General features: G+C 41.0%; 12 protein-coding genes and 1 long non-coding RNA gene across 19 annotated transcripts in view; 6 read left to right on the top strand and 7 right to left on the bottom strand.

Annotated features, from left to right (window-relative positions):
* Positions 1–6,147: 6,147 nt before the first annotated feature.
* On the bottom strand, positions 6,148–7,848 carry LOC124287130 (zinc finger protein 808-like). The gene has a single exon (XM_046723612.1). The coding sequence runs from the start codon at positions 7,846–7,848 to the stop codon at positions 6,148–6,150; it is 1,701 nt and encodes a 566-aa protein (XP_046579568.1).
* An 18,661-nt stretch (positions 7,849–26,509) lies between these two features.
* LOC124287220 lies at positions 26,510–41,843 on the bottom strand. The gene is made up of 3 exons (XR_006901223.1): positions 41,834–41,843; positions 39,476–39,479; positions 26,510–26,659 (listed from the first exon to the last, which is right to left on the bottom strand). It is a non-coding gene; the product is annotated as an uncharacterized LOC124287220 (long non-coding RNA).
* On the top strand, positions 30,788–37,255 carry LOC124287219 (microfibril-associated glycoprotein 4-like). 2 transcript variants are annotated; one of them, XM_046723718.1, is made up of 5 exons: positions 30,788–31,040; positions 31,950–32,074; positions 33,907–34,003; positions 34,751–34,915; positions 36,476–37,255. In XM_046723718.1, exons 1-5 carry the CDS (start codon positions 30,827–30,829, stop codon positions 36,715–36,717), a joined length of 843 nt encoding a protein of 280 aa, XP_046579674.1. In that variant the 5' UTR covers positions 30,788–30,826; the 3' UTR covers positions 36,718–37,255. The 2 variants fall into 2 exon arrangements, with proteins under 2 accessions (XP_046579674.1, XP_046579673.1); XM_046723717.1 differs by having other exon boundaries at positions 33,829–34,003.
* Positions 41,844–55,171: 13,328 nt separating the features above from the next.
* LOC124287128 (fibrinogen C domain-containing protein 1-like) lies at positions 55,172–62,161 on the top strand. The gene is made up of 5 exons (XM_046723611.1): positions 55,172–55,385; positions 56,857–56,981; positions 58,295–58,391; positions 59,957–60,121; positions 61,768–62,161. Exons 1-5 carry the CDS (start codon positions 55,172–55,174, stop codon positions 62,007–62,009), a joined length of 843 nt encoding a protein of 280 aa, XP_046579567.1. The 3' UTR covers positions 62,010–62,161.
* Positions 62,162–66,542: 4,381 nt separating this feature from the next.
* On the bottom strand, positions 66,543–68,988 carry LOC124287209. Its single transcript, XM_046723707.1, has 3 exons — positions 68,849–68,988; positions 67,947–68,047; positions 66,543–67,368 (listed from the first exon to the last, which is right to left on the bottom strand). The coding sequence occupies exons 1-3, from the start codon at positions 68,875–68,877 to the stop codon at positions 66,581–66,583; spliced, it is 918 nt and encodes a 305-aa protein (XP_046579663.1). The 5' UTR covers positions 68,878–68,988; the 3' UTR covers positions 66,543–66,580.
* Positions 68,989–72,049: 3,061 nt separating this feature from the next.
* LOC124287059 lies at positions 72,050–80,369 on the bottom strand. 2 transcript variants are annotated; one of them, XM_046723531.1, is made up of 4 exons: positions 80,234–80,369; positions 77,957–78,099; positions 74,683–74,783; positions 72,050–73,498 (listed from the first exon to the last, which is right to left on the bottom strand). In XM_046723531.1, exons 2-4 carry the CDS (start codon positions 77,983–77,985, stop codon positions 72,711–72,713), a joined length of 918 nt encoding a protein of 305 aa, XP_046579487.1. In that variant the 5' UTR covers positions 77,986–78,099; positions 80,234–80,369; the 3' UTR covers positions 72,050–72,710. The 2 variants fall into 2 exon arrangements, with proteins under 2 accessions (XP_046579487.1, XP_046579488.1); XM_046723532.1 differs by lacking the exon at positions 80,234–80,369 and adding an exon at positions 78,537–78,696.
* LOC124287057 lies at positions 79,998–84,114 on the bottom strand. Of its 2 annotated transcripts, none has more exons than XM_046723529.1 (4): positions 84,051–84,114; positions 83,276–83,419; positions 82,155–82,255; positions 79,998–81,359 (listed from the first exon to the last, which is right to left on the bottom strand). In XM_046723529.1, the coding sequence occupies exons 1-4, from the start codon at positions 84,095–84,097 to the stop codon at positions 80,572–80,574; spliced, it is 1,080 nt and encodes a 359-aa protein (XP_046579485.1). In that variant the 5' UTR covers positions 84,098–84,114; the 3' UTR covers positions 79,998–80,571. The 2 variants fall into 2 exon arrangements, with proteins under 2 accessions (XP_046579485.1, XP_046579486.1); XM_046723530.1 differs by lacking the exon at positions 84,051–84,114 and adding an exon at positions 83,844–84,044.
* Positions 84,115–85,899: 1,785 nt separating this feature from the next.
* LOC124287056 lies at positions 85,900–91,088 on the bottom strand. Of its 4 annotated transcripts, none has more exons than XM_046723526.1 (2): positions 91,012–91,088; positions 85,900–88,459 (listed from the first exon to the last, which is right to left on the bottom strand). In XM_046723526.1, exon 2 carries the CDS (start codon positions 88,447–88,449, stop codon positions 87,340–87,342), a length of 1,110 nt encoding a protein of 369 aa, XP_046579482.1. In that variant the 5' UTR covers positions 88,450–88,459; positions 91,012–91,088; the 3' UTR covers positions 85,900–87,339. The 4 variants fall into 4 exon arrangements, with proteins under 4 accessions (XP_046579482.1, XP_046579481.1, XP_046579483.1 ...); XM_046723525.1 differs by lacking the exon at positions 91,012–91,088 and adding an exon at positions 90,110–90,426; XM_046723527.1 differs by lacking the exon at positions 91,012–91,088 and adding an exon at positions 89,915–90,035.
* Positions 91,089–91,095: 7 nt separating this feature from the next.
* On the top strand, positions 91,096–95,097 carry LOC124287060. The gene is made up of 4 exons (XM_046723533.1): positions 91,096–91,184; positions 91,883–91,969; positions 93,045–93,145; positions 94,012–95,097. Exons 2-4 carry the CDS (start codon positions 91,953–91,955, stop codon positions 94,773–94,775), a joined length of 882 nt encoding a protein of 293 aa, XP_046579489.1. The 5' UTR covers positions 91,096–91,184; positions 91,883–91,952; the 3' UTR covers positions 94,776–95,097.
* Positions 95,098–97,262: 2,165 nt separating this feature from the next.
* LOC124287207 (dolichyl-diphosphooligosaccharide--protein glycosyltransferase 48 kDa subunit-like) lies at positions 97,263–106,990 on the top strand. Its single transcript, XM_046723705.1, has 11 exons — positions 97,263–97,439; positions 98,529–98,639; positions 99,272–99,358; positions 100,638–100,741; positions 101,205–101,299; positions 102,666–102,759; positions 103,102–103,247; positions 103,635–103,782; positions 105,246–105,366; positions 105,784–105,890; positions 106,657–106,990. The coding sequence occupies exons 1-11, from the start codon at positions 97,301–97,303 to the stop codon at positions 106,810–106,812; spliced, it is 1,308 nt and encodes a 435-aa protein (XP_046579661.1). The 5' UTR covers positions 97,263–97,300; the 3' UTR covers positions 106,813–106,990.
* A 3,301-nt stretch (positions 106,991–110,291) lies between these two features.
* On the top strand, positions 110,292–118,597 carry LOC124287276 (E3 ubiquitin-protein ligase UHRF1-like). Its single transcript, XM_046723775.1, has 9 exons — positions 110,292–110,458; positions 112,490–112,642; positions 113,430–113,535; positions 113,947–114,007; positions 114,296–114,408; positions 114,843–114,880; positions 115,183–115,336; positions 115,688–115,803; positions 116,956–118,597. The coding sequence occupies exons 1-9, from the start codon at positions 110,378–110,380 to the stop codon at positions 117,427–117,429; spliced, it is 1,296 nt and encodes a 431-aa protein (XP_046579731.1). The 5' UTR covers positions 110,292–110,377; the 3' UTR covers positions 117,430–118,597.
* A 4,212-nt stretch (positions 118,598–122,809) lies between these two features.
* On the bottom strand, positions 122,810–130,662 carry LOC124287273. Its single transcript, XM_046723772.1, has 4 exons — positions 130,507–130,662; positions 125,735–125,812; positions 124,371–124,478; positions 122,810–123,028 (listed from the first exon to the last, which is right to left on the bottom strand). The coding sequence occupies exons 1-4, from the start codon at positions 130,546–130,548 to the stop codon at positions 122,882–122,884; spliced, it is 375 nt and encodes a 124-aa protein (XP_046579728.1). The 5' UTR covers positions 130,549–130,662; the 3' UTR covers positions 122,810–122,881.
* A 10,069-nt stretch (positions 130,663–140,731) lies between these two features.
* LOC124287127 overlaps positions 140,732–144,179 on the top strand; it is a 17,404-nt gene continuing 13,956 nt past the window's right edge. Inside the window, exons 1-3 of the mRNA XM_046723610.1 lie at positions 140,732–140,900; positions 142,315–142,477; positions 143,542–143,757. Of these exons, the coding sequence (XP_046579566.1) occupies positions 140,732–140,900; positions 142,315–142,477; positions 143,542–143,757 (548 nt within the window). The remainder of the gene's footprint in view (positions 140,901–142,314; positions 142,478–143,541; positions 143,758–144,179) is intronic.

The following is a 144,179-nucleotide window of genomic DNA, read 5'->3' as shown; positions in this document are numbered from 1 at the left end:
TTGCTGTTTTGCCCACGGGATTAGGATATCCTAGAAGCCATGTTTGGAAATTCAGGGTTATCTTTCCTTGGCAATAGCAGTAGACTATTTTCATCTTCATGCCCGTTTGCGGGCAGGTCAGGTCCCAGTCGTAAATATGGCCACGAGAGGGGTAAGAGACGCCATCCGGCTTGTCGGAATGACACGAGTAGTTACGAACAGTGTTGATCACTGTAAAAATAAACAAGGGGTATGAAAAAGGGATCAAGTGACTTCAACAAACATGTCAGTTTTTAAATATAAATGCTATTACACGCAACCGAGCACAGAACAGTTGAATATGGCGACTCTGACATGCGTTGTGAATGACAGCCGACATTTTGTCTTGATCACGTTACTTTAGTCATGTGACCGATTGCACATAGCTCCGGCAACACGCCCTGGTGGCGGTCCCTTTGATCTTACCCGTGGTCTATCTAATAGTTACACCACGGCTTGAAGTAACCTTTAACCGCGGCTATCTGATAGGGCTCACTGCAGGTTAGCAAGCCACGCCTACTGTTCCCACGTACATAAAACAGTCTCAATCGAATGTAAACCTTGTAGTAGTTACTTCATTCTAAAACGAGAGCTCTTGTCTACATCATAATTTTTCATGATCTGAGTAAAGTGTATAGTTTTAAAGTTCAGGAAACTTTGCACCTTCGTCTGTGTTCGATACTGACAACAGAGTCAACCGATCTAACACGACCGATTGAGTTTTCATAAACTCAGCAGTTTGCCCCCCAAAATGTCTTTGATTGTATCATCCCATTGCAGTCTATTATTGTCATCTTCATCAATTATTTGTGACCATGTAAGGTGTATACCACTCGTGACTTGACATCGCGGCGGTGTGACAGAGAATGATTTCAAGTTAAAACATCCCGCGCAGATTTTCCAATCACTCGAGGTCTGTTTAGATAGACGATGGGCGAGCCGGTGTTGATTGACAGCCGAATATGTCGAGGGCGTAGCCTGAGACACAATATTCAACTGTCAATAACCACCGGCTCGCCCATCGTCTATCTGGACAAACCTGTTTTTTACATAGTGTAACTACTACATGTTATTACGGCGTGAGGACAAAAACGCCTTGGACAAAACCCCCACAGGACAAAAAAAACAATATTTTATTTAGCCGACATCACATATTATGAGCACCAATGATAATTAGCATAAACTATATAGTTTTAAATGCAATACGGAAGATACATAATGATACAATATGGTAGATACATATCTATAATTACTGTCAAAGATGTTTTTATAGCCCCATGACAGATTAAGGCTGTATGAAGGCTACACTCCCAGCGAATGTATGACTTTCCAGTGCTCTTCTTTGTATAGAACCTTCGTAGCTAAACTTGACACCACTCTTATTATTCTTCAATATGTCCAGACCGCCTCCGTGGTGCGTCTGCCCGGAGGGCGGAAGGTCGCGGGTTCGATCCCCGACCGCGTCATGCCAAAAGACGTTAAAATATGGTACTTGTTGGTCCCTGCCTGGCTCTCGGCATTAATGGGTACAACAAGGACTGGTCGGATCGGAGTCAGTATAATGTGTCAGAGTTGGGTATTCATGATTCACTGCGAGATGGTATCTCAGTGGGCTAGCACTATAAAACCAGCTTCAGTCTGGGCTGGTACAAGCAGCCGCACATACACATACACACGCATGCATGTCGTCATATGAGCGAAATAGTCTCAAGTACGACGTTAAACCCAATTTCACCTCACCTCATCACCTCAATATCTCCATGCTGGAATGCTACTGCCTGCTTAGTTTGTGGAGCATATATTTTTACCAGTTGTAATATGATAGTGAGTTGAAATACTTAATAATTTGTACATATCTAAATACTAAGTTGATTCACAACATTCTTTATTCTCTTGAAGTCCGTTAATCCTCATCAATAATGAAGCTTCACCCTTGATAATGTTTACAACGAAATACTAAGTTAATTAATGAAGCCTCTTAATCCCTGTCACTGACAATCTCTATTACTGATTCAATTAAAAAACATGTCACTTAAATCAATCACTCAGTAGTTAAAACATGTTTGGGGTTTTTGTCCAAGGTTTTTTAGTCCTCGTGGGCTTTTGTCCACAGGGGTTTTTGTCCTACAATCGTTATTGCACAATGTGTAAAAAACATTGTATATTCATTAAACGGTGATATCGTTTATCTTTTATGATGTTTCCGCTCTTTCAGACATGCATATTCAACTGCAGAAAATAGATGAATGCCCTTGAATTATTTTGTAAAGAAAGAGGAATGAAAGTAAATCTAAAGAAAACTAAAGTTGTTGTTTTTTTAAATGAGGGGCCTAGATCTTTAAAGTGGTATTTTAATGGGGTTCCTTTTTATCAGTTAATCAAAAGAAATTTAGAAACATTAATTGTACAGTTTTATAAAAAAAAACATTATTCACTGATCACACTTATTTTATGCTGTGACTCGGAAATATGGGGAACTTCTTATTGTAAAGTATTGGATCTGTACAGCTTGGTTTTTGTAAAATGGATCTTAAAATAAATAGGTCATATTGAAATTTTATGCCCCTGGGTGAATGTGGCATATTGTCCCTGCAACATGATTATATACTAGGCACATAAAGAAACTGTGCATACAAAAAATTAAAATAGAAATTTATCAAACCTGTGTAGATACATAAGGATTCAAACTCAGAGATTAGTGACATGTATGTAACATGCATGCACGTGCTACGTTCCGTGACGTCAATGGGTTCGTCCTTGAGACGTGTAATACGTTGTTGCACGTGCATTCCGGGAAAGAGAAACAGAGCAAATGATTTGGAAAGCTCAACCCCTGCCCTTGCGATCGTTCAACTGCATAGCATGCCAAGGCTCACGTCTGCACAACGTCATGAGGCCATTGGGATGGTTCGTGGGGGAATGTCTCAACGACAAGTGGCTGCACATTTCCACTGCCACCGGAACACCATTTCTGCACTGGTGAAACGCTACCAGAACACAAATGACGTCATCGATCTGCCACATTCTGGACGTCCACGTGTAACAACGCCAAGACAGGACAGATGGATAAGGGTGATCCATCTTTACCACAGGTGTCAGACTGCAGTGATGACTGGCCGAACCATCCCAGGACCTCGCCGTATCCACCCCAACATAGTTCGACAACGTTTACGTCATCACGGGATCAGACCACGACGTCCCGCCATACGGCCTATCCTGACACAACGTGTGTGGTGCCGAAATCATGTCCGCAGACCCTTGTTTTGGTGGAGAAATGATGTTTTTACAGATGAGTCCAGGTTTAACATTTCCCATAGTGATTGACGTCAACGTGCCTATAGGCGCGTGGGAGAACGTTATGCACAGGCCCGTGTCTTGGAAAGGAATCGCTTTTGTGGTGGTTCCGCGATGATTTGAGATGGAATAACAGCACGCCAAAGAACTTCTGTGGTGATTGTTCAGGGCAACTTAACTGGTGTGGGCTACAGGGATCAGATCTTTCGACCTGTGGGAATTCCTTTTCTGCAACATCATGGCCCTTGGTTAACCTTCCAACAGGACAATGCCCGCCCTCATACGGAAAGGGTTGCTATGGATTTCTTGCAACACCACAACGTTGATTTACTACCTTGGCCTGCAAATTCACCGGATCTCTTCCCGAAAGAGCATGTTTGGGTCGAGTTGGATCGACGTCTACGCCGTCTTCCTCATCCACCAGATAACGTCCTTGACCTTGCAACAGAACTTGAGAGAATCTGGCGTGACATCCCACAAGCCTTCCTTGCACGTTTGATAGGCTCTATGCGTCGTCGATGGATTGCTGTTCTCAATGCCGATGGTGGACATACCCGTTATTGAGCTTGTGACATGGTTGCTGACCCCTGTCCGGCTTGTGGACTCGTGACGTCATTGTGATTGACTTTTCAATTGAAATTCTCGCGACTTGTTATGGTCTCATGATCCCTCCATTAAAGTTTATATGTACCTTTGACATTGTTATCGTACTTATCAACTGGGATAATATTTTGACAATGCAGTTTCTTTATGTGCCTAGTATATGATCCATGTATTGGTGTAGAGTAATACAACTTACCCATGACAGATTACCCTCTCATTAGATGATAGCAGTTAAACAACATGGGCATAAAAAATTAAGAGATTTCTTTTAGATTTTTGGTTTTAAATGTGTTACTACTGTAACATGTTTATAAGTTTATTCAAACAAAGATTATAAGATAATTTGAAACAGTCTTGTAACTTCCTTGAGTAATTCCTCCAAATGCAACTATTATCGGTATTTAAAGTCAATATTAATGTTGAATGTTATTTACCGTTTAACCTTTCTGCCAATTTTAGAGCTGCTTTAGCACAATTTAGGTGTAGTAATTTTAAGATAGCTGTAAGAACTGGGTGTTATATCAACACTAACTATAATCAAAGATTCGGTACATCATGTAACTAAAGGTCTAACCTATATTGAAGAGGAATTCCGTGTATTGTTCCTTTGTGAATCCCATTCACAACTCTTAGAGAGGTATATTACAACATTTCTTTAAAAGCCTTACACTTTATATTTTTGGGGTTATCTTCCAGAGAATACTAACGGAAATGTAACTTGTAAAATATGTTGCTTTATGTCTATTTAATGATGAAAGGATTGTTATAAACACTCCTGAAAGATCATTGTGCCCCTGAAGACACTGTATTTTTGTTAATGTATGTTGGGCATTTGGCCTTTTACTGGAAATAAACTCTAACATTCAAGTCATCAGCATTGTGTGTATTAATGACTCGTAATTTCCATTCTGTAGATATTTCAAAACTGTAAATACTGTTTCACATCATATCTTTTGTCTGATCAAATCTGTCGCCAGAAAGCTGAAACTGACAGATATTTGGGCCAGTTGCCATTCAGATTGGATAGTTTCGTGTGATGGATACATAAAATGTATTTGCATCATGTATATCAATTACATTTAAGTAATTAATTAATCAGTTGCATAGGTGGCTGAGCTGGTTGGGTCGCTGACTTCGTTTGCTGGCGATTAGGTGCCTGACTCCAGGGGGTTCGAATTCCCGATGAAACTCAACCCAAGTACTAGAATCTGCACTTTACTGAGAAAGTGTATCCCAAGTATAACATATGTTACATTTGACCACTTTCTAAATGTCATTGTGTAATCACAAATATTAATGTTTCTTTGACAATACTCTTTTTAAATTTGTCATTTACATGATTGGTCGTGTAATGATCAACACCCTGCAAAACGTTTAATTGGTGAATTTTTTAAGTCAAAGAAATTTGAATTTTAACAAATATTGACTAATTATGAAAACATTTCTAATGTTTCTACAACATTCTTGGCACAAGCACCATAAAAGGCTGTTACCAACTTGCCACGGTCAGGGCCATGCAATCAGAATCCGGTCAGGAGGTACCCTTCCTTCAAGAGCTGTGAATCATTAATGTGGAACTATTTTTGCAAGAAGTATTGATTCCTAACAAGCACATCTCGGAGATCATTTTGATATATAATTCTTTTATTCGCCAAGTATGTTGAAGAACTCACCTATTTCTAGTTTTTGAAATGCATTTAGAAGCTGCACGAGCATGAATACATGCCATTTTTACAACTTCTTTTTAAACTTTACACGACGTTTCAGAGCTAATATACATAGATAAAACATGTGTACACAATGCAAGGAGGGAGAATGTACAAAGATAACAATATAATTACATAGCCAACAACACAAATAGGAAGTCAATAAGACTGAGAAGCCAATACGATTGGATTAATGCATAAAGAAAACAATGTATTGTGTACACAAATCCAAAAGTGGGGGTGGAGTGATGTAGAATACCAACATAATAGGAAACCAATTGGATAGGATTAATGTACAAAGATAACAATGAACGGATTAAGCCAAGAGATGATAGGACAACAGAGTATACACTGGGAAGGTAAATGGCTTGGTCCCGGTTAATGGCTGGCTTCTTTCTCTGCATCTCGATGCTTTCTTGAAGTTTCCGCTTCTTCCAGTGGTTGATGTTGGTGTGTAGAATCTGGGTTTGTTGCCAGGAAGTATTTCTAGTGGCCCTACAGATTTCAGTTTGTCCTTCAGTCAACGTCAGTCACCGGTTATTATTTTTTCTTCGAATTGGATCGGGGAGATCTTGGTGACTTTGAACTTGTGTGCCGAAAGGACCGCGTTGCCATCGTTACCATGCTTATGAACCCTTTTCATATGATTCAGCATGTAGTCTCTCCGATAGAACCTCATTTCACACACATCACACTGGGAAGGCTTCTCCGCGGTATGAGTTCTCATGTGTCTGGTTAAGGTACACCTTCTGACATATACCTTATCACAGACAACGCATTCAAACGCCCGTTTCTTACCTCCTGTTTCATAGTCTGATGCCATTATGTGCTTCTCGAACCCCTTTTTAATCGCAAATGACCCTTGACATGAATTAGACTTGTAAGGCTTTTTAAGAATTTGCTTTCCATTTTGCAGTGTCTGCTTTGAGTTTTTGTGCATACCAACACCCTGTTCCGGTACATTATCAGAACCGCGGTTACATTCCCAAGCGGAACCAACTATAGCTTCTTCGTTGTCATTGCTACAACGTTGTGTGTTCAGATCCCGAGACTCAAACTCAAAATGACGACCTGTGTTATTCTTACAGGTAACGTCGTCTGACGGTTGTGGGACGTTATCAGACACAAAATTCAAATTTATCTGTTCATCACCGTGTCTACGATTCACTTCCGAATGTTCGAATTCCAGAGTCTTTTCAGTGTCTTTGAAAGTAGGGACGACATGGTCGTCCATCATGAACACGGACTGAGTTATCTCGCTTGTCCCATGCTTCTCATCACCAATGAGCTCCCATTTTTCACTATCCGCCTTTGTAGTTTTGTGTTGTTGTTTTCCTTTATTGCACCACGTATTATATAGATGTTTACTTTGTTTATTCAAATCGTCCCGCTTGATATTTGAAAGACACACTTTGAGTTGATAACCTTGTGTGTTGGCTTTCTTGTGTTTTGACCGTTTGTGATGGCCTAGTGCGTCGTTTGAAAGGTATGTCTTGTCACACTGGGTGCACTGGAAGGGTCTTTCACCCGTATGTATCCTCAGGTGAGCCTTCAGCGCAAATGCAGTGGCCATTCGTCTCCCGCACACCTCGCACGTAGCGGAACCAACTATAGCTTCTTCGTTGTCATTGCTACAACGTTGTGTGTTCAGATCCCGAGACTCAAACTCAAAATGACGACCTGTGTTATTCTTACAGGTAACGTCGACTGACGGTTGTGGAACGTTATCAGACAAAAAATTCAAATTTATCTGTTCATCACCGTGTCTACGATTCACTTCCGAATGTTCGAATTCCAGAGTCTTTTCAGTGTCTTTGAAAGTAGGGAAGACATGGTCGTCCATCACGAACACGGACTGAGTTATCTCGCTTGTCCCATGCTTCTCATCACCAATGAGCTCCCATTTTTCACTATCCGCCTTTGTAGTTTTGTGTTGTTGTTTTCCTTTATTGCACCACGTATTATCTGGATGTTTATTTTGTTTATTTAAATCGTCCCGCTTGATATTTGAAAGACACACTTTGAGTTGATAACCTTGTGTGTTGGCTTTCTTGTGTTTTGACCGTTTGTGATGGCCTAGTGCGTCGTTTGAAAGGTATGTCTTGTCACACTGGGTGCACTGGAAGGGTCTTTCACCCGTATGTATCCTCAGGTGAGCCTTCATCGCAAATGCAGTGGCCATTCGTCTCCCGCACACCTCGCACGTAGCTGCGTTTGGCCTGTACATTTCCAATACACGTTGTTGTTATTTGCTTTAACGTCGCACGCACAACTAAGGTATTTCGGCGACGGGGTAGTACGCTTAATAAGAAATGAGGGGGAACTAAAAATAGAAATTTTTGAAAGAGTGGTGTTACTACAAAAAATAATAATTAAAAAAGCATAAAAAACAACCCTCCAAACCCCCTCCCAACAAAACAACTACTGAGTATTAAGGGAAATTTGAATGGGAGGCCGAATTAAAATGGTAAAAAATATTAAATAGGTAAAGAGTAACAGAGATTTGGAATTAAATATAGTTGTAGTGTAATAAATGGTTATTGTTATTGTTTTTTGGTTTCCAATACACGCCTAAGCCCTCAGTAGATACAAGAAGAACAATAGTCAACACACAGGAAGTGACGTCGTGAGACAATACACGTCTTAGCCCTCAGCAGATACAAGCAGACGAGTAGTCAAAACATGGGAAGTGACGATGTGAGACAATCTTCCGGTCACGTGCTGAGAGGTTCAAGGTAGATTTGGTGGATATGGTCGATTCACCTTGATGTCTTCTCAAGTAGCTGCTTTACTTTTATGTGACTTTGAGTAAAGTTTGCAGTTCTGGAAATCTTGAAATCCGTTTACCTTGTTACTGAAACATAAAATCGGTTGTTATATATTTTACATCGGATAAGTGCATAGAAAAAAATTATACGCAAAATTAATATTCAGTTTTTCCTAATAAATGTATCGTCATGTACAGCGACAGAAATATAGATCATTATGGCGACAAAGGAATGAGTGAGTTTGGTTTTACGCCGCTTGTAGCAATGTTCCAGCAATATCACAGCAGGGGACACCGGAAATGTGCTTCACACTTTATACCCAGGAATCTAACCCAGGACTTCAACGTGACGAGCGAACGCTTTAAAAATATGTATGACATCGACCACGTGTTTGGGCAGGCACGATTACTCTTTTGTCATATAGCTACGTTTTCGTGCATAGTTTACATTCTGTGGATACAGATTTACATAACTTATAAGAATTGCACAAATCCCTTATTATTAATAATAACTAATTGTTCAAATGATGATTTCTAAAGAACGTAAATATAATTAACACACTGTCCCTCTAGCAGACTGGCGTCTTTACACTGTTTGCTTGTCTTGACTGGTGTCCTCCCACTTCGCCTAATGCTAACCCATCAGGTACGGAAAATCTTTTAGGCAATGTGGGTATGTAACGCCTGGATGATTACTAAGGAGTAGGCGAAGTGGGAATGGGAGAATCCACATGTAGTGATCAGAGGGGTGTTCAAAGAATGACAAAATGCAACTGACCTTTTTTATATATATTTAATACTTTATACTCATCATTAACATATCATTAACACATGCCCCACTCAATCACAATAATAGATGAGTTATACAACACACCGTTTCAGTCATTAACACATGTCATACTCCATTCAAGCTTATCCCACAGGCCCTCATCCACCCATGTCAAAGTTATATAGTCCATACAATTCGTACACGTCTCATCCATGAGTGCTTCGGCAATAGCGACTGTCCAAATACATGTATTGTCTATTTGATTGAGGGGTGCAAGTGGGAGGGTCTTTGCTCCAAGGGCCAGTTGCCTGAAGTAGGCGTCCTTCTTGTAGCGTGATGATAGTCCAGTAATCTGAATCTTCCTCCATAAGTCAAAGTCACATAAAGCTACTGAACTTCTTTAGCTAAATTATGTTGATCTAAGAATTAATGGAGTGCTGGGATAAATAAATGAATGGTAAACAACCTGTTTACTTTTTTCACATTCTTTTTATTCATTTCACTTCAGCAGGTGTAGATACATATATCATATCATTGTTTTTCAAAGTATATACAGTGAAGCGCTCATCAAACGATGGACATGTCAGGTTTCCATTTGGAATTAAATTTAGTCAAAGCATTGTTCTTACAAGCAATAATTCTTTCTACACATCCTTGACGATATTAGCAAGACCGTATACTTATATATTTCCACATATCCTCCTCTAAATTCATCTCAAAGTCACATAAAGCTACTTAACATATTTAGTTTAATTCATGTTGTTCTAAGAAATAATGGAGTGCTGGGAGAAGTGACACTTGGGAACTTAGCCTGTTCCAGTGAGACTCCACGGTTCAGTGATTATGAATATTAGGCGTTCTCATATGTCTGCTCATCAGGCGATGTGGGAAAAACTTAGCAGGAAATTGAGGCGAAGCCGGTTTGCACCCCTTGTCTAGCTAGCCCTAGGCCAAATGTTAGAAAAGTCCCTATCTTTTAGGATCTCTCAGCAGCAGTAAAAGCGTTATCCTTTAATAGGTATGACAACTCCCACCTTCCAGAGATTCTTGTCAATGTGGAACTAGAGACAGAATGTATCAGGTTGCTGAAAACAAACAAGGATTACCCCTACCCTACCCTAAATTCCCCTTTGAAGAAACAGTGTCCACGTGTTCATAGACCCATGAGGATGACCACATGGTTTAATGGACGGTGACAAGCAGTGGTGTTCAACATGATCAGGATATGCAGTATGGGTGATAAGGCCTGGTGTATCATATTACCTGATAATGATGTTATCTCTACATTTGGCCTCTTTAAAGGGGTAACTTCCCTTTGTGGCACTTGTCTATGATTTCATAGGCCACAGGGAAATTGAGTGGAGGCCACGTATTATGTACAACACTGAATGTACATTATGTACAATAATGCATTTATAAGCAAACCTCAACAAAAAATACTTACCATCATGAATTGTTTATGTCGTTTTTTAGAACAGTCTGTAACTAATCCCTCCATTGTGTGTCTGTTTCCAATGGTTCAGTACACTAGTAACCTAAACAAAAGCCGCGGCACAGTGAGGTGTCCCCGCCAGAGGGACAGGTAACCAGTTTCAACTAACGAGGTGTAAATGGAACCACAAAACGATCAGAGGTCACAGCGGGAAATTTCATGTAGATCAATTAAAATCTGATAGGCCACAGCGTGAAGTGCCGCAGAGGTGCTATACCCTTTAAATGATAGACTTATACACACCCATGAGCTTAGCATTCAGTGCAGCCTTGGGGCAAGGCTAGTAACCTATTTACATAAAGCAGTTGAAAATTACACCATTGCCGTCAGTGCGACCATCTCGTACGGTGGCCCATTGGCGTTACGTAATTAAAGTATTGCTGGAAAAGTATGGCTCACAGTTTGACCAGCCCGTCTTTTGTCAGGCATGTCTGATTGGGTCCCGAAGTCATTAGGTAAGCATGCATGTCAACAAATTGACAAGTCAATGTATTTATGTCAAGTCCAATGAATGAGTGAGTGAGTGAGTTCAGTTTAACGCCGCACTCAGCAATATCCCAGCTATATGGCGGCGGTCTGTAAATAATTGAGTCTGGACCAGACAATCCAGTGAACAACAGCATGAACATCGATCTGCGCAATTGGGAACCGATGACATGTGTCAACCAAGTCAGCGAGCCTGACCACCGGATCACGTTAGTCGCCTCTTACAAGCATAGACCTATTCTACAATGAAGCTGTAGTTTGTTCGTTGCGTGCCCAGTCAGAATGCAACATTAACATTCTAATGTCTTCCACTACTTCTGTTTATGTAAATCATGACACACGAAAGCGTTTGCTTGTAAATCTTTGAAGGGTGCTTAGAAGTATAATGCATAAGAAAAGAACCAGGTGAAAGAGCAAGCATAAATCTTGCCTTTCTTCTGTTTGCTTGTACTTGTAAAAACGAAGCGGTCGGTGTTGTGTAGAGACCTGAAGAACATTCCGTCTCGGTCACACCTTCCATTGCCCTGTAAATAAAGGGGGGCGGCGGGGTAGCCTAGTGGTTAAAGCGTTGGCTCGTCACGCCGAAGACCCGGGTTCGAATCCCCACATGGGTACAACGTGTGAAGCCCATTTCTGGTGTCCCCCGCCGTGATATTGCTGGAATATTGCTAAAAGCGGCGTAAAACTAAACTCAGTCAGTCAGTCAGTGTAAATAAAGTCTCTGTGTTATATACTGACACACTTTGAAAACGCAAAACCCATTTTGGTCATTTTCCAAAAAGTATCATGAAACAAATTCACTTATCACACTTAAGTTTGCCCAAGAAATTCATATGCACATTTGGGTTAAAACCCATTTCGTGTTCCTGGCATAGGGACAATTCATGAAAATACAACTCTGGCTGATTTCTTTGATCTTTTGCATTTTTCATGCAATGGAAACACAATGAAATTCTGAACATAATTGTATTTTAAAACTTGCAGCCAAATCATGTTGTTTATTATTTTTTCCAAATTTGAAATTGGTTTTGCGTTTTTATTGTGTGTCAGTATATACTTGGTACTATTTAAATCACACGATGTCGTTGTGGAGTAGAATAAATGGGCATTTCTTTTCTCGCTGTACAACTATGTGAGGCAGCGCAATCAGTTTACACAGAGTCCGACATGGACGACCAAGGGAAAGGTGAGGCCGACACTTTGGCCGCTGATTGAATGGATTGGCTGTTGTGTCCCTCCCTCCTTTTCCCGGGCTTGCCTTTCTTCTGGCATGTTCGGTCTCTTCCCGTTGTGTACCGGCTCCCTCACGCTTGCTTATCCTGACTGTTTATAAAGGCAGATGAACGACTAAAAGTCTGCTTAGCTAGCCACATTAGTTTGACACATATGTCTGACAAGCATCGGCAATCCCCATAACCATAATCTGTGTCCACGACGAATAGTGTTATGTTTGGGACTGGGAACACACAAGCAGTCTGCCGAAAGGCTGTAATTGGGGGTTTAAAATGAAAACATCATTGTCACTCAGTATATGGGCAATTCGATCCGACCTTGAACTTTGTTATTCACGAAGCACACTGCACACAAAGGTGACCCCAAGGTTTTTACACCCGGTCACAGGTGGGCTCACACCTCAACTTCACTGGACCACAACCCATGTTGTATGTTTTTATTAGGGTTGTTACAGTCATTTAATAGCAGTTACCATAGATACCAGCGTAACGGGGAGTCAAATTAGACTAAAATATGGTCGTTGTCGCCACGGGCACTACAGAAAAGTACAGCCTGTCCTCTAGCCAGAAAAAGAGTACAGAAACGTACCCTAGCGAAAAACAGAATATAGAAACGTACCCTGACAAAAATAGACTACAGAAAAGCACTCTAGCCAAAAACAGAATACAGAAACACACCCTAGCCAAAATGATACGGATGAATATCAGTCTAACTCCAAATCGGGTCATGATCAAATATTCATTTCAACGCAGAATGTAATGAAAACATCAGAATAACCCTAGAAAAAAGATTCATAACGATTGTCTCCAAAAGTTACTTAACAAATTTACATCATTTTGTTTTGAATTTCCGTGGGAGGTTTACGGGGGTAAATCAGTGCAAATGTGACGTCACATCAAACACAGCCAATCGATTTATTGACACGGTACATTAGACAATGAAATTCAAAATCTCCACTTTTGAAAGCGGACAAACTTGACTATTTTCAGAAAGAGTTAGTAAGACATGCCGTTAGAAGACGCTTTAGCAAAATAAATTCCATTCCTTACGCATTTTGCAAAAACACGTGGAGACAGAACATTCCGGGGTAGAATGGGTCTCCAGCAACACATGCTTGCCACAAAAGGCGACTAACGGGATCGGGTGGTCAGGCTCGCTGACTTGGTTGACACATTTCATCGGTTCCCAATTGCGCACATCGATGTTCATGCTGTTGATCACTAGATTGTCTTGTCCAGATTCGATTATTTACAGACCGTCGCCATATAGCTGGAAAATTGCTGAGTGCGGCGTAAAACTAAGCTCAATCACTCACTTTACCCTCTTAAACCTCCCATGGAAAAATCAAAACACATGAAATGAATGTTGACCCAAACAGACTATACAGAAACGTACCCTGAGACATATCCATTCCGCGATGTGTAGTTTTCTTGCAAACAGTTGTTTAAGATCCATGTGGTTGCGTTATATAGGAAACGAAGCGGACACAGTAACTAGTTTCGCGATGGGCAGTACCACCTCTAATAATTTGAACGGGAACAACTACATACGGTTTCGGTTCTTGTGGCGGAATACGGACTCGTCCCCGTGTATACAGACACGAACCCCTTCCGCTAAACTATAAACTTGTATGTGTCTGACTTGTGGCTCCCTTGAGCTGAAATCACTGCCGCTGGTTGATCAGCTGTGACAGAATCATGGCGTCTGGGTTGACTCATGTTAAACGATCACTTATAGTGTGGAGAGAATGCATTTATGTGTCAAATGTGTTCCCAGATCAGACTGACGTACACTTCTCAAACGAAAATAAAGAACGCCCAATTCTAGTCCTACAGTCAGTGAACCACATTGTCTTCTCCTCCGCCTGCCCCTTTCTGCGATATGAAATCCCTAAATAAGCAAGACTAGATTTCACTCGGGTTCAGGATACCCTTAGGCCTCCTTTTGTTGTTAGTTTCTGTCACAATCACATACATTCACAGACTAAGCCTAGTCTTACCACCCGTGAAGGGCCGGGTTAGAATTCGGTCTTCAGTAACCCGTGCTTATTGTAAGAGGCGACTAACGGGATCGGGTGGTTATGATCAGGCTCGTTGACTTGGTTGACAGATGCCATCGCATCCCAGCTGCGTAGATCGATGGTCATGCTGTTGATCACTGAATTGTCTGGCCCAGGCTGGATTATTTACAGACCGCCGCCATATAGCTGAAATGTTGCTGAGTGTGGCGTAAAACTTAACTCACTAACTTAGTCTTACCCGATTATCCTGTCATCATATTATATTTAATCTGCCATGAGTCTTTTGTCTTCATAGTGAAGACAGTGACGGTCAGTAATACAGGTTTTAGGAAAGGATTATCTCATTTTGAAACAAATAAAGTTTTAATTTTGGGTCGTTGCTCATGATACAAATCATTGGATTGTCGGATCAAGACTCGATTTTATATATACATCATCACCATCAAACATAGCCCATTTCGATAAAATAATTCTGAACGTTAGTTAGAGAGACTTACATTTTAGACAGACATATTCAGCCTCCCGATTTGATGCAAATTTACTCCATGGGAAAGATTTGCATATGTGTTTAGTTGCCATGACCAATTGCACATGTGTTTATGTTTGACATACGTATGTCTATTTACATGAGTTTGCAAACTGGTGCATGGTATGTCATCCAAGCGTGTTCGAAAAGAAAGGCGCCATATAGCTGGAATATTGCTGAGTGCGGCGTAAAACTCAACTCAACTCGAAAAGAAAGGAGGAAAGACAGTCCCACAGAAAATAATGTCACGGGAAAAAGTCACAGGAAAAAAAGTCATGGAAAAAAGTCACAGGAAAAAAGTCACGGAAAAAAGTCGCATGAATAAAAAGACGCAATACAGTAATATAAATTAGTGGGTTGTACTATTATCTGAAAACCGCTATTTAACTGTTTCTTAATTAAACCAAGTACTTACTATATAACTTTGATTGTGTTGTGTTGATAGAGTAGTTTCTGGGTGGCTTCTAAAATCTTTTAACAACACCATCACCACAATTAGTTTAAATCTATTTGTGTGATGACTGTCTGCGTATTTACCTACGTATAATTAGTTTTAGTTTTACGCCGCACTCAGCAATATTCCAGCTATATGGCGGTCCTAATGATAAGACATGAGACTTGGCTTCTGATTCTGACTGAGTGTTATAGCGAATACACAGTGTTTTGTTTATAAAGTGGTCTTTCAAATGTTTTATAAACACCATGACTACAATTATTACTCAATTATAAATGCACGATTCCTGATCATGATGATATTAACGTAACTTTACATATCTTTCTGTGACTTTCTTTCCGATCACCTTCAGCGATGACTAACACAAGACAACGATGAACGGCTGAAGGTCAACCCGGTCAGAAACGAGTAAAAACGCCGCCTATTTACTAGACTAACAACTAGTCTCTGAAATGAACATATTTTACTGAAAAAAAGTTCATAGTAAAAAAATATATATATATAATGAAAAGGAGCCCTGAGACTTTCTTCATTTTCAGAAGCTGAGGAAATCTAGACTTGCCACATTTTCTACACTTGCGTGGGCCTTCTTGGATATATTTGCTTCAGGGTCTATACGACAGACTACCTATTTACTTGCTCTCAGAGTCAGACGATAATCACTTACCAGCAAGAGGTGGCGCCACGATTAGTGTTGTCTGCTCACATGTACTCCGTTGTTTATTCCGTATGGACGAGTCTCACACACACAAACAGCCTCAACCGTCCGATCTCTCCAGGCTACAAAATGTATACACCCTGCGGGTCTCGCACCCTGCTCTGACAGGAGCCGTGTCTGTGTTGCGCGGCCGCTATGTGCACCTGCCTCGGGGTATCTGTCGCACATAGGCCGTGGGCCGAAATCTGTAGGGCCTCTAGAAATAGGAGAGCGCTTCAACATACTTAGTGAATACAAAGAACTATACATTGAATATCAAAATGATCCCCAGGATGTGCTTGTTAAGAATCAAAACCTTTCTTGCAAAAATAGTCGCACATTAGTGATTCGCAGCTCCTGAAAAAAGGGAACCCCCTGGCAGGATTCTGATTACACGGCCTTGACCTTGGCTTGTTGGAAACAGCCTTTCATGGTATTTGTGCACTAGTAATTTGTAGAAACATTAGAAATGTTTTCATAATTTCATTATTAGTCGGGGCGGTGGGGTAGATTAGTGGTTAAAGCGTTGGCTCGTCACGTCGAAGACCCGGGTTCGAATCCCCACATGGGTAAAATGTGTGAAGCCCATTTCTGGTGTCCCCCGCCGTGATGTTGCTTGAATATTGCTAAAAGCGGCGTAAAACCAACCTCAGTCAGTCAGTCATAATTTGTCAATATTTGTTAAAATTCAAATACCATGAATTAGAAATTTCACCAATTAAACTTTGTTCTGGGTGTTGATCATTACACGACCAATCATGTAAATAAAAAAATTCAAAAAGAGTATTGTCAAAGAACCATATCAATATCTGTGATTACACAGTGCCATTTAGAAAGTGGTCAAATATAACATGTTAATGTTTGGGATTACACTTTCTTAGTAAAGTACAGAGTCTAGTACTTCCGGTATTCGAACCCACACCCTTAGAGTCAGGCACGTAATCGCCAGCACACAAAGTCAGCCGCCCAACCCGCTCAGCCACCACACTCTATGGAATATCATACATTACATTCATCTTTGCAACTGATTTAATTAATTACTTAAATTTAATTGATATATATGATACAAATAAATTTCATGTATATATAACATGAAAATATCCAATCTGAATGGTAACTGTGATTACACAATGCCATTTAGAAAGTGGTCAAATGTAACATGTGTTATATTTGGGATTACACTTCCTTAGTAAAGTACAAATTCTAGTACTTTTTGAGTTGAGCCCCATCCGGGATTCGAACTCACACCCTCAGAGTCAGGCACCCAATCGCCAGCACACAAAGTCAGCCGCCTAACCCACTCAGCTACCGCGACTTCCACAAAAATGGAAGTCGGACAACTGGTAGTCTAGACTGCGGGCTTTGTGTACCCCTCTGATAAGTGTTAATTGGCACGCCTCCCACGACCGAAAGCTATGATTACACAATGCCATTTAGAAAGTGGTCAAATGTAACATGTGTTATATTTGGGATTACACTTCCTTAGTAAAGTACAAATTCTAGTACTTTTTGAGTTGAGCCCCATCCGGGTCAGGCACCCAATCGCCAGCACACAAAGTCAGCCGCCTAACCCACTCAGCTACCGCGACTTCCACAAAAATGGAAGTCGGACAACTGGTAGTCTAGACTGCGGGATTTGCGTACCCCTCTGATAAGTGTTAAATGGCACGGCTCCCACGGCCGAAAGCTATGATAACACAATGCCATTTAGAAAGTGGTGTAATCATATGATTATGATTACACAATGCCATGTAGAAAGTGGTACCACTTTCTACATGGCATTGTGTAATCATAGCTTTCGGCCGTGGGAGCCGTGCCATTTAACACTTATCAGAGGGGTACACAAAGCCCGCAGTCTAGACCACAAGTTGTCCGACTTCCATTTTTGTGGAAGTCGCGGTAGCTGAGTGGGTTAGGCGGCTGACTTTATGTGCTGGCGATTGGGTGCCTGACTCTGAGGGTGTGAGTTCGAATCCCGGATGGGGCTCAACTCAAAAAGTACTAGAATTTGTACTTTACTAAGGAAGTGTAATCCCAAATATAACACATGTTACATTTGACCACTTTCTAAATGGCATTGTGTAATCATAGCTTTCGGTCGTGGGACACTTATCAGTACTAGAATTTGTACTTTACTAAGGAAGTGTAATCCCAAATATAACACATGTTATGAATGGTAACTGGCCCAAATATCTGTCAGTTTCAGCTTTCTGGAAACAGATTTGATCAGACAAAAGATATGACAGTATTTACACTTTTGAAATATCTACAGAATGAAAGTATGAATCATTAACACACATTATGCTGATGATTTGAATGTCAGAGTCAGAGTTTATTTCCAGTAAAAGGCCATAGGCCCAAAATACATTATAAAATACAGTGTCTTCAGGGGCACAATGATCTTTCAGGAGTGTTTATAATAATCCTTTCATCATTAAATAGACATAAAGCAACATATTTTACAAGTTACATTTACGTTAGTATTCTCTGGAACTATATATATAGTGTAAGGCTTTTTAACAAATGTTGTAATATACTCCTCTCAGAGTTGTGAATGGGATTCACAAATAAACAATACATGGAATTCATCTTCAATGTAGGTTAGACCTTTAGTTACATGATGTACCGAATCTTTGATTATAGGTAGTGTTGATATAACGCCCTGTTTCTACAGCTATCTTACAGCTTACTACACCTAAATTGTGCTAAAGCAGCTCTTAAATGGATAGAAAGGTTACGTGTATAACAAGCAACATTTAATACTACCTTAAAATACCGATAATAATTGCATTTGGAGGAAGTACTCAAGGAAGTTTACCAAGACTGCTTTTAATTTTTCTATAATCTTTGTTGAAATAAGCTCATAAACATTTTTACATCACTAATGTCTTGGCTCAGCCAAACATTTCCAACACCAAAATTAAAGAATACTTTTACCTTTTGATGCCCAAGTTGTTCTACCACTATCATCTAATAAGGTAGCTTTGAAAGGGTAATCTGTCATGGGGAAGTTGTATTTCTATTCACCAGTATATGATTACAAGGGTCATATAAAGGCAGTTTTATCAGTTAATCATTTTCAAAAGAAATTTGGAAACATTAATTGTACAGATTTATTCAAAAGAGATTTATTCACTGATCACACCAATTTTATGGTATGGCTCAAAATGTCATAGGCACAAAGTGAATTATACATACAAGTTAAAAACTTCCCATCTAACACAGGCTTACGGAGAGCATGTAAAAGTTCATCATGTTTAAGTGTCTTGAAAGCTTTTGAAATATCAATAAAATCTACCCTGTTTCTTAAATGAATATTTCTGTATGATAGCCTGATGTGTAAAGATGTTGTCTATGCCCTCATATCGCCTACACCTCATATCGCCTACAGTAATTATAATGGCCAGTTCTACCACCCCTATCATAATAATGGGCATTATCCAACTGGCTGTTAACATTAAACAATGATATCTTGTACATGTTTTGATTGTATAAACATGACTTGCTTATGTTCTTTCTTTGATCAACCATACATGTTTTGATTGTATTTTGAGCTGTTTTTTTCTGTGCTAGCAAGACCTGCGCATCTCATCTTATTCTTTTTTGCAATGTCGTATGTTCATTGCCTGGTGGATGGCAGTATGTATCATGTGGCATTTTCACTGCTCCCAAACAAGACCAAGCAGACTGATGTTAGGTTCTTTAGATTGTTGAAGGACACTGTTAGTGCAGGGACTGGTGAAGAACTCTCCCCAGATCTGAGTAGTAGTATAGGTACCTTTTGCCGGAAACGTCCCAGCGTCATTCATCTTCATTCGGCAAGCCAAAAGACAGCTTCGATCTTTTGAAACGCGACTGCCACACCCGCAAAGTAATTCAACCCACCCCAGTAAGACGCTCGGGCGAGAACCAAAGCAAACAATCCCTGCTCACGCGCGCGCAAAGAACACAAAACCACATACCCACCGACATCGAGGTCCTCGGTCGATCAAATAATAAAGACAAAACCGGTTGACCACCGCGATCAGTCAACAATCCATAGGACAGAGATTTTCGCGACCCCTCACCCCGCAAATATGGAGAGGGAATGATGCATCAAACCTCCCGCATTAGACAATAGCGATCTAATTCCCTTTCGAATTACCCTAGTCGGTCAGTCTTGCACGCGAAACACCCTTGTGGGTAGAAAAAACATGTAGTCAACAACACTGCAACCGTTATGAGTAAAGCATATACATTGGCCACATAAACCATTACCTAATCTACCATTTAAGGCATGAATGCCACAAGTGCAACATAATTCTGCCAGTTCTTTTAGGAGGAGAATCTACCCATCCTTTGTGCAAACAACCCTTGTCTTTTCGTTTCAAAGCTCTCTCAATGCTAGTCTTATCAGTAAATGTTTGGAACTTAGCTGTGCTTTTAGAAGCTGTATTAACTTTCTCAGAGACAGGTTTTTCAATGCCATCTAGTTATTTCCATATTGCAACACATTCACTCACATTTGCTCATGTTATATCCGTAAAAGAAGTAAATCACCGATATTATTGTCAGTAATGAGACATAAACATGCCACAGCCATGTGGTCATCATTTTTTGTAGACATATGCTTGTGTGTGTGTTTGTGTTTATTCAAAACTTATGCTTAAAAATTGTGGGGGTGTCCACTAATTTTGTGCATCGGATGCGGTGTGTGTGGGTGTGGGTGTTCATTTACTTTGCACATAATCTTAAGAACAAATAAACTTCTTTTGTTTACTCTTTTAACTATTACATATGAAAGATTTGTGGTTAGACTTATGCGGAACACCAAATTCATTCTTAAAAAACTTTTGGTTAATTAATACCGAGCGATTAAAAGTTGCCAAAAAGTCGCCTGCTTCACTCTCGCCCGCCAACGAAACCACAGACAGGTTACGTAACTCTGTCGCCAGAGCACTGCAGTGACGTCATATGAGGAACGATTTTTCAGTTAGTTGTATAGAAAATGTGTAGCACGCTCATCATTTTGATGATTTCTCGACATCAACGACGACATGCCGAATCGTTGCTTTGTAGTCAATTGCTCCTAGGGGTCGGGCGATGGTGTCACCATGCACAGATTTCCACAGGACCCCGCAGTTCGTGCTAAATGGGTTATGTTTGTGAGTGCGAAGCGACCGTTGTGGAAGCCTGAAATATCTTACTTGTGTTCAGATCGCTTCACGGAAGTTAAAGAATCAAAACTACTTACTAGTTGTAGTAAAATATGTACTGTATGTGATTGATGACCATAAAGATTTTCCATGACACAACTTGTAACATAACGATTTCTTCCTCGGATGTGAGGTTGTGGTCGAAGTAACAATAATATTGTAAGTAGTATTATATTGACACCCACCTCGCTACCGCGAGAGAAATTGTTATGTTATAAGCTATGTCATGCAAAATCCTACTGGCCATCAATCAAATACATATTTTACTACCAGTAGAAAGTAGTTTTGATTTTGTAACTCGGTGAAAACAAACTTGAATAGCATTTATCCTCAGACTGGCGGATGATCGCGACAAGGCGCCGCCATTTTTGAAAATCGTAAAGTGACGGGCTAAAGTCTGTTAGAATTAATGAGATTATGGCTTGTTTTCATCAAGTTAGAAAATCAAAACTACTTTCTACTCGTAGTTAAATATGTATTGGAATCATAACCAAAAGGATTTTGCATGACACAACTTATAACATAACGATTTCTTCCACGGAAGCGAGTTTGGGGTCGAAGTCACAATACTGCGCGATAGATTTCTTGCTACATTCACATGGTTGATGTCTACTCACCAGTATGTAGATACTAGTCAATGTGCGTCTTTATATTTGGTCTTAAAATCCTAATTAATTTATTATCATACTTGTATGCATTTTGAAACTAAATAAAAAGCAGACGATCTGCTGATACTTATAGTGAATTTATAACAGAACTGTAATATCTAGACATTTTATAGTTTGCCAATGTGAATAATAATTCGCACACACTCCCTAGTGTATGTTGTCGGTCTCATTACACTTCACGGCGAAAACAATGATTCTTTTGAATGCTACGACAAATGAATAAAAACAAAATACAAATATTAAAATTAAAACAGATTAAAGTTATAGGAACAATGTCAGGCTATTACCTTGTTCGAGGAATCATGGGAATGTATCCATCAATATCCACAAAAACGAGTGATATGCCATTCATCTGCAGCTGTTCCAAGTGATGTGTCTTTTAACAGTTTAATATACGAAAAAGTGATAAATCTTTTCAGGTATTTCACATTGATGTATAGTCTCATTGGTCACCCAAGATAACGCACCTGTCAACTAATTGCATAATGTCCGCCTTTCTTTAAAAACAACAATTGAGTTAGCCAATAATGAGCAATCAATCAATGTATTGGCGGTTAATCCTTTGAAAGAAGGGCGTTGTTTTTACGCAGACACCGACACGACAGAGTGTATTCAGTATAGATTAGTAAATCTACATGCATAAACACTACCTTTTGTAAGATAAAAGTAATTAATCAATCAGCGTGTTATCGGTTAATCCTTTGATCGATGTTTATAATGTTGAATATTTACTCCAGACACATGAAATGCCAAATGGGAACCTTTGTCGGGTAATCTAAGTGTGTTACCACTAATTATACCTGTTATAAATTCATTAACTGACCATCAAGTGAATGATGACAAATAACATGTGTAGGTTTATACCACCTAACACGGGCTACAACAAGGGAGCTGTATTGCATGTGAAAACTTATGGTCCGACCCTATTATGAGAATACAAACAGAGTTTTACATGACATGATTAAATATCGAGGTAAAAAAACCCACAGAAATGGGATCAATTTGGATCAGTCATTATACAAATAAGGCCTAACGACACCAAGCAATTTTGACAGAATCGTCTATGAAAACAAGTTGTAACTCGGAAACTAGGCAAAGCAGGAGACAAAATTAAATGACAGTAGATTGTGAGAACATATAGCTTTCATTTTCCACAACAGTTGTCACGATTTCAAAGTTTATACAAACCTGTAAACAAGATAATTTACCCCCCTGAAATGTAGATGAATTCTGCATCGGCCCTCATAGCTATTCCTCATAGGACGTCACAGAGACGCCCCGCTCTGATTGGTTGAAATTTCGTTCGCGGGTGAGAATTGTGCACTGTTGTCAAATAGGTCGATTTAAGTTAATTAAAGACCGAAGTGAGTAGTTTTAATGACGGGGTTTCATTCATAGCGATGCCAGTTAGTGATTTATGTATTTGTACCCCCCTAGAGTATATGTGATCTTTAAGGGGGTTCATTCACATCCTACATGCTGCTCAATGAAAAAAAAACAATCATCATCACCACTCGATGCCATAAATTATAAACGGTCCGTTTCAGCTCATTACGTCACCGGACCATACGTCCTGACAGGTGTTCTTGCCCTGCGGTATGTAATAAAGATGAGATGAGATGAGGTAAGATTTTATCTATGTGTCACATGACATACATATCTAAAACGCGTCACAGAAAATATTGAGAATTTTAGGAATATGTTTAATTGGATTTCTAGTTTAAACAACCTTGACCAGCTATCAAGTGCTTGGTTTCATTCAAGAGAGACAACTCCGTTAATCCTGTTTCATTAGTTTGTGAAGAGTTATCCCCTTTTGTTTACTTGCTAGCAGACGACAGTGATCCTCAGTATGGATGATTTAGAGAAGATGAACTTGATTTTAGAGTATTATAACAAGGACATCAGATCAGCTAAAGTGATTTCAAGTAGATCAGGCACCACTTTGTCCACTGTTTGTCGTGTTTTGAAAAATATTGCAAATGGATATGGCACTCAGCACCTGGGAGGCGCAGGTAGGCCCAGCAAATTGACTGTCGATGACAGGAGGCGGCTTGGTATTCTTATTTCTAAAAACAACAAAGGAGTTTAGAAAACTTAAGGCTGGATATGGTTGATAGAGGAACTGAGGCAATTAGAACTGGGCTGCATGCAATGGGTTGGCAGAAAAGTCGAGGAATTCCATCACCGATCATGAAACCTGAACAAAAGGAGCGAAGGTTGAACTGGTGCTTACAGCATAGAAATTTTAACTGGGACAATGTGATTTTCTCAGATGAAAGTTCTGTGTGGCTGTTTCCTAATACACTGCAATTCTGGACCAAACAAACTGAAAAACCTTTGTATCAGTGCCCAAAGTACAGTTCGAAATTTAACGTGTGGGGTGGCATATCTGTGTTAGTGGCAACGCCCCTCTGTGTATTTGAAGGGAATATGAACAGTGAGCGGTACACAGATATTCTCGAGGGACATTTACTTCCATCTACTCACGTGTTCTATGGAAATTTTTGGATTTTCCAGCAGGACAACGACCCAAAACATCGTTCAAAGCATTCACAGGCCTGGTTTCGGACCCAAAATATGACATTATTAGATTGGCCAAGCTGTAGCCCTGACCTAAATCCAATAGAAAATGTTTGGGGACTTATGAAGGAAAGTGTCAATAAGAAAAATCTGACAAATATTGCTGAAATGAAAGAAGAGGTGGTCCGATATTGGGACAGCATGGACCACGACTTTCTAACTTCTTTGATCAGTAGTATGCCCCGCCGCATTGAAGCCTGCATAGCTGCCCATGGTGACTTGACAAAATACTAACTGTTCACCTGTCTTTGAATCTGGAGTTATGTTCTGCTAATATTCACATTTAATACGTAAGTAATGAGTGAAAAAAATAAAACAATTTACAATCTTTAAATTCTCAATAATTTCTGGTTGTACTGTGTATGATTTACGTGTGTATATTTACATTGCAGAGTGGAGTTGCCTCCTCCTATGGTTCGCAGTTACAACTGCGGCTATGCTTTTAGAAAGGTTATCATTTTGCATTAAGCTTATAAATTGTTCTTTATGTATTTTATTACAGATGTTGGAATCAGTTGAAGACGCCAACTGGACCAATTCGTAGTAATACACCTACCAACAAAACCTGCTCGTCATTGTCTAACAGGGAGATCGGCCCGTAACATCTACACCACTGGGCGGATAGTGCTACATGTACTTGTCGTGGCGTTGGCTACGGTTGCTAGAAGAAGAATAATATTTTATTATTGTGTCACATGCGAATATGCGGTACATAATGACACGATTAAAACGTTTACATAGCATCCGGCCATTTGGCCTATAAGACACATGTATGTATCACAGTAAAACATTTAAGATAAATAAAAATGTATTTTGCACAAACATCACAATTCTTGCACACATAAGTACATTCATGCATGCGTCAAACTCGCCCACACACCCACACACTCACCCTTCTATCCTCACACCCACCCACACTCACAACCACCACCGAGACACACACGCACCCCAACCCCGTACTAAGACTGACTGACTGACTGAGTTTGGTTTTACGCCGCTTTCAGCAATATTCCAGCAACATCACGGCGGGGGACACCAGAAATGGGCTTCACACATTATTGTGCCCATGTGGGGATTCGAACACGGGTCTTCGGCGTGGCGAGCCAACGCTTAACCATGAGGCTACCCACGCACTAGTGCATGCTCAAGGCGCTGGCAATTTTCCCTCGGTCATTGGATGTCAATCTCAACGGCACATTAACCTCAACCCCTGGGGATCATACAACTCTTGCTGCCACAAGGCGCACCGAGTTATTGCGGCTTTCGCATCCATATGAGGTACCCATTCACAGCTGGGTGGACTGGGACACATAATAACAGTACTTTGTCCAAGTTTACTGCTCGTTGCTGTACCCGCAACTTGGTGCTTGCACGTATTTATGTGGCCACCATCTGGTGGATACCAACGGATTCGTGGGTGCTTTTAAGTGCACAGGGTTGTGTACTGTATACTAGGGGTTGTGACAACACTGACACTGGGCACGAGGCGCACCAAGTTAGTGTGGCTTTCCCATCCCTACGAGGTACCCATTCACAGCTGGGTGGACTGGCACACATAGTCCAACTTTACTGCTCGTTGCTGTACCCGCAACTGGGCGTTCGCGCGTATTCATGTGGCCACAATTGGGTCATTTACCAACGGATTCGTGGGTGCTTTTAAGTGCACAGGGTTGTGTACTGTACACTAGGGGTTGTGACAACACTGACAGAGTCTGCACACAAAGTTGACTCCAGGGTTTTTACACCCGGTAACAGGTGGGCTCGATCCCTGAACCTCATGCCCGCTGGATAACCAGCTCGGCCACAACGCCCCCTTGACAATTTTATAAGTTGTTCACTGGCCACAAGGGGGGCATCTGTTGATGTACCTTCTATGCTTGTTTATGTTCCCTGAGCCCCAAGATTAACAAACATAGAGGGTACATCAACCCATGCCCCCATCGTGACCAGTGAACAACGTATTTATCTCACCGAGCAACTGTTTGAAGCAGTGGTATCGGGTCATAATAAGGAGTACCAGGCAATAAGCCAAAACTAGATTTTCAGATTTCATAGAATCTAGCAGACAAGAAAAACGGATTTAGATTTATCACCCTTCAATCGATTTGCATTCGCAAAACATAGGTAATTTCCGTTTATCATACGTGACTCCATTCACCACGCATCCCTTTCCGTAACCTCCAAGAACATTCGTCACCACTCGTCCCTTTCCGTAACCTCCAAGAAGACTCGTCCCTGTCTCGATGCCTCTTATGTGCGAAAATACGACAAACCAATCAGAACGCGCGTAATGATAGCGGTGCTTTGATAAAAACTAAATCAGACTACTTCAATCGTTTATGGCAATATGTCATTGTTTAGAAAATCATGAAAAATATATATCGTCTTATTGAACGTACAAAGAACGTAGCTAACGGAATTGTGTTGCCTCATGTGATGTTTTGATAAGGATAATGCCATGGACGGTGAGAGATTCAAATACTCGTACGTGCGTTTGTTTACATAACGACGCTCCTATTTCCGATTGAGTGTTTTCTCGGGCGATTTGCAGGCATGTTTTGAAGATTCTACATGCGCTTCCGACATTTTTAGTTAATGTAATTATAAGTAGCCCAGAGTTGCAAACAATATATTTTTATATAACTAATCAACTTTAATTGTGAGCCATTGGAATGTTTGAAACCGAACACCCCAGCACAATGTTGCACAGCAGTTTAACGTGCACAGGAACACCATATGCCGCTTGTGGTGACGTTATCAACAAAACGCCGTCGTTGCCGTCCCCGATGTGGCCGTATATCTGTAACCACGCCACGCAAACATCGTTGGATTCAAACCACCCATCTGAACCAAAGATTCCAACCGGCCACACTGACAGCACGAAGAGTTCCTGGTGTCAACAGGTTATCGCCAAGGACCATTCGCCGGTGTCTGGCTGAACAGGGGATACGAGCTAGACGTCCTGCCAGACGACAACTTTGACATTACGTCGCCAACGTCTGCAGTGGTGCAGACAACCTCTGCGGTGGAGAGCACGTGATGGAGACATGTTCATTCCAGATTCCTCTTGCACCGCGCTGATGGCCGATCTGTCCCCTATTGAACACGTCTGGGAGGAAATAAAGAGGCGATTGAGACGAAATCCCCCAGACACGCGTCAGGAACTCCGCCAGGTGCTTTCACAGATATGGAATGTCACTTCATAAGACTTTTAATTGGCTCTATGATGCGCAGGTGTCAACCCTGCATCAATGCGCATGGTGGACAAACACGTTATTGACTGTGTGAATTTAATTTGACCGTACACTCACTGTGACCTTATCAGCATGTCTCCGCCAGAAAAGTTTAAAATGTGGCATTTGTGCTATTGTGGAAAATTTTTCTCGTAATATTAAAAAAGTCTCATCATAAAAATATCAGTTGTTAATTTGCATATCTAACTTCAAGTCAATCACAATAACGTGTGCCTTTGAGTATATAATACGTATCGTTTGCATTCACTGTCGGTTGTGACATGATACGAATGTAATTGGAGCGGTTTCATATGATCTTGGGCGGTTCAGTAGCCTAGTGGTTGAAGCGTTCGGGTGTCACGCCGAAGACGGGGTTCGATTCACTTCATCAAAGTGTGGTACAATTAGAGGGAATAACAAAAGACCTGCTGTACCAATAATATTTCGCATGATTAATAAGGAGAGTGTTTTCACGTGAACATCATACAAATAAAAGAGTTAACGTGCACAATAAAGATATTTCAAGATTACACCATGGCATCATGGGTGTGCGAGCGAGCGTGTGCTTCATATTCCATTACTCCTAATAAATGCTGACTGAACTACGTCATGATTTCTTTAAAGACTGGACAGCGTATTAGGGACATGTAATATATATGTGTGTATGTGTGTGTGTGTGTGTGCGCGCGCGCGTGCGTGCGTGCGTGCGTGCGTATGTGGAGGGTGAAAACATACTGTGGATAGTTTGTCACTCTGAACCGTTATGAATACAAGAAGAAACAGGTAAAAACATCAGTAGACCGGAATGTGTTTATATGAAACACTTTGAAATGTTCTCCGCATTTGTAGTATCAGACGTCTTGGGGACTTTAAATGATGCAACAAAGATCAAACAACTTTGAGCAACAGTCTGCAAATCTTGGTAGAAATGGACAACCCGGTCGTTCGTCAAAAGGTTGTGAAAATGAATATGACGTAATAAGTATGGTATTATTGTGCCAGAGGAAAGAAAGAGCATTGAGTATGTCATCAAAAGAAGGTAAGCTGCAGTACCTGGGTAAATCGTTGATGTCGTTAGGTTCAGATCATGCTTCAGTGGTCATTCTAACTGTGTATGCTTTGTAAAATCAAGATCAATCAGCAAACGGGTGTCTTGAAAAAAGATAACAATGCATAAATATTCCAAGATCATACAACAACCCTATTATAGAGAAAATGAAAGGGTCTGGACAAAAGTTGCCGATAAGTTTTCGAATTAACCAACCACGAATTGCGATCATTACTGAATTTAAATACATCAGGGTTTTTTTCATTGATTGTTACACGCACCTGTATTGACGTGAGACTCAGATAACAACAGTTCATTATCGAAATGTTCTCAAAGTATACTGATCGTAACTTAGAGATCAACATGGCATTGCCTTTGTGGTAGCGAAACACTTAAAACTGTCTGCTAAATATTTAATTCAGTTGTGATTGCTTAGCCAGTGCTGTGTTTCCAAAAACACTGTCTACTTTTCCTCTTGTCAAGTCACATTTGCAAGCATGTATCCATACATAACGGGTCATTGATGTGTGAGTTCGAATCCCGAATGGCTCTAGAGTCTGTTCTTCACGGGGAAAGTGAAATCCCATATGACATAATGTTACATCTGTTCGTCAGTGTGGTACAGAAAGCCAATAGTTTTCAATTTGTGTGGCTGAGTGGGCTAGACGGCTGACTTTGAGTGCTGGCGATTCGAACCCCATTCTGAGAGTGTGGATTCGAATCTCGGATTGGACTCTAAAGTACTAGACTCTATACTTCAATGAGAAAGTGTAATTCCAAATACAACTTATTATATTTGACCACTTTCTAAATGGCATTGCGTATTCATGGCTCTGGTAACCAAGACAATGTGTCTTTCTACCTATCACATATTATCGAAAATGCCTGCTTAAGAGTTCTTTTCCACTTAAAGGGTAGTTACGTGACTACACTATAACTATTCTTATAATAGCTTCACTAAGTATCTGTTAGCAGTGTTTGAAAAGGTGCATCACACCATCCGATCTTTAACAGTAGATACAGTAAAAGAAAATTGAGATTTCAAATCAAACGAAAGTGATGACACTTGTTGAGGTATGTGGAACGCCATCAGTCCTCAGTTCGAATCCTGGTTCCCCAGATTTTGGCTTCAAGGTCTGTCAGCTCCATACCGCTGCTCGTTGGTTTCATGAAAGTCACAAGGACTACCGGACTTTCCTCCAACATTACATAGGTGACTATTTCGGCGAGAGAAGTCCTTATTTGTCAATATGCAAGCTGATACCAACATCACTTTACAATGTCTTGAAAGTGACTCGCCACAAGGCGAAATGAGGAAAGTTATGCCTGATATCTTGTGGACGTTTTCGATTTTTATTGTTCGGATTCAGAAAAAACCCTACTCATAACATGCAAACTGATATTTAAGCTTTCACGAATTTCATCTCGCCATTAGGGGTAAAGGGAAATGAAGATGTTCCGAAAATCAGATGTTTGAACATGAACTTGCCATTTGTTGAAATATATATATATGACTCTTATCGGAATATCCAATAACCTCTAATCATGTCGACTGATATCGACAGTGTTAGCTGAACGGGTTTTCACAGTTTATAAATAAGAAGCATGGTGCAATCGGGCAGAAATATTGATAGGATGAGATATAATTATATTTATCAGACATAATAGGGTTCATGTAACGACATACACTAAGTATGCAATTAGCTTGAACCGAAGAAGGGAATGAATGAATAAAATATGTGTTTACGCATTGAAAGCTATTTGACAATACATGCTTCATGTTCGCTGCATTCAAAAGGAAATAATTGGGTTCTTCTGAAGTCTTAATGAAACGTGGACAAGTCGATTGAAGACACGTTCTCATGACTGCTATTTGAAAAAGCCAGTGGTGAGTTTGAAAGTAGACAAGGATGGACGTGTTTCGGGGCAACGCGCTTTTCTTCCCAAATATTTTGGTGTTTCTCATCTTTACGAGACATGTTTTCCCCTATGTGCAACCAACATTCATATGTCCGCATCGAGGAACTTCAGGACATGGTTGCTGTAGCCGAGCCTCTCTGGAATGTCAAAGTGGATGCATCGAAATGTGCACAGAAGTGTTACAGAGAATCCATGTGTGTTTCTTTCTTCCACAACGCTTTGACTGGTGCCTGTCAAGGACACTCAAGGATCTTCAACAGCCACGAGAACCTGGTTCCCAAACCTGGCTTCAAGTACTCGCTGGATGGTCTTTACGCTAACAATGCTAGTGAGTTGCTTTTGTACAATGTTAAGCCGAATGTGTTCTTGGGGAAATGTATTGGACACTGTAGGTTTGGGGATTACAGTCAATTATGTTGGCGTAAAAAATAGAATGTTGACTAGATTCTTTTTATATTTGGTCCTAGGTTCATCACAGTATGAGAAAGGTCCCAGTCTGGTTTGGTGACTTTGACCTTAACTTCAAGGTCACAGGGGACTTTTACCTTTTACTCTTATCAGCAAGATAGCTCAAGAACCGTTCACTGGATCTTCTTCATAGACTTTCAAGACTTCTCTTGAATGTTTTTTTAATAAGCAATTTCTTTATTACTATTTTTTCGTATTTCATACACCATGACATTCATGTCACGGTCAAAGTGAGTCTTGAAAATATTTGCGTGTTTGAACAACTACAGGGCAAGATATCAAGAGACGTTGACTGGTCATGTTTTTGTTGACATTTAACTTCATCTTAAACTACGATCGTCGCTTTCATTACTTTTTAAGTTTGGTTTGATAATTTGCGGCGGGGATTATGTCACCTTAGTGACAATGCTTGTTCTTCAACTTTTTTGCACAAAAAGTATGTACTTAGTACTTTCAATGCCAAAAATATTGCAGGTCACTAATTAGTTTGCATTAAATTCATGATTAACACTTTTATCGAGAGTTATGTTTCCATAATAAACACACTTTGCAAGAAAAAAGATAAAGTCATTTATTACGCTCGCTTTCACGAATACAAGAACTCTTACATCGGTTTGACACATACTCTTGACGTATACTCTATATTGTTCCACAGCTTACACTGACTGTACAGATATCATATTCTTGACGTATACTCTATATTGTTCCACAGTTTACACTGACTGTACAGATATCATATTCTTGACGTATACTCTATATTGTTCCACAGCCTACACTGACTGTACAGATATCATGACTCGCTTTCCTTCTCTGAAGTCTGGCATCTACATCCTCAAGCCTGATGGACAAGACCAGTTCCAAGCCTACTGTGTTTCCAGCATAGGTACATGGACGGTAAGCACTTAACATTGGCCGTGTAAAAATGTGTATTCCTTTTTGAAAGGTTAACAGTTAGGTTTTAAGCTCACCTGATAGAAAGCCATAAAAGATCATGCGCAGCTAACATTGCGCCCCAAACCTAACCTAATTATGGTATGGTGGTTTAGAAGGGACACAGGTTTATTGACGGCAATTACGGCCGCGAGAAAGCGAAAAAGCTTTCTCGCTGTAAAGTTATATCTCCTGTCGGCCACCACAGGATTAGCATATGTTTTAAAACGAATATAAGTAACACAAGAGTTAGTAATGGCTAAACCATTGTTTATTATCATTAAGGGTATGACCATTTCATATACTCACTATATAAAGAAACGCACAGTTGAACATATTTACAAATATTGTCTTTATTTCATGTCATGGCATGTCTTACCCGAAACTAGTACATATGAATATCAGACGCTCACGAGGACAAGTTACTGTGTCTGTCATGCACAAATCTGAGTTACAAAAAGCGTCACCCTAAACGTTCACAAAAGTGACTGAGTGAGTGAGTTTAGTTTTACACCGCACTCTGCAATGTTCCAGCTGTATGACGGCGGTCTGTAAATAATCGAGTCTGGACCAGACAATCCAGTGATCAACAGCATGAGTATCGATCTGCGCAATTGGGAACCAATGACATGTGTCAACCAAGCCAGCAAGCCTGACCACCCGATCCCGTTAGTCGCCTCTTACGACAAGCATGGGTTACTGAAGGTTCATTCTAACCCGTACCTTCACGGGTCTTTCACAAAAGACGATATGGCAGCGTGACCGTCAGTACTTGTTTTGACTACCACTTACCTAACTTCTTTGAGAGGCATTTAGAAGTTGGAGCAGTAAGGAAGGATAACAATATATGGATGAACAACTTCTTTATTGCTGTGAGAGCTCCATGCTGTGAGAGGTTACCATTAACCTGTATGGAAATTCTTCAACGCCTACCCACTGACCGAATTATCAGCTGAATACGATCACGTGGTATTCGTGCTTTTTCATCCTGCAATACCTGTCGAAGTTGCGGAGGCATATGTGGTGGCGGTTAACGTTGTCGGACACCGTGATCGGGTTTATCCTATTATTGTTCAGTTGCCTAGACAACCGGTTGTCTCGAAATATAAGCTTGGTCCCTGGATATTTATTTTGTAACAATTTGCGGATGTGTCCAACCTTGGTTAACTGTCTTGAAATATTGCTTAAACGGCGAAAAACCATTTTCCTCGACAATCGATACATCGATGAAATACATTTCAAGGCAAAATGGACAACGTATAAAATTTTAATAAATCTCTGTATAATTCTCTAGACATTGAGAATAAACGAATAAAAAGCAATATTTGAGGGTGAACGGTATTATGTTCATTTCTTATATTATTTGCCAGTTGAATGAATAAAGAAAGAAACGACACATCAGCTTGATAACTGTATTGGTCACAAGCACGGAGAGTGCATGTGGCATTTATTCCAACAGGTGATCCAAGGGTGTAACGACGACATAATGAATTTGTCATTCATTGCAAAAGATGATCCAACGACCTCACGACTGCATAATGAACTTATAATTTTTTGCAACAGGCGATCCAAAGACTTCAGGAGGATATAATGAAAGCGTCATGTATTGCAACAGGTGATTCAACGACGTCATGACAACATAATGAAATTTCATTTATTGCAACAAGTGATCCAAAGACTTCATGGGGAGATAATGAAATTGTCATTTATTGCAACAGGTGATTCAACGACATCACAATGGTATAATGATCCAACGACATCACATCGACATAATAAACTTATCATTTTTGCAACAGTTGATCCAAAGACGTCAGGACGGCTCCGAAAACTTCTTCAGAACCTGGAACGAATACAAGGAAGGGTTTGGCGACCTGAATGGAGAGTTCTGGCTTGGTGAGTTGTCCTTGGCAGCCTCAGTGTGCTCCCCGTCGGGCTTCCGGGTTAGACTAGGTTCACATGCTGATACTAAACGTTGATTGGTTGATTCCGTGTTGATTGGTCCAATGGCATGGTCAGTTGCTCACAATATCGCTGGATGGATTGTCAGGTTCAGATTAGCTCCAGGACGCCATTATGAAGTGTGGCGATCGAGAACAGACAAAACGGTTATCGAGGGGACAGGCAAACTGATAACTATGAGGTGTGTAGGGCTTGCAGGGAAAGGTTGTGTGTGTCCGGACTTTCGTTTAAGTTGGTATGTGTGCGAATTGACGTACCCTTCTGTTCTCGTCAGGAATAGGAATCAAAACATTTACTTTCAAAACATTAAGTAGGTGAAGTGAATCTATCATGCGCGGATGACTAGACGATAAAATATTTTTTCCAACAATACTTTCCAATAGAGTTACTGAGAGAATCACATCGTGTCTCTCCAAAATTGGCATTTGATTACACATACCACGTCTCTCACAACTGAGGATTGCATAATTTAGCATCAATATTATATACCAATGGTTCTTAGTCTTTTGCAGATTTGTGTCCTAAAATGAGCCAAATATGAACCTAAAGCTTGTTCAATTGGCATTCTTTACTAATTCAGAGATTCCTTTTGTGTCGAACCTTGTATAACTCGAAGTATTTTCGTGGGTCCCTTCAACTTCGACACAATGACGTTTGATTGTATGTTCGATACAATTCCAGGCAATGAAAAGGTGTGGCGTGTTGTCAAGGGACGACAGTTCGAGTTAAAAATAAAGCTCTGGGACTTTCAAGATGATACGAGAATGGCTCACTACCAAAGCTTCTCCATAGGTAGTCTGGCTGAGAACTATAAACTGAAAATCTCTGGCTTCTCCGGCAACGCAGGTAAGTGTCTCGCCGCAAAGATGAAAATGTCTATTCTAAAATTGGACAACAATTTTTCTCTTTTCATTTCCATTTTGTTTTAAGGGTGAAATAGGCGTAACACATTATATTATCAAACAGGGGCCTTCGGCGTGACGAGCGAACGTTTTAACCACAAGGCCATCCCAGCGACTGCGTGAACGTCTTAACTCAAGATTATGTCGGTCGATTGAGTGATGTTTTTTTGGTTTTACGCCGCTTTTAGCAATATTCTAGCAATATCACGGCGGAGGATACAGAAATCGGCTTCACACCTTGTACCCAAGTGGGGAATCGAACCCGGACTTTCGGCGTGACGAACGAATACTTTAACCACTAAACTACCTCACCACCCCTAACTAACTTGAAGTGATAGTGGGATAATACTAGCGAAGTGATTGTATCTGTTTATCCGATCGCTGGCATGTTCCTTGCAAGAGGGGGATATTACAAGTCAGCATTCAGTAAAATGTGGCGCCTTCAGCCATCAGTCATGTTTGGGCTCAGTCAGAGAGAATAAACACTTGAAAAGACGACATTGTGTCGTCATGAATCTAAATTATCTTTCCTCACACATAGAAGTCGTTTTCTGATTGCCTGACCGCTCACCTATTATTTTCGATGTACCCCGCTTACAAGCGTGTACCAATTTCGTTGTTACCCGCAGGGAATGCCGAACTGTGGAAATTCAATTGGTACTTCGTGTTAGTAAGTCTTTGTCTCGAATGACTGAGTCACGTATGATGTACGGAAATTACCGATATTTTGAGAATGCATATCTGTGGAAAGGAGATAACTCTAAATTTGTTTTTCTTGTGTCGTTGTGGGTATTGGCTATTTGCCTAACTCTGGTACACCCATCCTCATTGTTATCCGATACCCGCGCTTCAAACAGTTCAAAAATAACATTGAGGTATTCGGTACGATAAATACCTTCGGGGCCCATGAGTTGATGTACCCTCTGTGTTTGTTTATGTTCCCCTCTGGCTCAGAGAACATAAACAAAGATAGAAAGTAAATCAACCCGTGTCTCCCTCGTGACCAGTGAACAACTTATAGTATCCCAATTGCGTATTTCAATGCGTAGCTATTGATCACTGGATTGCCTGGTCCAGGCTCGATTATTTACATGCAGCTGGAATATTGCTGATTGCGGCGTTAAACAACAAACAAACTGTAATCTATAAACTACGAAAAATAATACCGTATGCTTGATAATAAGCGCTGTTGGTTGTTGTTTAACACCGCAATCATCAATCAGAGTCTAGACCAGACAATCCAGTGATCAACCTAATGGGCATCGACCTACGCAATTGGGATACGATGACATGTGTCAACCAAGTCAGCGGCCCTTACCACTAGACTCCGTCAGTCGCCTCTTACGACAAGCATGGGTTACTGAAGACAAATTCTTATCCGGATCTTCACAGGTCAAGCTTTGTAGAAGGAATGTGTTTTAGAAAGGATGTCATCGATGATTTGCTCGAACTGCATGTCTGATACCGCTGTAGTCAACTGTTGCACCTTTTATTCACCAAACAGGCGACTCCATGGAGACGAGTAACGGCCGCGCATTCTCCGCCAGAGATCGTGACCTTGACAAGAACACAGGTAACTGCGCACTAAAGTTCAAGGGAGCCTGGTGGTACGACTCATGTCACAAGGCAAACCTGAATGGAGAATACAACAATACAAATGATGCTGAGGGCATCGTCTGGTACCACTGGCACGGCTATCTGTATTCTTTGAAAAGAACGGAGATGAGAATACGACCCTGTTGTTGAGATATATTGCACAGCAGACATTCGAGATCACCCCGTGCTATCCTGGATTACCTAACCTTGTTGGTTCCGGAAAGGAAATTTCCGGACAACGCCAGTACTTTTGTGTCCTTTTCGAATTATTCCGTTCAACTGTCGTGTGTCGAAATAAAATTCATCCCACATGAGTAGTTGTGTCACATGATAGCTGTTTCCGTAGCAACCAGTAAAGGTGACATCAGGTCACATGAAATAAGTACATACCTCTCGACAACGGCAAATGAAATGGACAAAATGTACACACAATGTGCACGTAGATTCTACGAAATCCTTTCAGGGCCAGTCGGTAGATTTCAAGACTCGAAGACCAAGACCTTCTGACGCCTTGGGGACTTTGAATGTTATAACCAAGATCAAACAACTTTGAGCAACAGTCTTTAAATCTTGGTAGAAATTGACAACCCAGTTGTACGTCAAAAGGCCGTGAAAATGAATATGAGGTAACAGGTTTCGGATTATTGTGTAAGAGGAAAAGAGTTAAGAACATTCAGAATGTCATCTAAGGAAGGTAAGCTGCAGTACCTGGGCAAATCGTTGATGTCGTTAGGTTCAGATCATGCTCCAGTGGTCATTCTAACTGTGTATGTTTTGTAAAATCTTCTTTATTGCAAGATCAATCAGCAAACGGGTGTCTTGAAAACCGATATGAATACTTACAGATCTAAAGATCATACACTGAAACCCAGTTATACAGAAAATAAAAGGGTCTGGGAAAAATCCAACTGTCGATAAGTTTTCCTATTAACCAACTTCGAATTGCGACCCATGACTGAATCAAATACGTCAAGTTTGTTTGGATGGATGGTTACACCTGTATTGACAGTTCATTATCGAAACGTTCTCAACGTAAACTAATCATTACTTAGAGATCAACAAGGCATTGACTGTGTAGTGGCGGAACACTTAAAACTGTCTGCTAAATATTTAATTCAGTTGTGATTGCTTAGCCAGTGCTGTGTTTCCAAGAACACTGTCTACTTTTCCTCCTGTCAAGTCACATTTACAAGCATGTATCAAATACGTAACGGGTCCCTGATGTGTGATTTCGAATCCCGGATGGTTCTGGAATCTTTTCTTTACAGGGAAGGTGTTACTCCCAAATAAAATAATGTTAATCTTATCACTTAGACCAATTTTTGTGGCTGAGTGGGTTAGACGGCCGACTTTGAGTGCTGGCGATTTGGTGCCCCCCTCTCTGAATGTTGGTTCAGTTCTCGGACTCTGTACTTTACTGAGAAAGTGTAATCCCAAATATAACCTGTAAAATTTTATCACCTTCTAATACGGTATTGTGTATTCATGGCCCTGCATGGGGACCGAGACAATGAATCTCTTTCTACTTATCACATATTAAAAACAATTTATTGTAACGAGCGTGCCGAGACCAAAGGCAAATGTGTGCTGAAGAGGGTTTTTTTCACTTATAATTGTAATTGCGAGACTATACACTGTAACTATTCTGAATATAGTTCCACCAAGTATCCGTTAGTAATATTTGAGATGGTACCGAAATCACAGCATCCGATCGTTAACAGTAGTTACAGTCCAAGTTTAACTCAAACGGAAGTAACGACACTCATCGCAAGATGTGACGAAGCAGAGACAACACAAAAACACACAAGGACAAGTTGTGTCATTTGTGTCAGTTTGTGTCATCTGCACCAACGCGGGGGGGGGGGGGGGGGGGGGGGGATCACAGACTGAGTGTCAGATCTGGGTCCCGCTCCCCAAAGTTTTCGTAGCATGACAACCTATCGTAATTCTGTACTACACCATTGGCTTACGAATGACGTAATGCTTCGAAAGATTTGTGGATGGCTGCCTGGTCTTCTTTGCTTGGAAAAGACAGCAGCTGTTAAAACTGACCATGACACACTGGCCAAATTATAAGCCATTAATTCTGAATATTTTTTACTGGCTATTAAACATGCCCAAGAGTAGTAGAGGGAATGATTGTACGGGACCAGGTCCAACAAAAGCCTCTGCAAAGCCTTATTCCCCAAATAAGGCTTTGGTCGGACCCTTAGCTCTTGCTACCATTACCCCTACTATAAAAAAGTTTGGGACGCTAGCGGGATACGAACTCCCGCGGCTGAAGTGTGTGGGATTGCGTATAACGTGCCGCTATGACATAGAAAGATAGAAAGGTTCTAAAAAGTAGTAAAATGTCCCGGCAGCCACAATTCCCCAAGGGTGAAATCGAAAGATGATGTTGCGCTTCCTCCCCTTGGGAATTGTGCCGGCTGCCTTTCTCTCACCATGAGAGTGCCCCTCTCAGCTAAGTGCTTTAAGCGACCCAACTGATATGATCTTGATTCCTTACCGAAACACCTCACATCACACAAAGTTGCAAGGAATCTCCTGAGGCAACGGTGGGATACGAACCCACATGTATAGCTCGCGCAAACTATACATAATGGGCCGCACCACTCAACCGATTGAGCTACCGGGGACATAGCTGAATCATCTCGGTTTAACGGGTCTATCATGAACTAGCACTTTCCTGATCACGTGACACTATGCGGTAACACTGTGCCGTACGGTACGATCAATAATTCTTCTCTTACAAAACCTCTGCCCGGCCCATCCCTCAAGTAGTACAAGTTAGGCTCGTCTGCTTTAATGTCCACTTTATCTATGTTGTAAGTTTTGACTGACCATATAGGATCGGTGGCTCAAACTACGGCTATCACCCTCGTGTTCCCCCGGCTGGTATAGATACCTCACTAGGACCCTGTCTGGTATCTGTTTCTCCTTCCCACGCAAAGGAGCGGCCGACTGTGCAACTATTGATTTTAGTTTGATAGCGTCTGCCGGTTTCTTGCCGGTGAGACGGGTGACCTCATGGTTTATTGCCGACACCACCTTAGGTAACCTCGTGACCCATTCAGTTGATCGTTTTCCCGGGGTGACCATCTCTCTCGCATACTGATGTCCGAATAAGCGCTCAGCCAAAGTCCTATTAAATCTCTCAACTATGGCTTGGCTGCGATGGGCTCCGGCCGTGCCACGCCTGACCTTTGTATCGTGTTTGGCTAGCAGTTGTGACACGGCACCCATGAACTCCCGCCCTGGGTCAACTTGCAGCTCTGTTGGCCACGTCAGCGGACTGCGTTTGTATATACGTTCGAATCCTCTGGCTACCTGGACCGAATCTTTCGTGGTCAAGGGTTCGGCTTCCTTGTAGCGACTGGCTACATCCACGACTATTAAGGCATACTTGTACCTTTTATCGTGGGGTAGGAACAGTAGGTCTGCCTGGTGAACGCTATTAGGTATGTTAATACCGAACTTCCTTCTAGGCACGATGCGTGGTGGTGGCAAATAGATCTGCCACAGGGCTTGTTTTTCAAGCCACGCTTTGGCTTCCTCCGGCGGTACTCGCGCCATTTTAGCCAGCTTATCTACAGCGCTAGCTCCTTTCCAGTACCCACGCGGGCTATAGTAAATAGCCTCAAACTTTTTCTGGCTCCGTGACATGTCTTGGTTCAATTTTCTCATGCCCGATGCGGCGTGCGTGTTTATCCCATCAATAGCTATCCAACGTTTAGTATCCATAGGCGACAGGGACGTCTTGTTTATAGTCAGTCCGTATATCCTATGGCCATCACTTCTAAGTGTGTTCATTTTATGTCTAAAGGTACGGGTCTTGAACAGGGCTTCCTTGAATCTGGCGTGTTTGATGTGTTGTTTAACCACGTACTTCTTAACACCCTTAGCCTTCCGGATCTCACTATTGTCGGCTTTCAGTATGGAGTACATCTTAGGCCTCAACCCTATGTACTCGGCTATGGGCGTGCCAGCACACTCGTCCTTCATCTTACCTAGGACCTTTTATTCACCGTGCTGTGTATGGTATGGTCCTTGGGGTAGTCGCTGGTGTCGTACAAATCGAGGTGTTTTTTCATGTCCTCGTACACGTCCTCGGTTCGAATCTCCATCAGCAGGGAATCCGTGTCAGTGTACAGCACTTCACACCTGTCATCGTACTGTTTCTTAAGCTCGTTGTAGTAAAAGTCGTACATCAGGTGTTTGGATAAATCGAGGATGCTCATCCCCACGTAAACAGGCCGGTTGAATTTTATGTGGCTTTTCTTCATGTGTAGGGCAACTAGGTCATCGGTGAATATCTTGCTACGGTTGAATGCCGGACTGGCTATCAGTCTCCTGAGCTTGTCTTCCTCATTCGACCGAACCAGCTTCACAGTCACGCGTTTCCTCAGGTTCTCCATAGTCTTACCGAACACCGAGTTGTTCATGAGCTTGTAGAGATTTTTCTCAAAGTCACTGGTGGCAAGCTTTCGGAGGTCTGTGTTCATTCTGATGTAGGGCTCCATCCATGGGCTCTGGTCGAACACGAGCACCCTGTGTATTTTGGTCAGCCTCATACCCAACGACAGGTACAGCTGTAGGTTGCGATAGTGAACGATGTACTTGGTCTTATTCATTAAGTTAGGCACGAGTTTTTCAACGTCTGTTACCCGCCCACCTAACAAGTTATGTTGGTACTCAGACATCCAGTCTGGGTTAACCCTCATACGTTCGGGGGCCAGGGGGTAGCTGTTGTGTGATGTGTGTAATGTCTTGGGGTATTCTAAGTCAACCTCGAGGATATAACCTTTGTTCGAATCCGGTGCGATGCTCATAACATCGACCTCATGTGACGCCCATTCGAATCCCCCCTGTGGGTAGATACTGGCTCATAGCCCAGCCATACAGGTTGTTGGCGTCGAGGTAGAGAATGTGATTGGTTGGCTTGCTAGGGTCGTAACCCTTCACGTATTGATTATTTGCTTTCGCGTATCGTTTGGTTGCCATGGAGATCCCACCTCGCAAGCCTTTCTCAATGAATAGGTGCATGTCATAATCTGTAAGCAATTCCAACTTAACTCCGGTCTTTTTAAGCAAGGCATCCCACGACAGACCTGGGCTGGTGTAATACCATGCGGGGTCGAGTTTATACTGCTTGAAACATGTCCGCCTAAACGTCTCAAACACGTCGGCTAACAGCAGTACATCTGTCCTCAAGTACAGGTCGTGATAATCCCCCCAGGTTCTTACAACCCAGTTTATTCCATACGTTAATCGCGTGCGAGTAATCGTCTTGGGATATTTCCGAGTCGGTCAGATTGCTGTAAAATTCTCTGATGGGAGGTAGTCTGGTCTCGGCGAACTTGGGCCAACTATCCATGTACTCATAGGGGTACACACCCTTCCTCATAAGCAGGGGTCTAGTCTCGGCGTCTGTGTATCGGTCGGTGATAGGGAAGGTATCGTTGGCCTTAACCAGACTGTCTAATGAAGACAATAGAAATTGTACTGAATCTATAAACCTAAGGCCGTTTAAGCTGAAGGAGATGTATCTCTCCATGTTGTTGGGGATGCACGTTATATTACCATCGATTTTCGCGATGGCCTGCATGATCAAATGAGAGTCGTACCCTCTCAAGTTGTGAAAGACAACGGGGGATGTTTATTATCTTAGGGTTGATTCTAAGCTTGAGGTTACACGCGCTGTGAGCGGCGCCTCTATACTTACCGGTTACGTGACAGTGATCTCTCACGGAATCACCATTCAGTGGTGAGTCGCACACGTGACAATTAGTGCTACAGGCGTGGGCTAGCCTGTCGGCTTGGGTCATACGCATGGGAGCGACTCTATACAGTGCATTCCTAATAATTTTTTCTTCCTCCTGCAAACACTTTAGAAACCTTTCAGCCGCGTCGGGACCCCTGTACACTACCGGAGCTTTCGTTTCCCCGTCACAACGGACGACCACGTATCCAAACCCACAGGCTTCATGCTCCTGTGTTTTGAGTGTGGTTGGGGTACCCCAACAACCTTAATAGGTTTGACCAAGGCTTCAAAGTCGGCGTATATGATATAAGGCACAGACATTTGGTTCTTGTGGTTGTCGAATTTTAGGATATTGTCACCTTCCTTGGGCATGTCGACCCGTATGGCCGTCTGCCCCACACCTTGGCAATCCTCCCGGTGGGATTCTAATAAATCAGCTCGACTGAAACCGTGTAGGCATCGCACACAAAAGTGTTTTTTCCCAACGTGTTTCGACTGGTCGTGCAACAACCGGCTGAGATGTTTTATCCACGTGTAGTGATACTTTTCACCTCGTTGGATCATGAATATATTGATAACTTGGTGGGGTTTCCCCAACGATGGGCTGACCCTGTGTACTATTGTTGTGTTACCTTCGTGCCCAAAGACATTTATAGCTAGATTATTCTGTTTTTCTACTTTAGTGATCTGGGATATGGGGGTTGGTTCATCTATACCATCCCAGTTGAGCCCATCATCTTGGGGATAGCTAGAAAGCCTGTCTGAATGAGTGTCAGCTGGAAACAAGGCTGACCTGATAGCTACCCTCAGGCAATCGTCTCCTCTATTCTTGACGTTTACCATGGACTGTTTTTTCCTATAGTAGGGGGGCAAGTCTAGGTATGACCCGCCTCTGAACGGCACGTAGTTAGCTATGTCTAGATAGACATTATCGATTTTATCTACAGCCCACCCGGACCCCAAGTGTGTGTAGCGTTCTAGGTATTCCCGTATCTGCTGAAAACTGGTATCGATCGATGCGTCTATGGTCTCTGTATGCGTGACAACCTCTTGCCTACCTCTGAAGTAAGGCTGAACGTACTCAGTGACCCTTCCCCCAACTTGCTTATCGAGTGACATTTTAACTGTGATCTGAAACTTGATGCTTCCCAGACTGGTTAGTTCCTGATTTATTTTATCAGCTATCAGTGGCTTAATATCTGTAATGTCTATGTTCCTATCAACATGCATGCGCCAGCCTCTTAAATAATTACCTACAGCGCGCTCAGTGGGTATGAACTGTAGGTCAATAGCTCTATTCTGCCGTAACAGTTCTACAAGCTGTGGTTTCGTCATACGGGAATACCCACCTAACCCCAAATCGCGTACCTGGGTTTTTAATTGTTTTACAGTGGGAGGTTTTGCTACGGGGGCATGTGATAACAATGCGATTAACCCGGCTCTCCCCAGGTTTGAATAACCCGTGAACCCAAGCTGTTTTGCTTGAGCTTTTAATTGTTTTACCGTGAGAGGGGCTTGTATGTTAAGTAATCTCAACAATGCTGGCTTTCGCATTCTAGAATACCCTATCACACCTCTGTCTGGCGATTTGCTTAAGCTCGCATATAGTAGTCATAATTGCGTACACACCCAAGAGAATTAATGTCTAATTGGACCACAGTAAAGGGAGGTAACTCATAAAAAATATAGTGAGGTTGTTTCAATCCAGTACTCACTACACTGTTATCTTGAGAAGCCGCCTAACGTTCTTTTATGTAGGCCTTTTTATTCTCGTAGATGAGGTGATGTCTGACTACGTTCGCTCCGTGAGCTTTACATAAACAGTAGTGCCCTTTGACCCCTATGCCACACACAGAACACGTGTAGTTCGGGCTTCCCATGTGGAAACAACAGTACCCCTGAGTCCTGCATCTCCTATCACAGGCTTCTTTCTTCCCCATAAGTATGTATTCGCATCGGTATGGAGCAGGTCTCATGTTTAGCATACTTATATGAGTATTTAGTCTAATTATTTCGCAACCAACGCAGTCGCTGCAATACCCAGCGCTATGAATACCAGTTCACGGTCCATTTGCCCCTTGGATGGTGTGTAGTACTGAGCGAGTGTGGGTTTATTCAGTGGTTCCAATTGTTTACCAGTTAATAAGTAGTATTCTTTCGCTGCATCGTCGACATCGTGGAATGTTTGAACGGCATGGTTTTCACGCCTGAGTTGTTCGTTAATGTAATCGATCCTCTGGAGGCGTTTTTTTAGCGTACTCGGTCTGTGCTGTTTGTAATTTCTCAATAGCGAGATCGTGCCGCTTCCTCTCTTCCTGTATTTCAGCGGCGTGTGACTCTCGTAGTTTCGAGAAGAGGAAATTACTCCCGGAAAATGCCAGGGCATTCACTAACGCCCCACCAACCATCATGGCAATCGTAGCCATCCTATATTTACCTCATAATATTTTCAGGTAGTATCCCTTGTTTTACTAGGATGTCTTTTGTAGCCATCGCCATACCAAGGTTCATTATGAGCATACCCATATCCTGCAGGTTGAAATCTAGCTTGATAGTCGGTTGTTTAAGCACCATTTTAGTCAACCGAGCGTACCCTACGGCTAGACTGGCGACCACTGTGGCGTGGTATGCGTCGTTGACGAACGTTTTCCCCTCAGACATTATGTATATGATATAAAAATATTAAATTATAACATGATATGTGGGTTGACCTCTAATTGTGGGTGAGAGTTTCCCTCCCTGGGATCCCTGTGTCGTGTATATAACCACGAGATAGCCACGGCAGCAGTTGCGCATACAACTAACAAGAGTCGCTCCGGGTGAGTCACCCTGATAATTTTATGTTGGTTACACCACCGTTTTTTACCGGCAGCTACTCTCTTAGGATTCTTCTGCCTGGTGACTGTGGGAGGGTCACCTCCAGTTGGGGTGGGGTCTCCTCCCTGGGGGTCTCCTCCTTGGGGGTCTCCTGTGCAGCATCCATCTATGCTATTATTATTATTTTTCCTCTCAAATTGACAATGCTTTGCCGTAATAATCGCCGCCGTCACCGGGGCTAACAACATACCGTATTTGTGGTACAGCTCGCGGCTAATAGAGCTCAAAGTGTTCGATAAAGGGTCTTTCTCGAGGTCTTCCCACAGGTAAAGCCGGCTCGAGGATGGGAAGGAAGTACGACGCAATACCAGTGTATATCTGGGTCATAGCCGATCCTATTGTCTTTGTCATTTCTGCACCTAGTCTAGACTCGTATCTAGCGTACAGTTTATCAATTTCTTCTGCTGACATTTTGTGAATTTTATCTGGAGTGTACTCCCCAAAGTAATGTTTGGCTTTGCCACCAACAGCCAACGCCACCAGTTTCTCTCGCTTATCATCGTCCACCTGTGGTGATTGGGGTACCAACAATTGTTCGAGCAGTTCATCACACTCCATCTTATAATGTAACAAGTAAGTTTTAGTTTTAATAATATAATACCCGATGCAGGCAAAACACAGGGAAATGAAGGTTAAGTTGCACACGACGAACACTTCAAATACCATAGCTATAACTAAATGCTAAGTATTTATACTAAGCATTGCTAAGCTTTGCTTAGCTTTGCTAAGCATTTACTAAGCATTGCTAAGCTAAAACACCCTATAGGCTACTGGTTGGTCGGTCTTGAGCACGAGCTTAGCGTGTTTAGTTTCAGCGAGCTGTTTCTTCACCCGTTCCCGTTCTAATTTACTCATCACATCGTTCTCTCTCAAACACTCCTCGAACGAATCCCTGTCCTTGCAGTGAAATAAGGCCACCCATCGCGTCTGCTCCTTTGGTCTTTCAACACCGAAGTTGAACTTCTGCGTCAGTAACCCAGACGCTGTGATTTGGCGTGTCGACCAGAGAAGGCCAGGTACGATAGCACGTCTCTCTTTTGTTATCTCACGATTAGCTGCAGTCATCCAGTATGAACAACGTCGACTCCCCTTTAAATTTCATATGGTAAGCTTTCAACCAGTCCTGCAGACGTGGTCCCGGTCGACTCTGTGTACATCCGGGTCCGTCATCACCCAAGGTCTTTCCGTGTAATGCTTTTATTCATGCTCAGAGTAGGGCACATGATAACGATGTGGTCGAACACATCCCTGTAGTACCCTCCAACATATCCAACACGAAAACGGTCTTCCCACAGCCAGTCTGCCCGCACACTATGGCACAGTGTGGGTCGTGGGGCAAATCAGTAGATGGCTTGCACGAATCTCCCATTGTCTATATTAAGTTGCGCGTCCATAATCACGCATAGATATAATTTCAACTTGCCAGCCGGTTGAGCCTTCTTGGTAATCTGGATAGTAATCCCTTCGCTGCCATTGTCTATGCGCGCGTCGCTACCGTGCAGTTTATCGTCATCCGTGGATCGCATGTCCAACCACAGCTGCACTTGGTGGCCAGGTATTCACCGATTTGCACGGAGGATAGGTCCAGGTCCTTGGTTATGTATGGGTGTTGTTTGATGACCGGTAGCTTTTTTATCTCATCCCACTGCTGGTATGGCCTCATACCATGACTGAACAGCTGGTTGGGCACGCCCTCTATGGTCACTTCCACCTTTTCAATCTCGGGGTTGAAAAACTTCTCGCTGTCCCTCGGGGACGACCTCCACGGGGACGACCAGGATGCCTTTCATCGATCGCGCCGGCACGTTCAGGTTGATATTCCACACAGTGTCGCTCTTATCTCGCACGACTGATCTATGCCTCAGTATGCGGTCGTACAGGATGGCCATCTTCCCAGAGTACTGGCTTCGAACCTGCCTGGCCAGCTCCGGGCTAGTGACCATGTCGAACTCCAGAGAGATGTTGTCTATGGCGTAACTGGCCTCATCACCGTTCGGCGTACGCACTACGTCATTAAACGTGAGCTCGTATTCAAGCCTATCACCCAGCGCGGCCTGGTAAAACGGCGCGTGTCCCGTGAGCAACTCGAAGTCGAGTGGCACGCAGAACCTGTTCCCGTACGCTTGGGCGATGGCCTTTTCACCGTCCGTGATCTTGGATAACTGGTCTGCCGTGAAGGCATACCCTATGCGCGACCTGGTCGATTTGCTGATACCCTGGTACACGTCATTGACACGTTCTCCCTCACTTTTCCAGAGATCCCCGTAGCAGTGAAACACGTCGCTGTCGTCGATGCTCAGCACCTCGCTTACGCTGATCTTGATGGTGGTTTTCTTGATAATGGCTCGACGACTACGTTCCGCACTAGCTCACGTTTGTCGCTAGTCGGAGGTCAGCGTGATGTTGAACGCCAGTCGAACCGTGCCCTGGTACAATGAGGTCATTCTCGCCAAGGTTTGGAAATCTAACCAGCAGAGTTTGGTTGTGGTCTATCTTGCTGGGATTGTTGGTGATGGTCACCGACTGGCGACGCGGCTCTGGCGCCTAGAGGCTCTCTTGATCTTCTGAAAGGATCTAGTTTTCTACCGTACATTGTTATATAAATGAAATATATAAGTTTTAATACTAAATAATGGCTGAAGGCGGTCATGAAGACATACCTATGGATAATATGTGGGATAATACCCAGGCATTCGAGGATGATGAAACCTCATTCTCGCAAGGCAACGAACTAGTGCAGCAGGCCGTCGTCAACGGGTTTTATGATGGTTTAAAAGGGGATAAAAATTACGTTAGAGCCGTTGGGGCCAGACTATTCCAAGTTTTTGTTGATGGCAATGGCACGCTTTGCGACTGAGGGTCGCCCGAGATCGATCTCATGAATAAGCGACGAGAGAACCGCTTGCCTTATCAACACTTTCGGCAGTCGCCATGGGGTGACTTTATTCGCGATGAACTAGGCTTCATAGATTACGGGCGCACGGCCTAAAGCCCTTCCCCTTCAAGATCTGCAAGACATCAGGGCGCCACATCGGATCAAGATATGACTGATAACATTGAAAAGCTGTTGGCCACATACCATAACAAACCCTTACCCGGTTCGAATTTACCGCTTTCGGGAACTACGGGGGCTGGACAAGGCCATGCAAACCATTCGCGGACATCTCGTGAACAACACGGCCAAACTGGACGCGATAGACGGCCACATCGCCCATGAAAAGGCCAAACTCGGTGAAACGGAGGACGAAGTCTCTGAAAGCCACCATCGAGGAACTCAATACGTGATTTGGAAGATGAAAAGAAGACCCGGCTAGAAACGGCATCCTCCTTCCGAGACCAGCTTCGATCCCAGGTCAGCCGTGGCGCGAAACCGTTGATCGAGTCCTCCACCAAGACACCACGTTAGCTGACAGGATTCGGATCCTGTTCCGAGCAAGGGATCACCATCGCCAGCATTCTGACCGCATTGGGCTTCATCATATCAACCCTGGTAGTGTCATTGAGTGGGGTACCCCACACCCCCAAGTGGCGGTACACCACCAAGTGGTGGGAACTGGATAAAAAACTCGGGGGAGGCCCTGGCTAAACTGGCTGGTAAGGCTGCTGAAGCCCTGCCCGGCATCCTGGGTAGCATCGTCTCGCGTGGTTGTTGGGCTCTGGCTAAAACTGCCACGTGGCTCAGTCAAAACCTGTGGGCAGCCATCGCCGCCGTGGGGGGCCTGGTTTACATAGCGGCTAAGGAATTTTTAACCAAATAAGCCCCAAAGCTACCCCACCAACCACCAGGGCTGTTTTACGATTGATGTGCTGTGAACCCACAGTGGGTGACCCCACAGGGGTGTGTGTTGAACCCTAGGCTCGGGGGTGGCGCTACTATACCCGCTTTCACCGGGTCGTGGGTGGTGGGACGTGGGGACGTTGACATCGAGGTTGACGCTTCAACTTTTGACCCGCCGTGGCTATGACTATTTCGTTGTTGTAGCCCACTACTTTTTTACTCTCAGTTGCATATCGCCGAGCCATGTACAGCCCCACGTCGAACACGTAGTCGACTTTCGACCTGGCATATTCCAACACGTTTTGGTAGCGTTTGATGGCACTCGGTAGATCAACTGGAGCATTGATAGCATCCTCAACGTTAACAACGAACTGTTTCTGAGCGCCGTAAGCAGTCCCTTTACCAAGGATGTTGGAACGCGTTTGCGTCTGCGCACCCAACAGCCACACATACATGCGTTCGAATCGAGTCGTTTAACCTGATTACCCCGCACGAGTAAACCCTTTCGATGTGTCCAGCATGAACTTTTTCCAGTCATCCGCTGCCCCTGCTCAAACCTCCAGACTCTGTAATCCTTACTGTTGTCGAAAGCCATGTAACGGTCATCCCACTCGTTGGTTGTGAGGTGATGATACGACTCATAATCCCATTCTTTCAACTTCGCTGGCTTCCACGAGGGCATATTGTGAACGATGGGGATACCCAACCCGTGGTTCGGTCGGCAAACGCCAATCCGTCTTCGTGTTTAGTTCGAATTCGTTGCAAATACGTTCGTAGGCCCGTCTATCGTATTGGTTGTTTACTGCATTCCACGCCTTTTCCTGTGGGAGCGGGCTGATCTCTTTGAGGATACGCCTGACCTGGTAGTACACGTGAAACGTGAACACAGACTGACTCAGCGGTCCACGCCGAAAGTGTCGGTCAATGTCACACCACACCCGTTGTAGCACTACCACGGCGAAGTTGAGTTGATTCTGCCAGAACTGCATCGGTTTGTTGAACCAAACGTGAACTACCTTAGCGTTAGTCACCGAAAACTTATACTTATCAAACACATCTATGAACTGGGCGTCGAAATACAACCCGCAGCGACCACGATCTTCATGTGGGGAAATCTACGTCCAGTTTAGGGTAAAACACTCCAGGGGAGTACATTTTAAAACTATTATATAATGAGTTTATATACTCTAACATGTACATAACACTTCCAGGAATAACGAAGCGGTGAGGTCGCTTCAGCTGACGACGCGATCGATAATACGTCGGTCAACTCGAAGTAGCACTGTGCGATATAACCTACCTACCGCGATGGACTAACATCAACGCTAGCAACAATAAACTGTTCGTAGGTGGTGCTCGCAAACCAGATAAGTGCCGCTACTACAGCGTGTGTTCTCTAAGCGACGAGGTCTTCAAACCCCTAGGAGCCAACTCAAGATGAACGACTCAAACGGCACAGTGGTGTTAATCAACAACGGAAGAAACTCCTTGAGACTTGGCCGACCATTGGCGAGGACACTCGGTATGCAGCCTGATGAGATAAAACCAACGACTACCACCACAGGCACTAAGTTACCCGACCTAGTACCGTATCGAGAGCTGTGCATTCATCTCAGCCAGGTTAGCACAACTGACAACATTCAAGGGGGTCACCCTTCCACTATACTGAGAGCCGTACCGGTGAAAACGGAGAAATACAACGACGGTAGAACTGAGTCGTTTTCACCTCGGCAGTATAAGAGGTTAACCCAGGGCAACATCCCTGAGCTGATAATATCTGTGTTAGATATAAATCATAATCCCGTGAATATAGGATACCTTAGCATAACGCTGCACATAAAATGACCAACGCACAAGGCCCCGGAATGAAGTTGAAAAAATGCATCAATGTGGGGATCTCCGACCTCGGAGACACACGCGGATTCGACGACCCCGGAGTAGATGGTAAATTGTACGCCTTGCAACTGAAAAACAGCATTTACAAACGCGTTGAGCGGCAGTCAACACTAAGTACACCCTTGTCAACACCGGCGATAACTGGATAATATACCCATCGTTCGGAGGCAAACTGTTCGACTTAACCGATGTTGAGAGCAACGTGACGGCTATCACCAAAAATAAGCCATATACACTCGTCTTCACCGATGATGACAAGTGGGTGTTGTTACCCGATAAAGCCGACTGGTTTCTCAATATTAAGCTCGGCTCCCCATACGTGTTCACGGATAACAAAGACAACCACCTAAACAAAGTCGTGAACAACGGAACCCTGCTCGTGGCTTACGTCCCGACTCAGAGACGTAGCGTAGTCATCAGCCCACTCGCCAGTATGGCAGCCCACATGCTATCGGGTAAACCCGGGATGCAAAACGTGGTATTGCAGTTGGTGTCTGAATTCGAAGGCGTGGTCAAGATCCTAGAGAGTCTACCGGCGAACTCAACACTTATCATCCAAGTCTACCTAGGGGAACCATCGCGGGATGATGTCGAAATCGTAAAGGGGGTCAAACTCCGGTGGGGGAAACAACAACAGTATTACGTTTGCAACGTTTACGTGTGCGGGTGGGTGTCGACTCCAAAACCAGTCTGCAGGGTGTCACCGTGATCGTGGAAGACACGATATCACTAACCAAGATCTTCCTACCCGACAACATACACTTCATGGGGGTGAAGTGCACCCCCTGAACTATTATCAGAAAACCAGTTGGAAATTATATCGTAATAGTATTATAGCAATGTCTTGGCTTCACCCCAACGCTACGTTTAACGATCTAGGGGACACGGAGGGATTCGATCAGCCTGGTGAGGAAGGCACCTTATACATCCTGCACTTGAAAGACAACGTGTATAGGCGGGTGTCGTTATCAGATTTTAAAGAGCCTGAATGGTTAGTCAACTTAACCCTCACCGCACCTTATATCTCCCTGAAACAAAATAATACTATCTCCGAGATTAGGAACAACGGCATGATTATAGGATCGTTCGTTCCGGAATCTAGTGTACAAGTCGTACCAATACCAGACCACTCGGGCAACATGTTAACTTCCAGGGAGAAGGTGAAGACAGAGATCAAATTACTCGATTACCAAGAGGTTTTTTAGAAATGTCGCGGAAAACTTCACATTCATCATAGACGTCTATCTCGGAGATACCTCGTATCCTGGGCATCGTAACATTATAGATGATATGTTGATATGGTGGAAAGACAGGGCTAGTAACCAACGTTGCCGTATTATTAAGGTATCGGGAAATGACCCTGTACCAAGTCTTGAGGGGGTTCGTCTCTTTAATGGGCGGCGAGCTAAGACCCCGCTTTTTTACACGCACGCTGATCTAAGTATTATCGGCTTTAAGTACATTAATCGGGTTAAATGAAACCCAATTAAAATATATTATGGGGTTGAACTATATCCCTGAACTAGTACCAGAACACTAGATAGGCTATTAACTGAAACCCAATTAAAATATCTTTTGTAATATATATTATAGGCACACAGGATGGGGCTGTACCCAGTCGTAGAGGAAGTAGCGAAGACCCTGAAACCGTGAGATCGGTTCCGCTTTGAGGCAGTTATGCGATGTAAAACGCCAACTAGAACAAGACCGCGACAAGCGGAAAGCACTATATAAGAAGTACCATAGAGCTTTCAATGCCGTGGACGGACTGATACTACCCTTATGGTAGCCAGCATGGGCCTAGGGGTGGTAGGTGTTGGGTTGTTAGCTACCATCGTGGCCGCACCTATAGTGATGGGGCTCGAAATAACAGCTGGGGTGACAGGGTGTTGGGGTGGTGCTTAAGCTTGTGTCCCGCAGACTGCATCGTAAAAGCATTGAAGCATAATGAGATCGGGGTTCTAGCTGAAGCAAAGCTTAACACCATAAGCGATCTTATTTCCACCGCGACTCACTGACAGTAAGATCTCAGAGGAGGAGTTTCGTTTAGTCCTCTGAACTCGCAAAATATCATAGAATGAAACAAGAGATTCGATCCAAGTCTCGTAAGTCTGCTATAAGCGAGGATGAGAAAAAAAAGTACATAGAACAAGGGGTGAAAAAAGCCCAGCAAGCCTTTATTACAAACACCAAAGAGATCATAGGCGATTCACATTAAACTGTTTCGTCGAGGTAAACATGGCATAGCGGCATGTTAGACGCAGCCCAGATAATACAATCCCAGGATACCAACATACTTTCAGTAATGTCCCCGGTGGCTCAGTCGGTTGAGTGGTGCGGCTAAGAGGTGCGTTCGTATCCCGCTAGCGTCCCAAACTTTTTTATAGTAGGGGTAATGGTAGCAAGAGCTAAGGGTCCGACCAAAGCCTTATTTGGGGAATAAGGCTTTGCAGAGGCTTTTGTTGGACCTGGTCCCGTACAATCATTCCCTCTACTACTCCAAGTAATCGCCTGTTGAACTTGAAACGATAAACCAGAATATTTTGGAGTTATTGTGTAACACTAATGTAGTTATTTGGATTTGCAGGATACATGTCGCACTTGCATATATTTTAAACTGTTAAATTGCTGGACATGAAGCAACAGAGACTCAAAACAGAGAGACTGAAAGCAATATAGCAGGAAACCATAGTAACCAATTTGAACAATTTTCATATTTACATCTTCATGTAAACTGGTCCACCAGCCAGGCAAGGAATCCCAACTCGTCGGTGAGAGTTGCGTCCCTTGGGCACGCCAGTAATCTGTTATCGTGAATTCGAATCCTTGTTCTCCCTGATTTGGCTTCAAGGTCTGTCTGCTCCATACCCGTGCTCATGGGTTACATGAAAGTCACAAGGACTACCGGACTTTCCGCCAACATTGAATATCTTGTTTGAGTGGCATTTTAGAAGTTGAGATGTACAATATAGAACAGTTTTTTTATGGATAACAACTTCTTTATTTCGTGAGTGCAACGTTTCGATACAGATTCTTGTCAAGACTCTTGCTTGACAACGGTACAAGAATCTGTATCGAAACGTCGCACTCACAAAATAAAGAAGCTGTTATCCATAAAAAACTGTTCTATATTATAACATTGAATACGTGAACATTTCCGCGAGAGAAGTCCTTATTTGTCAATATGCAATTTGACACTAATATCACTGTTATATCTTCCATGCCTGGATGCACCTGTATAAGTACCTTGCAAAATCGATTGTATCGTCACATAGCCTTGCTGTACTTGCATAAGTTCCCTTATAATGTATCGACCATGTTGTACATAAGGCTGATGGCCCACACCACTGTATCGAATAAAGAGATTTCATTTCACTTGACAACGTCATGACAGTGACCCGTCTCGAGGCAAAACAAAGAGATCTGTGCCTGATATCTTGTGGGCGTATTCCGATATTTCTGTTCAGATTTTAGAAGTTGTAAAGATGAAGGAAAACCAAGTTCTATGGATATAGTCAACTTCTTTATTGCAATGAATGTGACGTTTCACTGTAGGTACTAACACCGTTATCAAGCAAGTGATACAAAAAGTTGAAACAAGGAGAATATATATAGCTACATCGTGAGTATATACAATTAACAAGGCTGATGTACACTGGATATTATACCTGATATTTAGGCTTTCGCAAGTTTTGTCTCGCCAACGGGGGTTAAAGGAAATAAAGATGTTCCGATAATCAGAGTTTTTAACTTGGACTTACCATTTGATGACAATGAGTCTGACAGAAGACCTATCTTCTCAGCATATTCAAAAACCTCTAACCATGTCGACTAATATCGACAATGTCAGCCGAACAGTTTTCATAGTTCTTAAACACGAAGCAGTGGCGCAATCGGTCAGAAAGATTGATACCAATGAGATAAAAAATTCAGGCATAATAGGGTGCATGTACTGCAGTTAGCTTGAACCGAAGATGGGAATGAATGAATTAAATATGTGTTTACGCATTGAAGCTATGTGACAATATATGCTGAATGTTCGCTGCATTCAAAGGAAATAATTGGGTTCTTTTGAGATGTTAATGAAACGTGGACAAGTCGATTGAAGACACGTTCTCATAACTGCTATTTGAGAAAGCCAGTGGTGAGCTTGAAAGTAGACAAGGATGGACGTGTTTCGGGGCAACGCGCTTTTCTTCCCAAATATTTTGGTCTTTCTCATCTTTACGAGACATGTTTTCCCTTTGTGCAACCAACATTCATATGTCCGCATCAAGGAAGTTCAGGACATGGTTGCTGTAGTCGAGCCTCTCTGGAATGTCAAAGTGGATGCATCGAAATGTGCACAGAAGTGTTACAGAGAATCCACGTGTGTCTCTTTCTTCCACAACGCTTTGACTGGTGCCTGTCAAGGACACTCAAGGATCTTCAACAGCCACGAGAACCTGGTTCCCAAACCTGGCTTCAAGTACTCGCTGGATGGTCTTTACGCTAACAATGCTAGTAAGTTGCTTTCGTACAATGTTAAGCCGAAGGTGTTCTTGGGGAAATGTATTGGACACAGCATGTTTGGGGGATTAAAATAGAGCGGGCACGGTCGGGTGTAGTAAATGAGTAAACGTAGTAATGGAAAGATTGTAATGTAGACTGAACTGGTAGCCATTCATGTCTGGATTTCGTAGAAGACCGCAGAAACAGATCGTCACCTACATGCATTGAATCCGGAAACCAAAGTCTTCACTCACTCACATGCATGTGTATTTGTTATCAGAACTTTCCCATGTAACTTTATACTCAAGTGTCACTAATGTGTACAGAAATATATATACACATTACAATGTATAGCATATATATATGTGTTTGCAAATTGTGCGAATAGGCAAATGCATTCCTTGCATTGAACTTCTAAACACTAAACTTCATCCACTTACATGCTTTAAATTCCAGACACAAGTTTGCACTTACATGCATTAAATCCGAAGACACAAGACTTTACTCACTTACATGCATTGGATCATGGACACAAATCACTTACATGCAAGAATCGTAGACACATGTCTTCACTCACTTACATGCATATGCGGGGCGGTGGGGTAGCCTAGTGGTTAAGGCGTTGGCTCGTCACGCCGAATACCCGGGTTCGATTCCCCACATGGGTACAATGTGTTAAGCCCATTTCTGGTGTCCCCCGCCGTGATATTACTGGAATATTGCTAAAAGCGGCGTAAAACCAAACTCACTCACTCACTCACTACATGCATATGCATTTGTTAATCAGACCTCTTCCAAGTGCATGTATACTGAAAGGTCACTTAAATGTGCAGAAACATAGTTACATATAACATCTATTTAGCATATATTTGTATTTGTAAAATGTGCAAATGAGCAAATGTGTCCCATGTTGTTTGTTTTGTAAATTTAGGCACACTCGACTTATTATATGTTTAAGAACCCCATGTTTTTAATGTGTTTTTTTCATATTTGTATCTAATGCTGTTTCTCTCAATGTTACACGCAATAATATAAGTGAAAGTGTTGAATGGCAGTGATCCATTTTGTGAGATTTAAAGCGTTCACAAGTTCACCTGAAAATTAACCTGTTTTTCTTGCATCAGTTTAGCACAAAACGTATGTACCTAGTACTTTCAATACCCAAACAATACACATATTGCAAGTCACTAATTATTTTGGCATTAAATCGAGTCATGATTAACACTTTTATCGAGAGTTATGTTTCCATAATAAACACACTGTGCAAGCAAAAAGATAAAGTCATTTATTACGCTCGCTTTCACGAATACAAGAACTCTTACATCGCTTTGACACATATTCTTGACGTATACTCTATATTGTTCCACAGCTTACACTGACTGTACAGATATCATGTTCTTGACGTATACTCTATATTGTTCCACAGCTTACACTGACTGTACAGATATCATGTTCTTGACGTATACTCTATATTGTTCCACAGCTTACACTGACTGTACAGATATCATGACTCGCTTTCCTTCTCTGAAGTCTGGCATCTACACCCTCCAGCCTGATGGACAAGACCAGTTCCAAGCCTACTGTGTTTCCAGCATAGGTACATGGACGGTAAGCACTTAACATTGGCCGTGTAAAAATGTGTATTCCTTTTTGAAAGGTTAACAGTTAGGTTTTAAGCTCACCTGACAGAAAGCCATAAAAGATCACGCGCAGCTAACATTGCGCCCAAAACCTAACCTACTTATGCTATGGTGGTTTAGAAGGGACATAGTTTTTTTGACGGCAATTACGGCCGCGAGAAAGCGAAAAAGCTCAAATCTCTGTCTCGCTGAAAAGTGATATCCCCTGTTGGCCACCACATGATTAGCATATGTTTAACAACGAATACAAGTATAAAAATAACGTAAGAGTTAGTAATGGCTAAACCATAATTAGTTATCAGTCACGGGATGACAATTTCATATACTCACCATATAAAGAAACGCACAGGTGAAAATATTTACAAATGCCGTCTTTATTTCAAATGGCATGTCTTACCCGAAGTGTGTCTGTCATGCACAAACCTGAGTTACAAAAATCGTCACAATAAACGATAATGGCAGCGTGAACGTCAGTGCCTGTTTTTGACTACCATTGACCTGTATGGAAGTTCTTCAACGCCTACCAGGGCGGTGGGATAGCCTAGTGGTTAAAGTGTTCGCTCGTCACGCCGATGACCCGAGTTGGAATCTCCACATGGGTTCAATATGTGAATCCTATTTCTGGTGTCTCCCGCCGTGATTAAATACGGCGTAAAACTCATTCATTCATTCATTCGATCGATCGATCATCCTGGTATTCATCCTTTTTCATCCTGCAATACCTGGCGAAGTTGCGGAGGCATATGTGGTGGTGGTTAACGTTGTCGACACCACGATCGGGGTCATCCTATTTATGTTCGGTTGCGTAGAAATCGATGGAACTTACGGTTGCCTCGAAATATAAGCTTGGTCCCTGGGTATTTATTTTGTAACAATTTGCGGATGTGTCGAACCTTGGATAACTCACAACTGCATGATGAACTTATCATGTTTTTGCAACAGGTGATCAAAAGACTTCAGGAGGACATAATTAAATTGTCATCTATTGCAACAGCTGATTTAACGACGTCATGACGACATAATGAACTTATCATTTTTTTGCAACAGGTGATCAAAAGACTTCAGGAAGACATAATGAAATTGTCATCTATTGCAACAGGTGATTCGACGACGTCATGACAACATAATGAAATTTCATTTATTGCAACAAGTGATCCAAAGACTTCATGGGGAGATAATGAAATTGTCATTTATTGCAATAAGTGATTCAACGTCATCACAATGGTATAATGATCCAACGACATCACATCGACATAATGAACTTATCATTTTTGACAACAGTTGATCCAAAGACGTCAGGACGGCTCCGAAAACTTCTTCAGAACCTGGAACGAATACAAGGAAGGGTTTGGCGACCTGAATGGCGAGTTCTGGCTTGGTGAGTTGTCCTTGGCAGCCTCAGTGATACGAAATGAGTACTCTCCATCGGGCTTCCGGTTGAGACTAGGTTCACATACAGATACTGATCGTTAATTGGTTGATTCCGTGTTGATTGGTCCAATGGCATGGGCAGTTGCTCACAATATCGCTGGATGGATTGTCAGGTTCAGATTAGCTCCAGGACACCATTATGAAGTGTGGCGATCGAGAACAGACAAAACGGTTATCGAGGGGACAGGCAAACTGATAACTATGAGGTGTGTAGGGTTTGCAGGGAAAGGTTTTGTGTATCTGGGACTTTCGTTTAAGTCGGTATGAGTGTGAATTGACGTACTCTTGTGTTCTCGTCAGGAACAGGAATCAAAACATTTGAATATATTATGCGTGTATGACCAGACAATATCATATTTTTTCCAACAATACTTTCAAATAGAGTTACTGAGAGAATCACATCGTGTCTCTCAAAAAATTGCGCGTCTCTCTTGCATCAATATTATATACCAATGGTACTTAGGGGGGCGTCCCGCCAAGCAGACATTTGAACCAAATAGACATGCAAAGGGGTGCGCCAGGCTGCCTTTCCGGTGTCCTTTGAAGTAATTAACGCCAACTAGCATTGTTTTGACAGTACTGGGGTCGTCTCAGCTCATGACGAGTTCACCACTTTAGTGAGTTCTAGCGCATGGTTTTATTAACGAGTTCACCACTTACTGAATTTACAGTTGTGAACAGTTTTCACACAGAGTATAAATAAACTAATGATACATTTACCAAACCATTCGCAATCATGGTGCGCGCACAGGTAGATCTTAAGTTCATTCCGTCAACCATGGAGGAAGAATATTAGTTCATCAAGTATACAGTCATGTTCAAGTGAAATAAGAAGAGACATGCCTGGCAGTCCTGCAAGACTGTCATCAGTAAACGACATCTTGACCAAACAAGGAGCAGGTCATAACCATAAAATGTTTGAAAAGTGCTAGTGATTGATTAATTGTATCAATAAATGAACGAATGTACGATCATCTTGCCAGCCGTGAATAACTTTTACATGTCCCCCAGATTTAACCCCCCACTGCCATTCTTTCGCTAATCCTTTTTAAATTGGCAATGTCTAAATGTTGCACCAGGCCGACGTGCTAGAAGGGGCTGAAATGAGCAAGTTAACTCGGTTGTCGGTCTGGCGGTACCTCCCCCTTACTCTTTGGGGACACGGTGGGGTAGCCCAGTGGTCAAAGCGTCCGCTCGTCACACCGAAGATCCGAGTTCAATTAACCACATTGGTACAATGTGGGAAGCCCATTTCTGGTGTCCCCCGCAGAGATATTGCTGGAATATTGCTAAAAGCGGCGTAAAGCTAAACTCACTCACTCACTCACTCTTAGTCTTTGGCAGATATGTATCCTAAAATGAGCCAAATATGAAGTTAAAGCTTGGTCAATTGGCATTCTTTGCTAATTCAGATATTTCGTTTGTGTCGAACCTTGTATAACTCGAAGTATTTTCGTGGGTCCCTTCAACTCGACACAACGACGTTTGATTGTATGTTCGATACAATTCCAGGCAATGAAAAGGTGTGGCGTGTGGTCAAGGGACGACAGTTCGAGTTAAAAATAAAGCTCTGGGACTTTCAAGATGATACGAGAATGGCTCACTACCAAAGCTTCTCCATAGGTAGTCTGGCTGAGAACTATAAACTGAAAATCTCTGGCTTCTCCGGCAACGCAGGTAAGTGTCTCGCCGCAAAGATGAAAATGTCTAAATTGGACAACATGATTTCCTTTTCATTTCCATTTTGTTTTAAGGGTGAAATAGGCTTAACACACTGTATTATCAAACAGGGGCCTTCGGCGTGACGAGCGAACGCTTTAATCACAAGGCCATCACAGCGACTGCGTGAACGTCTTAACTCGAGATTATGTTGGTCGATTAAGTGAGTTTGGTGTTACGCCGCTTTTAGCAATATTCCAACAATATCATGGCGGAGGATACAGAAATCGGCTTCACACCTTGTACCCGTGTGGGGAATCGAACCCGGACCTTCGGCGTGACCAACGAACATCGCTGTCATGTTCCTTGCAAGAGGGACCCGTGAAGGTCCGGGTTAGAATATTGATCTTCAGTAACCCATGCTTGTCGTAAGAGGCGACTAACGAGATCGGGTTGTCAGACTCTCTGAATTGGTTGACACATGTCATCGGTTCCCAGTTACGCAGATCGATGCTCATGATGTTGATCACTGGATTGTCTGGTCCAGACTCGATTATTTACAGACCGCGGCCATACAGCTGGAATATTGCTGAATGCAGCGTAAAACTAAACTCACTCACTCACTCCTTGCAAGAGGGGGATATTAAAAGTCAGCATTCAGTAAAATGTGGCGCCTTCAGCCATCAGTCATGATTTGGCTCAGTCAGAGAAAATAAACACTTGAAAAGAACATCATATGTCATCATGAATCTAAATTATCTTTCCTCACACAGAAAAGTCGTTTTCTGATTGCCTGAGCGCTCACCTATTATTTTCAATGTACCCCGCTTACAAGCGAGTACTAATTTCGTTGTTACCCGCGGGGAATGCCGAACTGTAGAAATTCATTTAGTACTTCGTACTAGTAAGTATTTATCTCGAGTAATTGAGTCATGTATGATGTACGGAAATTACCGATATTTTGAGAATGCAAATCTATGGAAGGGAGATAACTCTAACTTTGTTTTTCTTGTGTCGTTGTTGGTTTTGGCTAATTGCCTAACTCTGATACACCTCATTATGATCCGATACCAGTTCAAAAATAACATTGAGGTGTTCGGTGAGAAAAATATGGTTGGGGCCCATGAGTTGTTGTACCCTCTGTGTTTGTTTAAGTTTCCCACGGGCTCAGGGAACATAAAGATACAGAGGGTACATCAACCCATGTCCTCTTCGTGACCAGTGAACAACTTATAGTAGGCCTATAACAATTGCGTTGTTCGATGCGAATGCTATTGATCACTAGATGGCTTGGTCCAGACGCGATTATTTATATATTTATATGTTTAACTACGAACAAATATCGTATGATTGATAATAAGCGCTGTTGGTTGTTGTTTAACACCGCAATCAGCAATCAGAGTCTAGACCAGACAATCCAGTGATCAACATAATGGGCATCGATCTACGCAACTGGGATACGATGACATGTGTTAACCAAGTCAGCGACTCTGGCCACCCGATCCCGATAGCTGCCTCTTAGACAAGCATGGGTTGCTGAAGACCAATTCTAACCCGGATCTTCACGGGTTAAGCGTTGTTGAAGGAAAGTGTTCGAAGATTTGCCCAAACTGCATGTCCGATAGCGCTGTAGTCAACTGTTTCTTCTTTTTTTTACCAAACAGGCGACTCCATGGAGATAAGTAACGGACGCGCATTCTCCGCCAGAGATCGTGACCTTGATGAAAATGCAAGTAACTGTGCGCAAAGGTACAAAGGAGGTTGGTGGTACAACTCATGTCACCAAGCAAACCTGAATGGAGAATACAACAATACAAATTATGCTGAGGGCATCGTCTGGTACCACTGGCACGGCCATATGTACTCTTTGAAAAGAACGGAGATGAGAATACGACCCTGTTGTTGAGATATAATACCCATCAAAAGTTTAGACTCACTAGTGAAAATGTAGACACTTGCTTCAGTCAACGGTTCTAAACTAAATATTCCATCATGTTTAAAGGTGCTGTTTACACATGAACTGATGTATTGTAAATTAAATTCGTAACGTTGAAAAGATTATTGTCATGTGTTCAATAAAAGATGAAACTCAGTGAAAATTGGCGAATTCTTAACAAAACTTTACACCAAAATGCAGCTATCCACATGCGTTATATTTGCACATGCTTTTCAGCAATTTGATACATGATTCTCGTGCAATTCATCTGCATAAAGTTTGCAGTTGGTTTCCCAAAGTTAGTGGAGAAATTCATCTTCCATGTAACCATATATATATATAATAAAGTTTTGATTTGATTGATTGAGTCTAAACTTTTGATGGGTAGTATAAATGCACAGAAGAGACATTCGAGATCAGCCTGTGCTATCCTGGATTATTGAACCTTGTTGTTTCCGGAAATGTAATTTCAGAAGGACACCTGTTGTTTTGAGTCCTTTTCCGATTACATGTGCGTAACTACCATTATATAAAAAAGAGCGCCCCGGGCTTACACATGACTTTTGGTATGAAACTTGGCCATGCCCTCAATACTATCTAAATTTAAAGCTTTGCAACCTATTGGGCTAACACGAAAAAAAATGGCTTGCTACGCGCCTGGATTATTCCGTTCAACTGTCGTGTATTTAAAATCCATACACTATGCGTAACTGTGACACGTGATAGCTGTTTCTGTAGCAACCAGTAAAGGTGACATCAGATCGTATGTAATTAGTACTCACTTCTCGACAACGGTAATTGAAATGGACAACATGTACGCAAAATCTGCGCGTAAATTCTACGGAAGTCTTTCAGGACCATTTGCTAGATTTCAAGATTCGCGATCCTTTGTCCGAAACATCACCATTATAACGACATTCCAAACATGTACTCAATATAGACGTATACTGGGGTAGCTCAGTATCTTGAAATTACAACTTCGGATGTTGAAACTTCTAGAAGAAGCTAATTGATTTGACTGAAACATATTCGATTCAGTGAAGAAAGGGATTAGGAACAAGTTATCCAACTTAGTAACCATCTCCCGAGTATTTACAACATTATAGATATACAACATACATGTAATATAGAAAGAAATATAATACAGTAATGGTAGAGACCTATGGACAGAGATAGTTATTTACACATATGAAAATATTTACAGCATTCAAGAAAAACGCTTTCTATTTGATATGTAACGCTGAACTGCTTTTAATATTGCATGATTTTGAGTATATGATAAGTTCTTGCTTCCACTTAATAATAAATCTAAATTATACAGGAAACACTAAAACTTGAAGTGATAAACATTTTCACATGAATTGCCACATTAACATTTTGAATCTGATCTACTGCCAACATTAAATAAATCATAATTATGAAGAAGCCAATGACCTTGGCTACGTCCGAAATAGCCGCTGAGGAGGGCAAGATGATATCAAGAAGAGTATACTACCCATCAAAAGTTTAGACTCGCTTAAATCAATCACTATAAGTTATGTATGTACATATGGTTACAACGAAGATGAGTTTCTGCACTAACTTGGGGGAACATCTGCAAACCTTATGCAGATTAATTGCACGAGGACCATGCATCAATTGCTGTAAAGCATGTGCAAATATCGTGCATGTTAACAGCTGCGTTTTTGGTGTAAAGTTTGATTTAAAAAATCGCCATTTTTCACCGAGTTTCATCATTCATTGAACACATGACAATAAACTTTTCAACGTCAAGAATTTATTTTACAATACATCAGGTCATGTTTAAGCAGTACCTTTAAACTGTATGGATTATTTTACAAAATATAGTTCAGAACAGTTGACTGAAGTAAGTGGCTAGATTTACACTAGTGAGTCTACACTTTTGATCGGGAGTATTTATAGAAGAGTAGAAGAGATGCCAGGTTTGGAAGATTCAAATTCTACATATGACAATTATGTAACCAAGTTATTATTGCTATGCTATTTCTGCATAAGGATGTATTGAAAGGTACATGTAAGTCAAAGGTCCTGTTCTGTTGAGATAACTTAACATTTTTAAGGATAAATTGAAGTTGAATTTTTGGGTGAAACTCCCATACGTTAACATGATGATCCTACTGTGATCCGACTGCTGGGGTACGGGACGCTTTGTTTACAAACATAGCGTTGGATAGTTTACATTTAGCTCTTGATACATTTTACTGTCTGAGGTGAGGTTTCACTTTCCTAATTGTTTCATTGATTTTGATTAAACATATTATGAAGCCTTCCATTCTTTATATAAATGACATATTAAAATACATATGGAAATTTATTAATCATCACCCGTATTTTCTCAGACTAAGCAAATTTAATGAGCTGGTGCATAATATGTGTCAAAGATTTCCATACCGTATGAATTTTCTAGTGAAGAAAAGGGTTGATGAAAAACATAGCCAGGATTACCATGGCATAATATGGTTTGCTGGAAGTTGTACAGATTTTGGAAATGACGTTAGTTCATGTAAAAGCATTACGAATATCACTTTTATTGCACATACTTAACTGTCATTACCATGTACACATCTTGTTCACGAAATTGAAGAATAAAGTCTTGCAAGTCCAAATACTGACCTGAATTTCTATCAGTATATTGTGTGACCTCCCTGCACACGAACAACTGATTTAAGACGCCTCCTCATTCCTTGGATCAATCTCCGGATTTGATTCTGAGGAAACCTGTTCCATTCCTCATTCAAAGCAGCAGTCAATTCATTGAGGGGCTGGGCAGGTGGGTCTCTCTGTCGTAAACGAGTGCCTAAAATCTCCTAAAGATGCTCAATAGGATGGTCTCCCAGCAGGATTCTGTTGCAAGAATTTGAGGACAGCACGTGTTCTGTGGGGTCTGGCATTGTCACCCTTAAAGATTGGTCTTTTGGTAAGAGGATGGTTTTAGAATGTGGGACAATAGCTCTCTCAAGGATCTCCTGTTGATACCGAGGCCCATTAAGGTTACCGCGAATGGTAATAAGGTTCATCTTGCAATCCAAGGAAATGCATCACCATACCATGATTGGCCTTCCCAATATGGGTTTTGTGGCAAGAGGATGGTTATTAGAATGTGGGACAACAGCTCTCTGAAGGATCTCCTGTTGCTCCAATTAAGTTTGCCACGAATGGTAATAAGGTCTATCTTGCAACCCATAATTGACCCTCCCCCAGGAGCGGATATTGAGAAAAACCTTAGTTGTGTGCCTTTGTCTCAAGACATGTGTACCACCATCCATCATATGCATTAAGAAACGACTCATCGGAAAGGTGCAATGTTCCAGCTAACACTTTGGTTACACCAGGCAAGTTGTGCTGCTTTGTGAGCTGGAGTCTGTTTTATACACATAACGGATGTTCTGGCCCTGTATCATGCACTGTCCTGCGGGAACTTTCGAAGCAGAAACTATTTTCCATCATGATAGTTATTGCATATTGAATTGAGACCTTTTCAAACGTGTTTCATCTGGGAAGACCAAAATTGTGAATGCACGTGTCTATAACATTACAGGTGAAGATGTAGTCTTGTGACTGAATCATTTACTTTTGCTATTCAAGGCAAAGGCCCGGAATGGATTCTCAAACTGGGCTCTGTCTTCCCCTTGTGACCCAACCTTACTAACTCTTCCAATCATTTGTCTGCATTACTCCCACCAAATGGACTGACGGGGTGTCAGTGTGCACCAAACAAAGGGGTTACGATGAGCTTCGCATTACAACACACATGCCGAGCCTTCAACCAGAAATCTTCCTCGAAGAAAATGCCCCTGGTCCCTGAAGCCCCAGAAGTCCCAAACCATCTGACGGAACATCCTCCATCGATCTCATGTATGAAGAATCAATGGATGACACCAACGTCATGGATGACCCAAAATTTTGAAAAAACCCAGAAACAACCCCGCAATCATAACCCCACAATCATAAGGCTGCGTCGAATAGCAATACGAATTAAAGTGGAATACTTATGGAAATCGTATAAAAAGTTACAAAAGGCTAATATGAATGTAAATTATACACATTTTAAAAATAGGCCAATCATTTTCAGAGGCTTATAGAGTGCTTTTATTATTCTCAACATGAGAATGTTTCGAACAAGCTTATTGGTTAGAGGCGCAAACGCCCCAAACGTCTTAATCAGGCTGAACTTGTCACTTAGGTGAAATTTCTCTTTATACTCACACTTGGATTATTCAAAATGAACTTTCAGCCAGTGATACTTAGTCTCTTTGCAGTTTGGCAATTCCAAATGACCAATGAACATTAGAAATCAGAAACCACGTGACCATGTGTTTTATAGAAAACTCGATTTCCGAATTAAAGCGGGACAATTATTTCAATTGTCCCTCTTTAATGCAGAAATCGAGTTTTCTATCAATCTCTAATTTAAACACATACTGTGTTTTTACTGATCAAACACGTTAATAAACTGATACACTTTCAAGTTTAAGCAAGTTTTCTGCTTAAAGTAAAGTTCAATACTTCGCATTGTGACGCTAGAGTCTGCTGCTTTGATCAAATATATCATCATATCGATAAAAACGTATACGAGCCTGGTAGATGCTGATTCCAGACTTGACAATATTAAAACATATCATGTCAACATCAGTTTCATCATCCCAGGATTCAACAGCCAACACATCAGCCACCTCACTCTCACCCATATGGAGGAAGGAAGCCGATTTGAGGAGGAGTGACTCGGTGTTTAATTCGCACTGTATCTTGTTCCTGAACAAATGATCACCCAGAGCGTCAAGACAGTACTGTAGGTACAAAACCGCGTTCGTGTGTTCGGTCGGGTCTATATCCCGACTTTTAACTGTTACCATGTAAGGATTAGAGTTAACTCCCCTGCACATCTTGATAGGAGTTGTCTCCACCTGCCTGAAGGTAACCCCAGGATCCTTGTTGTACAGTTGGCCGAACTTTTCCCGAAACCAATCTGGCACCGGGCATGGTCTTCTGGTCGACTTTGACACAACAACGCTATTAGTTTTTAGACTAGCTGTCACGTGAGGGGCACCAGGTACCTTCAGAATTGATTCCCAGACAAACGACGATGTTCGGAAAGATGCAAATCTTGTCTGAATCTCAGCTGGATACTTTGGGAGTCTGGGGTTGTACATGCTGGGTGAAATACTCAGTTCTCCGCTGACAATGAAAATTAAGTTGCCAGTACTTAATTTCTGGATGTCCATGAACGAAGGATGATTGTCCGTTTCAAAAAACACAAACTGTCGGCCACGAAATAGGAGGCGGAACACTCCAATAGGGCTGACTAGGCCTGCAACATTAAGCAAATTCATTGGACACAGAACAGTTTGGTTGTAACTTACCATTTGTTTGTCAAATTGAATATAGATATTTCTGTCTACTTTGTCATCCGATAAGTTCTTCAGAAAATGCTGAGACACGTTAAAAGGTTTCCTGACCCGATCGTATTACACAAGTAATCGTGGCTTACACAAGTTATGTCCCCTACCTGGTCGATAAACAAGATCTATATTATATTATAGATCTTTAGATCGCGAGGTGCATCATATCACTACAGCTTCTTGAAAAGATTTAGAACAAATCCGTCGACGACTTTGGTAGTCTTGTTATTTCAGCCACAATATTATTGGTAATTCCAGCCTAGCTCGGCAAGGCAGGAAACTGGACTCCTATAGTCAGTCAACGACCTTGTCTCATGAAGAAGCTTCGGCCTGTGCCGGTCGTAAGAGGCGACGCAATGGCTCAGGTCCACTATAACGGTGACCTTCTTATGTGTTAGCAGACCCCTTAGGCCTGGATCGTTGCTAATAACAACTATCAATTTATTACCTTGAATGGAATTCGGTGTTAAACAACCAACAAACGTACTTGTCCGTAGATCAAGACCATTTGAGAGTCCTGATGGGAATGTTGCCGAACCGTGTGTCTCTGTCTTGACCCCCTTGGTCACCAAAGTCTGTGGATCGATCCTGTTGGTAAACACACCTCAACATCTTACCCAAAATAGTTTTCATGTTACATATTTACAATGGAAATATTCTCTATTTCCCGTATTTCAAGTATCCACAGTGTACTCACTTCGTTTAACCTACCATCGCCTCTAAATCACAACACGTGACTAAAAGTCACTAAAATCAGACGGAAATATAATCCTGAAATTTGTCCATAAACTAAGACCTTCACACTTGGCCAGCACGTACAGATGAGAAAAAGACCTTTAGGAAACACACGTTAAAGGAGGGATTTGTCATTTATTATCAGAGGGGATCGGGGTAGGAGTGGAATGGAGTGGAGTGGAGTGGAGTGGGTGTTCTTCTTATGACTATAATAGTTTTGTAAATTATCCAAAAACTTAGTGCTATTAGCACCAGTCTTTATCATTCTTTACTGGTGTCCATTTAAACAGTTCAACTCAAGAAATGTGGCATTCGTTACCGCTCGTATCATTCCAGTTAATCATGAGTAACTCGTGTCATTTCGGGACATGTGGAAACATCTTCATGCATGTTCCGGAAAGGGCCGAGTGGTGACGAATGAAAGGATATCGAGGTGTCATGGAACGTCATGGAACGTCATGGGTCGGTCAACCAAGGTCTGGCGTCCTTCTAAAAATAGCTACACCAGCGCCCATACCAGAGACAGCGGTAGATTATTCACATATATACCATTGTGTAAGAATAACAGCTATGTTAAAGTATTCGTATGAAAGAAAGAGAATTATTAAAGGACATTCTATTGAGTTAATGCTTGTATCAAGACATCAAGTGTACCTTTCCGAAATTGATTTGCGAGTCGCCATGATCAGGCCAGGACGCTCCACTGTGTTCTGTTGGAGTTGAAAGGACGGGTCCAAAGGACCTTGCCCACTGGTGGCCTAGAAACGCTATTGTGGCGTGACTCGGCGACTTGATGGCTTAAAAAGCATATATAAAATGGTTCTCAGCCAATGACTTTTGAAAATGTGGTGCCGCAGCAGGCGGTCTCTCTCAGATCTCAATTCAGAATGCGAAGTTTATCTAAATCACATAGACCTGAACCCGGAAGTGGCATGTCAACAAATCAGTACTAGAGTACGCACCTTGTCCTGTTACGCTCTATCGGGCCATAAATGTATTTCTTGTGCATCCGGATGTGCGTTGGTAATGAATTAGACCTATAAATATATTACTCAAGATAAGATTTCGTCTGATATTCTTTTCATGAGTTTATGGGGAACTCGTGTGTCACACAGATCGGAAGCAAAGGGAAGCAATTGTATGCTATATTCGATCTCTATATTTACAGTATTGCACTTTGGCACTTCCTGAATAGAATGTTCAAGACACCATCCATCCATCCATCCATCATTACCTCCATCTTCACATCCATCCATACACACATACTACGGTAGATTATCCTTTGGTTTGGTAACTATAATTTTATCTATAAAACAGAATGTTCTCTTTTTTGAGCTAGCAAGAAGTCAGTATTTTCCCGTCTTTTCTCAGTATTATATAACCAACAGTCTTAAATCTGAAGTTTACTCCTATTGTGATACTCAATACGTCAAACTCTACTGAATGATACTCTAACTACTTACAGTTTCATGTTGTGTGTTATGTGTTTAAGTTATCTCGATAAGCTATACAAAAAAGGCAAAATGTCAATATTAAGCATAATTCAGAAGAGAAGTGAGTTATCTGCACACTGTCCTCATTCATATTCTTCAATTCTCTGGTCCTCTCTGCAATGTCTTCAGGCGCTCATACTAATATCAAACGTTTCGGCAACGAGGATGAAAAGACAGGGCGATATAGAGTAACCTTGGCCACAACCCCTTTCTTAGTTTTCATTGTTTTACTGCTTCCTTTCATTTCTTCACAATTCATTTCATTTTCTAGCTTATCAATATATCAGTGTATTAGTTTTTTGTGTTTCTTTTTGTGTCTACATATGGTAGAAACTATGAAAATGATGAAGGTGAATATTGTCTTTGGTTTTTCATCCATCGGGTGATTTTTTGGTCCTTTCATTTAGTTCTCGCTGTATATCTGGTATCTTCCCATAAGACAGACCTCCCAAAAGACAGACCGCTTAAAACAACACATTTTAAGGCTTAATTAAGCTGTACCCTTAATAATAATGGTATGAGCCCAGATAAAAAACCCATTATGTATTAACCGTAGTTTAATCAATTCTTGTAATGAATTATGATTTTTAAATTAAGACATATTGCATCGACATATATGTACATCAACATATATTTGCCAGATCACATTTACTTGTGAATATTATCAACAATTTTTTTTTATATACATGTACCTATCAAACATATGAGACCAAGCACCATATTATGTTACATCACATGTTTGTCATTGCACAGATAACACTTATTAGAAAGTCACCTGAACATCATCATTTTCTCCTTTCACCCAGCTCTTGGCATACAGGTAGCCGTCTAGAAGGGTGATCGGGGAAAAGTCATAGGAAAAAAGTCATTGTGTTGTAAAGAATGGAAACATAGAGTTAATTTAGATGTCTGTGATGAACTTCACATTTAATTATACTGTCCAGCACTAAATGCCCTCAGAAATCAATTTCTTACGAAATATTTCTGTAAACATCCTAAATTGAAAAATTTGTTAATCTAATGAAATGTGATTATTCACCACTTAACTCTAGAGTTGCCAAATTTATCAAAACTGGACTTTGTTCAATGTTTTAATATGTATCAATATGCTGTATGTTCTCTGTGTCACTAAAGACTCACTATATGTGCTTTTTTACAATAAAATTTCGGCTCTATTCTGTTGTGTTCAGTAAAAAGGGTTAGTAATATGTTTTGAGAAAGGCACAGGAGATAGGAGTGAGTTGTTAATATACTATGTAGTGACTGTGGGTCAGCTCATTAATTAAATAAGGGTGGACAGCATGGCTCAGCTAATTAGTGTACTCATTGAGTCTGTCTTATGGGCGGTCTGTCTTTTGGGAGGTCTGTCTTTTGGGATTGAACCGTACATCTAGAACCTTAATGTGCATATTGGGTCCTTTGAAAATATGACACTGATTTCCTGGTTTTTGGATTACTTATGTTTCTATAATTTAAGACTGAGTGATTTTCAGGTAGGAGTGGTGGCATAATGCAAACACATGTAATACGTGTCAGTTTATGCTCAAAATATAAAAAATTAAATTGTGTAAACGGCGTAACACAACACAAAACGGATTACGCCGTTTGCACAAATTTGGAAAAAGTTTCACGTTTAACATGTTATAGCAGACAGCCTTACCTCAGTGTTAAGGTATGAGTTATTGTCCGTTAACATCAATCAGTTTGGTGTGGATACCCAGTCATGTGGAATACATTACTGCATATAGTCACTCAAGGGGCCAGTTGGGGATAATGTACACTTATTGTATGTGAAGTTAAGAAATGTTGGATGATAATAAATTATGAAGGATCGAAAACACCCGTCCAGTTAGAGAGAAGGTCTAGTTAAAAGATGTCCTGTTGTGTCGAGTACACTGAAGTTATGACGGTGGGTACAATGTGTGAAGCCCATTTCAGGTGTCCCCCCGCCGTGATGTTGCTGAAATATTGCTAAAAGCGGCGTAAAACTAAAACTCAGTCAGTCAGTCAGTTATGACGGATATTGATATCGGATGTTGTCCTGCCTCCGTGATCCTGATAAACCAATTGTCGGTACTGGTTATTTCCCTGCCTTGCGCTCGGCATTAGTGGTTTTCTCTAACACTCTCCTTATAAGGCCGACTCAGCACTATTCCAGCTTTGTGGCAGCGGTGTGTAAATAATCGAGTCTGAACCAGACAATCCAGTGATCAACAGCATGACCATTGATCTACGCAACTGGGATATGCTGACATGTGTCAGTCATGTCAGCGAGCCTGACCACCCGATCCCGTTAGTCGCCTCTTACGACAAGGGTTACTGAGGGTTCGCTCCTTGTGAAACAGATAACAATAGGCATAAGGTGGGAAAAGGGCACTTTACTACAAAGCCCATATGGTGAAAACATAGTGATACAGATATATACAGGTATTACTCGATTCAAGCTAAGAATTGAGTTAAACCAAATGTTAGCATCGTGTTCTCAAGGACGTTGACAAAAGTAGTGCATTGCTATACCGTGGCAGGAAGGTAATCCAAAGTGGCACATCATGTTACCTAAAACGTTGCAAAGACGTTGATCCAAAGTTACATACCTTTGTAACAGTGTTACAAGTAAAACAATACATTGTCAAGGAGATGCAAAGATCTTCCAATCTTCCATATTCCAATGCTAACATAACGCGTTAGAACAGGATTATAGAGGCGTTAATCCAAATACAACACTTGTTCTTAGTTGAAACTTTGTGCGGTCGGAGGGGTAGCCTAGCGATTAAAGCATTCGCTCGTCACGCCGAAAACCCACGTACAATGTGTAAAACCCATTTCTGGTGTCCCCTGGCGTGATATTGCGTAAACCTACACTCACTCACTCACATTCACACTTGAAACGTTGTGGTGATGCCGATTCAAAGAAAAGCACGACGACCAACGTAAACTCGCCCAATAAAAATGTTTCCTGGAATAAAGCTATTTAAACCACAGTTTTCTGCTTACAGTATAGTTCCATACTTTGAAATGTGACGCTAGAGTCTGCTGGTTTGTTCAAATATATCATCATATCGATAAAAACGTATACGAGCCTGGTAGATGCTGATTCCTGACTTGACAATATTAAAACATATCATGTCAGCATCAGTTTCATCATCCCAGAATTCAACAGCCAACACATCAGCCACCTCACTCTCACCCATATGGAGGAAGGAAGCCGATTTGAGGAGGAGTGACTCGGTGTTTAATTCGCACTGTATTTTGTTCCTGAACAAATGATCATCCAGAGCGTCAAGACAGTACTGTAGGTACAAAACCGCGTTCGTGTGTTGGTTCACGTCGATATCCCGACTTTTAACTGTTACCAAGTAGGGATTAGAGTTAACTCCCCTGCACATCTTGATAGGAGTTGTCTCCACCTTCCTGAAGGTAACCCCAGGATCCTTGTTGTACAGTTGGCCGAACTTTTCCCGAAACCAATCTGGTACCGGGCATGGTCTTCTGGTCGACTTTGACACAGCAACGCCATTATTTTTTAGACTAGCTGTCACGTGAGGGGCTCCAGGTACCTTCAGAATTGATTCCCAGACAAACGACGATGTTCGGAAAGATGCAAATCTTGTCTGAACCTCCGCTGGATACTTTGGCAGTCTCGGGTTGTACATGCTGGATGAGAGACTCAGTTCTCCGCTGACAAGGAAAAGTAGTTTGTCTGTAGTTAATTTATCGTTGTCCATGAACGGTGGATGCTTGTCCGTCTCCAAAAACACAAACGTTCGACCACGAAGTAGGAGGCGGAACACTCCAATAGGGCTGACTAGGCCTGCAATATATAACAAATCCATTGGATAGAGAACAGTTTGGTTGTAGCTTACCATTTGTTTCTCAACCTGCAAGTAGATGAATGTCGAGTGTGGGATATAACGCTATATTATGGAATGTTTCTTCAATCTCATTCGTCCATGCTTAACAAAAGAGTCAGGATACACTATTGTATCTCAAAGAAAGTTGTTATCCACAGGTTGTGTTTACTTTGTCATCCCATAGGTTCTTGAGAAAATCTTGTCACACAATCCAATTTAACTCAAAAAGTTTAGTCGCTTATACGAGTTGCCCCCCACCTCTCCCATTTGCTCCAAACCAATTGGCGGCGCCACATCACCCCAAACGTTTTGGCATTATTCCAGCTATCGAATCTGGACCAGACAATCCAGTGATCAACAGCATCAGCATTGATCTACGCAACTGGGAACTGATGACATGTGTCAACCAAGTCAGAGAGCCTGACCACCCGATCCCGTTAGTCGCCTCTTACAACAAGCATGAGTTGCTTGAGACCAAATCTAACCCGTATCTTCACAGTTAATGCAATCGTTATGGGTTTCACGACGACCTGGCCGATAAACAACATCCCTTTATTGTAATTCTGCAAGTCCTTACATCACATCACCACAGCTCTTGAAAAGACTTGGAAAATAATTCGTCAACACTCATGTGACAGAACACGGTCTCTTAACATTCTAGGATTGGCGAAGTTGTGTCCTGCTGCCGCCATGTTGATTTCTCCAAAATATAACTCATAATTCCAGCCTAGCTCGGCAAGGGAGAAAACAGGACTTCTATAGTGAGTCAACGACCTTGTCTCAGGAAGATGCTTCAGCCTGTTCTGGTCGAAAGGCTCCGTGATGGCTCCGTGATGTTGTAATGTTTCAAAATACCTCGGAGGTATAGATCGTTGCTAATGATAACTATAAGTTTATTATCTTGAATGGCATTTCAGCCACAATATTATTGGTAATTCCAGCCTAGCTCGGCAAGGCAGGAAACTGTCAGTCAGTCAACGACCTTGTCTCACGAAGAAGCCTGTGCCGGTCGTAAGAGGCGACGCTATAGCTCGGGTCGACTATAACGGCGACCTTCTTATGTGTTAGGAGACCCCTGTGGCCTGGATCGTTGCTAAGGATAACTATAAGTTTATTATCTTAAAAGATCAACCAACCAACGTACTTGTCCGAAGATCAAGACCATCTGAGAGTCCAGATGGGAATGTTGCCGAACCGTGTGTCTCTGTCTGGACCCCCTTGGTCACCAAAGTCTGTATCTGTACCCTGTTGACAAAGTACAAGGACTTGTGATTACCACACCTCAACATCTTAACCAGAATTCGTATCATTTTCATGTTAAATGTTAAAAATGGAAATATCTAGATCTTCCGCATTACAAATACCCACAATCCCCTAGCTGAACACGTTTCTAAAAGTCACTGTGTTCAGATAGAATTACAATCCACAATTTTGTGTGTGTGTGTGTTTGTAAAAAGAAACACATAAGCCATTTTAGAAGGATTTATTGCGTTAGATTAAGGGCAATTATTTCATTTAATTCGATGTTAAAAAGGTGACGCGTTTATAGACAAAGAGTTCGCTATTATTGTGTTTCTGTTTACTTGAGTTCACAAGATGGCGTCAAAGTCAGTACTTTGTATGGCCACCATTGGCAGCAATTACTGTTTGGCACCGTCTCGGAACAGACACGGTTCTTCATGCAATGCGAGGCCAGTTGTGGAAGTTTAATCGGGAAGGCCAAGGCAAGACACTGACATTAGAATTGGCAAGGTAGCGGACCGCGACGCGTGCTGTATGTGAAGTAGCGTTGTCATGCTGGAACAACTCGCTCTGTCGGTCCATAATCGGAAGCATGTGACGTGCAAGGACTTCGTAGGTGTATCCTGAACCACCACTAAATCAGATCTGTGTGTGTTGGATATAGAACCACACCCCTGACACTGCCTCCACCGAATCTGTTGACTTGTCGAATGCAATTAGGGGCAAAACGTTAATTGCTTCGACGGTAAACACGCTGTCTTCCATCCGGTGAAAATGAAATCGTGATGAATCACTGAACCAGACTCGTCTCCAGTGTCTAAAGTTCCAGTTCCGGAGTGTACCGATTGAAGTCTATGAAAACAGGGGCCTTTCCTGGGCCTTCTTGGTCGAATCCCCACCAGCAATCGATTCCTGACACTTTGGTCAGAAATTCTTCTCAAACCAGGGATGCGTTGTGCAGTCTCCACGGCTGACGCAAGTGAGCAGCCCGAATGTAGCGGTCCTGGGCTTGGGTGGTAACTCTTGGACGGCCGCTTCGCTTCACGGGCGATCTTGGGCGGAATTGGTCTGCAGGAAAGGCATGATATGGCGGGATATGATACTCTGATGAACGAATAAATGTCGAGCAACTGCAGACTGCTTCAAGGCGGCCTTTGGCGATGTTTCGAATGGCGGCACTCAGTCGTGGCATGATGATTTCCTCTTTTCCTGGCAAAAACGAATGCCAAATTTAAACACAACGTTTGCCTTTTTATAGTGATCGATACGCATGATTTTCCGCTTACTTGCACGTGCATTTTGCTTTGCATGTTTTCTTGGTAGCGTTTTGGCGAAAATTTCTTCAAACGCTTCAAAAACGAGGGAAAAGATTAAAATTGCCGCTTTTGGGCGCTGAAGCTGTTTACAATCACACAAAGATGAGGTTTTTGGAAAATATATTATATTTGTATTCTTTTTTGCCGCAGCTACATGAGTCCTATATTCTCAAAATCTCCTACGCGTTTCTGTTTCCGAAGAGTGTATATATTTGTCATACGTGACTTTAAGAGAAAAATAGGAGTGAATGTTTTTAATCCAACTATATCAATTTTCCACGCGTTATAGGGCGGACTGGTAATTTATTATCAACGGGGTTCATTGTGGGAGTGGTGTGGGTGTTCTTCTCAGCACTATATTATCTAGTAAATTACTAATGTCATGAGTACCCGTTTTCAGCATTTTTACGGGTGCCCATTTAAACGGTTCTACTAAAACAATTGTGTCATTCGTTACCCCTTGTATCATTCCGGTTAATCGCCAAATAACGGGCACCATTCGTCAGTACCTCGTGTCATTCAGAAACCTCTTCACGCATGTTCCGGAAAGGACCGAGAGTCGACGAATGAAAGGGATATTGCAGCTAAATAAACTTAGGCTCAGTATTATTCGTTACACTGCTATACTGAGTCTAACAAACCCTAGTAGAAGGTCGCGTCAGCTAACCAGTAACGATTAATACTGAGCCTAAGTTTACTTAGACTGGGGGATATGGAGGCATCGGTGTCCGCCCGGGAAAGCAATATTTGAAACATACCAATTGCCGCTAAAGCCACATTTCAAGTACAAACCTCGGTGCCGCGAATCGCCGCGAGAGCCACAACGAGTAAGGCAATCAATACCGTTTTTTTCAAATAAGCGTCACCCATTGATCACAATGGATTAAAATTGCTTTGGTAACTTGTCCTTTGTTTGGTTAACATTTGATGGGCGGCTTCTTTATTCTCGCTGAAGGTTTTAGTTAACATATGATAACATATGTTCTGAGATAAAATGATACATGCTAATGGGTCATTCTATGGAAAAGGGCAATTTGAGCTTTAGCCCTTAAGACAATTTTATTTGTATTATATTTTATGTTTTCATGTAAACTACTTTGGTTTATAAGATTAATACATGTATATTGCATCAGCAGACAAGTTTGGACAAGAATTTTCCATCAATTTTTTTGTGACGTTTCAACTTTAAACAAAATGTCATTACCGCAGCGGTGGCAAAAATACTGATTTTGGAAAATCTAGTCATAAATTTTGCTTAAAAAGGGCTATGAAATGGAAAGAGTTAGGCGTCACATATGTGGCGGTTTATATTTATATTTGTGCAATAAATGGTCATTCTTCTAATTTGTTGTTGTTGTTGAGTTTTTAGCATGAATGTAAACATAATAAATGAAGCAACCATAGCTCTTATCTCAAACAGCTATCAGAAAAGGATAAAACTTTAAATTGACCCTCCCATAAGTTAAAATGCTTAAAAGACTTTTCTCCACGAACAATTCAACTGGATTTATAGATTTTACATAATGAATATTTCACATTATTTACGGTAACATGGATTAGTTAATAGCGCAATGAGGGGAGTGCCACATTCACGAGATCACTCAACCATGCCCATTGCCGGTTGAGCCACACCATTTTCCACTCTGTTTATCTTAAATGTGGCTTTCCCGGGCTATAACCGAGGCGTCTGCGCGTTAATGGAACGTCAGGGGTCGGTCAACCATGTCTAAAAATAGCTACACTCGCCCATACCGGAGACCGCTGTTGATATACATCAAAGCGTAAGATTGAAAGCATACTCGTATAAAAGAAAGAGGACATTCTACTGAACAAATGCTTGTAACAAGACATCAAATGTACCTTTCCGAAACTGATTTGCGAGTCGCCATGGTCAGGCCAGGACGCTCCACTGTGTTCTGTTGTAGTTGAAAGGACAGGTCCAAAGTACCTTGCCAAGCGATGACCCAGAAAAGCTGTTGTGGCGTGACTCGGCGAATTTATGGCTTAAAGAAAAATAAGAAAAATGGTTCTCAGTCAATGATGTTTGAAATTGTGGTGCCGCAGCAGGCGGCCTGTCTCAAATTTCAATTCAGAATGCGAAGTTTATCAAAATCACAAAGACCTGAACCCTTAAGTTACATGTCAACAAATCCGTACTAGAGTACGCACCTTGTCCTGTTATGCTCTATCGGACCATTAATATATTTCTTGTGCATGTGGGTGTACGTTGGTAATGAATTAGATCTATAGAGATATTATTCAAGATCCACAAATCGCAATGTCTGGCCATTGTACGAGTCAAATATATACGTTATCTTGAATCTCTCCACAAGCAGCATTGTAGGCATTCGGCACACAAATACAGATGAATTTGTAAATTATCATGTTCATATTTTCATGAACCAAATTAGCTTCTGTATATTAGCCCGAAAGTCCTTACCGGCGAAGCCATAACCCGGATATGACACGAGATGTTCAGCTTGGTGGTGCGCATACAAAGGGAAGGAACTGCAGGCTATATTCGATCGCTTTATTTACAGTGTGTTCGAGACACCATCCATCCATCCATACATACATCCATACATACATCCATACATACATACATCCATCCATCCATCCATACATACATACATACATACATACATACATACATACATACATACATACATACATACATACATACATACATACATACATACATACATACATACATACATCATACTCGTCACGATATGGCTGAGATATTGCCGATGTGACGTTAAATATTAACTCACTCACTCACATCATACATTTTGTTCTAGGGAGGTGGGAGGGTCATCAATTTTGCACGTATGTACGGATGGGGTGGGGGTGTCATAAATTTTGAAAATATAACTAATTTAAAATTATGCATAAAAATATGGGGGTCGGGGTCATCGATGTTGTACATGACATGCAGGGGAGGTTCGCTTACTTTGCACATAAATTGCAGGGGGGGGGGTATCTAAATGTCAGTAAATCCGAGTGTGAACTTCAAATTGTCTTTCTCTTTAATGTCACTTTTTCCAGCTAGCAAGTCGTCAGTTAGTACTTAGTATTTCCCCCTTTTCTTTGTATTATATCAGCAACCCTATCTGAAATAAAGTTAAATCCTATTGTGATACTTTAAACTCTTCTGAATGATAGTTATACTCGAAATCCTGACAGATTTGACAGTTTCATATTAGTGCTAGCATGAAAACCATCGAAATAGCTTCTTTTTTCAAACTTTTTAGTTATCTTGATAAGCTACACAAAGAAGGCAAAATGTCAATATTAAGCATAATTCAGAAGAAAAGTGAGTTATCTGCACACTGTCTTCATTCATATTCTTCACTTGTCTGGTTCTCTCTGCAATGTCTTTAGGCGCTCATACTAATATCAAACGTTTCCGCAACGAGGATGAAAAGACAGGGCGATATAGAGTAACCTTGGCCACAACCCTTTCTTAGTTTTCATTGTTTTACTGCTTTCTTTCATTTCTTCAAATTTCATTTCACTTTCTAGCTTATCAAATAGCTGTGGATGATTTTGTGTGTGTTTCTTTAAGTGTCTACATATATTAAAAACTATGAAAACGTAGAATCTGAATTTTGTCTTTGGTTTTTCATCCATTGGGAAACTTTTTGGACCTTTCATTTTGTTCGCGCTGTATATCTACACATAACCTGTATGTGAAGGATTTAGCCTTGTGGTTGGTTGGTTGGTTTGCTGTTTAACGACGCACTCAACAGTATTCCAGGTATATGACTGCGGTCTGTAAATAATCGCCTGACGACCCGATCCTGTTAGTCGCCTCTTACGACAAGGGTTACTAAAGACAAATTCTAACCCGGATCTTTACGGGTTCGCTCCTTGTGAAAAGGATAGCAATAGGCACAAGGTTGGAAAAGGGCACTTTACTACAGGATACAAAGCCAGTATGGTGAACACATACTAATACAGATATATGCTGCTCTTGCTGAACAAGCTTCCGATTGAGTTAAACCAAATTTTAGCATCGTGTTCTCAAGGACGTTGAAAAAAGTAGCCCATTGTTACACCGTGGTAGGCACGTCATCCAAGGTGGCACATCCTGTTACCATAAACGTTGCAAAGACGTGATCCAAAGTTACATACCTTTGTAACAGTGTTACAAGTACAACAATACATTGTCAAGGAGATGCAAAGATCTTCCAATCTTCCATGTATATATGTTCCAATGCTAACATAACGCGTTAGAACAGGATTATAGAGGAGTTAATCCCAAGACAACACTTGTACTTCGTCGGCACTGTGTGCGGGTGGAGGGGTAGTTCGGCGATTAAAGCTCGTCACGTGTGAATCCAATTTCTTGTGTCCCCTGCAAATTCAAGGGAAAGCACGACGCTAAACGTAAACAAAAATGTTCCTGGAATAAACATATCCAAATCACAGTTTTCTGCTTACAGTAAAGTTCTATACTTTGAAATGTGACGCTAGAGTCTGCAGGTTTGTTCAAATATATCATCATATCGATAAAAACATATACGAGCCTGGTAGATGCTGATTCCTGACTTGACAATATTAAAACATATCATGTCAGCATCAGTTTCATCATCCCAGAATTCAACAGCCAACACATCAGCCATCTCACTCTCACCCCCGTGGAGGAAGGTAGCCGATTTGAGGAGGAGTGACTCGGTGTTTAATTCGCACTGTATCTTGTTCCTGAACAAATGATCACCAAGAGCGTCAAGACAGTACTGTAGGTACAAACCCGTATTCGTGTGTTGGTTCGAATCGATATCCCGACTTTTAACTGTTACCATGTAAGGATTAGAGTTAACTCCCCTGCACATCTTGATAGGAGTTGTCTCCACCTTCCTGAAGGTAACCCCAGGATCCTTGTTGTACAGTCGGCCGAACTTTTCACGAAACCAATCTGGCACCGGGCATGGTCGCCTGGTCGACTTTGACACAACAACGCCGTTATTTTTTAGACTAGCTGTCACGTGAGGGGCTCCAGGTACCTTCAGAATGGATTCCCAGACAAACGACGATGTTCGGAAAGATGCAAATCTTGTCTGAACCTCCGCTGGATACTTTGGGAGCCTGGGGTTGTACATGCTGGGTGAAATACTCAGTTCTCCGCTGACAGTGAAAATTAGGTTGCCAGTACTTAATGTCTGGATGTCCATGAACGAAGGATGATTGTCCGTTTCAAAAAACACAAACGTTCGGCCACGAAGTAGGAGGCGGAACACTCCAATAGGGCTGACTAGACCTGCAATATAAAGCAAATTCATAGGATACAAAGGAGTTGGTTTGTAACATAAAACAGTTACATAACATATGTGTCATTAAATGTGGAATATAACACTGTTTGTGGGATGTTTATGCAACCTCAGTCGGCCTTGAATGACAAAAGAATCAGAAACCACGCCGCTAAATTGTATCTCAAAGAAGTTGCTTTGAAGAAGTTCTGTCTGCTTTGTCATCCGATAGGTTCTTAAGAAAATCCTGACAGGCAAATCAGAGACATGTTAATAGGTTTCCTGACCCAATCCAACACCACCAGTAGCCTATACGAGTTATGTCCCCCAACTCTCACATCACTTGCATTTGCTTCAAACAATAGGCAGCGCCATATCAAGATGATCTGGTCGAGAATGAAGATATTTACTGTAATAATACGAGTTCTTTGATCGCCAGGTGCATCAGCTTCTTGAAACGATTGGACATCATCTGTGGACTCCTTCTTGGCCGCACACAAGCACTTACAATTCTGCGATTGACGAAGTTGTGCCCTGCGGTCGCCATGTTGATTTTGTCTCGCGATTGGTATTGGACTATGCATATACTCGTTTCTCCCGCCAAAATGTAGCTCACACTTCCAGCCTAGCTCGGCAAGGGAGGAAACTGGTCTTATATAGTCAGTCAACTCCCTTGTCTAATGAAGATGGCTCGGGTCGACAGTATGGGTAACTTTTTAGTCCCTCTGAGGCATGGGTCGTTCTAATGATAACTATCAATGGATTATCTCGAATGGAATTCGGTGTTAAACAACCATCAAACGTACTTGTCCGCAGATCAAGACCATATGAGAGTCCAGATGGGAATGTTGCCGAACCGTATGTCTCTGTCTTGATCCCGTTGGTCACCAGAGTCTGTGTACTGATCCTGTTGAAAAATTGAAATAACTTATCTTATCACTTTCATGTTACATATTTACAATGGAAATATTCTAAATATAATTCGTTTAACCTAGCATCGCCTCCAATTCCCCTACCACGTGAGTATAAGTCACTGAATCCAGATAGAAATACAATTCTCCATTTTGTCCATAAACAAGAACCATATTACATTTTTTAAAGCGAGTTAGTGAGCATGAATTTACACCGCGTTTATCATTATTTCAACAATATCACGGCGGGGGACACCAGAAATGGGCTTCACACATTGTACCCTTGTGGGGAATCTAGCTGGTCTTCTGCGTGACGAGCGAACGCTATAACCACTTGGCTACCCCACAACCCCTTAGGCAGGACAAATGTTAGATTTTAATCTATATGTTTAAATGCAACCAGAACAATTTTACACACGTTAAAGGACAGTATGGTCATTTATCATCAGCGGGGTCGGGATGGGAGTGGAATGGGTGTTCTTCTTAGGACTATGACATTTTGTAAATTACCCCAAAGCTTCTTGTTTTATCATTCTTTACGGGTGCCCATTTAAACGATTCTACCCAGGAACTGTTGCATTCGTTACCGCTCGTATATCATTCTAGTTAATCGGCAAATAACGGGGTCACTATTCACGAGTTACTCCTGTCATTTTGGGACATGAGGAAAAACAACTTCGTGCATCTTTTTTTCATATTTATTATTTATATATATTTATAGAGCGCCAGTATCCAGATCACCTGCTCAAAGGCTCAAGGCGCTTCATGGAAATGGTCGAACAGCGACGAATGAAAGGGATATTGAGCTGTCTGGGCGTTCATGGAACGTCACGAGTCGGTTAACTAAGGCCTGGCGTCCTTCTATAAATAGCTACACCAGCGCCCATGCCGGGACCGCGGTAGATCATTCACAAATACAACATGGCGTAAGAATGAACGCTAAATTAAAATATTCATATAAAAGAAAGAGAATTGTTCCAGGACATTCTACTGATGTATCAAGACATCAAGTGTACCTTTCCGACACTGATCTACGACTCGCCATGATCAGGCCAGGACGCTCCGCTGTGTTCTGATAGAGTTGAAAGGACGGGTCCAAAGTTCCTTCACCCAGCGATGGCCTAGGAACGCTGTTGTGGCGTGACTCGGCGGATGTATGTCTTTAAAAAAGTACCAAGAAATGTTTTCAGCGAATGACATTCGAAGATATGGTGCCCAAGTTCATTTCAGTGTGCGAATTAAGGCGTTATCAAAAACACGTTGATTTGAACCCGGAAGTGACATATCAACAATTTGATCAGTACTGGAGTTAACACGTTTGTCCTGTTATACCCTATCGGGCCACAAATTTATTTCTTGTGCATCTAGATGCACGTTGGTAATGAATTAGATCTGTATCAATGTTTTTCGAGATATTAAACTTTCTTTAAATGAGTTTATGGGGAAATCACCTCACCACGAGTTCTCCTTGAAGCGAACACTGCTGTCGTTCAAGACACAAAGTCCCCTTCCATTGTATCTTACTTTTCCTCATGGTTTTTATTTTTATTGTGGCTATGAAAAGGATTTTCAAAACTAACTCACCCACAGATCGGGGAGAAATCGTGTGAACAGCTGATTGCAATATCTGGCTATTTTAAGAGTCAAATACACATGTTATCTTGAATCTCTGCATATGAAACATTGTTTGCATTCAGCACACAGACACAAATGAATTTGTAAATGATCATGTTCATATTTGCGTGGATCAAATCAGCAAACAGCAATGTGTACAAGCTCGAAAGTCTTTACCGGTGAAGCCATAACACGGAGGAGATGATCAGTTTAGTGGTGCGCATGCCAAGGGAAGTAACTGCAGGCTATACTCGATCTATTACTTACAGTTTTGCACCATGGCACTTCCTGAGTGGTGTGTTCGAGACGCGTTTTATTTACAGAATATTATATTTTGAAAATAGAAATAGAAACGAAACGTACGACGTACTCTTTGATGATGTGAGCGTTCCACGGGAAACGAATCTATTTATTTAAAAAGGCTAACCTTATACATTCAACCGTAGACAATTCTTAGGGTTTTGTAACTATAATTTTATTTATTAAAAGATGTTTTCTTTTTCAAACTCGCAAGTAGTAAGTTTTCACCTCTTTTCTTAATAATATTTAGTCATTCTCTTTCGGCGCTCATAATAACATCAAAATATCATGATAGACAGGGCGATATCGAGTCACCCTGGCCACTACCACTACCAGTTTTCGTGGCACTAGAAATGGGCTTTACACACTGGAGAATCAAACCAGAGTCTTCGGTGTGACGGGCGAACGCATTTACCACTACGCTACCCCGCTGCCTCTTTATCATCTAAAACCGTTCCACGGGATATATTGATTTCGTGAGATCAAACGATATCTCCTAGGAGATATCATTTTGACAGTAGATTTTGTACATTGAATTGACAATGCTATGACGTCATGAACTTGATGACGTCACAATGCTATGACATCGGTGCACTGCAAGTCTAATGGAGGAAACCGTGTTCAGAGATGTATATTTTTAATCGAAAAAGAGTGCTTTTTATGATAAATAGAATCTCACCCTCGTGTCTTCTGATATCAAATATATCACTCTTGGAGTAGAAATATCCAAGGCAAGTCTCGGATATTTGTAACTTTATCAACTATTGGTGATAAATTGGAGATCGAAAGACACTCGGTTGAGATTCTCTCTATATTTGAAACTGTGAAAACGTAGTGTAGCATATTGTCTTGTGTTTTTCATCCATAGGGTAATTTTTCGCTACTTTCATTTTAGTTCTCTCTGGGGGTTTTCAACAAAAATCATTTTATGTGTATTTTGTAAAAACAAACATCTATGATACTTTATTCCTTGGTTTTGCACTACTTATGTTTCTATGATATTACGGGGCGGTGGGGCAGCCTTATCGTTAAAGCGTTGGCTCGTCACGCCGAAGACCCTGGTTCAATTCCCAACATGGACACAATGTGTGAAGCCCATTTCTATGTACCCCGCCGTGATATTGCTAAAAGCGGCGTAAAACAATACTCACTCACTTACTCTATAATATTACACTGATATTATTTAGGTAAGAGTGATGGTATACCGCAAACGACTTTATCCATATTGGCTGGGATTATTATATGGGTATAGTCCATCCCACATGCATACTCAAAGCGCTTCTTTGTTTTTCTATCGACCGTTGGATGTCAATCTCAGCGGCACATCATATTACCAATCTCAACTCCCTGGGGATCATATAACTCATGCAGCCACTAGGCGCACTGAGTTAATGTGGCTTTCCCATCCTTACGAGGTACCCATTCGAAGCTGGCTGGACTGGGACACATAGTCACAGTGCTAGGTGTGTGCTCATTTACCAACGGATTCGTGGGTTTCTTTTAAGTGCACAGGGTTGTCTACTGTACACTTGGGGTTGTGACAACACTGAAAGAGTCTGCACACAAAGATGACTCCAAGGTTTTTACACCCGGTCACAGGTGGGCTCGATCTCGGCACCTCAAGATCGCTGGATCACTAGCCTGGCGCCTTAGGCAGCTCGCCCACCACGCGTCTATGGCGACTTATCCATTCATTGTACAAGGAGACAGGTTTAACACAAAATAATTCTTTGTTTCACAATTTTAATAACAAAATTCAAAATGTTAGTGACAAATGTTAGTCAACGCAGCCATGTGCCTTTCATACACCTGATGTTGAAGAACAAGACCATAACTTAACTAATATATAATGAACATTAAAATATTTAAATAGTTCCTTATTTTTGTGTATCTAGTACATAATCTGACATTGTAGTATCATCAACGTAAAAAATATGAAGGTACAATCTAGACTGGACCAAACAATCCAGTGATCGACATTATGAGCACCGACCAAGCCGGAAGTGCCCTTAAGCTTGGGTTGATGAAGACCAGTTCAAACCCGGATCTTCACAGTTTAACAATTTATAACATCATGAATAACAAAGTAAATAACAGATAAGCAAACGTGAATATAGGAATAAACTAACCTTAATACTCAGTTAACACTGTAACAAAGACACATTAAACGCAGGCAATGAACGTCGCACTAAACAGCATTGCTGTCTCGTCCCAGCATACAAACTATGGTATATGTGGCATTTGACCGTAAAATAAATAATTATGCTTCAGATTGTTTATAAAAACGGAACTGTCTCCCCTAAAAATTACATTTTTGTCTTTTATGAAAAACATTTAGAACAGGCAGAAAATTTCATCTAAATGGTGTCTAACACAAATACATCATCCAGTGTAGACAAAATCCCAACAACTTCCATTCAGTCTACCGCTGCCAATCTAATCTGAGTGACTTATGAAACATGAGTATTTGAGGTTTATCACAGCAGAACAGTCTCACTGAAATCACATATTAAGTTCTAGCTACTGCTACACAAAGACACCCTGTTTCAGGTTGTTAAAGCGACCTTTCGCAAACTTTGAACGCAATACGAAATGAACAAAAAGTTGCCATAAGTCAATCAAAAAACATCAATTTCTCGAGCGATACAGCATAGTTATCTTTTTCAAACTTTCAACTTTCATTCCAGAATACACTTTGAAAAATATCGCTTCAAAAATTTGAACACTGTGCAAAAAACATACTGAAGTGTCACTGTGACAGTGAAGTGACGGATACATGATCATTTTCACGGGATAAGCCGAACACCCCGTAACTGTTAATCGGAATACCCTTTTTATAGCTTGATCATAAACACATTCCGAGAGTCACTTTCCAGAACGACGTCCTGACAGGTCTGACGTGACCCGTTATGCCAAAGACCAGTAATACCTAAGGCCAGATTTTAATGACATTGAATAACAGGAGTACATGCAGTTTCCATGTACCATTGTAGCGAGTCAGTGAGTTTGATTTTTACACCGCTTTTAGCAATGTTACAGCAATACCACAGCATCACACACTAGAAATAGGCTTCAGACAGTGTAAGCATATTGGGAATTGAACCATGGTCTTCGGATTTCCGAGCGTACGCATGAACTACGGCGCTACCCCACCTCCCCGACAAGATTACGACGTCCAGAAGTAAACAGTTAGAGCAACGAGGACAGCAAACACCGAGAGCGTGATCATTCTCCTCCTTAAGAAGGCTTCATCGTGTCCAAAATCAAAAACATGAGGTTGAGCCGTTTTATACGCTTCCAAAAAATCCAATCGGAATTCGGGGGCTTCCATGACTTCAGTGTCATCCACCGATTCATCGTATGGTATTACTCCAGCCAGTTGTTTAGCTTCTCTGGTTCTTCCCGATGGAGGGTGTTCCGTCAGAGGATTTGGGTCTTTGGGAGCATATGGGGGAAGTTCTTCTGAAAACAGTCCAATCCCATCGCTCGCCCAGTGTGTTGTCATGCGTAGGTCCTCGTACGCCTTTTGTTTGGTTTGCAGGGATAGCTTGTCAGCCCATTTGGCGGGAGTCATGCAGACGAACACAACATAGCGCCACCTACCGGGGTTTTCCCTTCCCCTGATAACACGAGAGTTGGCATGTACGAGACGAGAGTCCCATAAAACCATCCCACCTTTCGGAACAGCCACTCTTGTTCTCTTGAGCCCCTTTTCCTCGGTGAAAAAGTCGATATCCTCGTGTCGTAGGTTCTTAAAGCGCCATATAGGATTCTCCTTCCTCTTTCCAATGGCATATTCGTTATCCTTGTAGTACCGATCATGATACTCGTGAGTTCCTTCAATTACCTCGAAAGCCCAATCATCCTCATCAACCGTCTCGAGATACACAGCACCCTGATAAGCATGCAGCCCCTTCCTCTCCGGCCCCTGATCAATGTGCAACCAGTGTCGCCCGGGGGAATGAAAATCCTCCTCCCCATCCTCTGGGGGACGCCCAATAGCTATGGCATCTATGCTGCTCAGAAGTTTCTCTGTATACCATAGATCCTCAAAGACCTTCTTGGATTTCAGCCTCACTGCCCACGTGGGTTCCATGTGCCCAACTTTGTACCTCTGAATTAAGGATTTGATCGAATGAGGAAAAGTACCCTTGAATGTTTCCAGCCAATCGGTGTACATTCCTCGATATCTATCTGCTTCTTCATTGGTTAATACGTTCTCTACAACAGTATAACCCTTGATCTTCAGGTCCTCCCGGTGTTTATCGGTGAACATCTTCAGTAGTCTGGAAGAAAGAAATGCATAACTACGTTGATATCTATGTTAACAAACAAGATAACTGTACATTTATAACTACAGAAACAAATGTACAGTAGTCATGGAAACGAATAAGGGAACACATGAAGGTCCCCACAGTGCAATATCAAGCATGACAACAAACCCGGAAGAGAGTATAGGAACACTTACGAGTGTTCCTTTATTCGTTTCCTTGAGTATATATGCAATCTATTCCAGATATTTACCCGTTTTCTGGGCGCCTCAATTGCCATAGAAACGTATTGGGCGTGCAAAGCAAATGTTTAATTTTACATTAAAAAAACAACAAATAAAAACAATTTATCCGTTCGGTGTGGTCCGAATAAATTTTTAGTTGTTTATCACACCGTTCAAAATGATCTTGATTTGTTTGATAGTTGTTTAACGCCGTACTTAATCGAGTCTGGGCCAGACAATCCAGTGATCAATATCATGAGCATCTATCTACGCAGTTGAGGTACGATGACATGTGTCAGCGAGCCTGACCACCCGATACCGTTAGTCGCCTCTTACGACAAGCATGGGTTGCTGAAGACCTATTCTAACCCAAGTCGAACATTACCAGTGACCTACTACTTAGCGTTACAACTGAAATATGCTCAATAATACTAGTATTATTGAGAAAACAGCATCCTGGAGATACTTATCCTTGCATGGGATGGATTACAACACGAAAAGTAATTTAGCATGAGTGTAGTTACGAATGTCCAGTTACTGTCTGTAGCCACTGCACCTTTTAACACAATTACTTTTTCCAGAAATTCTGTGTTTTGTTCAACATCGGTAAGAACCTTTCCGGTTTGAGCTTGAAAGCAAATCGTTGCTTGAAAGTTAAATCGTTGTTTTGAGACAGAATATCAAGAAATGTGCTAAATAGTATAATATCGAAAACAGCATCCCTGTGATACTTAATCCTCTGTTGGATGGACCATAACACCACAAGTAATTAAACATGTACGTGCAGCGGGGGTGTTCGGTTATTATCCGCAGCAAAAGCACGTTGAACATTTGATACTATTCATTTTATTCCAGTAATGCGAGTTTTGTGTAACACTCATGAGAGGTGTTTCAGTAATGTTACCTCGGGTGAGCTTACTAGGCGAAAGCTAATCGTTCACTTTTACATGAGACAAAGCATCAACAAAGTTAATGGACACCACCTGGTCGAATGGCCAGCACAAGTAACCCTTCGAAGCGCTTAAGATCCAGACTTTCTCTCTCTCTCTCTCTCTCTCTCAGTAGTACCTTGGATACACGAATGGTTATAAACAACCGGTTGGCTAGCCTAGCGGTTAAAGCGATCACTCGTCACGCCGAAGACCCGTGTTCGATTCCCCAAATGTGTGAAGTCAAATTTCTGGTGTACCCCGCAGTGATATTGCTTGACTTTAAAACAGCATAAAACTAAAATCAACTCACTCACAAATAATCTCTCCCCCGTTAGCATGGTCAAGATATGATATACACAAGTGGTAGCCACGCTGATGCTTGTGAGTGACAGTATTACCAATCAATGGGGGAACATTCCTCAGTTATTTCCCTTTACAGCTTCGCCAATAGATGGTGCCAATCACTACGGTCCTAAGTTATACTGATAATAACAAATGTCATATCTCACCTGTTTGCGTTTACAGGATACAGGCAGGTTTATCCAAATAAGTTTTCCAGCTGTTTACAACAGTGTACACCAGTGCTGTGGCGGATTTTCTCGACTACAGCAAGACTGTACCTAGCATATATAGTAGGTCCGTGGAGTGTCGTCATTATACAGAGTATCCAACAGATAGCTGCCATGCAATACAGAATGACGTGGTGCAGCAATTCCCTTACACACTCACACATCATAGTAACCCACGTGTTCATAACCTTTCACCTGAATACCAATCGATAAATAATTATTTATCTCCTACGCCAGTGCTGATCACCATAAATATTTAACGGCTTGGGGGACTTGGGGGTGGGGACTTGGGGGTGGTTGTGTATGTTTTTGAGGGTAAAGGTGAAAGTTCGGTCTGAGGATTAGAATGTAGGTAATCGCTGTAATGGGCACTGGTCGGTGGGAGAGGGGGGGGGGCGGGGCGGGCGGTTAGAGTTGGGGTTGGGGGATATTACCTTTTTTCTGCCCTTTTAAAGAGCTGGAGATACTTTTTAGTGAAGAGATCCTTTATCGAATTCTTTTAGGATACTTAGATGTTTAATGGCTTTATTCATATCGTAGAATTACATGCATGTTTATTTCCGTTCTAGTTACAACTGGCTACATATAATTGTAGCCTAGAGAAATGTCAGTTAGAACATAATGTCTCTCATTTTGTTTTCAAAATATATTTATGAACATTTCTCAGTTTGAATTTATTCATTTCCTAAACCCATTTCCTGGTTCATAATCTATTTTAAGATGATAAGTATTGATTGCATCACCTTGCGACACGTCAATGTTATATACATTGATGTGACTGATGATTGTTTTACACGTTCTGCTCATTTAACCTACAGATATGTAACACGGGAGTAACTCACCAACAACGAAAGACTCCATTCAGGAAAAATGTTAAAAGGCATACATTATTAGAGGGTTGACAGTTTTGATTACTAAACGAGAGTGCTCTCCCTTTCCTGCACTTTGCACCCTGTCCTGTTTAGGTTCTCGCTGCAGCAGTTCGGGTATTAGGACGTGTATCAGATTATACAAGGTACCTCACGTTTTACACGACACAAATACACCATTCTCTGTGAGATCACGGATTTCATATCTAAGTAGCAGGGCACCAATGACGAGAAGTTGATCGCATTGTTGTTGTTTTATATACCATATATATTAGGTGAAGCTCACGTAAAATATCGTTTTGTGCTCTTCAATTTTGAATTTGTATTTCATATCATCGATTCTTTTCAGTCGTGGATACTTACAGAGGAAACATAATTTAAGTTGACATTTCGTACCTTAAATTATATTCAATGTCTGATTTGCTCATTATTGTAAATAAATAGGTATATGTAATTAATTTATTATACACATGTATGTATACACACCTTCATCTAACAACCCCATTTCTGGTGTCCCCCGCCGTGATGTTGCTGGAATATTGCTAAAAGCGGCGTAAAACCAAACTCAGTCAGTCAGTCAGTCATCTAACAACACATTTTCAGACATCATGAATAATTTTAGTGGGACCTTAAGTACGTGGCAGTAAAATTGTATCAGAAATATTATCTGTAAAATTAATTAACTGACATTTTTCTCAAAATGTACTCCCACTTTCTGAAGTGTAACAATCACAGGCAAATGAATATGCAGAAAAGTAACATGAGATGGTCAGTGTTAGCATGATTACAAGAAATAACAAAGCCATAGAAATGTTGTTCAAGTTGTATGTGTGTCTTTCCACAGAGTTCTGATGTAGATGGTGATCAAACTCGGTACATCCTGCTGATGTTTGGCTGCTTGAGTAAACAAGACAATGTCAGCCTTCAAACTGTAAGATAATATCACTGTCGTTTTGTTATATTGTAATGTAATATTTGAAAATATAATTTGATTCAATAACACTGATAATTTTCATATGATTTAATTATAGGGATACTCTTGCAACTGGCCCAAACATCCCCATTCAGTCCAGACCATTTCTTTCACCCCTCGAATCAAGATGGCAAAGGTTCAAACTGAGGGGGGCAAGTCCAGACAAAGTCGTATCTCTTGACTCCAACAAAGGCCATTTATATGGCATCCTCCTCCTCTGTAGTTAATTTCTCCTTAGTAGTCTCCTACTGTATTTGGGGCCGGTGGGGTAGCCTAGTGGTTAAAGCGTTCGCTCGTCACGCCGAAGACCCGGGTTCGATTCCCCACATGGGTACAACTAGTGAAGCCCATTTCTGGTGTCCCCCGCCGTGATATTGCTGGAATATTGCTAAAAACTGCGTAAAACCATACTCAGACAGCCAGCCTACTGTATTTGACTGAATATCCACACCAGTACTAATCAAAATAGATAGATATTGTAAATATCTGATGTATTAAATGCGATGGTTGCTGAGCAATATTGGCGACATTCTGAAGTCCAGTGGGGTGAAATCTGCCCTAAACTGAACCATCCACATCTTATGTTCAGTACATCTGAAATCCTTGAGTGAAATCTGCCCTAAACTGAACCATCCACATCTTATGTTCAGTACATCTGAAATCCTTGAGTGATATCTGTCCTAGACTGAACCATCCGCATCTCATGTTCAGTACATATGAAATCCTGGAGTCATATCTGTCCTAGATTGAACCATCTACATCTTATGTTCAGTACATCTGAAATCCTGGAGTGATATCTGTTCTAGACTGAACCATCCACATCTTATGTTCAGTACATCTGAAATCCTGGAGTGATATCTGCCTAGACTGAACCATCCACATCTTATGTTCAGTACATCTTAAATACCGGGCGTCATATCTGTCCTAGACTGAACCATCCACATCTTATGTTCAGTACATCTGATACCTTGGAGTGATACCTGTCCTAGACTGAACCATCAACTCATATGGGAGTTTTTCATTTAATGTGCAGAATAGGACAGCAGTTGGGTTACACCAGGCAGTTCCTGTCACCTTCTTCTGTTCGAGTTCGAATTCCTGGAGGATTTCCATATGAGGCGTTTGATGGAGCCGGTAAATAGCTAACATTTTCTAATATCAAGCTTAGTTACTTGGTTGACTGCATGGCTGCTGCTTATATTTAATCATATAGAATACACGGTGCATGTTGATACGAGTTATGACAACTCCTGACAACCTCCACTAATTCACTGAACTTACAACATTTGAAACTTGTGAAGATCCGAGTTGGACTTGATCTTCAGCAGTATTACAGTCGACTGTAGCTGTATTATGCAACATTTAACCAACATTATATCTCTGTGAGTGAGATAATATGGTTTTACACCGCTTTTCGAAATACACTTGAAAAGTTACACAGAAATGGGCTTCACACATTGTACCCATGTGTTGAATCGAACCGGGTCCTAAGCATGACGACCGCATCCGTGGTGTAGTGGTTAAAGCGTCCGCACGGAGGTCGGAAGGTCGCGGGTTCGATCCCAAACCGCGTCATAACAAAAAACGTTAAAATATGGTACTTGTTGGTCCCTGCCTGGCGCTCGGCATGAAGGGGAACATCAGGCTGGTCGGCTTGGAGTCAGTATAATGTGTCTGAGTGGGGTATTCATGCTTCACTGTGGCATGGTATCTCAGTGGGCTAGCACTATAAAACCAGCTTACGTCTGGGCTAGTACAAGTAGCCGCACATACACATACACACGCATGCACGTCGTCATATGAGCGAAATCTTCTCAAGCGCGACGTTAAACACAATTTCACCTCACCTCATCTCAGCGTGACGAGCGGACACTTTATCCACAAGGCTACCCCACCGCCTCATGTCATTTTTCTTGAGGGAAATCTGTAGCCGTCTTTGCATGTTTGGGGCAATGTATCCTCTGGGATTCCATACTGTACCTGTACGTGATCTCTTTCAGCTCGAGTACGCCCGTGGTCCGTCCTGCATCTGATCGACTCCGCCCGAGTGTACTTCTGTATCCCAACCATCGATGACCCTAACAGATCATTCGTTGATTACCACCTCTTGTGTCAAAACAACCTTCCATTTATCGTGTCACTGAAACTAGAAATAGCCCCAGAGTTATACGACGTATCGACTCCGAAAGCACCATTGGTCGTTGACTCGTATTTATCCAACATCGGCAACTCAACAATGGTCCTTGCTCACAGCGTCATGCATCCGGAGATACCGCAACCTCTTGCAAGGTGCTGGATCCAGAACGTCTTCGTTTCCAAGACGACACGACTTCCGGAAAAGCTTCCTCAGGAATACAAAGAAACATATGGCAAGTTGTGTGTGGACGGAGAGCCTCTGATACTGAAGCCACTTTCAAAACCAGCCAATAGGGATATAATTTCATCTTTTGATATGAGAGTCTACGGAAGTGAGACTGACCCGAATCTGCATACGAACTACATAAACTACCTTCGGTACTGTCTGAATGGTCTTGCGGCTATATCACACAGAGAGCAGTCGGCAAATAAGCCAACACAGGGCTTTAATCATTATGTTAAGTCGGCATCCATGCTGTATCAAAAAGAAAGTTTGATGGGGGATAATCTGACAGTTGATGTGTGGAAAGATGAAGAAAACTCCTATGCCCTCAATTTTGAAATTTTGAAACAAGATTCTCGGCTGTTTCAATCTAAAATTGAATTGCACAGTAGTGATATATGTTAGCATGTGAGTAGGCTTGGTGTGACCTGTATGTGTGCAAAAGACGGACGTTCACCATGCTAAACATTCGTTAATGCAGTTTACCACACTAATTGTTCAGTCTGGAGGCGTTTTGCTAAAACTGATTTCCGTGACCAGTGTATTGAGACATCCGCACGTTTTTTTTAAGTGGAAAATGTCAGGGAAGTTTTCAAATGTATATGCTGATAATAACTTGAAATTTTAAAGAGATGTACATTTTTATGAAATTTTACGAGAGTGGTTGGATTTGTATGAATTTAAATGAAATGAGATTTGATAAAAGTAATAACAAATTCTAAAGCTTTTACTGTATTTCTTCATCCTTAAAAATTGTTCTGGACCGATAGCGATGAGGACGTACTTGCTTTGAACACATCAGCTTCTTGTGCAAGGGTGCAGTGCAGATTTTGAAGTTCCGCCCGTTACTGGAACTTTTGGAAACATTCTATCCGATGGGTTGTCTTTGACAAACTCTCCGCCAAGAGAAGGTATAAAATACAAGCTGTGACATGTGAAGATTTGGTCTTCAGTAACACAGACAACTAACGGGATCGGGTGGTCAGGCTCGCTGACTTGAATTTATTAAAAAGTTGTTTCAGAAGTGGTGTACTTCGTAAATAAAGATATTTACCAAGTGATCTAAAATATAAAATTTCATAAATAATGTTACACAGATTGGGAAAATACGTGTTATATATTTATATCCTCATAGAGCATTAGCTGGGTCTGCCAGCATGGCATTTCAGGCCTTGTGCTCGGTTCCCATTAGCCGAGAGCCGCGATGTCTTGACTGTATAGGACCGCATCACGGCTCTCGGCTAGGGTCCCATGGGTTTGTTCGTGAAGACGGCCACCAATAGCGTGCAAAAACTCTGAAACATGCGGATAAGTAAGTCCCAAAACATTCAAAGAAAGTTTAGACCTACCATATTTTAAATCATAGGATATGTGTGATCTTAATTTATGGCTAGATTTGTCTCCTGTCGCTTTCATCTGAAGGGATGGTGTAAATCCAGCTAGGGTCCATGCCAGTAGCAAAAGTACTGTGTTTCCCCATGGTATGGTGATCTATAGTCCGTTTATATATCGTATTGTTTGAAATAGAAATCAAATTTTAGAGATAGATACTAGTTCTAAGTACTTTCCCGTGATATTGTACTTGTTTTACTGTCCTACGCCGACTGTTTTATTTTTAAATTTAACTGTGTTTATCGCGAATTTATAAGTTTGCCGATGTGATTGTAAATCTTTACTCACTCACTCACTCTGACATATGCAAGACATGCTGGCTCATAACCTAAACTGTTCCTCCCAGAGCGATGATCGCCTGTCTGAGGGCTGTCCCTGCCATGAGATTGACAGCAGCGTCATGGCCAATGTGAACTGTTTGTTTGTTGGGGTAAAACAGTTTTGTTACAGAAGCCTAGAAATGTTTAATAATTTTGCCATTTAAGGAGTTCAAACGTCCTAGCCTACGGAAGAATGAGAATGCTGATTGTTAGCTGTTTGAATTCATCTTACAATCTTCTCACATTGTTTTTCAAAAATTAAAACAATTCCACCCATCTCCATCTCCAAAATCACACGATCAGTTGACGAAAAGCTTCCTCCTTTTATTTTCTTGAAAGAGCACATTTTTCAGAGCTCTATTAAAGTCATTAATTAATCAATGGGCGTGCAGTGTTAGTGTTGAATTATACGTCAAGCGTCACTTCAAACCCAGCTAGTCCGGTGGAGTACCTGTCCCTCTCAGTTGATTTTATCATGTGTTTGATTTTCAGTCGAGAATATTTTAGGTTAGTGACATTAGATTAAAAAACAACTACCAATTAACTGAAGTGGGGATTATACAGCTCTGAGTTGATATACTTCCTTACAGCTTTAGCTCTCAAAACATCATTTGATTTTATAATCACATCATACACAACGGGTATTTTGGATATCTTATTTGAAAATACACACATCTGCTTTTTTTGGTACAGATATGCATTTCAAACATGGTAAGTGTGTTTTGTGGTTGCAAAACTATTCCTTACCCGAATCTTCAATTGGCCAACATTGTACACAATATAAATTATCCAGCCGTGGATTACATTTTACAAACTGATTTAGGAGTTAATAATGGTTAAATAGGACATATATCATTTCCCAGTTTGGTTACTCTTTCTCTTGTCCCAAAGCTTAAATATGCATAACAATTTGCATTATGTCCCACTTATTACTCAAATCGTCACATGTGAAAGGCAGTCTAAGTAAACTTAGCCTCAGTATTATTCGTTACCCTACTATACTCAGTAGAGGAGTGTAACGAATAGTACTGAGATTAAGTTTACTTAGACTGATGTGAAAGGAGGCGTGGTTCTCGACCAGCTTCGTTAACCATCGGAATAGTCAAGATTCATTCGGAGTGAATCGGACAGTTCCGTATCAGCAGCATCTGGCGTGCTCACGGAGGCGAAAAGGCAGCGTGAAACGACATTCCGATTGCAGCAAGTGCGTGTACAAAGATGGCGTCAAACACGTTATGCAGAGTGTTGGGTCTCCTTGCTTTTGCAAGTATTGCATTAGCAGGAAAAAGAACATTGATTTTAGTCGACAACTGGGCCATCAGAGAAACACATTCAACGTTTTTCAGAACATTAAGAGGTAAGAAATCGTCGATCCCACATTACTGAATTAGTTGTTTGCGATTCACTTCCATGCCGGCGAACAAACCGGTGACACGTATAAAGGGAGAAATCGATGAGAAATGAGATTGTTCGTTGGTGGCTACTTTGCAGAAGACATGGAAACTTTAACTGATAAAAATTGGGCCCAAAAATTGTGTTCATGCTTTCATGTGTCTTCACAAAATTTGTATCAGACTTTTATCGCATCTAAGCGTCTTTACATAATTTTGAAAAGACAACGACGTAATGGACAATGACTGCTCCCATTGCAGAATATGTGTTACTTTGTACTAACTAGTAACTTGATAATACACATTTAATATGATTTAATTTCAAACAATATCTCATATCATAATCAAATAAACAGTCAGTTGCGAAATGCACAAAATTAAACCTTAGATCTTCACATTCTGAGTAGCTCCTTAAACAAATGATAAATGCTTTTCACAATCACATATCTTTAAAATTGTATTACTAAATATCTGTTACTGTCGGTCGGTTGGTGCATGCTAAACTGTCTCTATGATCTCAGGCCCTGAAATATATTGTTTTCCTTGTCTCACCAGCCTTTTCAGTTATGCAATAGCTCAAAATGAAACAATTCCATATTTTCCACATACTCAATTAATGGTATCGCCTATCTCACTGAATCCAAAAATGCATATTTACATGGGTCTAAGCATATGAGGCCAAATGCAGGAGAGTACATGTTTGTATGCACATTTTCAACACATCTCATCAATTATTTGCCAGTGGTCCAGAACACGCTATTGCTCATCAATTATTTGCCAGTGGTCCAGAACACGCTATTGCTAAGTTATCTTCAGCTTGATGACGTCATATCATTCAGATTTTTAGGACGTTTCAACATTGTTAATATATACCTAAATTGAGAAAATGCTTGAATGTTGCTGAGTTTTATGATCATGATACAAAGATATCATGGTATCATGGTATTTTATAAACGTTTAAAAGTATTATCATGAAGTAGTAGTAAAGCTTTTAAGTTCAGTTTTCATCACAACAATTATTGCATAATTTCTATATATTTTTAATTATGTTTCAGATATTGGATTTGACCTGACATTTAAACTCGCTGATGATGGGAGTTTGGCCCTTGTCAAATATGGTGAATTCCTGTTCGACAATCTCATTATCTTCTCTCCCTCTGTTGAAGGTAAGTCTCCACCTTATCACACATATCATTAACTTCATATGTTTCTAAGACTTGACTGAGACTCTGGACCCAAATATTTTTTTAACTGGAAAAGACCCAATGTCATGAGAATGTGTGTGTTCAGCTTGTATATCTGATTATTGCAAATCCTATCATGTATAAAACGGTCCCTGCCTGGCGCTCGGCATTAATGGGTACAACAAGGACTGGTCGGCTCGGAGTCAGTATAATGTGTCTGAGTGGGGTATTCATGCTTCACTGCGGCATGGTATCTCAGTGAGCTAGCATTATTAAACCAGCTTCAGTCTAGGCTAGTACAAGCAGCCGCACATACACACGCATGCATGTCGTCATATGAGTGAAATATTCTCAAGCATAACGTTAAACCCAATTTCACCTCACCTCACCTCATGTATAAAACTATCGTTCTGTCAGCGTTTGCTTTCGATTTTATGATGGGTGGTATTTGTGAAGACGTTTTGTGTTTTCTGTTGGTGTGATTGGCACTACAGCCTTTCTGTATTACTTAGAGTGTGGGACAGGGATTTTGACTAGTTTTGTTACAGACTGGATGGGTACAGGTGTACCTTGTATCGTATCAGGCACTAAAGTGTTACTGATCTTCTTTTCAGAGTTTGGGGGCAACCTCGATGTTGCTGCCATCACAAGTTTCATTGATGGGGGAGGAAATGTTCTCGTTGCTGCCAGCTCAGCCATTGGTAAGTTTACCATTTCCACGTACAAGTTGAACGGCATCTATTTCTTTTTATCATAGGACATGTATAGTAATATGTTTCTTAATATGTCCTATTTCTGTTGAAATGTAAACAAAAATTTTGTCATATAGACCCATTTCTTATTTCCATCAGTATAGAGCTGTGTGGATTAGGCCCTGATCATGTTTATTGTTTGTCATGGGGGGAGTGGCTAGACACAATGGCTGCATAATATACAGTTAAACACTATTGGGTTGAAGCCAAACGGTCCAACGTAAAAACTTTGAAGTATCCAATGTTCAACAAAACTGCAAAATGATGACTAGATAAGCTTTTACTAGGAGTCAACCATAACACAACAGTGTTTTGTCTGAAGGTGAACCACAAAAGGGATTCAGGTTAGAACAGGTGTCAAGACTCCATTTCTTATGGGCGGTGGGGTAGCCTAGTGGTAAAAGTGTTCACATGTCACTCCGAAGACCCAGGTTCGATTCCCCACATGGGTACAATGTGTGAAGCCCATATCTGGTGTCTTCTGCGGTGATATTGCTAAAATAAAAGCGGCATAAAACCATACTCACTCACTCCATTGCTAACTGAGAAATGCAGCTAAACAATACTGAACTGGTTGTGAGACTGTGATGTAAACTTGATGGCATGTTGCTCATAGTTTCATCCACCAGTGTGAAGCTCATTTCTGGAGTCCTGTGCTATGATATTGCTTGAATTTTGCTAAAAAACCTGGTGTAATACCAAACTTACTCACTCACTCTTGATTGTAGTTAATGATTTAAGTCCCAGGGGTGTGGTAACCGCCTCCGTGGTGTAGTGGTTAGAGCGTCCGCCCGGGGGGCGGAAGGTCGCGGGTTCGATCCCCGACCGCGTCATACCAAAAGACGTTAAAATATGGTACTTGTTGGTCCCTGCCTGGTGCTCGGCATTAATGGATACAACAAGAACTGGTCGGCTCAGAGTCAGTATAATGTGTCTGAGTGGGGTATTCATGCTTCACTGCGGCATGGTATCTCAGTAGGCTAGCACTATAAAACCAGCTTAAGTCTGGGCTAGTACAAGCAGATACACATACACACGCATGCACATCGTCTCATTCTTGCCAGGGGTGTTGGGATAGCTGAGTGGTTAAATCGTTAGCTCATCCCGCTGAAGACCCGGGTTTTATTCCTGACTCATTTCTGGTGTATCTCACCGTGATATTGTTGGAATATTGCCCAAAGTGATTTAAACTAAACTCACTTTCTCATTCTTGCCCCTTGTTTTACAGGTGACCCACTGCGAGAGCTTGCAACTGAATGTGGTGTGGAGTTCGATGATGAGAGGACAGCCGTCATTGACCATCTCAACTACGACGTGTCTGACCAAGGCAAGGTGAGGTGTTCAACTCACTGAATACATGCTACAATGATAAATCAGTGTACGTGGTTATCTGTGTTAGAACATGTTAGAATTGTCCTTCATCAGCTCAGGTAATGTCGTGAGTGAGATTGGGTGGTCAGAATCACTAGTGATTTGGTAGGATCATGCCATCATATATCATTTGCATAAATTGATGGTCATGATGTCCAAATCACTGGCTTGTCTCATCCAAACTTGATTATTTACAAACAGCGGATGCTCATATAAAGCTTGGTGGGACATTATGAGTAATGTCAAGTCACTGTGATTCCGAATTTTCAGTCATATCTTGGATTGGTCTGTCTGAATCAGGAGCTGATTTGCTTTATCCAGACTAAAATTTGTCCAGACTATAGTAAATCGCAGAATGCTGCATTGATCTCTTAACAAGAAACACAAGAACAACAAATGTTTAATGATGGCCCTGCACTTTCAGCACACACTGATTGTTGCCGACCCTGGTAATCTCATCGAGTCCCCCATGATCGTGGGTCCGAAGAATCCTTCCCCTTTCCTCTACCGTGGCGTTGGGTGAGTTCTAGATCAACATATTGGTAATAACATGATTCATGTTCTTGTCTGATTTATGTGTAATGAACTGTTTTAGTGGAACACAGGACTGAATGATTTTTATCCCACCTGCATGTAATGCGGTGGGATATAGTCGTCGCCTTCGTCCGTCCGTAATCATTTTGTTTCCGGAGCATAACTCAAAGACCGTTCGATATTTTTCAACAAAAATTGGTAGATATGTCAAACATAACCTAAAGTGGTGCCTTTTGCTATTTACAGATTATTGTCATTTTTATTTTTCTAGGTTTCCATGGAAACGTTTTGGACTTAGTCTTAAAGAGGGGTGGGCTTCGTTTCCGGAGCACATCTTAAAAACCGTTCAATATTTTTTAACAAGACTTGGTAGATATATCAAACAGAACCTTAAGTGGTGCCTTTTGCTACTTGCAGATTTTTGGCATTTTTATTTTTCCCGGTTTCCATGGAAACGATTCGGACTTAGTCCCAAAAGTGAGGGTTGGGCTTCGTTTCCGGAGCATAACTCAAGAACCGTTCAATATTTTTCAACAAAACTTGGTAGATATATCAAACAGAACCTTAAGTGGTGCCTTTTGCTATTTGCAGATTTTTGTCATTTTCTTTCCCCCCGGTTTCCATGGAAACGATTCGGACTTAGTCCCAAAAGGAGGGGTGGGTTTCGTTTCCGGAGCACAACTCGAAAACTTCTCAATATCTTTCAGCAATACTTGGCAGATATGTGAGGCAGATCCCAAAGTGGTGCCTTTTGCTATTTGCAGATTTTTGTCATTTATTTTTTTCATGATTTCCATGGAAACGATTTGCACTTAGTCTAAAATCAAGCTGGACTTTAAGTAACTGTCAGATGATTTGTTCTTTCAAAGATGTGGGGGCCGGGGATATGTCATCTTCTGATGACTCTTGTTTCTTAAAGAGTTTGAATGGCATTTAGAAATGATATACATGATCATGGAAATTTATGTTTTCTTCTGTAATATAAGGAACACAGCATTTCAGAAGATATTCTTGCTCCTTTGTTCACCTTACCCATGAAGGTCCGGGTTAGAATTGTTTTCAGTAACTCAGGCTTGTCGTAAGAGGCGACTAGGATAGGGTGGTCAGGCTCGCTGACTTTGTTGACCCATGTCTCATATCCCAATTACGTAGAACAATGCTCATGTTGTTGATCACTGGATTGTCTGGCCCTGGCTGGATTATTTACTGACCTGCGGCCATATGGCTGGAATATTGCTGAGTGTGTCATTAAACCATCCAAACCAACCTTCATTCACCTGATGAGGTACCTATGTTTTTGGAGTATATTCTCATTCCCCATCAGTTACTATTGAAATGGTTGTGATTGCAGGATGCTGGCCGACCCCGAGAACCCCTTAGTGCTGAGTGTTCTCCATGCATCCTCCACAGCCTACAGCCACAACCCTGGCACCAAGATATCCGAGGTACCACACGACACACAGCTGCCAGATGTCTTGAATTCATGTGATTGTTGTCTTTAGTTCGTACGATTAATGTGGCACATAATTTTCCAGGACTAAATCATCAAAGATACACGTTTAGAAAGGGTAATTGTTTGGCCTTACTCTGCAGCTATTTCATTTATTTACCTACAGGTATGAAGTGTATTTATGTTATGCAGCTGTCCAATCAGGACACTCCATTCTTAGCATTGAAAGTTCCTGAAGCCAAATATGAAACTAAGTGATAAATTATCAACAAAGCCATATTATTGTTGAAATAAATGTAAGTCGAACACACCTCACTCACTAATTCATCTATTGCAGTTCCCCCATGCTGTTGGCAAGAACACCCTCCTGGTAGCGGCCCTTCAGGCCAGGAACAATGCTCGGGTTGTGTTCGTGGGATCTCTCGACTTCTTCAGTGATGAGTTCTTCCAGTCCCCTGTACAGAAGGCTAATGGTGGCAACAAGTGAGTACATTCTGAATTACCTGAATTAAGTTTAAGTTAATTCCATTGCACAATCTTTATGTTTTACATTTTTAGACATATGCTTAAAAATACTCATTGGCCAATACTTCATGGGTTTGCATTGTCTGTTTTCAGTGTGACCTTACATTTTCACTCACTCACTCAAGTTCATGACAAACCTTTGTAAACAGTTATTTTTGGTGAAAACATGTTAATTAGGGCATTTGGCAGATACTCTTGTAGTTTATATGTTGTTGATTAAACATTTTGTCTGAAGAACTCACAAGAATTAAGGTTTTGGATGACTCTGGTGTATTCTCTCATGTAAAACTAACGTGAGAACATTGAAGGGCAAGGCAAAATGCTGTAAGTGTTGTTTTTCTGCAGGTTTGAGAAGTCAGGCAACCAGGAGCTGGCTCTCAACATGGCTCGTTGGGTGTTCAAGGAGAGGGGTGTTCTGAGAGTCGGCGCCGTCACCCACAAGAAGAAAGGGGAGAGTGTACCACCAGCGGCCTACACTGTCTTCGACAAAGTGGTGAGTGTCTGAGGGATGCAGCACATGTACTTTATTGAGAGTATGTAGTTGTGCTTATTTGTCAGTCCTCACAGTACCTGGGAGTGGTGGTCAAACCCAGTGGTTAAGGTGTTTACTTGTCATGCCGAAGGTCCTGGTTCGATTCCCCTCAGCACTTATATGTGTGAAGCCAATTTTTTCATGTAAGCCCGATAGGTTGCAAAGCTTTATTTTTAGATAGTATTGCAGGCTTGACCAACTTTCATTTTCAAAATCATATGTAAGCCCGGGCTTTTTGTCATAACGGTAGCTAAGCGGAATAAAACCCAACTCACTCACTCTCAATTTTTTATGTCTTTAAGGCTCATACGTCTTCAACGAATTTGAATTGTTTAGAATGCTATGAACATGCTATTGCCCTGTGCATGAAATATTTGGGGATTTCTTTGAAACAAATTAGTTATTATCTGAAGATCAGAATTGAATTTGAATTTCTTATCCGAATAAATATGTCTTGATTTAGCATTAACCACAGAAATATTTTTTTGTGATTCGCACAAAAGAACATTTATTCAGAGCTACAGATAAGTTTTTGGGTCATTGAGTTATGTACCCACTTGTCTTCATCTCAATTGGGTATCCTAATTTTCCTCTGAGTAACCAAACAAATTGTACTCACCTCACTCAAAATCAATTGGGTATTTTGCCTTTTTCCATTAATTGTTCAAATATAATAAAGTTTAAATGTTAATGTTTGTTATTTATATTTGATCTGTAATATGAGAAACGATATGAAAGACTGCTAGTTGAGTGTTCATGTGCCGAAATAGAACCTCTCAATATACCTCAGTTGCTTTATCTATCCACTGGTACGCAAGCTAAGATTTGACAGTTTTCTGTGTACGCATGTACAATCAAATTTATTGAGTATTTAAAAAAATACAAGTGTACTTGTACGCAACAGACGTAATAGGAATTGAGTTTTCACATAAATATTTGCGTAATTTACGCAGATACGCAGCTTATCTGTACCTCTGTTTATTGGGTCCTCGCCTGGTTCTGGTGCTACACATACCAAATAAAATGTAAATATAATATAATGAAACAGTCTAAACAGGTTCAGGTGGAAGGACAAGAAAATGATTGCTACAGTGACTGTTGACTCTCATGACAAAGAAGATGATCGTTTGACAAAAGTCATGGCTTAATTATCTTATACCTAGTTACACAGAACAATGTAATTTGATTTGTATTGTCGTTTCATTTTCCCAAATAGTATGAAAAGTACAGAAATTGGAAATGTATTTTGCCAGTGTTTCAGTATCTATTGTCTTTGGATGGTTGCGTTGTGTTATCAGAATTATCGTGATTCTTTCCAAGAAAATGTATTGTGGCTGAAACATCACTGACTGATGTGTTAATACGGTCACTAGAACTGTTTTTGAAGTTTTGCAGAAATTAAAAATGTTTGGGTCTACTTACAGAGGTACACGATCCAGATCGAGGAGTTGTCCGAGGGCAAGTGGCAGCCATTCCAGGGATCAGATGTGCAGCTGGAGTTTGTCAGGATTGACCCTTTCGTCCGCACTGGTCTGAAGAAGCAAAGTATGTACAGAGTGCACAATACCATTAGACAACTTGTGATAAAATTATTACTGAGGTGTCGTTCTATGAACTCATACACTTGACATTATGGCAGTTTTATGATGGAAAGTTTTAAAACATCCCAGAAATTTTTTAAAGTAAAGTACTGATGTATCAATTTTTGCATAAGGATTTAACAAATTTCACTGGATTGTCCTGTCCAGACTCGATTGTTTACAGACAGTGTCATAAAGCTGTCACACTGCTGAATACTGTCAAACAAACACATGCTCATGATCTGGTGAGAAATTTACAATCAACTGTGCTTTCAGGAGATATTTCTTATAGATGTGGAGAGGTTTTGTTGTTCCTATTTGTGAACTGATTCCTAACTGTAACATCATCATGTGTGTGATGGACGACTACCTCTTCTTCCAGATGGACTGTTCTATGTTGACTTTATTTTGCCCGACGTGTACGGAGTGTACCAGTTCCGTGTCGACTACAACCGCGTGGGATACACCCATCTCTTCAGCACAACACAGGTAAGCCTCCTCACATGTAGGGGATGGTGGGGTATTCTCGTGGTTAAAGCATTTCTCGTCACGCCGAAGACCACGGGTTCAATTCCCCACATGGGTACATGTGTGAAGAGCATTTCTGGTGTCCGGCGCCATGATGTTGCTGGAATATTGCTAAAAGCGGTGTCGCTCTGATTCTTGTAAGACTTGACTACAACAAATTTTGCTGTCTTAATGCCATGACTGTCCTCCATAGGTGGATCATTAATCTAGCTGTCCTTGAAGATTTTGGCTGCAATATGTTTCCAGCAAGCCATGCTTGTCGTGAGTGGCATGCTCGGTCAGACTTGCAGACAGGGTTTATGCATCTCATCACATCTGAGATCCATGCTCATGGTGTCAGTCAGTGGATTGTGTGGTCCAGACAATATGGTCCGTAGTCAATATGAGTGCACTGTGAAACAGTAAATACATTCCTCAAACTTTCAGGCACAGGTGTGTTCTGGACTTAATTATTTACTTTCAAATGTGATAAAACTGTAGATTTGCAGACTGACAGTCATGTTATTGGGATAATGATGCAATATCGGTTATACAGTTATATAACAAAAAGAGCAATTTATATCTACACATATGTACTAAAATATGAGGTATTTTTCCTTTTGATATGTTCAAGTATATGCAAAGTATGAGGTATTTTTCTCTCTGAGGTGTTTAGTTTGTATAAAACGTACAAAATAATTGCAATATATTTGATCACATCAAACATTCACATTTGTCTTTGTTTCAGGTGTCTGTCCGGCCGTTACAGCACACCCAGTTTGAGCGGTTCATCCCAGCAGCCTTTCCCTATTACACCAGTGCCTTCTCAATGATGTTTGGAGTCTTTATACTAAGTATAGTGTTCCTACATTTCAAGGAAGAACCTAAAGAGAAGAAAGAGTAGCAAGCATTCCAACTTTTTTGGCAGTCATCAAGAATCATTTACAGTTATTGAATGTATGTGTTTTTGTCTTGAATGATGGATGATTGTTGAGGGGCTTGAAATATACCAACATCTATGTTTCTTGACTCCTTGTGTATTATTTGTTTTAACGATAAATAAAAACTCATTTTACATTTTATTTAGTTGTTTGTTTTCAAATGGTGACACTGTAGTTCTGGACTGCCTCCGCGGTGTAGTGGTTAGAGCGTCTGCCTGGAGTGCAGAAGGTCACGGGGTCGATCCCTGACCGCATCATACCAAAAGACGTTAAAATATGGTACTTGTTGGTCCCTGCCTTAATGAGTACAACAAGGACTGGTCGGCTCGAAGTATAATGTGTCTGAGTGGGGTATTCATGCTTCACTGCGGGGTGGTATCTCAGTGGGATAGCACTATAAAACCGGTTTAAATCTGGGCTAGTACAAGCAGCCGCACATGCACATACACACGCATGCACGTCGTCATATGAGCGAAATATTCTCAAGCACGACGTTAAACCCAATTTCATCTCACCTCACCTCATCATGAAATCATAGATAAGTGGCATGGGTGTCCTCATTGTCTAAGGTGTCAAAACAAACTTTGCTCTGCAGGGCGGCATCCCTCGTGGATAAGTGACATGGGTGTCCTCAGTGTCTAAGGTGTCATAAATTGCTCTGCAGAGTGGCATCCCTAGTGGATAAGTGGCATGGGTGTCCCCACTGTCTAAGGTGTCATAAATTGCTCTGCAGAGCGGCATCCCTTGTGGATAAGTGGCATGGGTGTCTCCACTGTCTAAGGTGTCATAAATTGCTCTGCAGAGTGGCATCCCTTGTGGATAAGTGGCATGGGTGTCCCCACTGTCTAAGGTGTCATAAATTGCCCTGCAGAGTGGCATCCCTTGTGGATAAGTGGCATGGGTGTCCCCACTGTCTAAGGTGTCATAAATTGCCCTGCAGAGTGGCATCCCTTGTGGATAAGTGGCATGGGTGTCCCCACTGTCTAAGGTGTCATAAATTGCCCTGCAGAGTGGCATCCCTTGTGGATAAGTGGCATGGGTGTCCCCACTGTCTAAGGTGTCATAAATTGCCCTGCAGAGTGGCATCCCTTGTGGATAAGTGGCATGGGTGTCCTCATTGTCTAAGGTGTCATAAAGTGCTCTGCAGAGTGGCATCCCTTGTGGATAAGAAGCCCCCCCAAGCCATAAAGTATGAACGATCCCCACAGGGGGTGTGTAATACCCAATTACAGTTGATTCATAACTAAATGAATATCGGTGTATACAGTAGCAGCCATGTAGCCTTGAATTTTGAAAGTTTTGTTTGTGTTTTCTTATTATAATGAAATACAATCGCCAAGAAAGAGTGTTTACTTTCTTTTCCAGGCAAACTTTAATTGGTGAGGTGAAATTGGGTTTAACGTCGTGCTTGAGAATATTTCACTCATATGACGACGTGCATGCGTGTGTATGTGTGTGTGCAGCTGCTTGTACTAGCCTAGACTGAAGCTGGTTTTATAGTGCTAGCCAACTGAGATACCATGCCACAGTGAAGCATGAATACCCCACTCAGACACATTATACTGACTCCGAGCCGAGCAGTCCTTGTTGTACCCATTAATGCCGAGCGCCAGGCAGGGACCAACAAGTACCATATATTTTAACGTTTTTCGGTATGACGCGGTTGGAGATCGAACCCGCGACCTTCCGCTCTCTGGGCGGACGCTCTAACCACTACACCACGGAGGCGGTCTAGTATACTTGGGATGCAAGTGAGACATTTCAAAGCCGAGATCCGCATATTTAGCATGCTTTTCGTAAAACTTGCCAATCACGTTGCTATCAAAAGGGACAGAAAATTCAATAACATAAACAAATTCATTGGTTTTATCAAGAAGAAAGATATATCATTCGAAATTAAGAATTGAACAGATAACTAATTGTTTTTCTAATCTATTAATGCAGGTTATGTGAATATATTGATATTAACGATGATCCTGCCAATGTTTCCATATGGGTACATTTAATTTCAATTCAAAATATTGACCTTAATTCCTGCTACCATGATAAAATGTATTTTGCCATTTTATACCTACATCATTAGTTTGTACATGACATGCGGGGGGTGGGAGTGTCACTTATTTTGTACTGGAATGGGGTTCATTCACATTTTACATGCTCCTCAATACAAATTATCAGCATCAGCATCACACGCACACACACACAAACCATAAATTATATGAACGGTCCCTTATTATCGTACATGTAGATACAGAGCCTATATACAGGGCCGTGGTTAACATTTCTTAGGGGGCACTGTCCACGTTCGATGCCGATGATCTAGGGTGTCCGTGAATTTTAATAATTAGATGCTTTCAGATGCAATTTCCTGCTTTCTAAAGGTACAATGACTCCATTTGTGTAATGTCCGATGTTGTATAAAATATTACTTTTTCCTGCTACGTTCGACCACATCTTTTCATGTTTTTTAAAAAAAGTTTCTTTTTTCAAATTTGTACCATCTGTACATAATCTTCTGAACTTTATCATATGTTTAGACATATCTGTATATCAGCTGACAGTCCAGAAATTGCACGTGAAATTTACATCATATATATGATATATTCAATATTTTGGAGTCATTTGGGTTGAATGCAATCCTTTTTCTAATTAAATCTTTTGTTTGTTAATTATCATTGCACAATATGCCTTCAGTTTATAGGGTTCCGAGTAGTCTATGTCATTACCCTGAATTCCTTATTTTATTTATTAATGGTTGTTGTAATCACATGTAATTAGGTGTATCATTCTGGTACCGATCAGGGTATATGACACTCGAAAGAGTGTTATATCAATACTTTGATGTACAAAAAATAATCTGTAAACCTTTTTTTAGGGGGGCAGCTGCCCCCTTGCCCCTCTGGACTAGCTACGGCCCTGATGTACAGCCTTCACTTAAATTGATGTGTTACGTTCAGCAACAAACAAACATTATGTATAAATGAACATGAATAAAAAGAAGATGTAACCCAGAAAAAATCTCTATGTTCATCAAATATCATCTTCTAAAATGCCAATCAAGCATCTAATTATGTATAAAGTCACATGACTTTTAGATAAATTTATGAATCATGTTCGAAACGACCTCACAAGCGACAAGGACTTTGGCAAAGCGGGTTTTGCTTCATGAATATGCATGAAGAATTAAGTCCTTTGATTAAATTTAGATAAAACACGTTGTATTTTATTTTCATAACACAAGTGCATTGTTGCAAAAATACTAGACTCTAATTTGTCGAACATCAAAGCTTTTTCGAAGGCGGTCGTTACGCAACAGGCAGTGCAAACCAGTATTTACAAGCTGTGAACAGGTCAATTTCAAGTGCCCTCTTCTTCAAATAAGCTCTGAAAAGTTCACCAAACAATGTTTTGGGGACACCGGATGTATACCACGTGACTGGTCATGTGACAGGCACGTGATTGTAACCGCGGGAAATAACCTGGCGTGGTAAACATTAGTGTGATTGCTCAAACGAGATATTGGCCAAAATGTCAAGCTACGAGAAGTTACGACAGAAGAATTTGGAGGATAATCGGCGTATTTTGGCAGAATTAGGTCTTGTGAATCCGGTAAGTTGGCAGATGCACCAAATCAGTGTGTGTTGGTATTCTTTAAACAACACTTCTTTGAGTGACAACAAATATCGCTCACACGATGTTGTAAAGTCCTAATTTTTGCAGGATGCATGTATTCAAATAATAGCCGATTGGTGTAAATTATGTCGTAATTCTATTCACGATCGTTATTGTTTCGTCATCGTGCAAGAAGCAATGTACAACATGAATCATGAAAACATAAGCCGGGCCACTCTTTGATCCGAACGAAGATCCGTAAGGGGGGGGGGTGCAGTCACGTGATTGCTAATCTCTCTCCCCCTCCCCCATTTCCGGCCTGGGTGCAGTGTGTCTCCCAAACTACGCCGATTATCCTCTAAGTTCTTTTGAAAAGATTTGTCATATGAGGCGATAGACAATTTAAGCAACTAGTCTCTGAAATGAACATATTTTACAGAAAAAACCCAGTTCATAATAAAAAAGAAAAAATATATAATGAAAAGGAACCCTGAGACTTTCTTCATTTCCAGAAACTGTGGACATCTTGACTTGCCACATATTCTAGAGATGCATGGACTTTCTTTGATATATTTGTTTCAGGGTCTGTATGACTGTCTTATCAGGTGATCTAACACTTTGTTTATTTGGCATGTTTTCATGCCATGTTTTTATATATTGGAAAACAGTTTGCCTTGCATAAAGTATTGCGACCAAACCATATATTAAATGGCATTTATTGTCTGTATATTGTTACTGAGCAAAATACAATTTGAGTACTCATTTAGTAAGTCAGTCAGTATAAAAATTGTCATGAGTTGATAAGAATATTATCCAAATCTACCCATAAAGCATTAATTCACAATTTGAATTTTTGTCACATGTTCTGACAGTTCAAATAAAAACAGTCCAGTGCCAACTGTTGTTTTCATAATGAAAAAGTGATGTTGTTTGTTGTCACCAAGCCTATTTGGCTCTGACATGTCAACTATTATGCCTATTTAGGTCCATCTAGAAAGAAAATCTGTCCCTGGTATATGGATTAGTCACCATTCTTTCCACTGCTTTATTCCAAATCACACAATTTGGGTTTATGTATAATATAATGTCCATTTATATGGCGCTCGGCTCCACTGGGGTGGTGCATACAAGAGTCAAGGAAAAGTAAAACTTGGTGGCAGTACAAAGTCACTTAAAAAGTACAACAGATGAGTCTTTAAGTGACGCTTGAAATGTTCCAACGACTGGGCGTCTGGGAGTCTGGCAGTGAGTTCCATTTAGTGGCAGCTGCAACACTAAAGGACTTGTAACCAAAGGACTTTTCTTCCATGGTGGCACCATGAGTCTGTTGTTTCTCAGTGTTTGAGGCCTCAGTTGGTTTTGACAATTTCAGTTATGGTGTTTGGTGGTGAATTGGTCCTGGGTATATTGTAGCAGCATTCAGTGAGGTTGTCTCAGTGTTAAAACACAGGTTTGATTACCTGAAAGGGTAAAATGTATGAAGCCTGCATGTCATCAGTTGTGGTCTCACTCTTTTCAAGTGAGTTTGTTAATAAATTGCCTTTGTTCACCCAGCAGTGAATGGGTACCTTGTGGGATAAGTAAATGATCAAGTGCGTGTACAGGACTTTTTTAATAGCTATTATGATTACCTGACTAACAGGATTATGTGGTCAGGGTTGCTGACTTGTCATGTCATTGTAACCCAATTGTGTATATCGATGCTGATGATGTTGATCACTGGATTGTCTGGTACAGTCTCGAATATTTACAGACTGCCACCATATAGCTGGAATACTGCTGAGCAACAAACCAACCACTATTATTAATTCCTTTGTTCCACCATGTTAGATTATTACTAGGTGCAGGGTAAAATCTTACCTTACTCACAACAGAATGGCGGTATGATAAACTGGCTAAATATGGTTATCGTCTCTATGAGGATGTAGTGCTGTTGAAAGGCGCTGAATGTGTTTTTATGGTCAAACTTAACTACAGCATGTAGAGTTTCCACAAGGACTATCATTCATGCGTATGTGTCCCTTTCAGTTCAAGCCACTTGGGCGTGTTGTCAAGAAAGGCATCAAGCGAAAAGCTCCCATTGATATCAAGCCAAGAAAGAAGATTGTGATTGAAGAGGACCTGTCGAACTGTGGCTCTATACGTGGACTGAGGAGAAAGTCAGCTCGGATCCAGGGCAAGGTTGATAAATGTTTCATTACCATAACATAGTTAAATGTTTTATATTTCAAACTGTCATTTGTGAAAGAACAGTTGGGAGAAGGGAAGTAACTCTGTACAGAGATTTTTAGTTGTAAAATAACATAGTTAAAAGTTTTATATTTCAAACTGTCATTTATGGTGTCTTCATGCTCATTTTACTATCAAACTCACAGCAAATCTCAACTGATTGTGGGCGGTGGGGTAGCATAGTCGTTAATGTGTTGGCTTGCCACGCCGAAGACCCTGCTTCAATTCCCCACATTGGTACAATGTGTGAAACCCATTTCTAGTGTCCCCCGCTGGAATATTGCTAAAAGCGGCGTAATACTAAAACTCGCTCAACTGATTGCCCTCTCCTTTTCAAACTGAGTGATGAGACATGAGAAACAACCAGCCTTTTGTGATGTTGCTCAGTTTGAAAGTTATCTTGGTCATCCCTTGCATGTAACATATGTTATATTTGCGATTACACTTTCTTAGTAAAGTACAGATTCTAGTACTTTTTGGGACGAGTCCCGAGGGTGTGGGTTCGAATCCCGGATGGGACTCAAGTACTAGAATCTGTACTTTACTAAGAAAGTGTAATCCCAAATATAACATATGTTACATTTGACCACTTTCTAAAATGGCATTGTGTAATCCCTTGCATAGACCGTCCTTTGTAATCACGTGCAGATGTAATGACATATTATATTCAAGATTCATTTACTGGAATTTTTCATTACCTATCTCTGTATGTAGGTTCACTCTTGTGTTTATGTTTAAGCCGGTGGGCTCAGAGGAAGAATGGAGAAGTGTAGAGGAAGAGGAAGATGATTACAAGCCCAAGAGAGTCTCACCGAACAGACCCAAATTTTATGGACCTGTGCCAGGTATGGTCCTACTCTCCTTATGTCTTCAATTTTCAGGTTGGTTCAGAGTTGTTTTTCCAGTGCACATTTCCAAAACAGCTGTTAATCTCTCTTACTCACACAGTGGCCAAATTGCAAGCTGATGCTCTGGTTTCTCAACAGAATTTCAATATTTTTCCTTAACCTGACTCATATGTTATTGCCTATCTCCACTTTCTTCCAAGGTACAGTGGAAACCTCTGTCCTATTGTTCTCTAATTAACAGTCTAAAAATAGAAAAGAAATTAAAAAAAGAAGCAATAACATATGATTCAGGATAAGTATAAAATATCAATTTTACTTAAAAAATTACATTTTTTCATAAAAACTACATTCTTCAACTCACATCTATAGATCCTGTTTTTTTAACCTGTTTCTCTCTGGTTCCTGTAGGTGTGGAAATTGGTACAGTCTGGAACTACAGGATTGACTGCAGTAGAGATGGCATCCACAGGTGTGTGGTGGTTGACTAAATCGTTCACTGGGATAGAATACCTGTACATGTGTGAGCGTCTTGAGGACAACTCCAGACTCGATGTTTTTCAAACCACTGTTATAGAGTTGGAAAAGTGTTGAGTACGGCGTTAACAAATACACAAATTTACATTGTGTTTGTAATTTCATTCAGCATTATGGCCATAATGGTAATATATTTTCAGTCAACATTATTTAGATTCTCGGTGCTTTTTCAGTTGTAATTATCATCATTGCCTTCATCATAATCATTAACTTGTGCCCCCAGACCAACTGTTGCTGGCATCCACCGAGGGGAAGAAGGGGCGTATTCTGTAGCACTGTCTGGGGGATATGACGACAATATTGACCTAGGTGAATGTTTCACCTACACAGGAGAAGGTAAACCCAAGTACATGAACTAACATACTTTATGTTTGGAAATTTGTCCCTTTAACCCATGCCGGTCACAAGAGACAATTAAGTGGTTTGGGCAGTCAGTCTGTGATAATCCCAAGTAATGGGAAGTAATTTTTAAGCTGGGTTCATGTGATAATCGTAAGTAATGGGAAGTAATTATTGAGCAGGTTTCCAGTGATAATCGTAAGTAATGGGAAGTAAATATTGAGCAGGTTTCCAGTGATAATCCTAAGAAATGGGAAGTAATTATTAAGCTGTTTTCCTGTGATAATCCTATGTCATGGGAATTAATTATTAAGATGAGTTCCTGTGATAATCTTAAGTAATGGGAATAAATGTTTCATTAAGGGAACACTTTAAATAAAATTAAAACCGAGGTCACTACCTTGTACAATTTATAAATTAAATTATTCCAGGTGGCCGAGATCTAAAAGGAACAGCGTCAAATCCAAAGGTTGGTATTTTGTAGTAAACAGGGTTTTCAACTTGCAGCTTTTATCCAAGTTGTTGATGGCACCTTATGAGGTAGTCTTTATTTTCATTACTATGGAGGGTAATTGTGACTCCAATAAAAAAAAATTCCAATAATGCTTGCTATCTGAATATTACCACCATAGCTGCAGATCTGCAGATTTACATCTTACTATCATGTCTGTTGATTTGTTCCGTCACAACGATATTGCAGTCTGATATTTTGTCACATTTTCTTTGATTCCAACTTAGGTCATGAGATTTAACTCCGTTATTTATCCACAGAACCTGCGAACAGCTCCCCAGTCAAAAGACCAGACCCTGACCAATGGTAACCTGGCGTTGTCCAGGAATTGTGAGAACGGAAATCCAGTCAGGGTTATAAGAGGCTATAAACTGGACAGTCCGTTTGCTCCTGAAGAAGGCTACAGATATGATGGTGGGTAGTGTCTGGGTTATGACTGAGTCAGTGTATTTGGATACTGCTTCTATCTGTCATCTTCGGGCTGTTACTGCGTTGAAATGAATGTACCGTTCACACTGTTTTCTTGACCCTAAGTTTGATTGGCCACCGCAACCTACGTATTTGCTCTTTTCCAGAGCAATTTTGACGCTTCACCATAAAATAAGGTTTACCCACTCCCCCCAAAATAAAATAATAAAAAAATCAGCACCCACCACTGACCTTTTCCACTTGCACCCATCCACCATCCGCCTCGGCCACCCACTCACCCAATGTTCTGTTGTCTCACCCATCCCCCTGTCATTGATGTCATTCACTCTCCTCCAGGAATCTACACTGTGGAGAAGTTCTGGAACACGACAGGCCTGTCTGGGTTCGGAGTGTGGAAATTTGCCCTTCGTCGCTGCAAGGATCAGGCTCCTCCACCATGGGAATTGATTCAGGTACGACTGTCACAGTTTTAGATACCACAAACCTGAGAAGATCCGGGTTAGAATTGGTCTTCAGTAACCCATGCTTGTTTCAAGAGGTGACTAACGGGATTGGGTGGTCTGGCTCACTGACTTGGTTGACACGTCATCATATCCCAATTGTGTATATCGATGCTCATGCTGTTGATCACTGGATTGTCTGGTCCAGATTCAATTATTTACAGACCGCCGTCATATAGCTGGAATATTGCTGAGTTCGGCGCTAAACAACACAACAACCACCCAGGAGATAGGATAAGTACACTGAAAGCTGTCTAAACAGGCACTAAAGAAATAATCCGGTTTAGACAGTGTGCTGGATTGTACAGATGACACGGTTATCTCCGACTAATAGTGAACAAGTTTTGTTACTCTCATTTACGTTGTTGCATCACAATAAAGCATGTCAACTCACCAGTTACATGTACAAGTATACCCATGCTGAACTAAGATTAAAATGTCTTTGTCGGCAACCATGTAGTTTCAATGCAAGATTAATTGGTGACAATACACATCCAGCCGACTCCTTGCCACGCGCCGGATTAGACGGCGCTGATTACAGTATAAGACCATATTCAGGTGGCTCGTTTCATGCCAAGATCTGGAATTGACAGCTGCCGAATTGCAGAACATTTAAATTATGATAAATGAACAAGCCACAGACAGGACTGAGATTTTATGCCGGTGTTGACAACTTGCCCGGATTGGACAACTGCCGGTTTTGACAGCTTCCACTGTATATATGTATACAATTTATAGTTAAACTTTCCAAATTACCAGAACTTTAGTATTTACACATCCAACAAGTTAGTCACTGGTGTTCAAATGTTTGATTGATGTAGTAATGGACTAAAGACAAGTACAACCTATTTTGCTTGTACTACATTTGTGTTCTGTTGTAAACAGTTCTAATTGTATGTTGGAAACTGTAAATTTCATCAGCTTGATTAAACTTGTTTGATGGATCCTAAAAAATTATTTCACAGAGTCTATTTGGGTATTCGAGTCACTATCTTCGAAAGGACACATTGAAGTTTATAGCCAAAAAATTCAGAAGTCTTATTTGAAAACTATTACAATATAGACAAAGGTGATTTCAGTGCTTGTTGACATATTGTGTTGCAGAAAGATGACTCTCCAAAGAAAACCAAAATGGTCAGTGAAGATGAAGAAAGTGCTAAGGGAGATAACTCGAGCAAAAACTCGCCAAACCATAAAATAGATGATGACACTGAACAGAATGAATCTTCTGAAACAGAAGCAACAGAAGAGAATGAAGTCACTGAATCTTCTGCATCCAAAGAAGAGGCAGTAAAATCAGCTCAAGAGGACACTGCTCAAGAAACAGAAAAATCTTTGCAAGAGAAAGAACAAGAAACAACAAAGATGGAATCTTCACCAAAAGAATCAACCAAAGAAAAGGAAGACACCTTAAAATCTCAGAATATCGAGACAAAAATATCCCAGGATGAAAATAACAACCTTGGAAATGCTGACAGGGACACTGTGAAGAAGCTTGTCCGAGAGATGAGTGATTCTGGCGTTGAATCTGATGCCAGTGGCATCGAGTCATCTCAGTCATCATCTGCAAGTGTGTAGTCAAGGTGTTTCTCCAACACCTTCTTGTTCAAAGTTCTGTTTGAATGCTTCAACATTTTCAAGGATTGGTTTTGTTGGTGCCAGTTTTGTGCTGCTTTTGTCAGAGTTCATGTAATGCCTTATCATTGGGCTTTCTGAGTGTGCTGTTTGCTGCTTTTTGCTGATCTTTAAAGGTTATATTTCATGAAAGAGGAAAATGAAATAACGGTTGGGATCTCTTTGATTAAGAAAATTGACAATAAAATGTTGCTTTTAGACTTTAGAATAATGGTATTTTTAAGACCCAATCAGGCCAGGATTTTTTTATATTTTTACCTACCAAAATAATAAGAAATCCCATGAAATACATTTTTGATTTGTGTACTTACCCAAACTATTTTTTCTTGTTAAAATTCATAAGCATGAAAAGAAGACTGGCCTTGTGAATGTCATCCAAGAATCTGTTTTCATGGTAAAAGTCCTGTTACTGAGCTGTGGCAGAAACTAAATGGGATCCTTTGCGTTTTGCTGAGTTCATAATAGCAAATTTTTTGGCTTTTTAGAAATTAGAACAGGTTTATTGAATGTGTTCTTTCGATCATTGTATCTGATGCCAACAGCTAGGAATAGTCATAATATTCAGTAGAGTTCAAATTTAGGGGTTATAAGATAACAGAAGTTTGCCTCTGTAATACTTGTATAAGGTCCCTGAATCCCTGTCCTTTATTATAAGCATGATGGAAGAGACTGTCATATGGCAAACATAGTTTCAGGCTTGAGAGGTTATTTTGTATTTAGCCTATACATACACTTATGAGTTCTGCAACCAAGGGCACGATGTAAGGAACATGATTGAACTTGTACCAGGGTGCGTGTTGACATTGGAACCAAGTTGCACCTCATCCTATAATTGTGTCTGGGATGAAATCTAGGACGGTCTGCCGCCAGTGGTCATTACTTGAGGATTGCTATGTAAAATGTAAAAGGAGTTTATGAATGTAATCTTAAAGTACCTATATAATCCCACAAAAGCATGGCAAATTATGAAAACACAGATTAGTGTGTGATGGATGTAGTGTATACTGTAAATCATGAAATTAATGCGAGCATTTTATTAATGTGAAAAATGCGTCTGTACTCTTCTCGCATTATTATAATGACGCATTTCATTCTGATCTTGTCTACTTTTGAGAACTTATTAAAAGACAGAAAACGTAAATCTGTTGACACTACACATTACACCAATACAGGTCACTTCCTCATTACAGGTATCTCAAGCCACATGTAATTATCACTGGCTACAATCACTGGTCATCGTTTAAAGTCACTCAAGCACATCAGCCAGGGCGGACTTTCTCCAGCCACGTGTTTGTTGTACCTTGGTAGATGACTTATGTCTTTCAAGTCGGATTACGTTTATACATGTTGTCGTAAGACAAGTAGTAGTAAGCAATCACGTGATCAAACATGGCAGCGTAATCAAAACATTATCAGCTCATTTCCATTCATTGTTTAACGAGCTCATTTCAAGTTATTTGGTAAATAACAAGTGTGAAAAGAAAAGGAACAACATCAAAGATTCAATGTGTCACATTTTATCATCAACACAGATTCCTGAGCTCGCATTAATTTCGTGACGCATTTTAGACTACACCCTTGCCCTCGCATTAAATTGTGACACATTAATTTCATGCCTTACAGTAACTACATACAATATAACTGAGAGGTATGTGTTCATAATGTGTGGACAATTAAGCGCCAGGCGGAAATTGGTACTTGGTACATGCAGTTGTGTTATGTAATCTACCCTATTTGACTTATTTATCCCCCACAATGCCTTTTGCAGGGTATATTAAATTGGACTCTGTGCGTCCATCCGTCCGTGCAAATTCTTCTTTTCCGGAGCAGAATTGTTTGATTCCGTGTCATCTATCGCAAGGAGGGCAACTACTAATGATTTTAATCATTGGTTTTACAGCTTAAATAGGGGTTAACCGAAAACATACAACATTCTTCATATCTGTGGCTTCATTCATGTTTTCATTCACTTTTTCATCCAGTGAAATATCTCACCAGTGCTCATCTAAACTAGTCTAATCATGTCATGAAAGTAATACATCAAGATCTTTGAAAAATGAATTCATTTTTGTGTATTTTTATATGAATGGATTTTATTGTGCCAATTACCTCTGACAGAATGAATGAAGTTTACTTCTTGCTTGGTTTCAAGGGCCAGTTGACACTTTTTGTTAGTGATAAATGAAATACTATTAATTGATGATTGGGTGTCCCTGGACCTGGGCAGCATGAGAGCTGCTCATACTGTCGACCACCATTTGCGTGGTACAAATTAAGTATCTGCATGTGTGTGTGTTGAGTATGACAACTGCAAACGCCAGCATTTATTGAGAATTCAATTTATCACCTGTAAGAGAATTTTCCTTTCCATACCATAAGCACTAATATCAATTAATAAAACATTGGTTGTGAGTTTGTGATAAGATTCCCTCATTTCCCTTGTTTAAAGTTCGGTAAACCTGTCAACAGCAAGTGTAAATTGACAAAACAACATCTTTTTAAGGATAAAACTAAATTATTGAACTTGTTTGAATCTGGTTTAGAAGGTAACAGGCTTGTGGTAGGAGATTATTATTGTTATTATGTTTTACAGATTAAAGATAATATGCAGCAGAGAGGGTTCGGGTTATTATTATTATTATTATTATTATTATTATTATTATTAGTGTCTAAGTAGATGTAAATTACGGACCATTGTCACAATCATAGAGATGAAATATTGTTGACTGCACCATTTAACCACAAGCCTTGTGATTTGAGCTTGTTCCTACATGACCCACGAAGATCCGGGTTAGAATACATCAATCAATTGTTCCTCTATAAATTAATTCTGTGTCCTGTGGGACTTTGAGATGTGCAAAATGTTGTATGTTTCAGCAAAGCAAGTTCAGGTTTTACATTACTAAATTACTGTCCACAGGTGTGATATGATTCAATGAAGTTTTTACTAGTTTTGAATACGTGCATAGATGCTCCATTTAATGAGCTATTGAAGAATCTTTATATATTGTCCAGATCAGTAAATGGTAGTTTGTGTTTTGTGTCCTGTTTAGTTTTATTGCTACACAAGCCACACACACATATATAAATACAAGGAGGGCATTTAGAGCTTTGAGTAGATCTTTACATGACTTTATGTGTAGATGTGTTTGTTTTATTATCAATTTAATTTTACAGTTTCTTCTGATTTGTAAATATAAGACTGTTGTTGGAATTATTAATGGACCGTTAAAAAGGGTATTGCCACAAAATATATTATGTTGTACAATGCAAAAATTAAAAAAAAATGACAAATGTTCAAAGCAACTTAAAAAGCATAACTCGCTATTGTGGGTGTGGAAAACTTAGAACCCAAACCATATATAGATATTCCAAAAGAAATAAAATAAAAATCTTGAAATATACTTGTATTTGCTTTGTGAATCTTATACAAATTATTAGATCTTTGTTGATCCCATCTGATTCCCATCTGATGCAGTGTTATCACACATCCTAAAATGGTGGCTTTCCTCTCATTATTAAGCCAACATATCATGCTATAACCTGGTGGGCTATCCTCATATTATGGCAACATACCGTGATATAACCTGGTTGGTCTTCTTCTCATATTAAGCCCACACACCATGATATAACTTGATGGGCTTTCCTCTCACATTTAGCCAACACACCATGATATAACTTGGTTGGCTTTCCTCTCACATTAAGCGAACACGCCATGATATAACTTGGTGGGCTTTCCTCTGTATTAAACCAACACGCCATGATATAACCTTGATGGCTTTCCTCTCACATTAAGCCAACACACCATGATATAACTTGGTGGGCTTTCCTCTCATATTAAGCAAACACCCCACGATATAACTTGTTGGGCTTTCCTCTCACATTAAGCCAACACACCATGATATAACTTGGTGGGCTTTCCTCTCATATTAAGCAAACACCCCACGATATAACTTGTTGGGCTTTCCTCTCACATTAGGCCAACACACCATGATATAACCTGGTTGGCTTTCCTCTCATATTGAGCCAACACCCCATGATATAACTTGTTGGGCTTTTCTCTCTTATTACGCCAACACACCATGATATAACCTGGTTGGGCTTTTCTCTCTTATTACGCCAACACACCATGATATAACCTGGTTGGGCTTTCCTCTCACATTAAGCAAACACCCCATGATATAACTTGTTGGGCTTTCCTCTCATATTGAGCCAACGCACCATGATATAACTTGGTGGGCTTTCCTCTCACATTAAGCAAACACCCCACGATATAACTTGTTGGGCTTTCCTCTCATATTGAGCCAACGCACCATGATATAACTTGGTGGGCTTTCCTCTCACATTAAGCCAACACACCATGATATAACCTGGTTGGCTTTCTCTCATATTGAGCCAACACACCACGATATAACTTGTTGGGCTTTTCTCTCACATTAGGCCAACACACCATGATATAACCTGGTTGGCTTTCCTCTCATATTGAGCCAACACCCCATGATATAACTTGGTGGGCTTTTCTCTCACATTAGGCCAACACACCATGATATAACCTGGTTGGCTTTCCTCTTATATTGAGCCGACACGGCTGAATACGATTTATCATCTAGCAACTTAAAACCCATATCACTCGCCGATAATGCATCTCTGGCATGGGTTGTTGCAGGTGTAATCAAGCAATGACTTGTCCCTTCCCTCGGGAATTCCAGGTTGTAAGTAATAACCCAATACTGTAAATCTGTTTTCTGAAGTGACAAAATGGATCTGGTGTTCAGATTCAACTTGGCACGTCGTATGGTCTGAGACAGTTCTCACAAATTCGTCACTTATGGTTTCAATGCAGGGTGAACTACCGGTTCAATTCAACTCGCGAAGATCGTGATTAGTATTGGTCCTGTGCAATCCATTTTTGTGGTAAGAGGCAACTAACAGGATCGGGTGGTCAGGCTAGCTGACACATGTCATCGTATCCGAGTACCGTATATAAATGCTCATGCTGTTGATCACTGCATTGTCTGGTTCATACTCGATTATTTACAGACTGATATCATATGGCTGGAATATTGCTGAGCGCGACGTTAAATACGAAACCAACAAGTCGTTCAGTTCAACCGGAAAACTTAAGGAACTTGAGGATGTTGAAGGGACGCTTTGAATATGTGTGAGGAAGTTTTGTGGTGTCTCCTGGATTTATGCTTCAAGCATTTAAAGTCACTGCAAGAGCATAAAACTGACTGACATGGGATGATAATGGAAGTGAAGGTTGCCGAGGTTTTTTTGCCATTTACATGCATTTGAAATCTAATGACAGAAGGACGAAGACTTTTAATAATTAAATAATTTTATCAAAACTTGTATCAAAGCGAGACATGGTGACTATTATGTAGTGGACGGTTCAGACGATGTTTGCAAGGTCGAGGTTGAACATCTCGCTCCTGTAGCAGAGGGCCCGCAGTAGCATATCGTTATACTTTGAGTGCACCTTGTCCAGCGTCGTGTGGGTCATATCGTTGCCAGCCTCGATCACTGGAATCACTTTAGCCTGAGGAAAGAGGAATATTAGGGATAAATATAGCCTTAGGAAAGAGGGGTATAAGAGATTACTGTAGCATGAGAAAAGAGGGGTATTAGAGATAAGTGTAGCCTGAGAAAAGAGGGGTATTAGAGATTACTGTAGCCTGAGAAAAGAGGGGTATTAGAGTTAAGAAAAGAGGGGTATTACAGATGAATGTAGCCTGAGAAAAGAGGGGTATTAGAGATAAGTGTAGCCTGAGAAAAGAGGGGTATTACAGATGAATGTAGCCTGAAACAAGAGGGGTATTAGAGATAAGTGTAGTCTGAGAAAAGAGGGGAGTTAGAGATAAGTGTAGCCTGAGAAAAGAGGGGTATTACAGATGAATGTAGCCTGGGGAAAGAGGGGTAGTAGAGAGGGTAGATGTGGGATCACGTTACCCTATCAACAGAAGGATATGTTAAGACAAATTACGCCTCTCAAGAAGGGTTAACAGAGACCGCTTTGAACAGCCTGTGGAGTGAGGATTATGGAATAATTCTGATTTGTAATAACAGGTGTATTGCGTGATATCATTGGCTTGCAAACAGCAAGGTGTTAGGGATAAGCTTAGTCCGTGAACAGCGGGTTATAAAGGGATATTTGTTTGTCTTTTAAGCCTGTTACAAGCGACGGGGTAGCCTAGTGGTTAAAGCGTTCGCTCGTCACTCCGAAGACCCGGGTTCGATTCCCACATGGGTACAATGTGTGAAGCCCATTTCTGGTGACCCCGCCGTGATATTGCTGGATTATTGCTAAAAGCGGCGTAAAACCAAACTCACTCATTCACTGTTACAAGAGACATATAGTCTGGGAGGGTGTATATGGATAATTTAAACCTCAATGCAGGTATGATGTGATCTCTGTACGAGGAAACGGGATAGCGTAAGTTTGTAACATGGCTACGGCCAAACTTCTGTTTGGAAACTTTCACATCGTCATACAAGGGAGGATGCGACATTCAGGGGCGTAGAAACAGCATGGTTATTTCGCAAGGAATTCGGGGTGGAATTTAGTGTTCGCATGGCCCGACGGTGATGCCTGGACGCGCATGCCTTTAAAGGGTCTGGTTTCGAGTCCCATCGCTGTCAGGGAAAGCGCTTTCTGTTATACCGTCACAGTGAACTGAACACTTACATAGAAGAGCCGTGAAGATCCGGGTTGGAATTGGTCTTCAGTAACCAATGCTTGTCATAAGAGGTGACTAACGTAGATCGATGCTGATGCTGTTGGTCACTGGATTGTATGGTCCAGACTGTATTATTTACAGTCAACCGCCATATAGCTGAAATATTGCTGAGTGCGGCGTTAAACAACAATCAATCAAACTTACATAGAAGGCTTTACGGGAGGTGGGATCAATTAGCTTCTTCTCAAGGTCCGACCCGGCTGGGACATCAGTGATGTAACAGTCCAGGCTGTGCATGATCATCAGCAGGTGCTACAACACACAGGTAAACATAATCAATAAACAAACCTAGGTGAATATACAGCATACAGGAAAGTAGTTTGCTGCTGCTTCCAGTATCCTGTTGTCTCTTTCGACCTGTGTAGAAAATCCACGCTTGATATAAGAGGCGACTAACGGGACTAGGTTGTCAGGTTCGCTGACTTGGTTCATTCATGTCATCCTATCCCAATTGTGTAGACCCATGTTTCTGATTGTCCACTCGATTGTCTGGTCAAGGCTCGATTATTTTCAGACGGTCGTCATAATATTAGGGCATTCTGAAACAAACTATTGCCTTTTGATAGGACAGGTTGAGATATTTCTCACATCTTTAAATGTATATTTGAAAGAGGGTTAAGTACCGTTTACTTCAATTTTAATGATTACTAGTAGATATTTCTCCTTTTGATTTCATAATTATCTCGTAATTCGTTCTTAAATGTATTTTCAAATAAGGTTTTCAATTTTATAAGGTGATTTGTATTACATTCTGAACATTTGAAATAAAATTTGGCTTGCAGTAATATTATGTCAAAAGTTTCACCAGAGGGAAAGTAGAAGAACTCCCAAACACGACTAGGTTGCAGTAAACACTTTCACATATTCACTTGCATGTGAACTACTTGATTTAATGCACCCGTGAAGATTCTGGTAAAACGTAAAACCAGTGTGCGAAATAACCACTGGCACGCTAGCTCGTGGCTAGTAAAAATCCAGTTGGGCAAGTAATTCTCCAGTCACTGGCCCGACTGGCTACTGAATGTACTGAATGGGGTCATTTTGTAAATATATCACAACCACCTACTTGTTAAGTTATAATACACTTTTAAATCATGCAAGATGATGACCGTGCTGAAACCCGTGTCTACATTCAAATTTCGGGCTAGAGAGTTATGTTGTGGGCTAATAACTTTCAGGCATAGCTAGCCCGAGTGGCTTGCAAAATTTGGAAACTATTTCGCACACTGCGTAAAACCCCATGCTTGTCACAAGAGGCGTGGTCAGGTTTGCCGATTTGGGTGACACATGTTATCATTTCCCAGTTGCGTAGAGCTATGCTCATGCTGTTGATCACTGGATTGTCTGGTTCAGACTCGATAATTTACAGCCCGCCGCAATATAGCTGGAATATTGCTGAGTGCGGCGGTAAACAACAACAATCACAACTGCAGTTATTAAATGTGCGGCGTTCAACAATAAACAAACAAACTTGATTAAATGCATGTTGATAGTTTACCAATACTTACGGTTTCGTCGTGAAACTGAAATCTGTACCCGCCGATTGTGTTCTCGTAGTCCCCCTGGAAGATGGGGAGGAACTGGGCCTGAAATTGATCAAATACAATAAACTACATTTGTGACGAACACTCTTATAACGAACTGACGGCTATAACGAACTGACGGCTATAACGAACTGACGGCTATAACGAACTTAAGGATATGACGAACTGTTTTTCTTCTCCCGGTTACTTGCTGTATGTTTTAGTCGAAATGCGCTTAACGATCTACGGTTATAACGAACTATGAGTAATGATTAGTTCGTTTTAACCGTAGTATATTGTACCTCAAATAATCCAGCCAGAGATCATCAAAGGAGGTATCTTCCATACCTTCCGACAAAATTATCCACGTAAGTCTCCAATACAAATGCAAGTTAAGGTTTCTTTATTTCAAATTAGAAATATCATCTGCGTTCGTCTCTCTACAATATATCAAGAGGCAATTTACGAAAACAATAGCTTTGTACTGGTTCATTTGTATGTCTCAATATTTATTCAGGAAAAGTGAAATGTGGTCGGGACTACTGAAAACTTAAGAAGAGTCGTTATGCACGCTGTGTTTTGGGACTGTAGCTGGTTGGTCGTTGTTTTACGCCGCACTCAGCAATATTCCAGCAAAATGGCAGCGGACTGTATATAACCGAGTCTGGATCAGACAATCCTGTCACCAACAGCATGAACATCGGTCTGCACAACTGGGATAAGATGACACGTGTCAACCATGTCAGAGAGCCTGGCAACCCGATCCCGTTAGTCGCCTCTTACGACAAGCATGGGTTGCCGAAGACGTTTTTGGGACTACAGGGCGTTTCCGCTTGCAATGCAAGAATCGATTACTGTTCAATAGACAGCGGTATGGTATGTAGGGTTCTACATGTCAATGGGCAACGTTGACCCGTTATTTCATAAATCCCAGCTGTTGCTATTTGTGACGTGACTGTTAATATAATGTCTTCATCCTTGCTGTTGTTATCGATTACACGAACATGCAGGAACGCGGAATCACGAAGTAGTTGTTTGTTCGCCACTGCTGACCCTTAAGAAAAAATCGACTTATCAGAGTTCGAGACAGCGGAGTCGTCTTAATATCACGAGTGTGTAAACATAGTGAGTAAAGACAATGGTTCCTCTCGTCGAAACACATGGCTGAGTTGAATTATCAGAAATTCGAGTATTGCTTCTGTTCGCGGTTCTTAAAACAAACACTCGTCTTGAAATGTGATATGAAACAGGTGGTCCTCATTTTTCAATAGTATAAGGGGTTAAACTAACTCTACAACCACCCTCTGATAGACTTTTGATATACTTATATGAAAATATTAATAATAAGGGCACAACGGAGGGGCACGCTCTAAGCGCTACAATCTGATTATTATTACTACGGATAACCCAAGCTGCCTGTGAGGCGTTAGAAGGTTAATAGTCACATGACTTATCCCACCAGGTACCCATTTACTGCTGGGTGAACAGAAGCAAGTTTGAACAAACCCACTTGCCTATGGTGAGACCACTTGTATCACATGTGATTCGTTCAAGTTTTGCATGTAATGTTCTTAAAATAAGAGAACGCGATTTCATTCACGATTACATTCTGACTGAACAGATAAGAAATCTACCCTCAACAGCTGTCTGTTCTGTTGAATAAAGATACACTTTTACGAACAAAAGGAATCATAGATAAGAAATTAAGATTTATAAAAAAAACCAAGCAAAACAAAACAAAGAAAGAAAGATCAACAGTACAAACAAAACATTTGCCTGTTGTAAACTATTCTTTCATATGGTGCATATATTATTACATGTACCTATGATACCCTGTCATTGGCATCCAACGTTCGAAATAACGTCGGTCCTTACAGTCCGTTTGTGTCAGAAACGGACCGATGAATTGCAAATTTATCATGGTACAAAATTGCCACAGAAATATAAATAGTACACATGTTTATCATTACTAATACCCAACAGCTTTCTTATATTTGAAAATTTTACGGACTCCACCGAAAAAGTTCTTTAAGAAACTATCATTAAAATTTTGACACAGTTCACTATTTGTTACGAGGGAGGAGTGCAGAGAAAGGGACAGCCAGGTGTGCGAGAAAGAATGGAGACGGCACAGCACAGGCTAATGAATCAATAATTTGGTGGGCACTTGTGCACGTGCTTCTCTAACACCTGGCTGTCCCTTTCTCTGCACTCCTCCCTCGTAACAAATAGTGAACTGTGTCAAAATTTTAATGATAGTTTCTTAAAGAACTTTTTTTGGTGGAGTCCGGAAAATTTTCAAATATAAGAAAGCTGTTGGGTATTAGTAAATGATAAGCATGTGTACTATTTATATTTCTGTGGCTATTTTGTACAATGATAAAATTTGCAATTCATCGGTCCGTTTCTGACTCAAACGGACTGTAGGCCCGAAGCTGACTGAAAACCTCTCGGACCCAAAGCTTATGTTTTCTGCAGGTCCTTATGGCCTTGCTTGCTGGGGATGACTTGTATTGTAACTAAAATATAGGGCCTGCACATTCGGAACAGGACCCACAACTTTTTATGGTTCTGGGTCCTTAGGGCCTGCAGCTTTTCAGGGTTAAGGACAAATACTGATGACATCACCATTTCTTCTGTATTGCTGTTGTAGTGACCATCAAACATGGGCGTATACTTTCTTTTGTGTGTCAGTATACATCACAACATCTACAACGAAGCACATGTGATACATGTGGTCTCGCCTAAGGCAAGTGAGATTGTTCAAAATTGCCTCCAGCAGAAAATGGGTACCCGGTGGGATAAGTCATGTGACTATTAACCTTCTAGTGCCTCATAGCTTGTTATAAGGATATAAACGACAGCGCAGAAGACCCGGGTTCGATTCCCCACATGGGTACAATGTGTGAAGCCCATTTCTGGTGTCCCCCGCCGTGATGTTGCTGGAATATTGCTAAAAGCGACGTAAAACCATACTCAGTCAGCCAGTCGGTGTTATAAGGATAGGATTACCATGCAGTCCTTCAGTAAAGCCTTGGAGCAAGGTTAGATTTGACCTAGGTTAGATTTTAGCACTGCTGTTACGGCAAGGAAAGCATGAATAGATTTTATATGAACACATATGGGAAATCGAACCCTGGTCTTCTGCAAGATGAGAGAACGCTCTTCCCTCAACGCTACTGCGTAACATATGGTATATGATTCAGAGTAAGACTTGTGTGTTAAGTAGTTTTTACCCAGCTCTTACTTTTGAAATCTCATGACATTAAACGAATTGAATTTGCACATATATAAACGCGATTAAAACACTAGTATAACATTATTGTTCTAACAATACAAAATATTATTGAAAATACACGATACGAACATACGATCTGTTTAAGCATGAAATTTCCCGTCATATTAAATTATAATGTACATGTATATATCGAATCATTGCAGTTTTACTTAGGGATCTTAACAACCAGTTATAAAGGTATATATGTTCCGATATCATTTTGTATGTATTCAAATAGTAAAGAGAAGGCTTACCCGTGAAGATCCGGGGTAGAATAGGTCTTCAACAACCCATGTGCTTGCCATAAAAGGCAACTATGCTTGTCGTAAGAGGCGACTAACGGGATCGGGTGGTCAGTTTCGCTGACTTGGTTGACACATGTCATCGGTTCCCAATTGCGCAGATCGATGATCATGCTGTTGATCACTGGATTGTCTGGTCCAGACTCGATTATTTACAAACCGCCGCCATATAGCTGGGATATTGCTGAGTGCGGCGTAAAACTAAACTCTCTCACTCACTCACTCGTTTACGAATGGTTAGGAACTTTTGTTTCAGGTTTGAATATTAATTGGGAATTTCAGTATGATTCAGAGTAAGACTTATGTATTAAGTAGTTATTACCCAGTTCTTAGTTTTGAAATCTCATGACATTAAACGAATTGAATTTTCACATAGATAAACGCGATTAATACAATAGTATCGTACTAAAAATACAAAATATTACTGAAAATACACGATACGAACATACGATCTGTTTAAACATGTAATTTCCCGTCATATTTATTTTTAATGTATCGTGGTATCATACAGACAATATAGAAAGTTCATGGCAATGCACGATACGAGCATACATTAAACATGACATTTCCCGTTTCATTTAGTGAGTGAGTGAGTTTAGTTTTACGCCGCATTCAACAATATTCCAGCTATATGGCGGCGGTCTCTAAATAATCGAGTCTAGACCAGACAATCCAGTGATCAACAGCATGAGCATCGATGTGCGCATTTGGGAACCGATGACATGTGTAAACCAAGTCAGCGAGCCTGACAACCCGATCCCGTTAGTCGCTTCTTTACGACAAGCATGGGTTACTGAAACCCAATTCTCTAACTCGGACCTTCACGGGTTTTCATTTAATTATATTAAGCATCTGGTATATGAAATACAGTATAGACTGAAGCAAATATATACGTTTATATTCAGCAGGTATTTTCAATCAAATACCAAATCCATTAATCATATCTGAGAATTGTTATATGCTTTTGACACTTTTAATAGACAAACTAACCTCTTTGGCGATTGAGGGAGTGAGTTTGGTAAGACGCTTTGGCGATTTTGTTTCAATATGGTTCGGCAGTAAGACTGATTTATACAATCTATGATATGATAAACATTAGAATAATTTTTAATACTATAAATGATACACTGGACAAGAAAGTTCAGTTACGAAAGTGGAAGCACAAAATGGTCACTCACCGAGACAGCCACAATAAGGAAGACGAACAGAAGCCCCGACATCTTGGAAATAAATATTTCTTCTTGACCGTCTACGGAAAATGCTGGTCACCTGTTACTGGGAAAGCGAAAGCTGTCACTGACTGTAATCTCTGTTCACAGGCTTTTTATCTTGGCGAGTTACGGCGCCGGAAGATTTTGTGTATGAACATAGCGACATCATGCTTCCGTGATTTAATCTCTGTAAGTCCGGGGGGTGAGCTGCGGTGTTTAATGACCCTGTGGTCAGTTTCCGGTCATCGTGGCTGTTTGCCTGTTTCCTTTAGCATTCAGAAGTACGTTCATATCCTTGTTGACACAGATATACTATCGTGTCCTCATTTTTCTTGTCGGTTGTATTTTTAACTGCGTTGTAAGACGTTATTTTTAGATATATTCCGTTTGTTTGTCGCCGATGGTCCGCATTTTTTATTCAGCCAGCTGATATTCCGTGAAAAAACGAAAGGGAAATATATATTTTGTGATGTGGTTTTGGAATAATTCCGCAAAGATAATAATTGCTTCCGTAACGTACGCTGATAGGTTAATACGACCTGAACAAACTGGAGTTTATTTCTTTGTGAATACGACGCGTGGAGATCCGGGTTAGAATTGATCTTCATTAACCCATGCTTGTCCTAAGAGGCGACACACGGGATCGGATGGTCAGGCTCGCTGACTGGGTTACCACATGTCATCGTATCTCAGTTGCATAGATCGATGCTCATGCTGTTGATCACTGGTCCAGACTCGATTATACACAGATCGCCGCCATATAGCTGGAATATTGCTGAGTGCGGCGTAAATCTAAACTCACTCACCCATTTTGAATATAAAAGCGCAAATGTGCCGTTAATTAGGAGATAAACGTACTGTGTTTGGAAATTAGAAGAATGTTAGACCGAATTGATAGTCTCTAAATTTAATTTGAAGCCGAACGCGTAGCGTCAGGTTTCAAATGATTAATACGTAAGATAAACGTACTGTGTTTGGAAATTAGAAGAATGTTAGACCGAATTGATAGTCTCTAAATTTAATTTGAAGCCGAACGCGTTGCGTCAGGTTTCAAATGATTAATACGTGAGATAAACGTACTGTGTTTGGAAATTAGAAGAATGTTAGACCGAATTGATAGTCTCTAAATTTAATTTGAAGCCGAACGCGTAGCGTCAGGTTTCAAATGATTAATTTAGAGACTATCAATTCGGTCTAACATTCATCTAATTTCCAAACACAGTACGTTTATCTCCATTCTACCATAACCGATTTAATATCGAACTTCCTCGTCCTGCGGAAGACACGGCGTAATCCGGCATGGGACGAGAAGCGAATTGAACTCGTCTGTGAAGGGAGTGGTAGGTGTCGTTCGTATTTTTGTTAACATTACAACATAAAAAATATTCTGTCCAAAGAAAACAAACTACTGTTTATTCAATGCAATAATGTAACACCTAAGAGCTTGGTTTTTATAATCATAACTCCACACGACCGAAACCAGCCTATTGTTTTGTGTGCCGTGTTACTGTACCCCCCCTGGCCACACTATAATGGAATCGTCTGACCTACTTATTTTCTTGGAAGTAGACAGTTACGCAACAGTTTGAAATGGCGGACGAGCCAGTGTTTACATTTTGCGAAAGGTTGAAATTCGAAGTGACAGTGGAAAATACTTGACTGACTGTCGAACCTGAACCCTGCTGAATCGAAAAATACATCCTTTTCTGATCGACCTATGACCTGTAACTCATCAAAGACTGTTGATTTTTATGACCGGCGAGTGTAGATCATGATTTCGCGTACCTGCCTCAACCCCGGCATGGAACAAAAGAGTGACAGTGCTGCTGCTTCGTGTACATGCGACTAACTTGGGATTCCTTGGAACATTGTTCTTATCATTTTGGACTGGATTGTGGCCAAGCTTTTCAAAGTGTACGAACATAGCAGTGACAGCTTTGCGGGGAAGGTGGCAGAGCGCGGAATTCTCGTGGTTCAATTTTTGACATTTTGAACGATGCATGATGGAGTATGAGTGGCCTAAATTTTGTGTTTCGCCTTACCGTTATCTTGCGAATTTCTCATTCTCAACGGAAACAAATATACCATTTACCAGGTAGGTAAATGTTTACGAACGTTTTGTCGCACAAATAGGGATAGATAGGGATGTATTTTGAATTTTTTTACAAGGTTTTCTGATTTATATGTTAGATATTGTTTGTTTATGTTTGGGGCTGTGTATTGTAATTGAGTTTGAATATTTTTATAATAAAGGGTAATAATTATGATAGTGAGGTTCCCTAATAATTGTGGAGGAGAAATCGTATAATTGTATTTTTCGAGTTTTAATAAATGTTTCATCAGCATTTCCATTACGTCGATCTGTTGTGTTGATATTAGTCATGTTTGTGGCCCAGCTGAAGTAGTGCGGCAGTGTTGTATACGTGCGCAGTGAAGCGCCGTGAAATCAGACGCATTTTCAATCCAAACTGATACCGTCTGATTTTATTGATTGACCAATCAAATTCGAGCATTTCACGTATCCATGGTAGAATACGGCTTGTACCGTTACTCAAGCCATCGCCGGTATTAACACATAACCAGATTGATGTATGCAGTAACACCCATTATTACCCACGTGGTCAACGTATGGGTAGTTGCATACTAATCTCGTACGTCACACGAGTGTCGTATCGAGTTGACCTGTGTCGTAACGACTTGACCTGAGATTCTAACGATTTGATTGGATAACCGATGACCTCTCAATGAGAGTTTCTGACGTAACTATTTTTTCATTCATAACAAACGCGTGAATTCATTCATTCTACAACTTAAATGCATTGTGGGAATGTAAACATTGCGAACGTTTGCCGTTTCGCTGTTTAATTGTGAGTCGAACTGAGACATTATATCCGTCGAAAAACATAAATGCAATGTTTCCACCAGTGATGTTAGTCGAATGAAGCAACTGCAAACCAAGAAACGGGGTGCTACGGAGTTGTTTACTGTAGGAGGCTGTACGATGCGATGACAACTGACATGCATCGTGACGTCGGTTACCCCGGCAGTGACGTCATTACAGTGTGACGTCATGCAAATATTGTACTACAGTACAAAACTCTTCCGCAACCTCTTTATGAAACCGGTTTCGGTTTGAAACTATAAAAATAACAAAAATACGCTATTTTGTCAATTTAATGCATGTAAGACGTGGGTAATAAATAAAATACCACACTCTGTCTCATTACATACGAATTATACGAAACTCGTGACCTTCCTATGGTATCTGACCTCGCTTTCGCTCGGTCAGATACCATAGGAAGGACACTCGTTTCGTATAATTCGTATGTAATGACACCGAGTGTAGTATTCTCTATTTATACCTCGCCCGTGGAAGATACCGCAGTGTAATATTTTTACAGCAATATTACACTAGTGTAATACCGCTAGACGTATGACGTCATAATGGTTTACAGTTATGACGTCACAATGCTAATACTTCTGTCACAATGATATTAGAACTTGCTTGACTCTGGAAAGCTGAAAGTCATCACACTACGTAGGCAGTTTCTGTCAATTTATGTTGGAGAGTAATAAACAGAATACTAAACTCGCTTCCGTGAAATACCATTTTTTATCAAACTCGTGAATGATTCGTCGCTCGTTTGATACCAAATCATTAACTCGTTTAATAAAAGTGGTATTACACGGAAGGTCGTTTAGTATCCTCTATTTATTATTTCTTTACATTCAATGTATATATACGAGTTACCTGAAGTAAATACAATCGAAAAAGCCTTTTTTCATAGCGACCGGAAATTTCTATTAAACGCAGTTTCTAACTTCACCAAAAGCATGTGTTTTATCAATCACTATTCTATAGTGATGTTACAATGTTGCGAAATGGTGAGCGTATCCTGCTCCTCTGCTCCCCGTCACAAACACGTGAACGTGTCCAGGCAGACCAGAACGCTCATACATACTCTGAAGGCTCTTCCATTTTTCACTCTCTTGTCAAAGCCCACCACACTCAATAGGGCGCGGGACCCGTGAAGATCCCGTTTAGAATAGGTCTTCTGCTGCCTATGCTTGTCGTAAGAGACCACTAACGGGATCGGGTGGTCGGGCTCTCTCATTTGATTGACACATGTAATCGTATTCCAGTTGCGTAGATTGATGCTCATGCTGTGGATCACGGGATTGTCTAGTCCAGACTCCATTATTTACAGACCGCCGCCAAACAGATGGAATATTGCCGTGAGCGGCGTAAAACAGCAAAGAAACAAACGCCCCTTCAGCGTTCCAGAATTTTTTTTCGTGGGTTCAAATCCAAGATTCCCCCTATTATGTGAGAAACTCACACACTAAGACTCTATTGAGACCAGCCGTCTATAAACATTCGGAGTATGGACTATGGCCTGTGTTACAAAAGGTAACTTGACACACAAGCATGACATAACGGTACCTGACGCCCAGTGTGTGCAATAATTTCCAAGTTTTGCCAGCCAGTCGGCCTAGCTATGCCTCACAGTTAATAGCCGACAAAATAATTCACTAGCACAAAATCTGAAAGTAGAAACTAAGCAAAAGATTACAAAAAAGGGTAAAATACCATCATTTATCAGGCCATAATCTTGCATGATTTAAAAGTGTATTATAACGTAACAAGTCGGAGAGAGGGATATATTTAAAAAACGACCCCATGAAAATTCACCAGCCATTCGGACCAGTGACTGGGGAGATTTACTGGCCCGACTGGATGTTTTTTTTTTTATGTATTTTTTAATTTAAAAATAAATTAATTCTATTTTTTTTTTTTTTAGTGGCTATTTCGCACACTGCTGACACCCCTTCTTCCCCTTGAATAATACTGAGTGAATCCCACACAACACATTTCACAGTTTGTGAAGACTGTCGCGTAACCAATGGCAACACCTAACGCTTTGACCAAGAAGAAGAAAGAAGCAGCTGTCGGACACGCGAATCCAGAAAGCTGCTCTACGAAGGTTATGAGCACGAACACCTTGGCAATGGCGACGAAGCAATCTGTGGAGTGGAGAGGAACCCAAAAATGTGTTCAAGTCCAAAATGCTAAAGGACCGTTCACAATTTATGGCTAGGGGGGTGATGCTGGAAGCATATACAATGTGAATTTATGTAGAAACGGTCCCTAAAAATGCAATTTTCAGTGAAACTTGACAACAGTATTCTACAAATTAATTCAAACCTGAAACAAGTTCCTAACCAATCGTAAACGAAAAGAAGCCTACTCCATTTCTATGTGAATGTATACAAAATAATATAGGCGCGTGTACTACTTTATAACTGGTTGTTAATATCTTTAAATTAAATTGCAATGATTCGATATATTGTCAAGACATAACTTTATCATTCCGACAGGTGTTTTTGCTGAATAATTTTTGTTTATTTTTACGCAGGAACGGAAAACTAAAAATATTTATAGTTTTAACTGTTGTTTTCAGATTTTTTGAATAAGTTATGATTTAGAAATTGAATTTAAAAAATGAAACTTATTAAACGTGCTTATATGGATGAAGTCAAGTCAAATGGAGGTTAATGTATTATTTTCGCCTTATCAAACAATAATGCCCAAACTGCATAGCTTTCTAAAATAAGTATGGGACAGACCAATCTGTCAATGTACGGTTGTGAAATATATGTACATTGAGAAAAACAAATTTGAAATATAACCGGCTGGCGAGATAAAATTCGCTTACCAAACCCGTTCGTCTTAATTTATTAGTTATTAATTCAATTGAACGCATGTAAGTTAGGCTTCCCTTTTGCAATCAGGGGCGGTGGGGTAGCCTTGTGGTTAAATCGTTCGCTCTTCACGTCGAAGTCCCGGGTTCGATTTCCCACATGTGTAAAATGTGTAAAGCCCGTCTCTGGTGTCCCCCGCTGTGATATTGCTGGGATATTGCTTAAAGCCGCGCAAAACCACACTCACTCACTTTTCTTTCAGTTTGGGAATCGGCACGTATCGTTATGGGCATAACATGGTCAATTTCTTTTTACAATAACAGATTTTAAAAAACACAAATCTTCAAAAATGGTTGACCTGTGTGATAGCTTCACTATATAAGTCAACATTATTCTTGATTTGACATTGTCGGATAAAGTGATAGCTTCTGAATCACTCAAAGGGTCAATCAGATTTTAAAAAACACCTCTTCACAAAAGGTTGACCTGTATGATAGCTTCACTATATAAGGCAACATTATCCTTGATTTGACATTGTCGGATAAAGTGATGGCTTCTGAATCACATTATGGTTCAATCATATTTACTCATTGACAAATTGCGATAGATTTATTCAGGACATCTCCTTGTGGATGCTTGCTAATAGGGGTGGGTATTGCAGAGAATTTTCATATTGCGATATATTGCGATGCGGAAGCATATATTGCGATATGTATTGCAATATTTTGCAAGAATTATTTTTTTAACAAAATCTACTTATAATCGAGTTAATGCTTGATTATAAAGCAAAAACACAACAAAATCACTAAGATTGATTAACCTTTGATACGAACTTGTAATCATGACAAAATAAAAATGTAAGTAACATTTGGCACTAATGAAACAGGGAATAGAACAATTAAAAAAACGGAAATATCCGAAGATTTCCGAGTGTTACGAAGTTTTCGAATGCATGTCAAAATACCGGTTTTCGATCAGCGTATCGCAATACGTATCGTTTTCATGTCTGAACCGGTAAATACCGGTAAACCGGTTATATTGCGCAGCCCTACTTGCTAATGTCCGTTTTACACACCGTATTTGAACCGGACGCTGTATCTATGCACGGGGCGTCACAAACAGCGACAACTATTTTAGACATAACGGTAGCTATGACAACAGTGCTTACGTTCACACTTTCGTCGTGTCGAGACGCCCGCCATCAAGTATTTGGTCTGAGGAGGGGCGCCTGTTCATCTGCAGCACTGTTATTGCCACAAGGTAAGAGTCGTGTTACTTCTACTATTTACAATACATAGGTAATTAACTAATATTCAATACCACAGGACCTACATTGTTTCAGGCATAAATTTAACTTTTATTTCGTTTCAAAGAGAAATTATCTTTTAAAAATGAAGCTGAAAGCAATTTTCTGATCCATGCATTGTGACGGGAACTCCTAAAATACATACTGTTGCTGTTTCATAGCCACCTGCGTCATGTTTTTGCAAATATTCTCCATTAAAATTTATCAAATGACAAAATATTGTCAATATGTGACTCATTTGTATTTAAAATATTCAGGAGTCGTTTGGGCTGGTTTCGATTCCCCACATGGGTACAATGTGTGAAGCCCATTTCTGGTGTCCTCCGCCGTGATATTGCTGGAATATTGCTTAAAGCGGCGTAAAACCATACTCACTCACTCAAAATATCCGCTCAAATATGGTGAGTTGTTAGATGTCTCGTTTTGTGGATCAGTTGAACTTTTTAGATATTTAAATTATTGCACACAAGCTACTTCCGTCGTTCCGTTATCTAAACGACAATAATTTAATGACATTAATAAATGTAATGACATAAATATGACAAAGCAAAGATTATTATGATATGATTATCCATTATCTAAACGACAATAATTTAATGACATTAATAAATGTAATGACATAAATATGACAAAGCAAAGATTATTATGATATGAGTATCCATTATCTGAACGACAATAATTTAATGACATTAATAAATGTAATGACATAAATATGACAAAGCAACGATTATTATGATATGATTATCCATTCATATAATTTTAACAGCTATTTTTCCCTTCACACCAAACGGAATCCGTTTCTGAGGATAGTCAAGACTGGGTACTCTTTTGCACTGACGTTCCATGCATAAACCGCTGGCCAATACATTTGAAAATGACTTGATACAAAAGTTACAAAAGTTAATCAGTCACTGAAATGCTGGGTACTTTATGTCCAATACACAGCCTTGATGCCTGCACCATATAGACAACCAACAAAAGGCTGCTCATCATTCGTGTCATGTTTAGATATCATCAAACATGGGTGAAAACTTGAAATTCTCAATTAATTCAAACCAGAAACAAAAATTCCTTGCCTACTCCTTTTCCTTTTCCATAGTATACTCATGCCAATAATGGTTGTCACCCCCCTCCCCACCCCAACCCCACACACACCTCTCACCCCCAACCCACACCCGCTCTCCAATTACAAAAATTGAATTGGGTGACAACCATTATTGGCATGAGTATATATACAAAATAATATCGGAGCATGTATAACATTATAACTGGCTGTTAATATCCCTATATAAAACTATGATTCGATGTATAGTCAAGTCATAATTAAACTCACTCACTCACTCACTCACTCTATGAGGGTGTGATGACCCTAAAGCAAAATTCACATTTCAGATACACACTATATACACCACATTCATAATTCGCATATACAACACTGGCTCCACATTTTCATCTCACGGTTGTTTCATTCTCAGCCTTCCTCACACAGAGCTATTTATTCTCGTTTCTGTTCTCTAAACTCTTAAACAAGACACAGCCTTTTAGGAACACCAGGCTGACAATGATCAGACAAAACGCGGTTGCTTGATGCAATACAGACACGAATAATACTTGCCACAACGACAGTAAATATGGTAGACACCAGACACACAGATAGTAAATATGCGTGACACTACACATGTTACAAGAGACACCACAAAGATGCTAAACAGACACCTCACATGTTACAACAGATACCAAGAGGATCCTAAACAGACACCTCACATGTTACAACAGATACCACAAACATGCTACACAGACACCTCACATGTTACAACATATACCACAGAGATGCTAAACAGACACCTCACATTAGACAACAGACACCACAGAGATGCTAAACAGACGCCTCACATGTTACAACATATACCACAGAGATGCTAAACAGACACCTCACATGTTACAACAGATACCACAAAGATGCTAAACAGACACCTCACATGTTACAACATATACCACTGAGATGCTAAACAGACACCTCACATGTTACAACATATACCACTGAGATGCTAAACAGACACCTCACATGTTACAACAGACACAACAAAGATGCTAAACATACACCTCACATGTTACAACAGATACCACAAAGATGCTAAACAGACACCTCACATGTTACAACAGATAGCACAAAGATGCTAAACAGACACCTCACATGTTACAACATATACGACTGAGATGCTAAACAGACACCTCACATGTTACAACAGATACCACAAAGATGCTAAACAGACACCTCACATGTTACAACAGATACCACAAAGATGCTAAACAGACACCTCACATGTTACAACAGATACCACAAAGATGCTAAACAGACAACTCACATGTTACAACATATACGACTGAGATGCTAAACAGACACCTCACATGTTACAACAGATAGCACAAAGATGCTAAACAGACACCTCACATGTTACAACAGATACCACAAAGATGCTAAACAGACACCTCACATGTTACAACATATACCACTGAGATGCTAAACAGACACCTCACATGTTACAACAGACACAACAAAGATGCTAAACATACACCTCACATGTTACAACAGATACCACAAAGATGCTAAACAGACACCTCACATGTTACAACAGGTACCACAAAGATGCTAAACAGACACCTCACATGTTACAACAGATACCACAAAGATGCTAAACAGACAACTCACATGTTACAACATATACGACTGAGATGCTAAACAGACACCTCACATGTTACAACAGATAGCACAAAGATGCTAAACAGACACTTCACATGTTACAACAGATACCACAAAGATGCTAAACAGACACCTCACATGTTACAACATATACCACTGAGATGCTAAACAGACGCCTGCTAAACAGACGCCTCACATGTTACAACATATACCACTGAGATGCTAAACAGACACCTCACATGTTACAACATATACCACTGAGATGCTAAACAGACGCCTCACATGTTACAACATATACCACTGAGATGCTAAACAGACACCTCACATTAGACAACAGATACCACAAATATGCTAAACAGACACCTCACATGTTACAACAGATACCACAGAGATGCTAAAAGACACACCATGCATGTGTGTGTGCCGTTCTTCTCATCGATGCTTTTATACCTCACCTACAGTTTCAGCTCTTGACACCCAAGATGTCCTGGCTACTTAAGCGTCCACGCGTCGAACCAAAGACGTCATCTGAGAATCGCCAGTCGGTGACGTCATCCAACACGTCCTTGACCCCTTCTCAGCTTGACCTTGCCATACGTGACCTTCTCAAGCTTCACCCGCAAAGGAACAGATGTGAAGAGTTTTGTAGAGGTACAAATGCTCTATGCAGTCTATTTACTTCTGCCCGTGAAGGGGCGGTGGGATAGCCCAGTAGTTAAACCGTCCGCTCGTCACGCCGAAGGCCCGGATTCGATTCCCATATGGATACAATGTGTGCAGCCCATTTCTGATGTTCACTGCCGTGACATTGCTGGAATATTGCTAAAAGCGGCGTGAAACCCAACTCACTCACTCTACCCTTGAAGATCGGGGTTAGCAACCCATGCAATTAGAGAGATCAGTCGGTCAGGCTAGCTAGCTCAACGAAAAATCCCGACATGTTACGGGTGGAGATTGAACGCCACAGGTCCCTGAGGTAGCGAGTCATGCGAAATTTGGGGCAATACCAAGGAACACAATAAGCAAGCTGATCAACAGTATTCCATCAAAGTGTCGGGCATTTGTCGCCAAACATGGGTACTTTAATTTTGTCAGGTGGTACCAACGGCCAAAGAACACACACAAAATATTTGGGGGTTGGTTGGGTGAAATTATGTGCTTCACTATAATATCACGTCCCCCAAAATATTAGACCCGTGAAGATCCGGCTTAGAACTGATCTTCAGTTACCCATACTTGTCGTAAGAGGCGACTAACGGGATCGGGTAGTCAGGCTCGCTGACGTGGTTGACAATCGCATCCCAACTGTGTAGATAGATGCCCATGACGTTGATCACTAGATTAATTACAGTCGTCGCTGGAATATTGCTGACTGTGGCGTCAATCACCAAACAAACAAAACTAAAAATGCAAAGTGAATTGACATGAGAGCATAACTTGTGAAAAGTCAGGGAGTTACCTGAGCATAACTTGTGAAAAGTCAGGGAGTTACCTGAGCATAACTTGTGAAAAGTCAGGGAGTTACCTGAGCATAACTTGTGAAAAGTCAGGGAGTTACCTTCGTCTTACCGCAAAGATAATCTAGATTTCACTGTTGAATTCATTTCATTCTTTTAAAAAGGGCTGGAGCATCAATGAAGATATAGTCTATACGTTCGCCCAGGTCAAAGACGACGCAATTCGTTGTGTAGAGTTGCGTCCCTTTGGGCAAGTGATCCTGCTAACCTCGCGTCGACCTTGATAATATTGTTCTTTAGAACCAAACCCGTGTTTCTTAAGAACAGTGATAAACATCTGTTACTATCGGGCTTTTCTCAAGGCGGTGGGGTGGTGGTTAAAGCATTCGCTCGTCACGCCTAAGAGCCAGGTTCGATTCCCCACATGGGTACAATGTGTGTAGCCCATTTCTGGTGTCCCCGCCGATATATTGCTGGAATATTGCTAAAAGCGGCGTAAAACTTTACTCACTCACTTACTCTGGCTTATTTTCTCCCTTTATAAGCTGATACGCTGAAACAGTGTTAAAAGTGGCGTAAAACTAAACTCACTCACTCTGTTTTGAAAGGCAACCCGATAACCTCCTCCGGGAAAAGAAAACAGCTGGTCAAGATGGTGTCCATAGTGATGATCCCCGTGGCTGTGCTGACCGGCCTGACTGCCAACACCTTCTTCGCCACCTTCACCAACTACGCCCAGTCGTCTGACATCCGGGCAACTCTTCTCTACAGGTACTGCATTCGAACGTGAAACGACTAAAACTCTCAATATATCCTCCGAAACAGGCACGTCGACATTGTTAACGACTATTTTAGTTTCACGAGTGAAATCATTTCAAAATTTGGCATTTTAGATTTTATATTTGTAAATGCAAACATTTTCTCAAATAAATCGCTTTTGTGAAAAGAACAGAAATGTATATGCATATCAGGATATAGTTATCGATCGTCACCGAAGATCTTACAGATAATTCCTTTTAGGTCCAGTGTCCATATCCTGAATATATGACTTCTTCTTATTCTTTATACGACCTTTTAAGAGCTAATTCTTGCTCCTTCATCAGGTGAATAAAGAAGTTGTTAGCCATAAAACATGTCATGTATTCATGTTCGTCCAACAAAGGACTTCAAATAACATCTGACGTACATAAGTCGTAAAGGAATTCCTTTTGGCAACCGTCACCAGTCTTTTATCTGTCCTGAAAGGATTAGTATACTCTTTAACAAAAGTAGGGGAACCTGAACTTCCAGTTAGGACAGGAAGTATAAGCGTCAACAAACTTTTCAAAGACAGATATCTTATGAACGCACCACCATTTCTCTTCATCACCGCCCCTTTATCACAACGCATGGGATAACGTGCATGGGGTGTCATTCTTGATTTTGACGGTTTTCAAGAAGGTCGATAAATCACTGTAGACCATTAATTTTGACAATCATCTTGCTTCACACAGTTGGTAGTGTTTGTTTCTAGCCGTTTGTTTTGTTTGAAAATGAAAATCGTACACATGCATATTTCACGTCATACACCAATCACCTTTCAAGAGCGATTACTGTTGAAAAAACATGGTCATAAGGAAGTGCAAGTGGTGATGCACTCTTAACACATTCATTATCATCATATCAACATTGACTGACTCCGATATATCTCCTATTTTCTTCAATCGTAAATTAAAAATGAAGTTCCCGTACGTTTTTGAAAAGTATACGTCAAAAAGCGTTAAAATAGCAGGGATTAAGCACCGTTTTAAATTACCGTTCGATGATTACCTTCAACATATTCTGTTAACCCTCAGCGTAGAGCTTGGCAGCGTCATACATTACCTCCAGGAAGAACGAGATATGAGCGCCCTCTATCTGAGTTCCATCGAGGAGAAGACGAAGAGTTTGCTGCTGCAACGGTATCCGGAGACTGACCGGTCGTTGGAGACGCTGACCTTCTGGACAACCGGACCCACGCTCACCAGGACGGAGTTCCAGTCCAAGGACAAGTTTCTCTCCTACCTGAACAGGTCCCTCCCTCTATGATTATTATGTTTATGAACCGCCGTAATATTAATGAAATATTGCTTAAAGCGGCAACTCACTCACTCGATATTATTATTATGATGATATTATGATGGGATTTGGCCTAGTGTCAGACGACACATTCCGAAACATTCCTGATCGACTGATTCATTCTCAGTTCTCGGGGGCGGTGGGGTAGCCTTGTGGTTAAAGCGTTCGCCCGTCACGCCGAAGACCCGGGTTCGATTCCTCACATTCCTCGAGTTCGTGTACAGAGATTTGTTCTTACGTGCATATTTTGAACACGCTACACTTGGCACAGTACTTGTCCAGAGAACAGGATCAAACTCTCAGTGCTGTTTATGACACAAAATGCAATTTGTAAGTCTTCTTATGAGAAAGGCCAGTGTTGAGCACGTTCATGAGT

This window comes from Haliotis rubra, unplaced genomic scaffold (assembly GCF_003918875.1).
Source record: "Haliotis rubra isolate DU_JTF1 unplaced genomic scaffold, ASM391887v1 Scf4, whole genome shotgun sequence".
In the NCBI taxonomy this organism is placed as follows: domain Eukaryota; kingdom Metazoa; phylum Mollusca; class Gastropoda; order Lepetellida; family Haliotidae; genus Haliotis; species Haliotis rubra.
The sequence above is the reverse complement of the archived record's forward strand: the minus strand, read 5'-3'. Positions and strand labels throughout refer to the sequence as shown.

What these genes read in the sequence shown, in the direction of transcription:
- LOC124287130 (XM_046723612.1), bottom strand. Translation starts at nt 7,848, where the DNA reads ATGTACAGGCCAAACGCAGCTACGTGCGAGGTGTGCGGGAGACGAATG.
- LOC124287219 (XM_046723717.1), top strand. Translation starts at nt 30,827, where the DNA reads ATGGTTGCTGTAGCCGAGCCTCTCTGGAATGTCAAAGTGGATGCATCG. An exon ending in TCTTTACGCTAACAATGCTA is followed by an intron (nt 31,041 to 31,949) that starts GTGAGTTGCTTT and finishes ATTGTTCCACAG; the next exon opens with CCTACACTGACTGTACAGAT. An exon ending in TGGCTTCTCCGGCAACGCAG is followed by an intron (nt 34,916 to 36,475) that starts GTAAGTGTCTCG and finishes TTCACCAAACAG; the next exon opens with GCGACTCCATGGAGACGAGT.
- LOC124287128 (XM_046723611.1), top strand. Translation starts at nt 55,172, where the DNA reads ATGGTTGCTGTAGTCGAGCCTCTCTGGAATGTCAAAGTGGATGCATCG. An exon ending in TCTTTACGCTAACAATGCTA is followed by an intron (nt 55,386 to 56,856) that starts GTAAGTTGCTTT and finishes ATTGTTCCACAG; the next exon opens with CTTACACTGACTGTACAGAT. An exon ending in CCAGCATAGGTACATGGACG is followed by an intron (nt 56,982 to 58,294) that starts GTAAGCACTTAA and finishes TTTTGACAACAG; the next exon opens with TTGATCCAAAGACGTCAGGA.
- LOC124287209 (XM_046723707.1), bottom strand. Translation starts at nt 68,877, where the DNA reads ATGGCGACTCGCAAATCAATTTCGGAAAG. An exon ending in CGCAAATCAATTTCGGAAAG is followed by an intron (nt 68,048 to 68,848) that starts GTACACTTGATG and finishes GTTTACCAACAG; the next exon opens with GATCGATCCACAGACTTTGG. An exon ending in TGGTCTTGATCTACGGACAA is followed by an intron (nt 67,369 to 67,946) that starts GTACGTTTGTTG and finishes TTAATGTTGCAG; the next exon opens with GCCTAGTCAGCCCTATTGGA.
- LOC124287059 (XM_046723531.1), bottom strand. Translation starts at nt 77,985, where the DNA reads ATGGCGACTCGCAAATCAGTTTCGGAAAG. An exon ending in CGCAAATCAGTTTCGGAAAG is followed by an intron (nt 74,784 to 77,956) that starts GTACATTTGATG and finishes CTTTGTCAACAG; the next exon opens with GGTACAGATACAGACTTTGG. An exon ending in TGGTCTTGATCTTCGGACAA is followed by an intron (nt 73,499 to 74,682) that starts GTACGTTGGTTG and finishes TATATATTGCAG; the next exon opens with GCCTAGTCAGCCCTATTGGA.
- LOC124287057 (XM_046723529.1), bottom strand. Translation starts at nt 84,097, where the DNA reads ATGCGCACCACTAAACTGATCATCTCCTCCGTGTTATGGCTTCACCG. An exon ending in TCCGTGTTATGGCTTCACCG is followed by an intron (nt 83,420 to 84,050) that starts GTAAAGACTTTC and finishes ACTTTTTTAAAG; the next exon opens with ACATACATCCGCCGAGTCAC. An exon ending in TGGTCTTGATCTGCGGACAA is followed by an intron (nt 81,360 to 82,154) that starts GTACGTTTGATG and finishes TTTATATTGCAG; the next exon opens with GTCTAGTCAGCCCTATTGGA.
- LOC124287056 (XM_046723526.1), bottom strand. Translation starts at nt 88,449, where the DNA reads ATGTTCACCGATAAACACCGGGAGGACCTGAAGATCAAGGGTTATACT.
- LOC124287060 (XM_046723533.1), top strand. An exon ending in TGAGGCGTTTGATGGAGCCG is followed by an intron (nt 93,146 to 94,011) that starts GTAAATAGCTAA and finishes GATCTCTTTCAG; the next exon opens with CTCGAGTACGCCCGTGGTCC.
- LOC124287207 (XM_046723705.1), top strand. Translation starts at nt 97,301, where the DNA reads ATGGCGTCAAACACGTTATGCAGAGTGTTGGGTCTCCTTGCTTTTGCA. An exon ending in ACGTGTCTGACCAAGGCAAG is followed by an intron (nt 100,742 to 101,204) that starts GTGAGGTGTTCA and finishes CTGCACTTTCAG; the next exon opens with CACACACTGATTGTTGCCGA. An exon ending in CTGGCACCAAGATATCCGAG is followed by an intron (nt 102,760 to 103,101) that starts GTACCACACGAC and finishes CATCTATTGCAG; the next exon opens with TTCCCCCATGCTGTTGGCAA.
- LOC124287276 (XM_046723775.1), top strand. Translation starts at nt 110,378, where the DNA reads ATGTCAAGCTACGAGAAGTTACGACAGAAGAATTTGGAGGATAATCGG. An exon ending in GAACAGCGTCAAATCCAAAG is followed by an intron (nt 114,881 to 115,182) that starts GTTGGTATTTTG and finishes ATTTATCCACAG; the next exon opens with AACCTGCGAACAGCTCCCCA. An exon ending in AGAAGGCTACAGATATGATG is followed by an intron (nt 115,337 to 115,687) that starts GTGGGTAGTGTC and finishes ACTCTCCTCCAG; the next exon opens with GAATCTACACTGTGGAGAAG.
- LOC124287273 (XM_046723772.1), bottom strand. Translation starts at nt 130,548, where the DNA reads ATGTCGGGGCTTCTGTTCGTCTTCCTTATTGTGGCTGTCTCG. An exon ending in TCCTTATTGTGGCTGTCTCG is followed by an intron (nt 125,813 to 130,506) that starts GTGAGTGACCAT and finishes GATCAATTTCAG; the next exon opens with GCCCAGTTCCTCCCCATCTT. An exon ending in CCTCCCGTAAAGCCTTCTAT is followed by an intron (nt 123,029 to 124,370) that starts GTAAGTTTGATT and finishes CTCTTTCCTCAG; the next exon opens with GCTAAAGTGATTCCAGTGAT.